Here is a 138,778-nt window from a genome sequence, read left to right on the forward strand (position 1 = left end):
GGGCGAGTCGCGGAGGCCACGTCGGAGGGCAGCGGGCAGCGGGAGCGCCTTGAGGGGGGACAACACACGACACAGGTGACAGCGGACCCCCGGCGAACCCAGACCCTCCGGGAGGCGAGGCGGGGCAGCGGGAGGAGGAGACTCCGGCGGAGCCCGGGAGCGCTCGGAGGGTGTCCCCGTCCCACTCCCACTCCCCCTCCCCTTCCTCCTCCGCCTTCCTTATCCTCGCTGTCGCACAAGTAGCCGCGGCCGGGCAGAGCGCTGAGGAGCATGGAGAGCTCCTGGCTGCGCCTCGCCGCGCTGCTCGTCCTGGGCGCCCGGGCCAGCCTGGAGTACGAGGGTGAGGAAGAGGAGGGAAGGGGCGGCGGGGCCGGGGCCGGGGCCGGGGCCGGGGCCGGGAGCGGGGCAGAGGCAGAGCCGGGCCGGGAGCGGGGCCGGGAGCGGGGCCGGCGGGAGCGCCGCGGTGCCGGCGGCAGCCTGAGAGGCCGGAGGCCCGTCCTGCTCCCTCGCTCCCCGCCCGCTGTGTGTCTGGTCCAGTCCCGTCAGCGCGGATGGAGCCGCATGGCGCGCCGGCCTGTCACTGGAGTGCGTGCCCGGAAAGCTTCAGCCGTGCTGGGTTTGAGCGCTGCGGTTTGAGCGCTGCCGGGGGCGGGTTGCGGGCAGCCCCCGGCGCGTTCTCACACCTGCACCCCCGTGCCGCTGCCTTGGCGTTCGGAGAGAGGAGGTGGCACCCCTTCAGAGCTGCTGAGCAAGAGAGGCTCTGTGATGTCTTTAAGTGTAAAGTATAAGTCCCATGGGCCAGCCCTGCCCCAGCAGTTTCTGATGCCCGGGTGAGGCTGCGTGCAGCAAGATAATCTCTGTTTTTAACCTGAAAAATGAATGGGTGAGTCCGCCTGGTTTCTTAGGCATCTAGTAAATTAGAAAAATGCATGCTGATGCTATTTCACTTCTAATTGTTTGCATTTCCTGTAGCAAAATTTGAAATGAGCTTAAATTTAGGTTCCATTTCCATGCAAAAGGAAAGCGGTATGTGGCTTCTGCCTGTTCTAAAGCAGCTGCGTCTTGTCTGGTTAGCACTTCTGATTTGGCAGGCATGGCAAGCAAAGCCAGTGTAAGCTGACATGCCCTGGTGTGGTTTAGCAGGTGTAGTCCGTGAGAATTTGTGGTCAGAACAGAGCCTTCCGTGTCAGTGGGTATGGGTTCAAACTGAGGTGTGTTACTGGGTTGAAAGGGAAGGGTGGCAGTGAAAAGACGAGAAAGGTGTAATACAACTCGCAGCTGCATGTTGGTGATACCCATTTTTTGTTTCCTGCAGCTACCCCTACCTTATACATAGTTCTGTCCATGGAGGGGTGTAAAGTGGCATAGTGGTGGAATTTGTGAGTTGAGGTTTAGGTTTCCTTATTTTTGTTGGTGGGTTGCTAGTGGCTTCTTTCCAAGATGAAAGATGTTGGAACACACGTTTATGCTCTTTCTTTACCAAACACTAAGCTATTGGACACATCAGTTGCTAAATCAACAAAAACAACAGAAGTTCCTGTCCTGGCATTTCTCTGAGGATTATTGTACTGCCAAATTCTCTTTATTTTCTTAGGAAGATGAGTGAATGCTTTAGTTTGCGGTTCATGTGAATGTTAGTCTTCAAGTAGTTTACAGAGGATGCTAATATCCTATCCTCTGTTTTCCTAAAAGGCCAAATGTAGCCTCTCTAATCTCAAAAGTCTTAAGTTTTGCATGTAATCTTCAAATTGGCTGTACAAAAGCCTGCTTGTTTTGTCTTTCACTCATTTGAAAGTCCAATTTCCTCCTTATGCTTAGTGTCAAAGGCTCCAAAGAGCTTAAATCATCAGCAGCTGTAATTGTAAACCCTAATATTAAGTGAATGTTTCATGTTACTTTTCTTCTGTTTATTTTTAGTAGAGAAATGTGGTATTCTTTCAGATCTTTATTCCTAATATGAAATCTAGTGAAACTGTTAATAGGTTTTTCTCTAATGCTACTGTGTTGGTATATAACCATGCACATTAGGTACAGAATGCCATTAAGTAAGCTAAAATAGACTGAAAAAAAAATATCTCTACAGCACGTGTATGTGGGCCCCTCTTGATTATACAGGCACACGTTTACTGAGCCCTTGCCAAGATGTTGACACTAGACTTACTTTATAGGCAAAGCCAAGCAGTCTGTTTTGGATTCATGCAAAATGCTTGTAATTCAATAGTAGATTGTTCTTTAAATATCAGAAATAGTCTAATCAGCTCTTGAACTCATAATTTGGTAACACTGACGTTTTTGGTGTAGGAAAGTTTTGTTCCACCATTCCAAAGACTATGTTAAGCACCACACTAAATAGGTGTAATTTTCATGCCCTAAGAATTCTACTATCAATTTTTTGATGGCAGGCAAGTAGAAATCAAGCCAGTATTCCTCCTGGGAAATTGTAATTGAACTAATTATCTGCTCAGCACAAGAAAGAAAACTGAAAAAATCCAAATAATTAAAATTCTTAAAATACTTCAAAGCCTTTGAAGCAGCAGCTGTTTTAACTGTAACTGTATTTTCAAGTTTTGAAAGGATGCTGTGGATTCTTATGTTGGTACATTCAAAGCTACTAAGGCACAAAATCTCTCTGGTGGCACTACTCAGAGGAAAGTCTGTTTTCTCTTCTAAAACAGTTTAGACATGCGGCTTTTGGGAGTTAAAACAAGTGGAAAACCTTTTCCCTAAGGGCTGAAGAGGTAGATGTGCCCTTGGAGCTTTTCAGTGACTTTCTGTGGTGTTGGTGTTGGGGAGGGTACAGCTGTCCATATGTGTATTTAGATGGGGATCACTTGTTCAGTATTTGGGGGCTGTGAAGACGAAATCAAGGGGCACTGTATGATGTAAGGCTGTGGTACTTGTGTCTTACACTTTTGGTAGATGAAAAGAAAAGCTTAACTATGATAGAATCCATGGGAACTGTGCATTGGAACAGGGTACTGGTGTGAAGGGCCATGAACATTTAGAGACATATCATTAAAATCACTTGAAGACCATGTAATATTATGGAACTATTTTCAAAAGCTATATGAGATTTAATTCAAAGGAAACAATATATACATAAGCACCATATGTTTATAACATATGTATATTCTGGATTAAATATGAGTAGATGGAAGTCAGGTTGTGTAAATGGTAGTTCTCAAAGCTGTGTGCTAGATCAAGAGTTCATCTGTGAGTGAGACTTCTGAGTGCCTCAGCCCTTCAGAGAGAGGCAGTTCTCACCCAGTAGTGTTCATACTATAAATAGATTAAGGTTTGGAGGACAAAACTGAAGAAAGAAAGTATTTAAGATTGCTTAAAGTGAAATGGCAGGATTTAAAAAAATCTGGCATCACAGTGATTTATTCCTGCTCCATCAGACCAAGCTGCAGAATGGTACAGAAAGCAATCTCCAGGGCCCTGAGAGCTGGTGCTCTGCAGTGCCAAGGGTGGGGCCTGTTGTGTCAGCTGAGAGTTTTTTTGTTGTGTTTTTCTTCTAAACAGTTTGCTGGATGCCTTGCCAATTCTGGGTGACAATTTGTATGTACAGGATCCAGCGTGGAGCTGCAGGCGCTGCTCGTGACCATGGTGGGCACAGACCTGGGCGTGTTGTGTGCTGGCCAAACACAGCACAGAACCCAAGTGTCCTGGTCCGCAGCAGGGGGCTTGATCAGCTTTAAGATCTCTTCCAATCCAAGCCATTCTATGATTCTGTGATGTTCTGAATACAAGCAGGTATTCAAGGCACGGCGTCATCCACAGTTGTGCTTTGGATGGGCTGGCTCTGTCTAAACAAGCTCCAGTTTCCTGGACAGTTGCATATCAATAGGACTTCCAGCAGCATTCTCAAGTGACCTCAGGCATAACAGATATGTCACGTTAATATCAATCAATAATGTTAGCTCATCTCCTGATGCTGCTTTCATATATTCCTCTGTGAAGTGGCCTCTTTTCATGAGCTGTAGTAATTCCCTACTGAAAACTCCTTGGAGTTTAATAAGCATTACCAAAGCAGTACATTTCTTCCTGAGTGGTCCTTAAATAATCAGGTCATTGCCTCCTCTCTGCTCAGCCTGCTCACTCTTCAGCAGCACCTGGGGGCTTCAGTGCAACTGAAATTTCCAGGATGAGATCCCATAAATGGAGAGTGAAATTAAGGATATTTTGATGAGTTCTTGAACTGTCCTTTCTCTCAAAGGGAAATACACCTTGCCAGAAAGCACAGACAAATTAACTGCATTTAATGTCCTGGCTAGCCAAGTCTGGTACAGGAGGTGCCACAGAACCATCAATGACAGCTTTTTTCAAGCCTGTAAGCTGCTGTACCCCTTGTCTTGGTCCATTGCAGCAGTAAGTCTGGCATGACAATGGCTCGCCAAACATCTACAGTGTAAAAACCAGAGTGATTATAAAAGCTTGCACTTGAGATAGAACCTCACACATACTGATGGCTTTCTGGGAAAAGAATGAATGTGCTTATAATTTGGTTTATCGAAAAGATTGATTCTGAAAGTAATTTGGAAATGTTGATTTGCGTTTTACTTTTGTCTACTTGTCTGGCAGTTGAAATGAGTAGTTAGAGATGAACAGCACTGAAATATGGGATTCTCTCACTCTAGATCTATGAATGGAATGGGTACTGATGGTCAAATTTGTGGCTGATGAAGGTGCAGGGAGCAAGATTTGGCCAGTTCTTGTGTTGGCATTCAGTTGACTAAGCCACTGTGAATTTGAAAATTCACACTCCATACACATTTTACATCTAGCCTTGGGCAAGCTGCTTAGACTTACTTTGCAGAGTTTGGAGATGGGCATGGGCTTCTGCCCACACTGAGCTGTTTTGATGTTTGTTGCTAAACAGGAGTATCTTTGTTAGGAGAGACTGCTCCCAAGGCATGGATCCCCAGTCCAGCATTGTGATTGTTTGGAGTGCAAAGCAGTGAAGAGGCAACTAAAACCCATCCCTCCCTGCACCCCCATCACACGACTAATTTTTTGTCCAAAAAGCATATCAGTAATCTAATACTTCATGAAATTCTAATATGTAGTGCATTGTAATACAGACTCTAATACTGTCAGTCTTTCCTGGTACTTGTGTGAAACTTCTGAAACTGTGTGTTTTCTCTGACTGGGGTAACAAATTACATGTTCCTCTAAATACTTGACTAATTTTTCTGCTTCCAAAATGGCTGTGTTTTGGTTGTTTTGAGTTTTTTTTCTTCGAATTTACTGTTTCAAGTTATGTGAAAAATCACAATGTGTTTGCATCACCCATTTCACAAGGCATTAGCTTAATTTTAATGCAGTAAATGAAAATCTCAACATACAGGACATGGCTGGCAATTCTCTGCCGCTGTTTCTAACTGTTGACTGTATCTAAAAGGTACTGTTAAGTTTGTTCAAACTGAAAATTTGTGCTGCAGTACCTTGAAAACAGCTCCAAATTGAGGGTTTTAAATTTAACTATTCTGATCTTTCTTGTAACTTGAAATAGCCACTTAAGATCTCCGCCTGAGTTTTAAACCACTTTGACTTGTAATTTGGCACATCTTCACAGGAAGAGAGAAAGGATTTTTGTATTTCTTGAGAGATCCAAGGAAAAAACTCATGTTTCCCCAAGTTAATACATATTGCAAGCATAGCTTTGGCAGTGTTTTCCATTGATATGCCTGAACAATCTTGACTCAAGACTCAAGATTTTGTTGTACCTGAGGAAATAAATGGTATCTTTGGCATGTACAAAACACAGAAATGTGGAAGGAGTAGTTACACAGAGAGTAAAGCTCTGTTAAATGCAGCATCAGGATGATAAGAAATCCTTCCCCAATCCACCATTACCTCTAAATGGTGTTTCTTGGCAGCTGCAGGAGGTTTTTCCTGAGAGAAATGTCTAAAATTCCACTGCATTTCTCTGAAGATGGAGGGAGAATGCATTTGCATTGGGAGCATGTGAAGAGCCTGCTGGTAGCTTGGAAAAGTGAGTCTGTCCAAATACCCTGGTGCTGTACTACTGTTAAAAATTATTTTTTTCTGCTGAAAGGCTTACTTGGAGAGAAAGTGTTGCTGGTGAGTTTTGGTTTGTTTCCAAAACTGGACTGGCTGGCTGGCCCTATCATCAATGCTCTTGATTTATTTTTAGTGCTGTTTTTGTGCTTTTCCTCTAGCACTCAGCAGATGATGCACCTTGAAAAAGCAGCTCTTTTGCCTTCCTCCTGTCATTATTCTCAGCAGTATCTCTTAATTGGATTGCTTTTGGGAGCTGTGCATTCCCCCCAGGAAACATTGGGCAGCTCTGGCCTGTTGCTGGTCCTGGTGGACTCCCTATTCTCCCCATGGCTGTCCTGGGCCTCCTCCTACCCTTCCTTGCTGTCTCATTCCAGGCCTCCAAGACTTTGGGCAGGATCCTTTGCCTCAGTCTCTGTTCAGGTCCAGACCCTGGCCAGGGCTCCCAGGCGTGTCTGCATTGTGGGGGAGATTTCCAAAATCCCTTTCTCCCAAAACTATTTTGCACTGCTAGAAACATCCCCTCTTCTCTCACCCTGGGCAGCAGTTTTCAGCTCTTTGCTGCTCTCCTGCTTGTGTATTATAACTTAACCCCTGGCCTCTGAGGTAGGCTGCCTGGCTGTCCTGTGCTCCCCTGGGTGAACATCCCTGGCTGTGAGTTAACAGGGTGGTTTCCATGGGATCACAAGCCTTTGGGGGAAGGGAAGCCTGCTAGTGAGCCAAATCAGGGCATGATTAACATGAATTTTTCTTGAAAGTTTTCCTGTGCCCTCATGTGCTATTTGATGTGGAATAAGCACTGAGGGTGGGACCCATCTTGCTGCTCTGGATGGTGCTGTCTCTTCCTCACTGCCTTCTGCACGTCCTCACTGCTCTCATTTTGGCTGTTGAACATGGACTCAGTATCTGGGGAGAGCTGCCATTCCCTCCTGGCAGAGTGCAGGGCAAATTACAGGCTGGGAGAGGAAAACACCTCCAGCCATGTCAGAGTGCTGAGCTTCTGGCCGCCTGTGCAGCTCAAGCTGGGGGTGGTTAGACATTTTTGGCAAAGGTTTTTGCCATTTGAGCAGATAGTTTGTATAACTTCATGCTTTTTTGTTTGTATAACTTCATGCTTGCTCTTCTGAAAATATGTCTTCAGCTAAAGACAGATGACATCTGTGGGGTTCAGGTGGGCTGCTCTAAAAGACCCAAGTTTTGCTGCCTGAAAAACAAAAGAATGCTTGAAATTTTGGCTTGTTCTTGTGGGACACTGGCAGGTCATTATGAGCTGTTTTTGAAAAGAGAAAAGAAGACCCACAACTGAAACATGCAGGATGTGTATCATAAAGATTCTTGATTGCATTCCTTTGAAACTGGTGAGTAAATATCTCCATAAGGCTGGATACATCTTTGATTTGTATTGTCATTTATTTGTGATGTGCAGATGTGTCCTTCAGGGAGACACAGAAGAAACTTCTGCAGCTTTGCAGTAAGATGTATAACATAAAATTTTATGTTAGTGCTATCACTTGCTTCAGATCTTGCAGTAGATAAAAATATGCATGTGTGAGAGTACTGCACATGTGAAGATTGGATGATTTAGAAGTTTTATAAGTTAATCTTGTTTTGAAGTTTCCGAAATTACTGTGGTGTTGATATGGAAGGAAACTTTCTTTCTTGTTGTGCAAAATTTAAAATCTGTCACAACTCTGAACAGACACATTTCCTTATAATTTGAGCAGCATGATTGTTCTTTTGAGGAAAGGCCATTGTTATTTAGGGTACTGGATTTAGATGTGTTGCACACACAGTCACTAAGAATAGCACTGCAGTTTGGAAGTAGTGTTGCATTCAGGCTTTGGCAGCCATGCCATGTTGTGCTGCCTGGTTTACCCAAAGCCTACACTTAACCAGCGTGGGCTGGCAACAGGATTCACTCAGCAAAGTCTGGCTCCTTTTAGGCTGTGTCAAGAGAGTTTTAACCTGCCAGGGTCTGTGGTCCATCCTGGTGTCCCTCAGAGGTTTTTTGTCACACTTCCTGATGCTGACTGGCCAGATGGGGGAAGATGCTGCTTCCAGCTCCTGCCTCAGTTAAATTGTGACCCTCTGCCTGTTGGAGTTTTCTTTGGAGTTGTCAACTCAAATATAATTACCTGGTTCGAATCTGCCTGTCTTGAGTCCATCCATTGTGGCTTTCTAGTTATACTGTGTGATTTGTTAGTGAAAGAGCCCAAAATTAACATGCCTCTGTACAGCTATTCCTGAAGATTAAAGTCATTGGCTTGCATTCCCTGTTCTAAACTGCCCAGGCACAGATACCAGAAACATTGCACCTGAGTTATATGTCGTAGTGAAATGTGTAAATAAGAAAACCATCCCAACAAAAAATATAAAGGCCTTTCCCATACTTTTCTGGGAAAGGAGTGGATGTGAGTGCCCTGTGCTGATAGCAGGTACCTTTCTGATTACTGTAGTAAGAAAAAAAAAACCGATGACTTGCTGAAGGTGTTTCTTGTGAAGGCATCTAACTGGTAGTTTGCTTCAGCTTTGCAGCACTGATTAAAACAGTCCCATTAAAACGGTTGGCCTGTGTCTGCATCCCCTTTATAATATGGTTTGTGCAGAGAGCTTTGACTGAAAACATTCATTCAGTTGCAGTTATTGCCATTTCTCCATATCAGGTAACAGCATGTGTGTGTATTTAGTTATGGAAATGCTACAGGTGGCTTTTGTGTCTCTTTGGAGCTGAAAAGGGGTGACCTGCCCCTGGTTGTGGTTCTGGGCATTCCTGTGTGCTCTTCTGGCTTGTTTTACCATTGCTCTCCTTACTGTTTCAGTTAAAGCTTCTGGGTGTGCATCCATTTTGGTGAGTGTTGGGAACAATATTTTGAGTTTCTTGTTGGTACTTGACATTTATTATAATGAGGTAGGAAATACATGTCTGGGAGGAACAGGAGATAACCATAACTGGAAACTTACTTTGACTTAGAGTTTAGGGAAATTTCCAGTCAAATACATCAAATCCTGAGTGTTTCTTTATTAAAGGAAGGTAGCATTTGTAGGAATGCCAGCAGTGCTGTTGGTGTATCACTGATACCTCTCTCTGCTTCACCAGCACTTTGGAAGCTTGCAGTGTTTGACTGTCTGACAGCTTGTCATCTTACTGGAAATTGGAACATCTGAATTGTGTTTTGGCTCTGTTTTTAGGAGAAGTGTTTCTGATTGGGGGTTCTGTACCTCTCTCCGACTGCATGTCAAAACCAAGAATACCTTTAGATGTCTCCAAGGCACTTCAGACCTCTTAGATACTAGGAACACCATGAGACATGCACTGCAGCCCTTGAAGTACTTTTGTTTTATTCCTATCCAAACCCATTCTTTCACAATATTTTTGTCTGCCATATTGTAGACAATATGGCATTTTAGCAGTAATATGCATTAAAAGCCATAAATATTTTGTGTGTAATAAAAAGCAACTTTTAACTCTGCAGAAAGATAATGTTGATTTATAGTTCATTTCCCTATTGGAACAGTAAATTGGTTTGCCAAAACAGGTCAATCCAAAGGAATTGAAAGTAAGTCTTCCATCTGAGTTAGAAAATATTTCCCTGTTTGTAAGTCCATCACAAGGAGTATGGGCTTAGATTTATTTGCAGTGGCTGAATGTTGTCTCTAAAGTACAATCCTGGTCTCTGTTTACTCTTGTGCCATTAACAAAGCTTCTCTTACTGCCCAAAGACCACGAGAAGGCAGCACAGGGAACAGAAAAATCAAGCTCATAGTATGACACGTGAGAATAAAATAAAGTATTAATAATGGATTTTGTGGTGTAGATGGTGTTCAGGGTTCCAGTTCACAGGAAGCCATGCTCTCCAAAATGTTCTTGGCCTTTCTTGTATGAAGGCACCATGGTAAGTGGGGCTGACAAATGGCAACAGATGTGCACAAAGGGAAGACAAAATTAAGATCTAATGGCTGAAAAGATTAGTAATTTAAATAAAGTTCAACTAGCAAGCCCTGGGCACCTGTTCCATTCAACAAACTCCCCACCCTCCTCCCAAGCCCTTTTCAGAGCTGATGCAGCAACTCATGTTTTGGGTTATAAGCATTACTTTTAAAATCATGCTATTCAATTCCTAGTCACCTCTCATTTCCAATGTGCAAAGAGCTGTGAGGAATCCCTGCCATTGCAGTGAGGCAGTTTCTCTGTGTGTTGAGCAGGGGAGGGGAGGGCTTGGCAGGCACCACAGTGCACAGTAATCACAAGTTCAGACAGCACTGCAGCTCTTCTGGGCTTTTACTTGTCAGCCACCTGCAATGAGAGCATTTCAGCCCTGTAACAGGCTCCTGAAAACCTCTGACAGCTGGAGCAAGCTCCCATCAGCAGCTGGCTGATGGACTGCTCCTGCTGACAGCTCCTTGCCAAGGCACACGGCTGTCGAGGCATGGTTGAAACAAGCTGCACTATATCTGCTTTTTCCCAAAAAATGTTTCCTGTTCCCAGAGTGAGCTGGGTTACTGTCAGGTGTTGCTGGAGGTTGCCCTTTGGCTGTTTTCTTAGTGGCAGATGTTGAATTTGTCTCAGGTTGCTGTTAAATCCTTACAAATGAGAGCCTGTGAGTGCACAGGGGCAGAGTGGCCAGAGGCAAGTGCCTGGGGAGCTGCTGTGTGCAGCTGCTCTGACCCTTTGCCTTCTGCCAGGACTTCCTGCCAAACACAACATCCCATTTTCTTCAATGTAATGAGGCCAGTACAGGTCTGTAATAATAGCAGCCAGGGAGTGATGCTGATTGTCTTTTGCACACAAGACACACCACACTGTGGAACTGACTGTACAGTACATTTCTAATTTTTTTGTGTCTTATAGTAAAATTTCGTAAGAGGTGAAACTTTAATCATGGAAAGGAATCAACTCAGAAGCACATTTTTACATAGGCAGCTCTGTGTATCCTTTGGTTATTGGTCTGTCTGCAATGGAAATCTGTGTCAAATCTTTGAGCATTTTTAATGACATGGGTTCAGATTTGCGAAGGGAAGGTGAGAGCATCACATCCAGGAACGTGAGCACTTGATTTTATGTTTGTGTCTGGGTGGTCCAAATCATTATGGCTTTTTACAAAACCTATGTTCCTCAGCTGAAGAGGTTGTTTTTCTATTACATTTTCTAAATGTTGTAACTAGTTGAGATACATAGGAAACTGCAAAACTGATATTTTTCAATTATTAAAAAAAAAAAAAAAAAGGGAGGATTCAAATTTCTCTTTTCTACACAGAAGACTTCAGGGTAAGGTCTGTCCTGGTTCTGTGAGGGCTGGTAGTGGGATAGGGATCTCTCCCCCAGCAGCCCAGAGACATGAGCAGAGCTGGGACAGGGATCAGCTCTGGGTACAGGGACAGGGGCACCCCGAGGCCAAGCCCCTGTCAGTGCTGGAGCTGCTGGGAGCATTATGGGCAGTGATACATCTCACACGTTTGGGTAAAATTCCACATTATTTACAGTGTATTAACTCTCAGTAACAATTTAGGCAGTGGTTTCATTTTTCTGTGAGACACATTTCTAGCTTCGTACCTTTTTTGTGGATTATTTTTCCCCCAGTGTTTCACATGCTCCCTTTTTACATCCATCTGTGGTCGACGTGGCAGATTTGCATGTTGTCAGTCTGCTTTTAATGGCAAGCCCTGAAACCTCACAAGTCAGTTTCTCAAACTTTGATGCTTCTGTGAGAGGAAACAGTGAGAAATACAATGGCATCTCAATCCTGCCATTCTGAGGCAAACACCTGATCTTTGGTGTGTTTTCAGCGCCTTTGACTGGTGTAATATTTTGACACTCAGAAGAAACTGGTGTAACAAGAATACCAGCAAGTCTGTACATATGTTATTTAAAAATATCTGTTCTGCTCCAAGTTTCTCTTGTTTTGTTTTTGGGTTTTTTTTCCTGACAGTCTTTAGTTGTCATCTTAAAGATGTTTATGAAACTTGAGAACTTTTTCACTACTAAACTGATTTTGTGGAAACTAAAATTCATAAAACTGACTATTAAAGGATAATATCCTAATGATGTTAAGTGAACCCTGACCTTGGTAATTTGAAACTGTCTGACAGCTTTGCTTGCTGCCATTGGTCATTCCTGACAGATGATGTTCATCAATCCCTACATATCAGCCTGCCCTTAATGAAAGGGACCCAGAGCGTGGCCGTCCTTAGGTACCATAGCTGCACGAAACACAGCACAACTTTATATTTCCCTACTGAGCCCTGCAGCTTCCTAGCACACTCTGTCTGGCTGTCAGGAGGCTGGGGCTGCACCTGCCACTGCAGTTTTAGGAGCTGAAGGAAATGGGACATCATCATTCTTCTTGCTGAGGACCATGGTGCTGGCCATACCCTTTGTATTTTTTGTATTTAAAACCTTTTGTATATAAAACCAAGTTGGCCATGTCCATGTTCCTCTTCTTTCCAAACAAGTTTCTTTTAGGGTTCCATTTTAGCTGCTTCAATCACCTTTCCTGTTTCTGGTAGTGGCAGTGGATTTTCCAAAGCCCTTTTCCCTCTCCTGAAGAAGCAGGGTGTAATTCTGGAAACATGGCCTCAGTGTGCTGAGGTCATTAAGTTTGTTTAAGTTATTATATTGGTGTTGCCTGGTCTCCTTTTGCCTTAAACCAGCAGTTAGGATTCCAATGGCAGAGGAAATTGAATAGTATTTTGATTTCCTTTTATTTATTTACTTTCTAGTTTGGGGCATTTGCAGTTCCTGAGCATTGTCTTCGGCACTATGGCTATGTGTGTGTATGTATACAGATATATATATATATATAGATAGATAAAGAATCATAGAATATCCTGAATTGGAAAGGACCCACTAGGATCATCAAAGTTCTGCTCCTGGCTCTGCACAGGGCAGCCCAAAGAACCACACCTGAGAGCATTGTCCAAATGCATCTTGAGCTCTGCCGGGCTGGTGCTGTGACCACTGTCCTTGGGAGCCTGTTCCATGCCCAGCCACCCTCTGGGGAAGAACCTTTTCCTGATACCCAACCTTAACCTCCCCTGACACAACTTCAGGCCATTCCCTCAGGTTCTGTCACTGTCAGAGCAGAGATCAGTGCCTGCCCCTCCTGTTCCTCTCATGAGGAAGCTGTGACTGCAGTGAGGCCTCCCCTCAGTCTCCTCCAGGCTGAACAGACCAAGGGAACTCAGCCTCTCCTCACCCAGCTTCCCCCCTCAAGGCACTTCACCATCTTTGTAGCCTCCTTTGGATGCTCTCTAATACCTTTATATCTTGTTTAGATTGTAGTGCCCCAAATAGTGTGTATCATCTGTGAAGCTGGATCTTCTAAGCCAATATCCTCTCAAATGACCTTGGCAACCACTCTTTCAGAAGGAAATTTGTTTACCCTCTTGATTTTGATGGAAGTGAGAGCATCCTTCTGATGTGGATTTGCCAGTGACATGAATATTAATGAAGAAGAGGCAAGGGTTTGGGGGGACTGTCTCAAATGTTCCTTTAAAATCTAATCAGCATTATTTTTTGCTCCTCTTTGAAAAGAACTCTACCTTAAGATGTGATTAACATTGATTATTTTATACAAAAGGAGCAAGCTGCTTCTCATAAATTGGCTTATACAATTTCTGTGCTTTTGGCTATATTAAATACTGTTTGTTGTGAGGCTGTTTTTAATGCTATTCTTTAAAAAAATTAAATTCCTATCTCCCGAGTCCTGACAGCAGTTCCTTATGTTTTCCTTCAATTATTGGTTTGCTATTAAATTTGAAGCTCCTTTACATCTTTTTTTTTTGATTTTGAGTTCCACCTGTTTTTCTGTTGCCTTTGCTCAGTTTTTGTCCTGTTGACCATCCTACTTTCCCTGGAGTTGTTCCTTCAGCTGCTCCTCACTGGTGTAATGCCTGCTTTTTCTCTACCCTTGCAAGGCACTAGTAAAGCATGAGCAGAAGTCGTCCTGGAGTCCTTAAAGTCCCTATTTTCTTCGAAGAAGGGTGCTCACTGCCAGCTTAGGGTTTATAGTATTTCTGTGTTGATTCTGACACTCTGTGTCTCCACTTAAGAGCAGGAGGAGATCACTGTCAGCAACATCACATTTTTCCACTCCCCTTCTGTTTTCTAGGAACTTGTTGGAGAGTTTCCTATGATTTACAGGCAGCTCCTGATGCTAGTTTTCAAGTGTTGGTGTAGTGTCTGACACTTGAAGCTGAGATTTTTTTTCATAGGGAGCCTCTCTTTTAGTCTGCTCATAAAATCTGAAAAACCTTTTTAAAATGGCAGAGCTTCAGAAATAACGTTTCTGAAGGAGGATAAAAACCCCAGTGTATCTGGTACTGTAGTATTAAAAGTTAGAAGCTGAGATGTGCCAGTTTCCAGTGTTAGCATTAAAAAGAAAAAAAAAAAAATTCTTCCATCTGCCACCAATTCAGAATAGATCAGGATTAGTTTTCAGTCTCCTACTTTGGAAAGTTATCCAAAGTCCACTGGAACTCGTCATTAGAGAGACTTTCAGCTTAAATGGTCTTTATTTAATTAAACAGTTACTAGTAGTTCTACCTCTTTTCAGTCTCTTTTTGGCCTTCTGTAGGTGACTTCCTGTTTTTGTGTTTTCAGTGTGCTCCTAAAATGTAAGCCTATGTTAAAGACTCTTAATATCAGGGGAAAAAAACATATTGAAGTATGTTCACAGTAATTATTTTTCTGTTTTCCATTCAAAGTCACTCCCTTCTTCCCAGAAGTGAGTCCCTTACTCCTGACTGCAGTGATGACGTGTACATGGATTAACCATCTCATGCTATGGAATAACCACTGAGACACTGCTCCAGGCTCTGACCCCTGACAAAAACCAGCCTTTACAGAGCCTCTTGTAGTTTGTCAGGCACAGAGTGCAAATTCTTCTGTATGGAACATTCTTCTATATCCATGGACAACCCCATGGCTGCTGTGCCTATTGAAGGCTAAGCCAGAGTTTAGGTATAGCAGAAAAGCACAGACACATCTGTGTTCAGGGTAACAAATATATTTTGCAGTATGCAGCAAAACAGCTGTGTTTTGTGTAGATATAATGCAGCACATACCTTCCTTAAAACTATCAATTAAAGGATGTACATTTTGTTCAGCTGAACTGGTTTGCATTTTAGTGTTCATGACACTTTTCATCCTCTCTCTGGTTACAGCCTGTGACAGTTTCTGATCATAAAGAGAGATGCTGCCACAAAATTTTTTTGCATTATTTGTTGAGGAGTAAACTTTGAATTCCTCACAGCCTTAACAAGGGAAACATTTTTCTTTGGTCTCCTCCCTGTTAGTCTCCTGTTGACATAAGGAGTGCCTTTCCAAATGATCAGTGATTTCTTTTGTTTGCCCATCTTTTCAGAGTTTTTATTTTGTTTTGCTGTATTTCACTTTACTGAAAGTTCCTTATTCAGGTGGAGGGAGCCCTTTAAAAGGGAGGAAAGAGGCTTTTAGACCTTCTCTTGACAGCTTAAAAAATCATGGAAGCTACTCTTCTGTTTCCTCTGCTCCTCATTATTTAAGACTTTGGGCTGTGAGGCAAAACAAACAAAAACCAACTCACTGCTTGGGCTGAAGATCACTGTCACTTGAGGGCACTATTCATGTATGTAACATTCAGATTTTTCCCTTCCAGCCAAGCTCCCAGCTTGATCCCATCTTCTTGATGAATCATTGTGGCACCTTGTGGCTCATACTGCTCAGCCACCAAGGGAACATGGCTTATGTGGGAAACATGGATCAACAAAGGAGATGACTGAGACTTTTCTTGAAGTTGTACCCATGTTAACTCCCAAATGTATCTTTACTGGCCTTTTGAGCTTCCTTTCCCCTCCCCACAGTAATCAGCACTTTATTCCAATTGCAGAGGACTTTCATCCATATATTTCACTATTTATTGGTCTACGTTTTCCTTAATATTCTGTTGAAAACCCAATATGTAGATGTAGACACATTTGATAACTTGAAATTAAATGAAATTGTCACTTTCCATTGAATCACCCAAAATGTCACATTACAAGAGCAATTCAGGGCAAACCAGAATTTCCAGAATTAGGATTCTGGATTTTTTTTTAGAATTTCCAGAACTGGTATTCTGGAAATTCTCATTTGTTTTTGTTGAATATAAGGACAGCATTTTTATGAAGGATGTACTTTTTAACAACTTCAAATGAATAGTATTTAAAAAACAACTTTTGGCCATTTAATTGTGTAAACTGCAAGCAGCATTTGAACATACTGTTCATTTTAACACTAAACATCTGATTACAGTGAAAGCAAATTCATTTGCAATGGAGCAAGGTATCCAGGAGAAGCCTGGGACTGCACTAAGGTTCTTGGATCTTACGGATGTGTTGGCAAAGAGGTTTGTAGCTTCTTGTTATGTCTGCCAGCTTTCCCTTGACTGCAGCTGTGTTACTTCTGCCTGCATTGAGTCAGAGCCATTTGAGCCACTTCCACTTTTTATTGCCAGTCTGGAGTGGGAAAAATAAACCAAAATCAGTGGTGGAAAGTGTTTTGCTTTGGTTTTGCTGTATCTAAGATATCTATGTGTGTCCATAAAAGGAAGCAGAGTTCAGTTGTATTTTACAGAGCTTTTCTGGACTAACACTAACTTCTGTATCCTTATAGTTTCCATCCCACCACTGATTTTTCTGAGAGTAAACTGCAAGGGCATGGCCACCTGCTTCTGGGACTTCACTGAGGTGAAGGAAACTCCTTGAGCCAGGAGTAATGCTTTTTTTGTTGCATAATATTTGCCAACACATGAAACAAATTTTATTTTGTTATCTGCCTTCTATGCAGAGGGATAGCTCTCTCAACATGTAACAAATCTATATGGAAACACATTCAGGGCTTGGTGTCAGCTGTAGTGTTTCCTTATAGTCACATTGGGTCACAGATGGCAAGGGAGGAGGAAAGAGATAATCTTTTGGGAGAAGAACCCATGCCTGCATTTTTCTAATCCAATTAATGATTTCTGTGTAATTGGGTGGTTTTACTTCACAAAGCATAAACTACTGCTGGCATGCAAACTTCAGGCTTCTCTGACCTCTTTTGAGCTTGGTAATTCTGAAGTTTTCTGTTCTGCATTTCAGTTGTGCTTTGATTGTGACTTTGAAAGAGCTGTTCTTTGATGGGATCTTTTATGAGGCATCTCTCTTGAAGCAAGTTAAAACCTGTGCACTAAAACACGGTGTTTACATCTTAATCAATACACAGTGAATTAATCTGTGTACAGCCCTGAGGGGATCTTCTTGGTGTAGGATTGCTTTCTGTGCCCGAAAGACTGTACACCTGCAAGGAGTAGAAGCACAACAGTTTGACTGGAGCTTGTGGCCGTGCATGGAAACTCAAATCTGTGCTTATACACCTGTGTATTCCCATATATATGAGCAGTGAAATGCTTAAAGATCTCTGGAATAACTCTGGAAGTTATTCATTTGGGCTAATAAACTGCACATAAGATTATTAACTTGGCTGGCATTCAGAAGCATGCCATGAATTTCTTGATATCCTCTGCTTCTCAGTTAAGCACAATTATTGCTGAATACAAAATGGTTGTGTTTCAATGCTGTAAGGTCCATTTGAACCCAAACCAGTCTATGATTTCTATAATAAAACAACAAAAAAAAATATATATATATAAGGCTTCATAGACCAGATGCAACAAAACACCTAACTGTGCAGGCAGTTTTTAAACAAGTATTGAGGTCCCACCAAAGCAAATGATTTTTAAACATGAACTTTGCAGACCTCTGGGGTGTAATGCTCAGCCAGTAAAGAATGAGATGAAAAAACCAGCTTTCCATTTTTAGTACCATCATAAAGATGAGTGCAAGTATTTTTACACACAAAATGTGATCATGACCATTTTGTGCCTTTTCTGTCCCGTCATGTGCTTCTTGCTGAACTTCTGAGGTCTTAGAGTGACCTTAGCCCTGCTATACTCCAAGAAGCTCTTCAGTTTGCTGCAGTGGAGCTAAGGTTTTAAATTCACATATTTGATATGCCTTCAGGTACAGTGGAATGTAAAACTCTGAGGCAAAACATTGGAAGAGCTAAATCCAGATGTTGCAGACTTACTGGTGCAAACTGGTTGCTCTCTTCTTACACATGGTTAAACTGATGAATTTTTTGAAAATGGGAGATATTCCCAAGCACTTTTTCTCTGATTTGAAGGATAGGTTATACGTGAAAGGAACTTTCTCTTTCTTCCCAGTACCAAGAGTAGCCAGGGCCTGCAGACTACAGAAGATGCCACTTAGGTTCATTTAATTAATGTTGGTTTGCTCAGGACACTGTCGTAGTTTTGAGGTGGCTTTTGGTTTTTTTGTTGGTTTTCATTTTGCTCTCTTCTTTTTGTTATTCTGTGAAATCTACCATGCATCTGAGATTGGCTATTAGTGCTGTATTTTTAGGTTTTTTGCTGTTCTCTGTTTCCCAGCAGCATTAAAAAAAGTTGGAAATGTGGTGATCTTTGCACTATAGGCTAGGGGCAGAGTGCCTGGAAAGATTCCTGGAGGAAAAGGACTTGGAGGTGCTGGTCAGCAGTGGCTGCACACGAGCCAGGTGTACCCAGGGCAGGCCGATGGCACCTGGCCTGTGTCACCAGTAGTGTGGCCAGCAGGACCAGGGCAGAGACTGTCCCCCTGTACTGGTGAGGCACACCACGAGTGCTGTGCCCAGTCCTGCACCCGTTAATTCAGCAAGGACATTGAGGGGCTGGAACATGTCCCAAGAAGGGGAAGTGAGCTGGGAAGGCTCTGGAGCACAAGTGCTGTGAGGAGGGGCTGAGGAGCTGGGTTTAGCCTGGAGTGAAGGAGCTCAGTGGGCACCGTGCTGCTCTCTAGGACTCCCTGAAAGGAGGTGTAGCAAAAGGAGGTCTCTTCCATCAGGCACCAAGAGCTAGGATGAGAGCATGTGGTCTCAAGCTGACCAGGGCGGGACATTAGGAGGAATATTTTTTTTCACGGAAAAAAATTATGGCATATCGGAATGGGCAGTCCAGGGAGGTGGGGGACCCACTCTCCCTGCAGGTATTTAAGGAACGACTGGACGTGGCGCTCTGTGCCGTGTTACAGCTGACATGGTGGTCACATGTACACTCGATGATCTCAGGTGTCTTTTCCAACCCAGTTGGTTCTGTGATGCCGTGGGAAGACACCTGGCCAGGCACGCAGTCCCGACCCCTCGGTGCCCTGGCTGAGGCAGGGCCGGCGCAGCAAGGCCGGCTCACGGACCAGGCGGGGATCGCGCACATCTCTGCGGGCCAGGCACCACCGGGCGAGTGCCGGGGGCCTCGTCGGAGGGCAGCGGGAGCCCCTGGGGGGTCAACACACGGCACAGGCGACACCGGACCCAAACCCTCCCGGAGGCGAGGAGAGGCGGGACAGCGGGAGGAGGAGACTCCGGCGGCGCCCGGGAGCCACTCGCAGGTTGTCCCCCTCCTGCTCCTCCATCTTTCCATTCTCCTGCAGCCGCGGGCCGGGCAGAGCCGTGAGGAGCATGGGGAGCTCCTGGCTGCGCCTCGCCGCGCTGCTCGCCCTGGGCGCCCGGGCCAGCCTGGAGTACGAGGGTGAGGAGGAGGAGGGAAGGGGCGGCGGGGCCGGGGCAGAGGCAGAGCCGGGAGCGGGGCCGGGCCGGGGCCGCTGCACTGAATTCTGGCTCCTTTTCCGTCGCTTTCACCGCAGTTTTCCGTGCCAGAACATTGCATTGGCGTAAAGCCGTGCTTTCTCAGAATCTCCCTTCAAGGCTCTTACCAGGATTATTAGAAGCCAAATTATGCGTTCGTTTAGCAGCATAAAAAGTACACTAAGATAGACAAAGTGATGAGTTAGTGGCGCTGTTTCCTGACACACTTTCTTCAAGTGCTCTCTGGGGTAAGGTTGGTTTCCAGAAACTGAAGGTATGGGCTTATATCCCAAAAAATTGTTGCTGTAAAATTATTTTCCAAAATGTCTCTTTTTAATACTCCACCAAACCATGTCTCTAAGTGTGACATCTTGGTATCTTCTAGATACCCGCAGGGATGCTGACTCAATCACTTGCCTGGGCAGCCTGTTCCTATGCTTTGACAACCCTTTCAGTGAAGAAATTTTTCCTAATAGCTATTTTAAACTTCCCCTGCCCAGCCTGAGGCTGTTTCCTCTCTCTCATCCTGTTGGTTATTACCTGGGAGAAGAGAGACACCCCACGTGTCTACAGCATCTTTTCACGCAGTTTGAGAGAGTGATGAGCCTCTTTTCTCCAGGCCTGTCAACCCTAGCTCCCTCAGCAAATCCTTATAGGACTTGTGTTCCTGAACTTGTGCTGTTTCAGGGCAGTAAACTGAAAAGTTTCACATTGGTTTAATGTGCTACACTGTAGTTGTCCCTGGTTTACTTTAATTTAAACTCAAAATTGTAGGTCAGTCCTGGGAAAGCAAGTGTGCATAGCTCTTCTGCCTCTTCTGTGTCACATTGCTTCTTTTTCTCTGTTACAAAGGAATTATAGCGTGTGAAGTGTTGTTCATCTGTATGCAGTGCCTGGCTTGGAACTATGTTCTTGTGACCTGATCTTTCCATCAGACCTGTACAAGTGAACCTCTGCAATGGGGACTGAATTTTATTTTGTGAATGAAGAAATCCTTTTTTCCTGACATAAACAGAATTATGTAAATCCATAGATTAATCTAAAAATGAAAGTGTTATTTCATGTGTTTTGCTTGACATCTGCCAGAACAAAGTCCACACCTGTCTTTGTCAGGAACCTGCTGTACCCTGAACTGTGATAATTTTAGCATGTCCAACGCAGAACAATGCTTTGTCCTTACATGGCTTGATAGCCAGTTTTGCGTGTGTGTGAAGCAGAAATTCTTTGATTTGTGGCTGAGAAAATGGAGATGAACTGGCACCTCTTCCATGGCTCCCCAAGCCAAGTCTGTTGTGTTTATTAAGAATTGTTTGGATTGTCTCCATTGATTGTTAGGAAAGAGATATGACTGACTTCTCATTGTGAGGTAGAAAACGTGCTGGAAATGGGAGATGTCAAGCTCCATCAGGAGAGCCTTGTTTCAGGGCAGAAGCAGTGAATAACTCTTTAAGGCCAGTTTTTCTTAGAAAACTGTCAGAAGCACTTGTTTCTTGTCTAAGGAAAGGCAAATGCATAAGAGCTCGCATAATTCTGAGATTTACTAATTTTAAATGCTAAAGTCACTGCACACCAAAATTTGGACAATTATTGGTGATAACACTGAGGTAACAGTTTTATAGCACAGAAAGTGAGTAATTAGATAAGAGTATTCGAATTTCAGGCAGAAAAATTGATGCTTAGAGAGGTACTTATTTACATATCAAGGTCTTCCTGAAGCCCTTAGGAATCACAGCTTAGTCTTTTTGCTCTGCAGTCAGATTTCAAGTGCAAAAAAATTTGGTTTTATGTTCAAGAGTCTCTCAGATGTCAGTGTTTAGATATCAAAATTGAACCTCAACAAGAAATATTAAAAATCCAGAGAAATTTTTCTAAGTGATAGAAAGACTTCATTGTGTACAAGTCCCTCAATTTCAGAGGAAATTCACTTCTTCAGGTCCCAGCTCAAATTGGTGGAGGGATTCCCAGTGCTGGGGAAGTGCTCCCATGGACCAGCTGCAGATACATGGGTTTTCTTGAGTCTGGTAGAGAAATAAATCAAGTTTCACCATTTTATGGGCCGATGTTTTGGGGTTTTTTTTAATAAGAAATGGAATCTGTTTACAGATGTTGACAGAAATGAAACTCTTGGGTTTGATTTTTGCTGAACAGTTGTATGCTTTGCGCATGGAATCAGTAGCTTATCAAGGTGCCTGAATTAAATAATTTTGTCTAATTTTAAGCAGCAGCTTGTACAGGCCATAGTCTCAGATGTCAGCAAATGGTGATGAAATAACCCCAAATGTTGTAACTTGAGATTCCATGTGAGAAGCTCCTGTGGCCCCTGAGTACCTGTCTGTTGCATGCAAGGTTTTAAAAAGGATATCTCAAAGGGGGAATTTGTATGAGCCCTTCTTTGTAGAAAAGATTTATCTAGAATTTAGACTCGGCTTCATGCTCTGAAGTTGCTGATTTTAAATAAGGTTTGTTTAGGAATTTTGAAGGCTTTCTTGCCAACTGCTTTGTTTTATTGATGGTTTATTTGGGTAGTAGTGCTCCAACTGGTGTCTAGTTTTTAGAAAGCAGCTTCTATCTTTATTTTAAGTTTTCAGCCATTGCAAAGGGTTTTCAAAGTATGGAGCTTTGTTGTCTCTTTATTTGAACAATGCCAGAAGAATGCTTGAAACCAAACCATGTTTTTGATTTCAGTGTAACTTGTGTTTGCAGGTCATGTACCTCAATGTCTTGTTCTTGGTGTCGGGATCTTACGGGTCATTAAGGATGATTGGACTTGAGTTATTTACATTTTACTTTTGCTGTTTGGCCTGATGGCTGTTAACTGCCATTGACACTGTGAAACCACTTTATAGTGAAACCTCTGATGAGGCCCTTCACCTGTACCTGCTCTGCTCAGTAGATCACCTACATGGTAGCTGTAACAGAGCAGCTGTGACTTGGCACATGCCACTTAATATTGCACTAGGAACACCAAGAGAAATTTACTGTTTCACTTCATTATCAAATCCATTTGCCCCTTCTAAATTCACTATAAAGTGGGTCTGCTATGACTCTCAGCTTCAGAGAAGCCCATGCTGATGACATTGCATAGATTATTGCATCCTAATCTTGCATGTCTTTTCTCAAACCTTTCTTTTATTTTTAATTTATATTTCCTTTCTTGCTGCAGTTTTTTTTTTCTCTTCTTTTTTATTGTAGGATCAGGATATTCACCCCTTGAAGATGATGAGGATGTTTATTCACGCAGTAGATACAAAGGTGATTGCTTTGCTTATGTGCTAAAGAGGATCAACTGCTTGCTGACAGAAAGCTTCGTTCTTTTTTTCTTTTCATGGATTATACAATCTTGGTGTTCCAGCTCCATGTTTTTTCTCATGGATATTTAGATCAAGATTTAATTTCTGCTATGTTTAACAATGGAAATTAGACCAAATATTGATCACAACTCTTTCGTGCACCTGAGTAAGTAACTTTTACATTGCCTTTGCTCCTGGGAGATCAGGTTGTTGAATCATGAAAATCAAGAAGAGTTTCTCTTTCTTATCCATACATGCTAACAAAACCATCAATGATAAGCTGACTCAAAACCTGGGCTTACTGATGGTAATGTATAGAAGTACATGCAAGAGAACTTGATTTTCATGACTTTTTTCTTTCCATAGAATTGCTTGTATTTCAGGTTAACCTGCTACCAGAAGTGCCAAGTGAAGTGTGTTTAACAAATGCATGTGTGCATTCCAAAACCAAATTATGTAGCTGTATGAGTGAATGGATGGGCATGTTTATAAAGCAAATTCAGGTTTTCTTCCCTGTTCTGGAAGACTTTGCCATTCAGCAAGAGTGAGAAGTTTTTTGCCACTACCAGTAAATCTTCCATTTGCTGTGTCCATTTTCTAAAAAGTCTGTTTTTGTCTTAATATCACTCTCTTCTGCCAAAATTCCTCAGAAGCTTATACATTAAAGAAATGTAGCATTTCGTTTGTCACTTGAATAGTAACTCTGTTTCTTTTTGCTAAATTAATCTATGGATGTACTAGAGTTGTCATCATTTTGATTACTTTAAAATACTGGTCATTGGTGTCTTGTTGTACATTATTGATTCTCTGCAAAGAACCAATGGGCCGTGTAAGAGGTAAGTCATAAAATAATTCAGACATTTATAAACAGCCATGGGAAGACACAGCTTTTATGGCTGTGTTGCTGTTTTCATAAATGTCTCCTCTTCCTCTCAGTAAAATACTCAAGTATAAAATTTTGCTTTCAAACATGTGCACAAATAATTCTCTAAAGCTTTATTTAGGCTAAGTCATTTTTCTTTGCCTTCTAACATGTGATCCTATGCAGAGACATAGAAAAAGAACTCAGAGATCGTGAAGATAAATCAATGCCAATTCATACCAGGGCAGGCAAGTAGTTAAAATGTGGATTCTGTGTAAATTCCTTTTGTATGGTGATCCAAAACAGGTTATACTCGTGTCAGCCAAAATGTCACCAGGGTAAGTGGAACGTAATGACTCGTTCACACAGATATTAAAAACTGCCCCAAGTTGGGAAGCACTACTGCCAAATGTTGAGAAACAGACAATGTGAATCTAAGAATATAAAGCACTGGAACAGAAAAGGCTGATGCTTCATTAGCATACTTCTTTATGTTGGTTTTGGGGGGGAGGGGATGGAGAAAGACAAAGCAAGGAAAAACAGAGCTTCTTCAGAGCTTCTCCTCAGATGTGCAGTCCAGCATTTTGGGTGTAGCCCATTTCTTAGCAAATAAAACTTACCAATAACAGGAACTGAATGGATTGTTTAATTGGTGTTCACATATGCAAGCAGCATTGGATTTTTCTTTCTACACATGTGCAAGCAAGCACACATGTGCAAGATTCATCCTCTTTGACATCTGCAGACAAAACATTGCAGTTTACTGGGAGGGGTGAAAACCGACCTCCTACTAAACCCTTTTGTCTTCATCTGGATGTTTTCTCACTTGCTTAGCTTTCCAGAGAAACAGGGCCAAGGTTTTTTGTGCCTACAGCATTTTTAAGGAGTTTTTCCCTTCCTCCCTGGTGAACCATCAGCTCTGTTAGCTGGTGTAGCAGCTAGCAGCAGTACAGCTGGTCACTTTGTGTGTTGTTTATGAAGGAAGGGCTCAGCTGAAGCTGGCGTTCAAACAGGACCAAAGGGCTGGGGGAGATGATGCTCTAGAAAGTGCTTTCCTTCCTGCCACTTGGCATCTTTGATCATATTTCATGAGGAAAGATTTCCTGAGTGCAGCAGTTCCTGTGTTCATCACAGCTCTGGTGATCCTCATTCATATAATTTTTTCTCAGATACTGTAATGATCAGGCAGTATCCATAGCTCTAAAGGCAGTATCAGGGCTTCAACCACTTTCATTTGTTGCCTGTTTTCCAGTGGTTTCAAACACAGGATACACTACTAAGTGAAAATTCAGGTTATTGTATTGCTGAGGGACTTTTTAGTTATTATATGCTGAGGTGCTAACTTTCTATTAAACAAGAAACCAGTATTTAGGTCCTAGTACCTAAAACTCAAATTCCAGTTGGGTGAACAGAGCCTGGTGTAGATAGGTGAAGTTCCAGAAAAGGTGTTTGGGAAATCTCTAGCTTTTCTAATCCCCAAAGCCTTCAGGAACACGGCTGAGCTTGCCTTGAGGCAGGGAACAGCTTATGTAACCCCTTGGGGCCTCACACAAACCTGATATTCCACAAGTGCTCTATGTGCTGCTTAGCCTTTGAAAACCAATATGTGCCTTCATTTAAAAATAAACAAACTTTGATCTGAAACTTTGCTGTATTGTTTGATGTGCTTTTCTAGTTAGCTGGGTTTTTTCCAGCAGTATTGCTTGGTCTAACCCCCAATATTTGTAAATGGCTTGTAAACCCTCCCTCACCCACTTTCTTCTAATCATAATCAGTTCTAGGGTAAGCATTGTAATGTTTTAAATCAAACAGATGTTCCTCCTAAGCTCTTCAAGTTATCTGCATCCAAAAAGCATGTTTGCTTTTGTTTTTCTTTCTGGCAGAATGATTTGGTCCAGTGTAAGATGCATTTTGCCTCTGTGTAGGAGCTTGTTTTGTTTCTGAAAACCGCTGTAGCTGCAGTGATACTACAGGAAAGCCTTTTACTTTTTCAATGTTGTGTTTGTGCCGTAAACTGCATCTTTTACCTGTTAGTTATCCTTTAAAAATATATGTATGTGGGTAGCTGTTTACTCAAGTCAAGTGTGTTTGTAAAACCAGAAAAAATTACAGAAAAACTCAGGCAATTTGCAATACCTGAAACAGATTCTTTGCCCTCTTTATTATTTTTTTTTTTAATTAGCCTCTTATATGCAAAGCATATTTGTCTTAAAACCCTTTACAAAGGAAGTCAGCAGTGTGCATTTGGAGTTTATAAATGTGGGAAACCCAAGGCTTAAATGTCTTGAACTGATTTGCTGAAGGATTACATAACTGGTGGGGGTGAAAGTTCAGCCCAAATAAGTTTTCATCCACCCAGTCCTGCCCCTGCAGACAAGTGTTGTCTTAGTAATTTCAGGTTTAAGCCCTTCTGCAGAAAAACTGAGGCCTAGTTCTTATTTAAGGAGGTCTTCCAAGCTTGGATATGTAAATAAGTGGAAGTTTAAGATCTCAGGGCATGGGAAGAGCAAGTGGGACAGACAAGCTTGAGAGTTTAGGCATGAGACCACTGAAGCAGAGATTTTGGGAAAGCTCAGAAGTAAGAGGATTTCTCTAGGGCAGGTGAGTAGGACAGAGGCTGTGAATCCAAGATGTGTGACTTTCCCTAGAGGGTGGTCAGAGGTGGTTGAGACTGCACCAGCAGCCCTGGGGTAGCAGTTAAGGAGGCAGAGCTGGGTGTTGGCATCACTCATGTTTTCAGCAGTTGCCTTCTGTTCCCGTTTGCTCACACTCCTCATCTGTTGTCTCAGTTTTCATTTGGTGCACAACAAGCATGAAAAATGGGAGCCACTGTGATACAGCCCCTCAACAAAATGGCCCAAGGCAGTGGATGTGGGGATTTTTTAAATGTGTTGTGGGAGCTGTGGGATAGAGATTAGGGTGAAGGACAGGAAATAGGTCTAAAAAAAAATCAAACCCCCAAACCAAAACCCACTCTCCATCAAAGCGCTTTGCATAATTGTAAGGTAAATAGCAGAGGATGTATTTGACATTCAGAAAAAAGGCTTATAGGTGGGAAGAAACAGAGCTGGGATGATTGTGTGGCTGAGCCAAAAAGCTGAGCTCTACTTTACCCTTAACCTGAGGGGTGCTGTTAGACTGGCCTGCTTGTGTCCTGTGTCTCAGTTACTGTGTATTAGGTGACACTAGGAATAATTTCACCTACACGTCTTTGTAAAGGGTTTTTCACTTGTATTGCTGGAAGACAAAAATAAGCATATCACAGTACAACTGCTTCAGAAATGGATTAGTCTAGAAGAAATGTGCCCTTAGTCTAGACAAAAGATTGATAATTAGTCTCTGATTTTAGTCTGCAGATGCTATTTGTGTTTATTCAGGACCAACACTTAAAAATACAGATGTAAAGTGTAGTTTCCCATTGGGAAATTGTAAATATGTCCTAGAGATGGAGCACACGGACTATAAATATTCCATGTATGAGAAATGCTGTGTTGATTGTTGTTTGTTTATGTATGGAGCTGATCCAACTAGTATAGGAAAATGCACTTAATAACTACGGGAATTGAGCTAGGAGTGAACATCTGCCAAACGTGATCTAGAATTTTTTTAGTGTTGTTTGTGACTGTAAGTATGAAGGCTAAAAATCCTGTGTTTTGTTTGTTTAGGGTTCTTTTCCCATCTTCCTTGCAAAATTCAGATGTTTTTTCATGCCCCTCCCTCATGTCACACATTGTCACACAGGATTTCAGGATTCGTCATCTTTCCTTTTTGCTTTGCAATCCCTCCCTCCCTCTCTCCTGTCCCAATACATGCTTTTCAAATCTTGGATCTGAGAAAGGGGCAGGCTTAGTCACTCTTTGTGTAGGAAACACCTACTGAGGAGCTGCCCATTTTCTTGGTGTGCCCTGTTGTCAAAGCTAAACAAAGAATGTGAAACTTTGGCTGGGAAGGGAAGTCTCTACTTGGTACTCTTCTCACCAGCACTACATGTGGAGGTAAATCCTCACAAGGGGGGGGTACCCATATCCTGAATATTTTACAGTGTAGCCCTGGCCAGTTAATACAGGTTAATTTGGAGCAGGTTCAGTGTGACATATTGGCAATATGATTTATGTAAGTGGTATCTTCTAACTGTGGGAGGGCTTGAACCATCGCTGATTTTTGCAAGGCAGATTATTATGGGGAAGCAGAACTTAATTTTTTTTTAATGAGCACTAAGCTAAATGTAGATAGCTGACAACTGCTAGATTAGGGTGTTCCTAGTAAAAACTTCTCTTATCAAAGAGCAAAAGTTAGATCTAACAAAGTTGAATGTGTCTGCTTAAAAACGAGGGTAAAACAGCCCAGTTGTCATCACATGTGTCATCACAAGTGTGCCACATGGTGGCACACTTATTCCATGGACAAAAAGCATAGTAAAACCCCACATGCCCTCACTACTCCTCCAATATAATGGCTACAATATTTAATGTTTGTCATGAAAAGAGAGCTTCCATTTTTTAAAGGGCTGACCTCCTCACATATAAGTGTACCTCTGCAGTGTTCTCCTATTTAAAGATTGATGGCTTTTTAAAGAAGAGTTTTTTTTTCCTTTTCTTCTCTGTGACTTTGATTAAGCAAAGTGATTTTATATTTGTGTCTGAACTTTTACATTTTTCTAATTGCTATGTGTGGGCCTTTTTTCTTCTCTGTGTCAGAAACACCGTGGTGCTCGCCCATTAAAGTGAAACACGGTTATGCGAACTGCAGGACACCTCAAGGGGAATATTACAAGAATGTGTTGGGCACAAGATGTGATATTCGCTGTCAGAAGGGCTACGAGCTGCACGGCCCTCACCAGCTGATTTGTCAGTCGAGCAAACGCTGGTCTGGGAAGGTGCTCTGCAAACGTAAGTGGTTGCAAAATCTTTGTGTGTGTGACTTGTGCTCCAGCTTGAGACAATAAATTCTTATTTGCCATTGAAACTGATCTTTGGATTTTTTTTTTTTTATTATTATTTTACAGGTTGGCAGTATGCTTAGATATGTAGATTAGTTTGTTGTTGAGAATCTCACAGGGGTGCATGGCACAATAAGCATCTCAGTGGTACAAACACTGAGATAGGGAATATTTTATCAATGTGAGATTTTCATTTGTGGGAATAGTTTTACAACAGAGCCATAAAGCTGCTTTAAAAAGCTGCCCATCTTAGGCTTTCTAGGTTGACACAATTTGTACCAGGCTTCTAAATGGGCTCTTACAGTAAAACATTCTCTGAGAAGAGAGGAATAGGTACCTGTCATCCCTTTTCTCATTAAATATTGTATCAGGCCACTAACTCTACGTAAGAGTTAAGTTTGAAATGCAGCTAATGAGAACAGCGTGGAAAAACCTCACGTGGAACAAGACTTTCTCCCACTTGTTTGCCAGCTGTGTCATTATTTCTGTGTACCACCCCATGTGTGCATTACTGCAAAGGGAGGGTAACAGGTTTCCAGAAGTCTCTGTTTTTTTGCAGAAAAGCGCTGCCCTACCCTGTCCATGCCAGCCAACGGGGGCTTCAAGTGTTTGGATGGTGCCTACTTTGGCTCGAGGTGTGAGTACTACTGCTCCCCAGGGTACCAGCTGAAGGGGGACCGCATCGTCACCTGCATGGACAGCAAGGCCTGGAGCGGCCGCCCCGCCTCCTGTGTCGGTAAGTGAGACCTTGGGGTGTGTGGTCTACATCCCAAGGTACCTGCCACTGCCAGGTCCTGCACACATCAGCTCCAGAAGGCCTTTTTAATCCAGTTCATGGGGAGAAAAAGCTACTGTCCTGTGGGCTTCACATTCTCTGAACCTTAGAGAGGCAGAGAAGAGAATGATCAAAACAATTCTTATCTCATTTGCTGCGCTTGTGTTTGTGCACAAGTGGAAAGCATTGTGGAAGATTGTTTACCTGAAGGAATTTAGTAATTGGAATCTGGTGAGAGTGTTTTGTTTTCTTGACCAATCTCTGCAAGCTGTGTCCTGATGGTCGGTCAGGAGACAGTCACGAGATTTTGTTCAGTTGAGTTCTTGTTCAGTTTCAGTTTAGATGCAATATAATATAGAATAATATTGTATGATAAAGTAATTACTTAGCCTTCTGATATCATGGAGTCAGATGCATCATTCTTCCCACCCATTGGGCAAAATTGCACCGATACTGTCCCTCTCAAGGCAGCAGAGAACAGTTATCCAAGCATGCAAGGTTCTGTCACTCAGTACTTTCAGTCCGAAGCCAAGCATTGCCACTTTAATAGAAATGAGTCTGGTGGAAATGGCCAGCACTTGACAATGCTTGTCATAGCCTTTGGTGATTCCTCAGTGACTCCTTGATAGCCTGTGGTTACTGTGCTGCTCTTCCAGCATGTTCTCTGTGCTGGAATCTGTCACACTCTCTTCTGCTTAATGATTAAAAAGAGGTTTGAAATTAAACCCATTGTCTGAACTGTTTTTCTTCCTTGGGATCATGGTCTTCAAATATATCCAGAGAATGTGAATGGATTGTAGTTACCAGCATGGTTGCAGTGAGCTAATTTAAATTTCAGCCTAGTTCACTCTAGTTATGCCAGCAATTTTCATTACATAGCCAGTGGTCTCCTGGGAACCTCAGCTGGAAGAAGTATTTCTATATACATAAATCAAAAGAGAAATAAATACTGAGATTTAACTTTTCTTACTACTAATGAAATTTCAGCACATAAAGTCTCAGCCTGCTGCCCCTGTTTCTGGGAAGCCTCTGATAAAAGCTTCAGCAGCCACCCACAAAGGAAAGTATTTCTTTGGCCATCTGAAATGGCTACCAGTAATTTAAAGCATGTGGGTGGTAGAGTGTTTGTGCTTAGTGTCTTGTGTGTATGATAACTTGGTTTTCCTCAGAATGCCTGTGGCTCAGTCTAGGTTGGCATATGGCTTTGGAGCTTCTCCACTGTGGCCTGATGTTCATAAAGTATTTTCCAGGTTTCCTGTGATTTGGTGTTGTACAAATGTAGAAATGAGCTGCTTGGGTCTAGACTGTTTGTGGTGTCTCTTGTTTTTGTTTGCAAAAACAGGCTTTGTCCTTCTCAGTGGTGTGGGCAGAGGAAGAAAAACAAACCTTTTATGTTTGGAAATGATAAAATACTGTCCTCTGTATTTCCTGGCACTTTCAGAAGCTCATCTGTGTGCAGACATGGTGAGCTTATTACAAAGGATGCTGTCTTGCAGAGTAAAGTAAGCAAGTACTTTAAGCAGTAAAGAAAAGAGGCTAAGTTAGCACTAACACTTCTTTTTTATTCCAAAAATGCAGAGTAGTTGTTGCACAGCATTTCAAGTCGCAGTTGTTGTGTAGGATTACAAATCCCAAGTAACCCTGTAAAAGTAACACTAACATTTAAGTTGTGGTAATACTGCGTAGTTCAGAGAACGTCCCTTCAAATCTTGTGTGCACACAGCTCCTGTATGCAAATAGTGAGATCTGCTGTTAGCAGACTGTTTAATAAGGTTATATTTTGACCTCTTGATAGGCAGGATAGAGATTTTTTTGTGACCAGACATCACAGATGTAATTGTGACCAGGCATAATTCTAACAGTACAATGACATTTGCACTTGAACACTTATTCCTTAGTGTAGTGCAGAAGTTGCAGAACTGCAGCCTACACAGTGGCCAGGAGAGGACTGGCTGAACAGCTGAGGAGTGAAATTGAGGAGAGCAATGAAATACAAAGGCAAAAAGGCTGCTTAAATTCTTAACTTTGATATTCAGTGAGTTGCCCTGTGCACAGTAGGGATGATACTTGTGATCAGAGGCATGGGCTGGTAAACTTCATGTCACGGAAGTGTCCTGGGCATTCCACAGCTTTTGGCATTGAGTATGACTAAAATTACTTCAGACCTGAACCTTAAAACAAAGGGCTTTCCTCTACCCTTTTATACTGCAGTTGCACTATACAGCATTTTTGCACTAAATTTTGTGGGCTTTGCAGTACAGCAGTGAAGATCCATGTAGGAAAGGTAGAAGGCCTTTCAGTAGTCAAACATGAATTCATTAAAAGGGGGGGAAAAAGATTTTTTTGTTTTAATTTAGATATGTTCTAGCAGTGACTTACAGAAGTCCTTATAGGTAGTGAGTACTCTGTCCTAACAAAGCAGACTGTCTCCTGCCCTCACCCTGGAAGAGGAAGGATATCCCTCATGTTGCTGAAATAATTTTGATTAAAAGAAATATCAATGTACAGCTGGTTTTGGTTATCAGTTAGCTAAAAATGCCAATACTTACTTGAATAATATTTGCATTATATGTTTAATGCACTGTAACATGTATTGAAATAGATACTTTCCTCTAGAAGATTGAAAAATGTCCCTGTCTTTTCTTTTGGAAAGATTGCCTTTTCCTGCAGTATGTATAACAGAGGTTGTGGTAAATGGCTGTCACCAAGCTTAGTCATCCTTTTGTCACATCCCGAGCCTGTATTGATGGGATGCTTGTCCTAGTAGTGCTGGCTACTGATGTAAGACATTATTTTAAGAGTTACTTGGAAAAAATCAAATGCAGCATTGATTCTCCACAAAATGGTAATTGTGCCAGTCTTCTGTTGTTTCTCATTTTGCCATTACTGCAGGAAAAATAACCAGCATGTTAAGAGTAACACTCAAAGTTACCATGCAGAGACAGATTGATGTTCAGTGTGCTTTAAAAATGCTCTTAATCATATCAACTACTGCGGAGATGGACAAAGAAAAGAATGCAGATAAACAGAACATCCAGGCTCCCTGGATGTGATCTTGGACATCCCTCCTTGGAGTTCAAAGCCATCCAAAGTGACTTTTTAACTGAACTATGTACAGAAATTTACAGTAACTACTTTTAGTTGGGTTTTCTGCATTGCAAAGGGCTGATCACTGTCAGCTCTTCTTACAAAAAGGTGAGAAGCAAAGGCTCCACACACCTTGGCTGGGATGAATCCAGGGCTGAGGAGGACAGCTGGAGGTGATCCTGGGCTACCCTGACAGCAGGGAAGGAGCTGTGGAGAAAACGCACAGCTCTGGCAGATGCTCCAGTGCCCTTTTTTGTCACGTTCATTTCACCAGATACCGAACCTCCGAGGATCCAGTGCCCGAGCGTGAAGGAGAAGTCGGCGGAGCCCAACAAGCTGACAGCCCGCGTGTTCTGGGACACCCCGGAGGGACGGGACACCGCCGACGGCATTCTCACCGAGTAGGGGAACCCCTCTGCATGTGTGCTCTTCCTCCCTCTTACTCTTTTGTTAGCAATTCAGCAGGCCAGGTACCCTTTTCCCTTCGTTCATCCAAGGTATAGCTATCACATAACATTACAGCTCTCATATATCACTGCTCTATCATATATCATTGCGTGTTTGGAGGTGAGCTGTTCAGAACTGGTAACCCAGTTGTGGTTTTTTAGAGCTGGTGGAATAAACAACAGCAGCATTTTTGCTGCACCTGTGAAGTTTTGCAGAGCTTCTTTGCAGGTCTCCTAATTAACAAGTTTTCTTACACCAGGTAACCTTTTGTACATAACAATGAGAACAGAGTAGTGAATTGGAGGTAACAGAAGAGGCAAGTTGGACTATCCTAAAAAAGCCAAGGTGTGTCACAAAATAAAATCTGCTATCATCTTTAGGTTTCTTCCTAAGGTAGTGCTGGCTACCTATGTCCCAGGATTCTGCAGTTAACCTTTCAAGTAACGTTTCTCGTTTGTAACCTTGACGGATTTAAACGTTTCAGTTCAAAAATGTCTTTGTCACTTTCTATGGTTTCACAGTCCCATTTTCCAGAAGAACAGGGTGTACTTCTCATGGTACTACTGTCTCTGATTTTCCCATTTTTATCATGCAGGATTTAGGTCAATCTGTCTGGATTACTATAATGGTGAGAGCATGGAAAATCTTTCTTTCAGTAAGCACATTGCATCATTACATTAGTGGACTGGTTAAGCTTAAAAGCTCAAAGTTGTTAAGCTTGAAGGTGTTTACAGTTTCATATGAATACAAAAAACTAATGAAAGACAATGATATTGCCCTTTAATTGCTATAATAACTTCATGAAGAAGAATTCGTTAGATAATTAAAAACTTAATTGCCATTGAGGTCTGATGTAACAATTTAGTTACAATTAACAACATCAAAAACTACACCTGTTAAAGTAAAAACTTGGAAAAATGTCAGAATGAAGACATTCTTAAGTCTTTTTGGTAAAGGAATGTCTGATAGGCAAAAAAATGGGGAGTATTCCATGTAGACTCTGTCATACAAGTAACTGTTGTCAGCTCAAAAGAGCCAAGCTCTTGGTTCAGTGGAAGCTTTTCCATAAATCACATCTCTATTTTATAAGATATTGCTAAACTCTGCTGTTTTTTAGAGTATGCAGTGCTTTTCTTAAGTGCACCGTTTCAGGAGTACAAAAGCTTTTCCATTACAGTGAAACCTCTTTGGTTACATGCTCTCTGCTTCAATACTGATACTATGTTTTTCACATCTGAATTCTCCCACCTCGTTTGCAGGACAGGGGCAAATTCCAGGTGAAAATGCTGCTCTGGATCACCACACGCTTCTGCTGTGACCCTGAATCTTACTTTCTGTTCCATTTCTGTACATATTAACAGTCACAAATGATAATCATAGGAGCAGTTCAGAGCAGCCAGTTGCTAATACATCCCCACTATAACAGGCTGGAAGTTTTCTTTCTTAATCTTGACTTTTTCTTATTTAAGGACAAGAAAGCTTGAGCTCCTTTGGGCATGATGAACTTGGCTACACTGGATTGCTTTATAGAAAGGGAGCAGATCCTGCCCACTCCTTGTCTCAGCAAGATGGGCTATAGGTAGCAAATTTAAATAGTCTGGTTGCTGCTGCCCAGTTTCTTCCTTTGCTTACTCTCAAATCTTCTGTATTGCAGGCAGCCAGACAATCCTAGCATGCCACAAACCTCCGTCTTCAGGCTTTTACAGCATTGTTGAGCAAATAAATACTGGTGAATTTATGAATGTCTGTCCTCTTTTTTCTCTTGGTTTAGTGTCATTTTGAAAGGCCTGCCACCAGGGTCACATTTTCCAGAAGGCGACCACAAAATCCAATATATTGTGTATGACAGAGCTGAAAACAAAGGCACTTGCAAATTTCTTGTTAAAGTCAGAGGTAAGGATGATATTTTACCTGTAAATACAGACACTGATTTGCACCTGGCTTAGTAGGAAATTTGAAAATGTCCTCATTTCTGTATTTATCTGCACATGTCTGTGTATGTAAACTCCTGTGATGATGCTGAAAGGGAGAACAGAGTCTTGCTGAAGACCCTGGGGGCCAGGTGTGCAGCCTTGCTGCACATCCAGGAAGAGCTGCTTTGATCAGCCCTGCCTTCAGCTCCACACCCCTTCCCTTCTGCCAGCTTTTCCTGCTACACAGCCAGTGAGTTGCTGAAATGAGGAGGTGAAGGCATTTTTTTCACATCTCTCAAGCAGGGCTGCCCTTTCACAGGTCCAGATGTTAACCTCTGGAGTTGAATATACAAAGGTGACCTATGGTTTTCAGCTTCAGCTCTTTGTGCTCCATGACCTTTTGTCCCATGCATACACCTACACATCTGTTTCATTTTACGGTAGAGTTGAGGGATGGGGGAGTTCAGGTTGGTTGTTTGGAGTTTTTAAGTGCATGACTAATAGCACAGAAAGCAAACAGAAAAATGTCTTTGGTACTGGTATTCCACTGACCTCTGCTGCCTTGGTAACAAATGGTGATTCATGATGTGTCTTTAATTTATTTTTTTTTTCTTGCTCAAAGTCAGGCGCTGTGTGAAGTTAAATGCCCCAGATAATGGCTACATCAAGTGCTCAGGTGATGGAAATAACTATGGTGCTACCTGTGAGTTCTTCTGCATTGGTGGCTATGAGCTGCAAGGAAGCCCAGCTCGAGTCTGCCAGTACAATTTGGGGTGGTCAGGAGTGGAGCCAACCTGTGCACGTAAGTGAGTATTTCACCACTCTGCCAGGAGGAATCCAGCACAATGGTGCTTAGGGCAGTGAGAATTTGGGAAGGGGGTGTGGGGTGGAATACAACTGCAGTGTCCTAGAGGTAGGAAACTTAGCATCATTTTTGTCTTCTCTGTCAGTTTGCACTTAACAGCTGAAGCTTTTGCCACCTTGGACTGTTCTTTCCTAGAGTTTGTTTTAGCTCAAAGCTTTCTACAAAATGTCATATTCTGGATTCTATCCATTGTGCAAGTTAGAACAGTCTACAGTAAATTTGTTTGCTTTAATGAGGCCAGCATTTCACTCATGTCTTCTTTATTATTGATTCTTGTTCTTATGTTTCTACTGTTGAACTCTGCCTCTAGAAATAGACCTGTTTTCAGTGTGCTACATAACTTTTGTTTTAATTTTATTCCAGCCATGAATATTAATGTGAATGTGAGGACTGCAGCTGCACTTCTGGACCAGTTTTATGAAAAGCGGAGACTGCTGATTATTTCAACTCCTACTGCTGCTAACTTCTTCTACAGGATGCAGCTGGGGATGCTGCAGGTAAAACACATTTAAGAGGGATGTGCAACTATTTTTTTTCTTTAAAGAAAGACACAAGAGAACAAGCTCCACTATTTTATATAAATGCAAAAACTTCAGCTTTTATATTGTAGCCACTGAAAGATCTGGCTTCAAGCAGTCATGGTTCCAGATTACTCCTTTTCACAGGGGTTTGTGTTGAAATATCCCCCCAGTCTCTAACTCAGCTCCATTCTGGATTGTGCTGCCTCTGACCAATCCCTGAATCCCAGGCAGTTCTGGCCCTTCCATTCTCCTAAAATTAATTTAACTCATGTTCAATAATAATTCCCTATGTCAGCTGCTAAAGAAGTTTAAAAAAAACCCACAAACCTAACCCTCCAGCTCTTCAGCAGCAGACCAGGCTTACAACACAAAGAAGTGTGAATAGCTTCAGAAATAAAAAGTGCACCAGCAAACAAAGGACCAGAGACACAGCACAGAAATCATCCAGAGTGCTGGAGATGACACTGGGGTGTTTTGTTCCAAAAAACCTAAAACACCTGGTAATTTTCCTTCTTATGTGTTGTAAGTGTGATGTCCTTGTTAGCTTTTTGCTAGTCTTGGGGATAGATCTCCAAAATGTGTCCTCAGGGAAAGGAAGGAAAGGAAGCAGTTCTGTATTCTTTCACAGCTGCAAGTGCTCCTATCTTGTTTTTTCTTCTCACAAATTGTAACAAAATGCAGAATAAATAATCATTGAGATATGAATGGGATGATATTTTTTACTGCTGGCTTAAATTACGCTTGTATTTCAGAAAAAAACCAACAAAGCAGCTCCTTTTCCCTATTAGATAAACTTGGCAAGAAAATTCAATATATTGATCAAACTGAATTTAATAGCTATAGTAAATTTTCTACTTCTTGGTCGTGGGCAGATGAGTTGGCATGGAAGAAAACTTTTCTGCAGTCAACTTCTGTGTCACATAATTTGCTTTGATTGCCAAATTAGGTTATTGGTACAATGCTTAGTATCCTGGCATCTTCTCATATAACTACAGAGACAAGCTGATATTTCTCCTAGGTGGTCTCTCTCCATTGGTTTTCTTAGAGTATCTCAGAATCTGTTACTTAACCTCCCCTGGAGTCATGAAGCTCCAGTTCTTTGCTGTGAGAATTTGAGTGTTTGCAAAGCATGCTCTCAAATCAGTTTAAAACATTTAACTAATGTTAAGAGGGGATTCTGTGAACCCTTGCTGCACACTCAAAACACCCCCCTGTTCTCTCAGGGATAACCAACACCTCTGTCTCTCCTCTGAACCTTTGCAGCCAGCACAGTGTGGGTTTGACCTGCGGCATGTCACTGTGGTGGAACTGGTGGGTGTCTTCCCAACGCTGATAGGAAGAATAGGAGTGAAGCTGCTGCCCCCATCACTTGCCCTGCAGCTCAGGTAAAGGAAGCTCTCACTGCTGTGTGTTTGCACCTTATCCTGCAAGTTGCATTGCTTTTGATCCCTGCAACTTATTCTCCAAATACCACGTGTTCTACTCTAATGCACACAGCTAGACGCTGCAAAGGAGATACTGGTGAGCACACTCGGGGATTAATTTGCTGACTGTGTAATAGCTACAGCAAATTAAAACACAATAACAAGTTTATTTAATCATATATTTAATATGACTATATTCATAGGCATATATATGTTCATAGACCGTGTTTTTGAGTCCTGCCACTGAAAACACTTCAGAGTCTGTCTGTATTTGTATTGGAGTTGCTTCTTTGCAAGGACAGCCCCAAATGGCACAGAAAGCTCATCCTCTGCACCAGGGCTGGTGGTGGTTGTGGCCAGGCTAAAGGGGAAGCTCTTGGAAGTCCCATATGTAGGAATGATATGGGCAGTATTTCAAAGAGGAAATGATCTCAGCCTCCCCAGCCTGACTGCAGCATCAGCAGTTTTACTGAGATGCCTAAACTGTTTTGACTTGGGTTTCGACTGGCAGAGGATTGGTTTTCACTTGAAAGGAAGACTTCAAGTGCCAGCATTTCCTAAGGACTGGAAGAGAAAAAAAGCCAAAAGTGAAGGCCTCATTGGCAGTAAAAGAAAGAGTTGTTTAGAAAAAAGTCAAGGAGCATTTTAAGCAACATGATCTATGATATGCCTGAGGAAAGGGAGTAAGTTTTAATTGGAGACAATGAAAATTGCTAACACATCAGAGTGGGGATTTAAAAAAAAATATTTAAAAAAAACCTGTTCTCAATAAAAGAAAAAGGAGAGCACAAAAGCACTCTTTTTTTTTTAAATAACGATACTTCTACTAAAGTTGAAATGGTTTTCTTGTGGCTCTGTAGAAACTAATAAGTTCTCTTAACATCTCATTCCCTGATCTCTTGCAACTTTTAATGAAGCTACATTTCAGAAATTGGTATAGTATGACCTGCCCTGCACTCAGTGAAAGTTTTTTTCTTTGTTGTCGTTTAGTGTGTGAATTACACCTTTCTAGTTCTGCAAGGTGCTCCAATCAATATGAAATGCGCTCTTAAGAATAAAGGTGTTGTCCAGAATTGACATTTCAGTGAGCTAATTAGCACAGGTACCCCAGTTAAAACTTTGGAAAGCACAGAAGTTTAGCATTTGGATTTTTAGAAGCATTTTTTCTTAGGTAATATATGGCACAAGATGAATGTAGTTTTCTATCACTATTGCTAAGCTTTGATATTTATTTTAGTTTGAATTTAATGGCCAAGCTCCCTAATTCCAACAAGACTGTGCCTAGAGCCCTCCAACTTGTTAGGAGGCTGAGGAAGGCCAGTTTTGGTGTTTCACACCTTTTCAAAATCCCCCCAGATTCTTCTTCATGGCAGCTTTCTCTCATTCTCTCATGGCTGCCTGAATTTATTTACCCCACACTAATGACATTGACTGACTGCATATCCAAGCATCTTCTTGTACATAACCCCTTCAAGTAAAAGATGAAAAGAGCACCGCAGATAAACTTTTGTTACTTTTGTAGCTTTTGCTACTAGAGGAGCTTAAATGACCACTTCCACCACTTTGGAAGAAGGACTCCATGATTAGCAGTGGCTTTTTTTCCTCTAAAATTGGAGTCACAGATGATTGTTATTATTAGGAAGCAGTGAAAGCAGACTCCAATAATTTTGTCCTTTTTTTCCTTACTGTAATTTTTTATACCAAGAAGTGGAAGCCAGTAAAGGGAATAGTCTTACTTGTAACTCAAGCTTCATCACAAGGGTTTTCTTTAGGCAATGTTAATACATTTTTTTTTCCTAAACTTGTTTCTCTCCTGTGACAGCAGTGGGTACTGACAGAGAACAGAGCTGGGTGCCCTCACTTTGACACGTGCAGGCACCTGCTCTTTATCCGGCTCCTTGTTAATGCTGAAGCCAACTGGACTCTGTAGCCCCTGTGACCATGCCCACCTTCCTCTGCTCAGATTCAAGAGGCTGCCCTTTAACAAACCCAGTTCCTTGCTTTGCAGGCTGCTGCTGAGGATCCCCCATTACAGTTTCAACATTGTGGTGATGGACAAGCACGGCATGGACAAGGAGCGCTACCCTTTCCCAGCAACACCAGCTGAGCTCTTTGCCCTTATTGACAAATTCCCTTTGAGAAAAGATGAGATGAAACTGCAAGCAGAAATTGGGCAGTCATGTCCCTAATTCAGCATTTCAGGGCCTGCAGTTGCTGGTGAATTTTTTTTGATCCACAGGATTCTCCCCTTGGTGCTACACAAAGCATGGCTTTTTTTAATCACTGATGTGGTTTTTTGTGTGTCTTGGTAAATCTCTCCAGCCATGCAGCTGCTCTGCATAGAAGGGTGCACGATGCTTTTTTGTACTTTCAGTCCTCTTTAGATCATAGAATGGCCTGGGTTGGAAATGACTTTAAATATCATTGAATTCCAGCCCTGCTGCCATGGACAGGGACATCTTGCACTAGATCAGGTTGTTCAGAGCCCCATCCAACCTGACCTTGAACACTTGAGGGATGGGGCAGCCACCGCTTCTCTGGGCATCCTGTGCCAGTGCCTCATCACCTGCACAGTGAAGAATTTTCCCTTAATATCTAATCTGAACCTCTTCTCTTACAAGGTGAAGCTATTCCCCCTTGTCTGCCACTCCAGATTATTGTAAAAAATCCTTCTCCATCTTTCCTGTTGGCTGTTCAGGGACTGGAAGGCTACAGTTAAGTCACCCCCTAAGCCTTCTCTTTTCCAGGCTGCACAATCCCCATTTTCTCAGCCTTTCCTCACAGCAGAGGGGCTCTGTCCCTCTGATCACCTTGGTGGCCTTCTCTGGACTTGCTCTGACTGGTTGATGTCCTTCCTCCTGCTGGGGACCCCACAACTGGATGAATGTGGATGTAGAATTTACTACCTAATGGAATTTCTTGTACAGAGAGTAAAGAACTGAGGCACATTTCTGGAAGTTTATTTTGGATTTTTCATTCAGTATAAAATTGGGGTTTCTTTCTTACTGTTTATAATTCTTTTTATTAATAAAATATTGTTTTGCAAACAGATAGTTGTCTAAAATTCCTCTTGGGGGTTAAAGTTGGTCAATTGGTACAGAATTTAGTTCAAAATATCTTTCTGCAAACCATTATAAAAGACATCAGCCTCACATTGAAAGTGTATAAGGAACCCACTGGTGCCTTTTAGCTCCACTAAAAAAAGTGTCAATCACAGACAAAAAGCATGAGCCAGAGGGAGCACAAGCATTGATTTTCAGCAGCAGCAAGGAGAAAATTTGTGATAGCAGGAGCATGGAAGTCATTGCCACAGGGAATATGATGAAGGAGCAGTGATCAGTGTAGAAGATGGGCAGAAATTACTAAGGCCCATGTACTGCAATTCATAATAGGAACATATGTTCTTACCTGCTGCACTTCTGCTGCTGGCTTTTAATGTCAAACAGTCTTGGAGTAGCAGAATTTTTTTCTCCCTCCTTCACTTTGGAGACAGACCAGGCTGTTGATTTGATGGCAGGGAAACATTCCTCCAGGGAAACATCATCAAGGATTTGTCACTTCCAGAGCTGTGAAAATACTTGTTTGCAAGTCATCACTTTGAAATTAACAAAAAAAGTTCCCTGCTTAATAAAAAAATATCAGGAGGCAATCAGAACAGGAAAAAAATTTCATTTGTTTCATTACAGCCCAGAGTCTCAACAATCCACTGCAAAGAATGCACATAATGCATGAAGAATACAAGTGTCAGAGGAGTGAAAACTGTGAGTTACAGTTTGGATGCATGTTCACAGGGTATGATACACAATTTGACTGTCTGAACTAGCACTCAGCATCTGTGCTGCTTATTCTTGCCCCTCAAGAGCACAGTCTTTTTCCAGCCAAAAGCTTGTTTGACTTTGACCATAAGGTAGAGTTTTAAATTTTACTGTGTTGTCAGCAGAAGAACAGTTTTAGCAGCATCTTTAAAGCAATCCTTACCAGAATTTGGTCTCTTGCATCCTCTGAAATGACAAAAAAAAAAAAAAAAAGAGAAAAAAAAGGAAAACTCTTTAAACTCTGCTAAAAAAGAGTGGTCCTGCAAGTGAACTAATGAGGGAGTGGATGTGAAGAGAGGTAAGTCAGTCTTGACACCAGCTAGCAAAAGCTGATTTGTGGGCTGAAGCCTGACAGCACCAAGGAGGAGCTGTGTGGGGGTGTGCCATGGACAGGATGATCTGCTTCCCAGCGTTAGCAGAGTGTTGCTGCACACCCAAGAGCAGCTGTGAAAGTGTGGCTTGGCCCCGCAGTGCTGGTGCCAAAGGCCAAGAAGGTCAAGATACACCCTGAACTCTGCAGGTGGTGGTGCCAAGTTTGCCAGGATGAGAAACTGAGGGGCAAGGAAGCCCTGGGCTTTCCAAGTGTTGCTGTTAGGAACAAGGGACAAGGTCAGGACTGGTGACAGAAATCACAGAAATGCCATTTCTCTTCCAGACCTGACCAAACAAACAATAAAGTGAATGTTGAACCCACTGTAAAGGAGCAAGGAGGGTGAGAGCCTGTGGGGTGGTGGACACGGCTGTACCCCAAGCTGCCTTCCCTCTGTCAGGGGTTAAGGGAATCAGGGCTGGGCACACCAAGGACATGGACCTGTGGGAGGAGGACAAAGAGCCACTGAGGTGCCCAAGGACTGGAGCCCCTCTGCTGTGCAGACAGGCTGAGAGCACTGGGGCTGTTCAGCCTGGGGAAGAGAGCGGTCCAGAGAGACGTTGGAGCAGCCTAAAGGGGCTGCAAGAGAGCTGGAGAGGGATTTTCAGAAGGGCATACAGTGATAGAAAAGGCCTTAAGCTATAGGACGACAGGTTTAGATTATTATTATTAGACCCTCAGGAAGAAATTCTGAGGGTGATGATGGCAGGAATCTGGAGGTTTTCAGGGCCTGGTTGGATGGGGCTGTCTGGAGCGTGTCTAGTGGAAGATTCCCTGCCCACAGCAGGGAGATTGGAACAAGAGGATCTCAACCCAAACCATTCTGTGATTCTGTGCCTGTGGAACAGAGGCAGCCCAAAGACACATCCATACACAGGCCAGTTCTGGCTCAGGTTGTTTTGCATGCATATGCTTGGAGCATGAATCACAAGTGGACAGGTTTAGGTTTTTTTTTTTCCCCTCCCTTTCTCACTGAAAAAGGAGAGCAACTGATTTCCAGTGATTTAAAATCTATTACAAAAATAAAAAACTCAGATGGGTCTAATTTTTCTCCTGTATTGCTGCAATTCCAATCTGCTGCTGCTCCATTTTGATTTAGGTACAAAGTTGGTGCTTCCAGTCATCTTTCACATGGATGAACAGGAGCAGGGCTTTACAATTGCTACAATCAGGGAAGTGATTGCAATCACTAGGCTGTTACAGGAAATTGAATTAAGTGGAGGAGAGTGCATGAGTGATTAGATTACTAGTTATATTCTGCACAGAACATCTCTTAAAATCCTGTGATTAAGAAAAGCTGTTCTTGATTAGTAATACAAGGATTCTGGCATTTTCTGTTGTACATTTTTATGGGGAACAGTGAAAAATCCATGTGCCATCTCTGTTTTGGAGTCCAATCAGCCTGCATGTATGGTATGTAGGGATTTGATAGAATGGCCTTTTGGGAGTGTTTGAACAAGGTATTTAGTAGTTCTGGCTTTAGGCCAGCATTTTTATATGCAAATATATTTCAGTAACTCATCCTGTACACTTCTGGTCCCAGAAAAATAACACTGCACAAGGTTCAGTATCTACACCAGTCCACTTTTTTAATTTAAAGCTTCACAAAAAATTCTCCTCCCTCAAAGTTATGCTGGTTAGAGTCTCTTTCATACCACTGCTGTCAAAATGCAAATCTGATTGAAAACAGGGATATTAGACCTGCCATAAGCGTTACCCTTTCCATCCCACCTGCAGGCTGCTCATTGCAGGGGATGTGACACATCACAGTTTGTGGATACAGTCATGGGCTGGAGGTTCCTGCATCAGTCTGGACGTTCTGAGTATGAACCAGAAGACTTCAATTATTTCAGATGAGAAAAGAATTACTGTTCCTGACATGCAGCATCTTTTACAAACAAAACTATTGAGATAAATTGTGGGAGGCAGCAGTTTCTCAGCAAAAAAACAATTTTGTAAATAGCCTGATTTTCCCCAGATTCTACCCAATAATCTACCTAATTAGATGAGAACAACCCCTGCTGTCACACACCTCCTCTACAGCTGCAGAAGAGAGACAAATTTGAAGTTGCACATCCCTATTCTTGAAGTTCAAAGCCCTCTGGGACAGAAACTGTTGTGTTTTAATGAAAACACCAATTGTCCTTCACAGCTCTGCACTAAACAACCACAACATGGGACTTCATTACAGCTCAGTGCTTACATAAGAGCATGAGTCAGACTGCATCACGTAATTAATGAAAATGCAGAGCCTAAAGAGTAACCTGGAGTGTATTTAAATACTCTGATGATCACAACCTGCTTTTTAAGTTGAGGTGGGGGAATAATAGAGCTCAGGCTGTGCAATCTCAGTGCTTGATCACTTCCAGCCACTCACCACAGTCTCTGCTGCTGCTGTACATCCACAGGAAGCAAAAGGTGCTGCACACCATCAGGAGGTGGCACAGCTCCTCTTGGCCATGTAGCTGCTGCCCATTTCTCTCTGCCCATTTATGCCTAGAGGATATTTTATGGCGGCTTGGTGAAGGTAGGAGTGGGAAACCACCTGCAGGTGCTGGAAGGCAGAGAGCAGCAAGGCTGCCTGGTCTAGAGGAGCCAGAGAGGACATGGGCAGCTGAGGAGAGCACGTGTTTTTTCTCTGGCCTCTTTCAAGCAGGGACCCAGCTGCTGCATGCTCTGTGAAACACAGAGGGAACCAATGGGAATGCCAGTGTCCATGCAGAATGTGCTAGTGCATATCTAGAAACCAACATGTCTCCCATTGCCACCCACGCAGCCAGAAAGTAACCAAAACCTGAATTTCAATAATTAGCATGGCCCATACTTCAGATTTGACAAGGAGAATTGGTCATCTCTCACCTCCAAGAGAAGGGGAGGAGGAACTAATGTTCAGTTGTACAGGAGGGACAGAGATGTCTTCCAGACCCTCAGGCAAGTCCTTGAGTACAGTCCTGAGCAAAGGAACAGGGAGCAGAGAAATGGCAGGGGGGTTTTTCCCCTACCTGCAGCTGCCTTCCAGTTTTTGGGTGTCTGACCTGCCCATAAAGGCCAGAACCAGCACAGGGATGAGCTGGACAAGAGTGGTGTGAGGGCAAGAGACCCTGTGCTCAAACCACAGCAAGAGACCACTGAGCCCTGCTGAGCTGCTCTCCCTTTAGCCCGGGCACAGGAACTGAGCCAGGCTTTCAGAGCGAGCAGAGGCAGCACAAGCCCTGAGCCCAGGGCTTGCCTCCTTTCCCACAGCAAGGCACCAAAGCTCAGGGCACTGGAGAACCACAAGGAGATGTAAGAGAGCCCTCAGCTCTGGGGGAAGTTGAAGTGAACACAACTCTGCTGAAAGTGTAAATTGAAGGGTTGAATGCTTGTTGATTTTTCTGAAAATAATAATTTAAAAAGAAATCAGGACCAGAAATTACAGAAAAGATGCATTCTGAACATACCTGGATGTTCAGGTGGGCAGGACCTTGAACTGGGGAAGAGGCAGGAGATTCAGAGATGGAGGGGAGGATCTGGTGAACAGGCGGAGTTAATGTACATGTAAAATAATTTTATAGCAAGGAGGAAGAGAATGCTGTGTTTCCATTTTCCTTAGAATTGCATACTTAAAAGAAATCAGATTTAATGCTTATGAAATAAAAAATAGCTTAATTTCTACACTAAGTGCTTTTAAGACAAGAAAAAGAGAGACAGAGACTCCATCAATGGAGTCTCACCTCCAAAAACGTGAAGGCCCCTTGCATTAGTCATCACATATAAGAGATGTCTTTACCTCAGTGAGAAAATATGGGATACTCCTGGGAGACACAGTTTCCTGTAATTAATTTTAGGAGAGACAAAGACACAGCAGCATTTCAGTATTTTAATTTGGAAGATATAACAGAAATCTTGACAACATCTGCAAATATCTTACCAGCCATCTTTGTCCACAAAACAATGTACAATGCACAGTACAAAAATGTTCTCAGCAGAAAACATGGCCTTGTCTCAATTTGAGCAAAGCTTAACATACTGCAATGCCATTTACTGCTAGTACTGTTCGTGTCCACCAGAATAATTAAACAAATTGCTAGCAACAGATTTTTAGCAGAACAAAGGCAGCATGAGGGATTTGTGACATTCTCTAAATTGTTGCAACAAATGACTGTGCTTGGTTTTAGGCAAACCTCAACAATTAGAACTATTCTCAAAAATATACAGAGAGCTGTCAGGAGCAGTAGCACACAGCCATGTAAATGTTATTGCCACAAAGTAGGATTGTTGAAATAAATAATCTAAATCAAAGGTCAAGATGCAGCCAGGGTGAGTTTCAAAAACAACCTAAAAAGTCACCTAAAATGCAAGCTGAGATTCAGTTTCCAGTGTTAATATACCCAGTATAATTAACACTGTAATATCACTTATTAAACAGCATTTGAAAACATGAAATCATCAGGGAGGAAATTCATGGGCACAGTGGTAAGGTTCTGTTTGCAGGCTCCTCAGCATCTCCTGCTGAGCAGGGGTAAAGGGCATCACTGCAAATCTGCATCCTGTTCTGGAATTCACCATCATTTCTCTAGGGTTCTCAAGTGTTAACACTTCTGGGAGTATAAAAAAATAACTAATTAGTTGAAACACAAAAAGTTTGTAAAGTGCATGGGTCAGCTCTCAGAAGATACTTGTTTATCTCATGGTGGCAAAGTGCTGAAAATCAATACTGTGTGTTAGCAAAGGAAAAGTTCAGTGTTTACTTCATAGAGAGGAAAATAAGTGGGGCTCTCCCATCACTTGTGCATGCTGCCTCCTCCCAGATGTTGGGAATCAGTGTCCAGGGAGAACCTTCTGGTCAGGGCTGCTGAACTGAAGGGAGGGGTAAAGGGAAGAGAGACCCTTGCAAAGATTCAGGAACAATTCTTATTATCTTGTGTGAGCCCACAAACCAGACAGCTGTGGAAACAGGACTCTGATCTCTTCTCCAAAGGTGTAAGAAAACCAAGCAGCTTTTCTCTTTGTGGATGCTGCAAAACAAACTGCAAACTTCACATTCCTGAAGCTGGGCAATGTGCAGAGTCATCAAGAAGTCAAAATTACACCAGACTGAAATGCAACCCTGCTGTTACTTCTCCTTATCAATTAGGACCGGTGGATGCTTAAAGGCTGCCCTGATGTTGTAGTTGAGTTGATCTTTTGCAGGATACAGCTTAGAATAATTGCATTTAGCTGGGCTTAGCCAGTCAGGAAAATAAAAATCAAACATTAATATATGAAAATGCTTCATTCATGCTGCCTCAGCATAGTCTGCATTGAAAGAGGCACAGAAGAAAAACTCCCTGCCTAATGTACCATGATTAAAACAGGCTCACCATCCCAGTGCTTTCTCTCTTAAAACATTACAGCTGCAAAAGAAGGGTGGAAATGTGGCATCTGAAAGGCATCCAAGGAAGGCAGTGGCACTTGGATTAGCACAGGAAGATGGCAACAGCAGCCCCCAGTCTTTGCAGCTTTGCTCTCATCTCACTCAAGTGTAACATGGTGGAGGTAGAGGAAATAGGAAGGACAGTTCAAACCTATTTCATCCTGGTTTTGGAATCTCAACATGCAAGCAGGTTTAGAAGCCTGAAGTCCCCATTCAGCTGATAGAGAGCAGGGCTGAATACCAAAATCTGCTGGCAGGGCTTGGAAAGCCCTTGGCATCAGCTCTTTTTGATAGTTATTGGCTGCAGATGTGTTTACTCTCCCAGCTTCACCTTTTACAGCAAAAGTTCCACTTTTATTCCTCTTTAATGGGTTGAACCCTCAAAATTTAATGACAAACCTTGCTAGAAAGATATGTAGCAGAGTAAAATGTGTTTTGTAACACATTTTCTGCACCCACCATAGAGCAGATTTCGTCTCCACTGATGCAGCTTCAGTTGTTCATGTCTATGTAGAAAAAGACTCCAGAAACATCAGCTCTGCTGTATCTGTTTACTCAGGGCACGAGTTTATGAATCACTGTTAAAATTGTGGCCATTTCCTCCTGAAAATTAGCTTTGAATAAACCATTCATGCACCTTCAATATTACAAATACAGATAGAAAAGGAAGGCTTTGGTCTAATTCCTGGCTTTCTGTCTTTTTTTGTTCAGCCTGGTAACACACAGTGCATGATGATGCACAATTATGGGCAATTAATTCAAATATCCAGGAAACAAGAAATCACATCTGCAGTTAATCATCTGGTGCTTTTTCCAAACCATAAACCATCTTTACAGAAGAAGAGAACAAAGAGATGAGAGACATAATTAAATGTGACATTTTCCATAAATCAGATGATTCCTACAAATGGGCTGATAACATCAGAGAACAGCAAAACTTTCCAAATTGCCCTGGTGTTTATCTGATGCTCATCATCTCTCTGAGGCTCTGGTGACTGTGACACCTTTCATGGTGACACCATGCTGCAGAACTGTCCCTGCTAACCCAGGAGGCCATTTCACTCTTCTGCCCCAAACCCCACCAAGGGCATCAGCACCACCTTGGCTGGAATTCCCTCCCAGGTGAAACTGTTCCCTCCTGCAGCCTGTTCAGAGCCCAGCCTGTGACTTCAGGTGTGGGCTCAGAGTGACATTTTGGAAGGAAAAGTCAGAGCTTAAAGCCCACCTGTGAGCTGGGTGACACTTCCCAGATGCAACCATTCATCATAAACTCTGTTTTATGACCAAAATGGGCAGAAGTTGAAGCAGTGAAATACAACTATTTTTGTTTCAAAGCAAGATGTGATTTAGCAAAATGTTCATGCTAAGGAGAGAAGGTTAGGAAGTACTATTCAAAAATCAGGCAAATGCTTGAGCTCCATGCAAAAGTAAAATGATTTTAAGTTTTTTCCAGTTTGGCAAATGAAAAAAAGGCCATTCCAAGGTCCAGTTTGGAGGAATTTTTTTTGTTATTGTATTTGCCATTTTCACCATCAAAATTAATCAAAGCAAACCATTCAACAGACCAGTGTTCCTCTACAACTTTAGTTGGAATTTTACCTCAAGGAGCCATTTTCTTTACATTCAACAAGTTTATCTGTTTGAAACAACTTCTAGCAAAAGAAGAAAAAAAAAAAAAGGTTGTGCCTACATGTCAATGTCATTATTATTCCCAAAATAAATTCAGGTTTGTAGTACAAACAACCAAGACAACTCAAAACAATTCTGTTAAAGAGAGAGGTAGTTAAGGTGTCAAAAGTTAGGTTTGGTCACTTTGGAAGATACTGATAAATAATAATTGAATATTAAAGACAGACTATGGTGATAAGAACGAGGTCATAAAATGTTGTGTGCTTGATATTTGTGCTCTAATTTATCAGCTCACAGCACCTGCACAGATTTGTAGAATGACAGAATCATTTAGGTTGGAAAAATTAAAAGTCAGCTAAAACCAAACTGGACTTCCCTCACTGCCCAATTTCAGTGGAACTTCATAAGAAAATGAAGAAAAGATAAAGAAGGAAAATGAAGTCAGTTTTTTTGAGTAACCACTGATGTTTAGTTCCATATCTGAGACTCTGTAGGAGAATTTTCAGTTTCAAAGATGACTTGGTAATTTCTGAAAATGGTGAGCCTCCAACTGGACAAGAAATACCTCCAGTGGCTTTTAAAAGTCATATCAGAATTTTGAAATAACTTATGCATAAAGAAACAAAAAATTTTATTAAAACTACTGTTTTCAACAAGAATAAATACTTTTTTTTAATCCAATAATATTATGATTTAAAAAGACTGGCTGTAAACTTCCCTGCAGTTTCCAGCCACTCCAACAAAAACCAGCATAAAATATCTTAAAAAGAGAAGAATTAATGTTACATTTTAAGGTTTTGAGTTCAGCTCTAAATACACTTAATTACACTTGGACAACTACCGATGTCAAAATCTCCAGCTGTAGTTCCTTAGCTATCAGATTATATTCTGTTGTTCAATCTAGATGCTTTGCAATAAACTTTGGGGGAAAAAATGTAGGAATAGCTATAGATGAATTTACCAGTGCAAATAGAGAGCTGTGTTCTGATTGTGGAAAATTCAGAAGAAATGCTGTTCACTCAGTTTCCTGAACTTCCTTTGTCTTACACCTTGAGGACCACAAAATTACTGTTGAACGATTGTCACGGTTAATAAGATTAATGATTTTATTGGCCAAGACCACTCATCATTAAATCCACTGGGGGATGTTCAGGAGAAAAAAATATCCTACTTGGATTATAAATAATGAGCATGGGCCTGAATGGGACCCCAGCCCATTCAGAGAAGATTTTACAGTTATGCAAACCATTTTGGCATGTGCTTTAATCCCATTCTGTTCTATACAATCTGTTGAATCAAATTTTAGCTAACTCTGCCCAAACCTGGCGTGTGTCTCATCTCAGCAACACATCAGATGGGGACTGGCATGTGGATATATTCCCTCTGTTCAATGCCATCAGAAGGTCTTGGCTAGAGCTGTCAGCTGAATGAAAAACAGTAGCATCATGCAGTTCTGGAAACTGTTTGAGGGTTTGTTATGATTTATTTTCATTAGAGGCTCTTTGATTACGTTGAACCAAGTCTGCCTTTTATACATGTGCATTAAAACACCCAGAGGATGCCAGGACACCAGCACTGCCCACCAGCTCACTGCTGCCTGTTTCTAGGGCAGTGCAGCACTGCCTTGGCCCTCTTTGGCTGGGTTTTGGTCCCAAGCCTGTCGTGCTGCACACTGCACAGCCCAACAAGCAAACACGATGAAGAAACACTGTTTGTTGTCCTTCATGACTTTATGGCTTCTTAATTTACAAACACCAAAGCACAGACTCGCTCTGAATCTGCTTGTTCTGTGCCACTGCTGCCTTCTTAGGCCATCCCTGAGCCAGAAGGAGATTGATAAACCTGGCATTACTCACTAAATGACCAGCAAGAGAGTTGGCTCACTCTGAGCAGCCCTCAGGTGGAATGCTCATCAGCTGCACACCAGCCACCAGAGGGGACAGAGAAAGCCAGCCTGATCTCTGTGCAAGGTCCAGTTCTCACTGGCTTCAGGAGAAACAATTCACACAAGGAGCCTGGGTAAGGAATGTGTGCATGAAAGTGCAGAATGCATTGGAATCTCACTCAGAGCCTTAATGTCCAAGGCAAGGGGTACAACCCTTCTCACGTTCAAATGGGCCAAGTGACAAGAGCCTGGACAGCCCTGAAGCCAGGAGCAGCTGTGGCACCCCCAGCAGTTCAGTCCTTCAGGGTCTGCGTTTCCCCATGCTGGACCTCAGCATCAACACCCCTTCCACTGCAGCTCCTGGACTGTCAATCATCTTCTGCCAGAGGTGCTGCTCTTCCCCTTGAGAGTCCATCCAGTCAACCTCCTTGCCATTGCTCACACCTGACAATTGTAAAAACATGGAAATTTACCATTTTAGGAAGCAGATGGATAACATCACTCCTCATTTACAACAGTGGGCAAGAGAAATGACAAGCATTTTACATTTCCACCTGTACAGGGGGTTGCACTGAAAACAGGCAGCTCCTGAGGAGCACCAGTTTGTCATTGAACACCTTCAGGCACATGGGCAGAGGGTCATAAACCTCCCCACACTGCACCACAAACAACTTTCTCCCAGCACAGGGGAATGGATTCACACCTCTTCCAGCTCACACCACGGCCAGCAGAAAGGCTGCACACAAGCAGATGACTCCTTCTCACTGGGATGCTGAGGAATGCTCCCCAAGGTATTCACAGTTTTTTTAGACTGTGCAGAAATACAAATGGGCTCATAATTTTTGTGTCTCATTCAGTGGAGGAAAGAACTAAATCATCTACAGATTATCTGTGTGTTGCCTTTTCTCCATTTTCAAATTCCACAACTTCCTGTGTGTTTTCAAAACACTCAGTGACATTTCTGTCCTTCATACACATAAACCATGGGGGGTAAGGAAAGAGGAGAGCAGAATAAGAAAAGCAAACTGAGTCAGGTGGGACCTCACCATTTCCAGTGCTCAAACGGACACCTCCCAAAAAAACATTACTGGAAAGAGACTCCTTGTCCCACACAGTCAGCTCCAGGCAGACATTCCTTATGTCCCCAGAATTCAAACCACTGAAGGCAAAGGTGTGATTCCACTGGGGGTTCACACTCCTTTTCACTATGGGAGTTTTGTGCTTTGTAGCTTTGCTGTCATCTGGGAGCAGGTACCTGGGAGATGAAGGAAAATGAATTTGGAAGTGGATTTTCACAATGTATTCATAATATATAACAATCACATTATACATTATAGGCTCAAATGGGATCAGGACCCCATCTCCCCACTGGTATTATATTAAGCAACTACCTCAAGTGCTTATTTTGCATTTGTGCTCCATTTGTTCTCATACCTACAGTGTCAGTTACCACAAGCAGAAACTGGAATTCAGTCTCCTTGCCCCAAGATTCAAACACAAACTTTTTGTTTCATTGAGCCTAAATATAGAGAGAGTCATAAAAACACTGGCTAGAGGGGACCCCTCTGGAGCCATCTTGTCCAGTGCCCCTCTCAAAGTGCAACAAGAGATGGTCCAGAAAGAAATGAAAATTATTTTTTCTGCTTGAAATGTATGTACTGAGTTTTAAGTGCATAGCTTTAAGCACAGCAGAAGATCAAGACAAAGCTCCACCAGGGAATTAAAGACAGGATGTTTCCTGTGGACCCCATTTAGTACCAACACTCAACACATTACTATGAGTTGGAACATAACTGGAAATCAGCAAGCCTGGAAGCTAGCATTCAGAGCAAAAAATGGCGAAGAAAAATGTTTTAAGATATCTGTAACTTTCTAAATGTAACATTTATAATGCATATCCTACATTTATGAGAAATCCATTATAATGAGAGATGCAGGATTTAGTTAATTTTTTTCAAACACAAGTATTCTGTGTAGTTTGCATTTTGAGTGTCCAACACAAAATGCTGCATTTCTAAAAAAACACACATATGTTGCTATACTATGTAAATTTTTTGTGTACCCACAAGCTTACAGGCATGTGACACAAATCTTAAATTAGATCCAGTGCAGTCATTAAAAAAAAGAGAGGAAAAAAACCCACAAACCCTTTAACAAAAGTGTCAGATGTGCCTCCTGATTTCACTGCTGTTAAATTCTTTGCTTCTTTGATGAGGACTTCTAATATGCCTCCAGATGGCAGATGAGAATCTCCTTTCTTTCCTTTTCTGAAACCTTTCTTTCCTAAGCATAGAACAAAGTTGCAAAATTACAATCAGAGATTATATTGTAGTATATATTATATACTCACAGACTCCAGGCTGGGGCACTGACCACATTCTAATTAATATAATATAATATAATATAATATAATATAATATAATATAATATAATATAATATAATATAATATAATATAATATAATATAATATAATATAATATAATATAATATAATATAATATAATATAATATAATATAATATAATATAATATAATATAATATAATATAATATAATATCTAATAGATATATCAGTATATATTGTAAGACTGATTTAAAAATGTGAATTGACTTGGCTAGATTTTTAAAAGTAATCATCAGGAGTGATGTTAAAATGCACTAATTTTAAAAAATGCAGGCTGTATCTCAACTGAGCTGATAACAATGAGCTTTTAAGGGAGCAAACCTTGAGTAAACCTTACTACTAATAGAGGGAATATCATCTGTCATAAAAAAAAAGAAGAAAGGAAAAGAAAGAAATTTAATCCACCAAATGCAAATGCAGCAAGCAATGCTGTCACTGAAGCAGTGATACACCTGCATCTGGCATGTCCATGTGCACTCAGTGATTGCTCTCACTTCAAAGGATTGCTGTTCCTCATGTTAACACAATGCAAAGAGAGAGAAACTCTCCTCCCTTGTTCATTGCTGATGAAAATAATGGTTCACCCTCAAGAACTCAAGTAAGATTTTACAGGACTAAATTGCAGCAGTAATACAGTAAGGCTGAGCAGAGGAAAAGCAGTGAGAAAAGCAGTGAAAATGAGGGGGCAGATTCAGGTGAATTAAGCAGGAAGAACTGAGTGAGGTCTCTTACTTGATCAGCTAAGCACTGTATATAACCAGCTGAAAAAAGAACTCTCAGACTACAATGCAGACAATTTATTCCTCTGTGGCTGCCCTTGATCATGTTACCTAATGTCTGGATTTTTTTTTTTTTAATTAAGTCAGAGCCATACATCAAGCATTGACTGCATATTCCTCTTCCATTCTCTCTTCTTATATTCAGTGTAAAAGAAAAGGATGAAGCAAAAGAAACATACACAAGGTTCAGAATTTCCATTTCACACATTACTGTTGAAGCCAGGTTGGATAAGGACTTGAGCAATCTGGTCTAGTGGAAGGTCCCTGCTCATGGCAGGGGGCTTGGGACTAGATGGTCTTTCAGGTCCATTCTACCCCTTAACATTCTGTGATTCTATGAATGAGCATAGTAAAGTATGATTTCAGTCTTCACCAGTACCATTACTTCACCCTAAATGAGGATTTTTAATACATCATCATCATATGATTTTTAAAATCCTCATTATTGATGTTTGTTTTACCTTGAAACTGCCCCAGAGGAAGCATTAGGTTTCTGTCTGGAGGAATATAACGTAAAACCACTGTCAGTTCTCCTTTGTACTGAAGGCCAAAATCTGTCACAGCCTCCACCTGAAGAGAAAACAAACAAAGCAACCAGAAATCCAGCCAAGATTATTCATTGAACTTTTTCTTTTGATTTTAATTCTGTCAAAATATAGCAATACATCCATAGAGTCTTTTAAACACTTCTTAAACACATCAAGATGTAGCAGCCCACTTTCAGATAATAAGACATTCAAATTGGAGGCAATCACATTTTATAGACCTTTCTGAGCTAGGGAATGCAAGCTCTCAGAAAAATAAACCCATGTGGCATGAGGCACTGTTCAGTGAACACACAGAGGAAAGAGTAGCATGAATAAGGGAAAAAAAACCAACAGCAAAAAAACCCCTCAAACTTATTTCTGAATATATAAACTATAACTGAAAAACTTGAAACAGAAAAACTTCTTAAAAACTGTTATTCTTAGTGTCCTCTTTCTTTTCTACACAGCTATTATTTGTGCATTTCTCCATCTTTTTTAATAAACAATTAAATCTTACCCAGAGGAATGCAATCAATGCTCTTCAGGCCATCCTTTTAAAAATAATATCACTGGCAGGGTACTGAACTTCCATTCACATTGCAACAAGTTGGAAACTACATTTTAAAAACATGGGGTGAACACAGGGAGCTCTGACTTCCCTGGCGGAGCTGGGACCACTCAGATGCTCTCAGCAGCCTGGTCCAGTGAGAGCTGTGCCTGCCATGGCAGGGGGTTGGAACAGGGTGGTCTCAAACCCAAACCATTCTGTGATGTGATTTCTGTACATGCTCAGTGCTTAGGTCTGGGTAAAATGAACAAATCCTCCTGATTTCTTCAGAGGGAGGAAGGCCATGGATAAAGGGAGAGGGTCTTCCAGCACTGCTGGAGGCACCTGAGGCACCACAGAGGCCTTTAAATTCCTGTTTGTGGAGGAATGTCTGACCTGGGAATTTATTTCTGTGAGATGTATTCAGCTTGTTTCCTGGTACCCCAGGAAGGTCAAAGCTCTGTTGCCCAGAGAAAACAAGTGAAAATTCCCCAGCAGGAATTCATAAGGTGTGTGCAGAGCCAGCATCGCCTTCACCTCCCAGACTCCACTGACCACTGACCACTCACTGGGGCTGAGTCTGCACCCAAGGATGGGACAGAGAACAAAGCAACTTTAGTCACAGAAACAGGGCCCTTCTGTGACTTTGAAGCATTTTTAGAGCAACACAGGCACTGCTGCACTGACTGAGAAAAGCAGTCGTGTCTGACACCAGTGTCCAATGCCAGCTGCTACAACAGAGGACTAAAGAAAACCTGTAGTAAATGGCTGTGCAATAATTTAGACATCTACATTTTGCCAGCCAGGCAGCTGACTTTTGGCCTAAACTAAGCAGGTTTAGGATCAAGTTTCCCATAAAGGCATTAAAGGTTATTTTTTATTTAGTTCTGCTAGTAGACAAGCAGTGGTGTAAGTCCTAATGTCAGAAAAAAATTTGTCAGCCTCTCCTCCAAACCCACATGACTCTGTCCTCTCTTTAGCTACAGAACTATTCTCTCTACTTTTCCTGACTTAATCACACTCCTCTGGAAAAGAGATCTCTCAATGCTCATGGAAGAAACACATCTTCAAGTCTCCAACCTTTTCACTGAAGCAGCTAAATGATTCATGATGAAACAAACAAAGCACTGTAATAAATCCCAGAAGATGTTGGATTGCCATTCCTCCATTCCTGTCTCTCAGAAGTCCATATAGGAGATTAGTGTGTATTTTTTTTGCATGGATATTAACCAGTGCTTCTTTTAGTAGTAGTAATTGATATACTTTTTTAAAATCTCATCCTTGCTGATCAAAAACTTTAGCAGTGTTCTAAGTTTAGAAACATTATTGGTAACAACTTAGGAGGCAGACAGGACCAATTCTGTGTTTGCTTTCTTTGACAGCAAAAGAAGTAATTTAAAAATCTTTTTAATAGGTTTGGAAATAATCAGATACCACCTTCCAGCTGGACTGGCTGAAATGCTTAGTGCCTCATTACTTATTTTTCTGAGCAGGAGAGCTTCATGACTATTTTGGTTATTTTCCCATTAGGAGTAAAAGAAATTACCTAGAAATTAATTACAGAGCAAACAGATCCATCTCCCACCTGATAGAAAGGCAGAAATCAAACACTCTCTCCTGAAACCCAAAAGATAATATGATTTCCTTAAATGTAATGAACATAGAAAACCCAAATCATCTGGTCAACCTTGACAATATTAGCTGCACTCCTTATATTTTTTTTAAATTAGAAAGATACACTTTCTTAAATGTCAATCTGAACCCCTGGAATTCCTGGGGATTATGGCTGCTGCAGGAGCAAGCAAGAGAGAAGCCTTTAATCCTCTGGTTTACAGCAGCTCTTTGAATCTCTTCCAAAAATAAAAAAAAAATGAACAATTCTTTGCCAAAGCAGGGGAGCCCAGGTTTCACAGACCTCTCAATCTGCTGCCTCAGAGCCTTTTCTTGTGCCTTTCTGGTTAAGGTGAATTAGAGAGATTAAGAAGTTGTTTTGTCACGTCTGAAAGGTGTAAAGCACTTGGAACTGAAAAAGATAAAGCTTGTTTCTTTAATAACATCTTAAGGGTTAGGTAAGGGGAATGGTGGGAAAGTCCTTTGTTTTATGTGTTTTTTAAAAGATTAATGTATTTACTAAGTAATTTTTTATTGGAGTTTATTACAGGATGAATTTATGTTTTCTTTAAAAGCTTTCTTTGGTTATTGTTTTTAAGTAGCCAATCATATGTGAAAATTTAATGAAGTCTTTAAAACCAGCAAGCTTTTACTGAATTAAGAATAAGTAAATATTTTTCACTGTCACATTAGACAGTTTATAGTCTTGCTTTATAAAGAAAATTCCAAAGAAAAAAAATAACCAACTCTTGCTAAATTTGCTTCACAGCACTTTCACCAGTCCTGGAAACCCTTACCTTGTGCTGGAGCACAAACCACTCATCACCCTGATTTTCAAAGTTCCAGGAATCAAATGGAATTTCCACTTCCCCAAGGAAGCTGTTGTGTCCAAATCTGTCATAGTGCCAGACAGAAACCTGCAGGGTCCTGGTTTCCAGCTGTGAGTGACTGATGACATACTACCAACAGAAAAAGAGAAAAAGAAACTCTCAGAATAAGCAGAAATAATATTTTCCACAGAGCCTTTTATGGCTCTAGCTCAGTTGCACCAAGCCCAGAGCAGTTAACAAATGGAGCATGAGAGATTTGTTTTCCTTGCAAGCAAGATTGATCTGGCCAGAAAGTTCATCATATTAATGTGAAATCTTTGCTGTATACATCCAGAGATAGTTTATGTTACTATCACTATGGTGGCTTTGGTTTTGGTATTATTTACTGAGTATTTATGACTATAAAGTAAATTATGGTGCTTAAAAATATGATCCTACAAGTTAATTCCCTACAAGTTTATGTAAAAGAAGCAGATCAACATCTAGGTTGATAAAAAGAAGAAACCCCACTGGTTCTTTCATCCCTAAAGAGAGTCTGCTTAACACTGCTTTCCAGAAAGCAACCTCTCCTTTCCAATTTTCTCTTTGTAGCTTACAAAAAATTGTTCTGAAAACACATAGAGCAGCATCTGCAAGGCATGCACTGAGCCTATCAGTAACCATTGTTGGGCTTGAAAGCTATTAAAAAACTCATGACTAGCTATTGATATATTAAAGCTATTAAAAACCCCACATCTAGATATGAATTCATCAAAGCTATTAAAAGACTAGCATTGTAGTCTAGCAAATACACAGAAAATTATAAACATCTGGAATTCTGGCTCTGCACATTCTACTTTTAGCAGAAAGCCCATTATTTCCCTGATATTCACCCTTCTCCTAGTGTTAGCTGAAGAAATGCAGATGTCTTATTTTTGCATCAGGAACAATATCTGGACATGGACAAATACTGTCCAAAAGCTGAACCAGCCAGGTCAGTTGGCTAATTATGTACAGATATCTGCAGTGCCTAACCCTAGATGCCAACTGTTCCTCTGTGAGAAACCTCATATTCTGCAACAATGGAGTAAAAGTCAAAGAGGGAAGATACAAGACAGATTTAATTCTTTTTATTTTCTTTTTTAAAACATGATTTTCAATTGGGATAAACAACTCTTCCTTATCTGCTCACATTTTGTTATAACCTGTATTTCTGAGAAACTTTTATGTCCTAGCTTCACCCAGCAGTTATGTTTAATGCTATATTACTTGATAAATAAAGTCTAATACTTTATTTTTTCCCAGTTCAGGCAAGCCTTAATTTTACTCTATACCATTTAAAAATGAGGCTATAAAAAGTCTCTCCCTTGGCAAGCAGCATGGCCAGACCGAGTGTGTGTGCCTGCAAAATGGTTTTGTAGCCAGGCCAAGGCAAGCACACCAGCCAGGGAACATCTATTTGCTTCTATTATAGGAAACTTGTTTAAAATGCAACTGAAATTTAAAAAAAAAAATCAGGAGAAACTAAAAGGAGTTTCTGGTTTCATGGTAGCCTGCTGGATAACTCCTTTTAGTGGGTAGGAAAGGGAATCATCAGGAGCCTGGAGGTTAAGATGCCAGAGAGGCAGTGAAGGGACAGCAACCCCCCCATTGCCACTGCCCCACAGAGCCAGGGAGGGCAATGAGCCCCCTGTGAGCAGCTCAGAGAGTTCAGCCTCTCTGGTGGGTGGGTAAAGGGCAAGGAAGGAGAGAGCTGTGGGCTCTGTCTCCTCAAGCACATCAAGCCCATTGCAACACAAAATGAACTTCACCACTGGCTTTTAAGAGGACAAATAGTGAAGCAGATGCTGACATTTCTTATCAAAGTAGGTTCTGCTTTAGAAATAAGTTAAACCTCCCAGAAGAATTCAGATCTTAATGCAAAGATCTGAATGCAAAGATCTTATTTACTCTTCATTAGACAGGAAGTTCTAATCTAGCTTTGTTTCAGCATCAGGCGTATAAAATCTTTAAGGGGCTTTTAACAATGCTAAGCTCAGGCTAGATGGGAGCATCAACAGTTTTGAAAGAGATCTGTGGAAACTAATGGAATTTTCAACCATAAGGGAGAGAACCAAACAGAACTTCCTCAATGCTGAAAGCCATAAATGGCAGCTCATTGGTTTGCTAGATGCTTTTGCTCAAACCACCTTCCCTTTTGAGGCATTTCTTGCAAGTTCTAATCCCTGTACTGGAACACAAATAGAAAATACCTGTGAGCACAAGTGAAACATTCATCAGAGCCTGAGAGAGAGAGACTCTTCTCACCTTCAGTGTCTCATTAAATTCCGGGTTGGTGCTGTTACTTTTAATTTTGGTCTTGCGCTTGCTTTGGCGGGACTTGTCGGGCAGAAGGTAGGCTTTGACATAGCTGCAGAGAAAGGAGCAGAGGGTCAGCAAGGAGCATGAAATGACCAGTTTGAGCAAAGGCCTGACACTGCTGCATCAGCAATGCATGTGAGGAAATTAATTTTTTGCAGTATGAAGAGTGTAAACACATAGCAGAGAATATGCAGAACGTGGAGAGGTATGGCCCTTACCTGCACACATGGTGGTGTAGATCAGATAAGATCAGAATAACAAAAGGCAGAGCTAAATTAATTTGTTTATCCTCAGAAATGGAACAAGCTTTCCTAACAAGTTCCCTTTTGCCATATATGATTACCAACTGGTCACATATGACAAGATATACACTTAAACCACAAGATAATTAGAAACTTTGTAATTATCATCCATAGGTCATCAAACCATAGATCAATCATTATTAGAGACATTAATTGTTACTTTCTGATGAGAGAGGTTACGTATTATACTGAAAACTATGATGAGAAACTTAGAAAACAGCTGGGGTTGTTTAGCCTGGAGAAAAGGAGACTCAGGGGTGACCTTATCCCTCCCTACAGTTCCCTGAAAGGTGGCTGCAGTCAGCTGGGGCTGGGCTCTTTCTCCAGCAGCACTGACAGAACCAGAGGACACAGTCTCAAGCTGTGCCAAGGGAAATACAGCTTGGATATCAGGAAGAAGTTTTTTACAGAAAGAGTGATAAAATTCTGGAATTGTCTGCCTGGGGAGGCAATGGAATCACCATCCCTGGATGTGCTTAAAAACAGACTGGATGTGGCACTGGGTGCCAGGGTTTAGTTGAGGTGTTGGGGCTGGGTTGGACTTGATGACTTTGAAGGTCCCTTCCAACCCAGTGATTTTGTGAATTCTGTGAAAACATGGTGCTTGCAAAGTGAGTATATGGGCCCATGAAAACAAAGTTATTTCCATTAATCCTTGCCTCCAGAAGATCACTCCTCTCATATACTTCAGTTTTGATTACAGAAGTAAAAGTAACTCGATGCTGCCTGCCTATTCCTTCATACCTTTTCCCCTTTTACTATCAAACAGGTTGATAATTTAAATAATCTTGCTGTTTCCCCAGAACAGGTACATGTTGCCTTGAGAAGCACACATGAAATGCCCCTCCCACAGGGAGCCTAAACCCAGCCAACACCAAAATGCTGCTTGTACCAGCTGGATCCTGTGAATTCCCAGGCTTGAGTCCCAAGCCCTGGTTAGAGCCAGGGCAGGATGAGCAGGGCACACCCCAGCGGAGCTGAAGGAAATTCCCAGTGCTTACGGGTCAGTCCTTTGCCTCCTCTCATCTGCAATGGCCAGGTTCCTGCAGCTCCTCACCAGGATGTTGAGGGCCCCTGTTTTGTAGATGTAGCTGATGTTGAGGAGGATTTCCCCGCTGACCTTCACGTTGCCATAGTCACCAGTCTCGCTGTAAACACTCACCATGCTGTTAATGCTCGTCTGGAGGGGAACAGAAAAAGGGCTCAGAGGCTGAAACACTCTACCCTTTCCCAAAATCTGCTTCTGGTTTTTTGGTTTGTTTTTTTTTTTTTTTTCATAAAGCTACAGCCTTGCAATATTGTCGCACTTTTTAGGACTTGCTATGGAAAGAGATATATTATAGAATAGAATTGCCATGATTTGATGTGAAGAGAATAAGAACTGTAGTTAATAGTAGTTTAAATGTCTAGGCAGATGTTTTTCCATGCAAGACTCAAACCTATTATAAACATGACTGAATCCAAATTATCACCTCTTAATTAATATATGGACAGAAGAGCAGACAGGCTACATAAACTGTAAGCTCATGTAAGTTCCAAGCAGAAAAAAACTATTTAAAAGTCCCTTCTCTGGCTCAGCTGGTCACCTCAATTTACTGAGTGTCATAAGACAACTGCTGACAGAGCCCTTAGGAAAACTTACAGAGGTGCTTCCCATAATGGAAATAGTATAAAACCATATTTAGTTAAAGTGGCACCTCTCTCTCATCAACAATTCTAAAAGAAGGAGCAAAATTCAACTCAATTTCTGCATATTTATTTATAAAAAAATAATCAAAAACACCAAAATTTTTTCTACTACAGCATGATATATCATCCCTCAATCCCTCTTCCTTCACACTCATAAAATGCAGAGTACTGCTGTGAGGATTCCCTCTTCCAAAAGTTTACATTTAGGAAAGAACTGAATATCTTTTAAAGAAAACTGGAGAAATATGCACACTGCCAGAACCAAAAGCATTTGAGGAATCTGGAGTGCATTTCCTTTTGAGTCATTGAACAAGACTGCTCCAAAAACATATATAACCACCTGAATTCTGGCACACAGGAACCTTACAAGACACCCAGGTACAGTCTCGAACAAAAAGGGAGAAAGGAGAGAGAAACCTTAAAAGTAAGCTAGAGCAGAGGATTCAGGAGAACTCACAGTGTCACCATCTGCTTCGGGAACATTTAAATATGTCCATTTTCTGTCAGAACCTTCAGGGGAGTTCTTTAAAGGAGGCAGTGCAAAAGATCAAGAGAAAAGAGCATTAGACTGATGTAATAAGAAAGAATAAATGCAGTGAGAAATCTTTATTTACATAGAAAGGTAAAGGAAGTTTGTATTGCAAAGCCAAAGTGAGAAAGCAAGAAAAAGGTATCTCCAAATCAGAGAAATGCTGTGTCCTCCATGCACTCCAAGTATTGAAGGATGCATGGCTCAAAGTAATTACACAGAAATGAGGTCATCTCTGTATCAAAATAAACAAGTTATGTTTCAGAACAGTAGCTCAGCAGGTTTGGATTCATACTGGATTACATTGGATTTGTTCTCATTTACATTTCACTCCTCCCTGAAGCCAGTCAAAATCTAAGAATTCCTCTGTTTGCAGCATCAGTGCTTTTGTAAGAAAGGGCAGTTTCTCTGTGGAGTTCGTAAGAACAGATGACAATTGCACTGAAATGCTGAAACATGTCACTCTCTGGGAAAAAAAAAGGTAATTCAATATAGGAGGAGACATTTTCCCTCCTCTGCCTGGCAGAGCAGGATCTCACCAGCTGTCTCTTGATCCATCTCCTTCCCTGCCAGCTGCAGGGAAGGGCACAGTGCAGGGAAAGGGCCAGACAGAAAGAATTGGTTTGTGACAAAAGCCAGCTCTCCAAGCACCCTGCCCAAGGCCCCTGCAGCACAGGAGGCTCAAGGGATAAACAGTTCTGTGTCAATGTGGCAAACAACAACAGACAGGAAAAAGTGTTTTTACATAAGCAATTATAACCCATACATTTAATTTTACTCCCCATGCAGGAAAAAAACCAGCAAAAAAAAAAAAAAAAAAGAAGGTGGTTTTGATGTATTTATGCTGGCTGGCTTTATCCTTAATTAAGAAAAAAAAAAGAATGAAAAAATGCTTGAGCTTTTAATCCTTTTAATAATTGTCTGATATTTCATTAACTGGACTGGTTAAAATTACTGGAGAATTATAAACACATACCAACCAATGTGACATATTTCCTCCAATTTCTAACATGCCTTGAGCTAAATTCCAGCCTTTACCATTTATACATTTCCACCTCTAAAATACATAAAAAATACATAAAAAATATCTTTTTACACTGTTAGAGATTTAACCACTCCAGTATGTGCTAAAAATGCCTAAATTATCACTGCAACAATTTGTATGCCCACTTCAGAAAAAACCTCAAGGTTATACCAATCAAAGGAGGTGGATGAGTAGTTTTCTACTCCAAACACTTTTCTCTCTAATCTAAATAACTTTTTCCTTAATCTTTATGAAAGCAGGAAACAAGGGATAAATGGCTGAGGTAAAAAAAAAGCCATGACAGAAGGTCTGAAACAAATAGATGGCACCTGAGCCTTGAATTTATGCAAACACAATTTCTGAATTGCTTGCCAAACATGAAGAATATTATACAAATTTAGTAAAATTTGATAAATTTCTTTTTTTGCCCCCACTCCCAGACTCTGTTCTGTAGAATTTAAACTGGATATTGCGTACACTAAATGTAAAATCCCAAAGAAAAATACTCATATTCCTGCTTAGTAAGTAGCAAACAACATATGAAGGACACAGAGTCTCATTTTGATACCTCACAAAGAATTGTGTTTGTTTTGCATCGTATCTTATTGCTGCAGTAAAGCCCTGGAACATTTCAGTCTCACTGATGTGGTGGGTCTTGACAGCACCACATAAATATGTGGAGGATGAAGAGAAAACTAAATTTTTAAATTTTTGAAACAGTACATGCAATAGCACTGGGAAAACACAAGAGAAAAGACTAACAGTGAGATACAGTTTCTCTTCAATGTCACTTTCCACTTCCATTTTTTGCTCATTCATGTTGCAGGTAGATTTCAAGTGTATTTTATCCTTTGTGATATTTATTTCATTTCCTCAAATATTCATTGTAAGACTAGCCATACTTATTTCAGATTCAAGAAAGAAAAGAAACAAGGGGAAAGGAAAGGGGAGGGAAGGGGAGGAAAGGGGAGGGAAGGGGAGGGAAGGGGAGGGAAGGGAAGGGAAGGAAAGGAAAAGGAAAAGGAAAAGGAAAAGGAAAAGGAAAAGGAAAAGGAAAAGGAAAAGGAAAAGGAAAAGGAAAAGGAAAAGGAAAAGGAAAAGGAAAAGGAAAAGGAAAAGGAAAAGGAAAAGGAAAAGGAAAAGGAAAAGGAAAAGGAAAAGGAAAAGGAAAGGAAAAGGAAAAGGAAAGGAAAAGGAAAGGAAAGGAAAAGGAAAGGAAAGGAAAGGAAAAGACATGTAGTTATGAGTCTACTGTTCATTAATAACATTATGTCAATATGACTTAATAGTTAACAGTAATTTGAGAGATAGCACAGGATAAAAAATATACTGTGCAAGAAGGCTCAAAGGCTTAAAACAATCAAAGTGAAGGTAAAAATATGATGGGGAAATGTTAGCAACACACTTAAGGGGAATAAAGGAATGAACCTGTAAAATTGCCCTTCTCTTGCAGGGAGAAGAGCTGGCCATTCACAACTTAGCCATTAACATTGCATGCAGTGACATTAAAAAACATGTCATGGGGAATAAGGAGAAATGGGAGCATTGAGATGTGAGATTATCTCAACCCTACAGCCCTGGAAAAGCTGCACTTTGCTTAAGAGAAAGGTCAGAGGGAAATCTACAGCAAAGGACAAAACCCAGCGCACGGACAATGCTGCCTGAAGCACAGAGGGAAGGATCCCTAAATGCAGTTCCTTATTTAGAGAAAACACTTAAGCCCCTGCAACCCTCCCATCAATATTCAGAGGAAATGAAAATCATTCTGACTATGAAATCCCTGGGACCAGCAAGCAGTGGAGGCTGTGACTCACTGCCAGCCTGGGCCAAGGGGGTGTCATTACCCAGTGTGCACTGGCTACAGGTGCTCAGGGCTGCTGGGGTGTGTCTGCTTCTGGGAACAAAAACCAGAGGGAAAACGGTCTGACACAGCCAGATCTAAGCCATCAAAGTGCTCTGTGAGCTTAGGTTCAGCCAGCTCCATTTCCTTGGGATCAAGAGCTTCACTGGGAATTCCCTTGCCTTGCTTGCACAGAGACTGATGGGGATGCAATCTAGAAAGGACAGTTCTTGGGTTATTGTCAAAGATAATAATTTTCTCCTCCCTTTTAGTATTCAGTTTCATCTTTCTTCATTCTCTTCAGCACTCACACACTCTACACAGAGTTTGTTGCAGCTTTGTGCAGTCCAGAGCTATTTTTAGACACAAGCCATAAAGAAGAGTGGCCAGAAAGGATTCTCTGAAGATATTATCCCACAGATCCCAAAAATGAGGTACACAGCAGATAGCAATAAACTAGACATGTCAAAGGCTGCTTTTATCATCTATTTCCTTTCCCATGATCAACAAACTGCATAATCAACAGCAGAACCTTCTTACACCACTTTTGTTGCTGCCATCAGGTGGAGCCACCCCTTTCTTGTCCCCAGCCTGACCCCCAAGCACCCCTCCCCTGCAGTGAAGGGAGATACTTTCCAGATGTGGGTGGCACAGGAATCATGCCATGAAGAATGAGAGAAACTGAGCTGGGGGATGGACAATGATTCCATGGAAGTGGGATGTGTGCAAACACAGACAAATCTTTGTGTTCCAAGAACCTGAAAGATCAGAGAGCAGTTTGAGAAGGAACACCCTCCGCCCACTTTGTTTCAATTTAGTTAAGATCAAGTGCTCCTCTGCAAAGCTGAGCAGTCACACACTGCAAACACCTTTTGAAAATAACCCCAGCCTATGAGGAAGTCTGCTAATGAGTATGCAAAATAGTTTTCTCTTTCCATGCCCTGCAGAGAACAGCATTTTAGCATTGAGCATCATTAATAGTATAATAGAAAGTCTATCTGAATGTTAAAAGATGTTTCTCAAGTGTAGAATGAAAGATGAATGTGATAAGTGATATGAAATAAATTCCTTTCTGGGGGAAATATGGTCTTTTGTGGAAGGACAATGCATGTTTTCTGCCCAAGATCTTACTGTTGATAATCCACTTGTCATATGTTCATGCTTTCTTGGATAACAAGAGGCCACTATGTCATCAATATCTTCTTCTGTTTCATCCAGATAGCCCTAAATGACAAACAGGCATTTTAGTTGTTGTGTTCTGCACTGTATTTGTCAGCCTCTGTCACTTAATTTTGGTTCACAAGTTTTCCACTTGAGGAAGATGGAGCTGGATGCACTCATATTCTGTTCTGTAAAGGAATTTTGGTTCACATTTTCCACATCTTTGCACAGAAACAGAGCATAAGGGGGAGAGACAGCTGTGCTTTTGGGATTCAGTTGTTAAAGAACTGAAAATCTTCACACAAACACTTCATGTCTTAAACCAAGCCAGTTGATAAGCATTTTAAAATTATTTAAATTTCTGCATTGTATTAATAATAAAAAGATGGAAAATCAGTACTTGCACAGCTTCACATAGGCTTGAGTTTTAATAAGCAAGACTGAAGTTTAGCATCTTTAACCTATATACAGAAAAAATTGCTCATTTAAACACAGCAATGAAATAAAATCTAAACCAAATCTTTAGATGTGATTGATGATCTTAATGAGACTCTTAACTTTTACTTAAACTAACAGGGAAAAAATGCCAGCAGACAATTATAATCCTATTAGGCATAGCTTGGAAATCTCAGTGTTTCCCTAAGCCTTATGGCAGGCACATTTTGAAAGACTTTGTTTTAAATTTTGATGGAAGTCAGAATTTCAAGTTCCTTATATCTGCTTTGCAGCTATAAAAACCTCACCTTTTGACCCATCTCATTCTCTATTGCTTAGCTGCTCTCACTCTTTGAAGCCTACCAGGGAAATACTGCATTCAAATTCAGGAGTCTCAAAGACTTCTGTGTTAATCAGCAAAAACAGAACAGGCAGAAATGCTGCTGGAGAGTTGAATTCACAATTTACATAAAAAAGTTGCAGCACATTTGCCATACTTTACATAAAACTGGCTGTTACCTCTCTTCTCCTTTGCTCCAGTGACTGAACTGATATGAAAGCACCTAAAAGTGATTTTCCATTACTGCTTTCCAATTGTTACTGCATATGTAATATTGAGCAGAGGGAAATCAGAACAAGCTATCACCAAAGTTTACATACTGAAGAAAACACTTAGTTTCATGTTCCTACCATGAGCTTGCTCTGCTGGTCTCTTTTCTTTCTAATCTGTTGAAGGCTCAGAACTCTACTCTGACTCTACTCTGTTAGTGCCCCACAGAAAAAAAAAAAAAAAAAAAAAAAGAGGAAATACTAGATACCTTAAAACCCTTGGAGATCTAGACACAACAGAGCAAACTACTTCAGGGAGACAGACAACTGAATTGTTCAAAAGTAAAATCTCCCAGAAACCTGAAATAAACAAACAAAAAAACCCAACAAACTGCTCCAGCTGTAATTTCTATTCCCCTCATTAAGATCAAAAGTCAGCTGATGCAGTCTAATTTTAAATTTGGAACAAGAATACAATTTTCTTACTTGCCTATGGAGCAGGAAGAAGAAACTCTATACATTAAAAACTCTTTCCTTTACGCTGTGTATGCATACCAGTGAACTCGAAAATAAACAATGCTACATTTTAACTGCAGAATAATTAAACAGAGGGGGGAAAAAGTAAGGCAACATTTTCAGATTGGGGTGTTTCAGGTCCAGACACTCAAACTCTAACATAGCTTCACAGTCCTAACAAGTGCTGAATATCAATTTTTGCCTGCAAGCAGAAAGCTAAAACTTAAAAAGAAAGGTTAATATTTAACTTACTCTCTTAATTTATTTTGCACCACAACAATTACATTTTTATATTATGTAATTGGTTGCTGTTATTAGCTTGTTAAAATTGGAGGCAGCAGGATATTAATCTCATGGTCTCCTGTGGGGCTATAAAATGCACATCATCCAGTTACTCCTAAAAAAGCAGCTGAGCATGCAATGAAAACTACTCAGTCAGGAATTCAACCCACACCTCTCTAGAAACGTGCTCACATTTGAGCACAACACTGGATTTAGCTGCTTCCCCACGCTCCTTGATCAATCTGAACCACACCATGTGGGTTTTGGGATTTGTCCCTTTTCATTAGCAAAAGCAATACTAAGTTAGAGAAGCAAAATTCAGTTTTCCAGCTGATTTCTCTGTATGGGTAATGGGTTTCCCTGATAAAGGTGGGAGCAAAGTAGCTCAAAGCTTTTCCCATCCTTTCAGCTGATAATTCCAGCAATCTGCATGTCTATTGGCATGTGGCATCTCCCATAGCACTGCTGTCAGCTCCCACCACCCAGGAACAGGACAGCAGGACCTCAGCTGGAGGAGAAGGAGGTGCAACTCCAGCTTTTCTCAGGCTGCAGGAGCTGTTGTTTCCATCATCAGATTCCTTTCTTCTTGTCTCTTGCATCAAATAAACTACATTCCAGCAGGAATACAGCTTTTATCTCAAACCACTGCATCCATAATGAATATGGGACAAGACTCTGAAGGACTCCTGTGAGACAAACTACCCCAAATGAACATGGTAACACAAAAGCTGATGAATGCAATCAATTCATTTCATAAGGCAGAGAAAGTGAGGATATGGGTGAAATCAGAGACCTGTGACTCCTGTTATGAGTGAATTTAAAAGGGGAATTAGCATCAGACTCCAGAGCAGCTAAATCAAGGTTATGCCACGAGAGAGGTGTCCTGTGCTAGCAAAGAAGCTACAGAGTTGCAGAGATGCAATCTGAAATTTTATTCCGACTCAGCAAGAAAGAAACACAAAGCAAAATCTCTGATTAAGAGAAAACTCAAACAGGGAACAGAAAAGCTCTCTGGATTTGTCATCTCTGGCAGCTGCCTCAGAGAAATATCTAAGTTGTAACAGTCAATTAGAGCACAGAACAGATATAAAGAATATAAAGTCATTTTATTATTTTGTGCTTTTCTTCTGCATTATTTTCCAGCTTCTTAATAAAGAACACATCCTTTTTCTTCACTACAATTTTAAAAGAAACCACTTATTTTTGAAGTTTTTCTTCCACCAACACCTGACACAGGAAGGTCTTTTGTTAATTCCTCAAAGATTAACCCAAAGCAACGCTGCAGGCACAATCTCTGCCTGCTACTGATCCAAGAAAAGATGGAAATCCCATCACGTGGTTTTCCACCAAGACTCAAATTTCAACACATCAGGAAGGGGAGACATCTGCCATGGCCAAAGCTCTTCTGGAGAGAGCAGATGGAAGGGTGGGACTATGACAACAGGCAAAATGCATCAGCTACCAACACACATTTGGAAACTTTAGAATAAACTGTGATTAGATGAAGAATTATTTAAATGACATTTTCCCCCCTCATGCATGATTAATAAGCTTGGATGTTCTTTTGTAGCATTGATGCACATCTGCAGATTGCCTATCTTGGATATGTGCATAAGAGGAGATGGAAGTTGTGAATCCCTTCAGGAAAAGCAGTCCATAGAATACACAAAAAAAAGGCTTGGAGAAGTATGGAAGAGTCAACAGGAAGAGGAGGCAAGCAACATTGCCAGAAGAGAAAGTTGGATCTTCCTGCTAAAAATACAGAAAAATGGAAAACCAAACCAGACAGGAATTAAAGCCTTTAAACTATGAACTTTCTCAGCATCAAAATTAAAACTTATACAAATACGAATTAACAGAATTTTTGGAGCATGTGCAATTTAGTGCCTGGAATTTATTTTCAGGCTAGGTTTCTTTCATCTGTGAACCCAAACATCCAGCAAATTAACAACAAATTGGAACCATGACTGTTCATTGAAATCACTCTACAGCAAACATACTCAGAGGATAACACTATTAAAAAACTCATTAAATATCCCTGAAAGAATGTCCTGCCTTACTCACATTTTATATAGATACACATGCAGTCCTGATTTCATTGGTCCAAACAAACAGAATTTCCACCAGATGAACATTTCCATATTTATAACTCACCAGTTCCTGATCTAAGGCACTAGGTACAGATTTGCTTCTTATGCTCAGGGTATCCTCATTTCCTTCAGAGAAAGATTCACTCAAATCTATCTCAGATCTGCTACGGTCTGGGAAACAAAAATAATTTAAATGTTGGCTATAGTTTGTACAGAAATATTCCATGTCATCTTCCATGCAAGTATTGTCCCCACCCCAAAAGGTTTTTAACAAAAAAAGTTAATATTTTAATTATCTGTCAAATCTATGGCAACTGAACATCACTATGATAAATGGAAAAAGAAATATGCTTTCTGATGCTGCTCAGCCTTCTGGGCAATAATTATACCCCTGTACTATTTATTTATCTACTCTGAATGTCTTCTGTGGATGATACCATGGATCATCAAGATTTTGATTTTCTCTGGTAGGCCTGCTAGCCTGGAATGTTGCAAAACTCACTGTCCAAGTGTTCACAATGATTGCCACATCTACCACCACCACCATTAAAATCTCCCCAGAATCTGCATCAGAATCAAGCACCTGAGGATACAGATGGAAGTAGAAAGTACTTCTGTCATTAGCAGTGTTCCTGGTGCAGAAATTAGGAGGAAATAAATAGTTTCAAGAGCTCCAGCAGTTTCTCTCAGTCCTACAGGTCTCTCAACCACTCTATAGCATAAAACATAGAAAATCTTTCTCCAAGGCCTCTTGGTCCTCCCCATGTAAGTCTTTTGTGTGACTGTTTCAATATATTTGGAAAGAGAAGAGGGGGAAGAGAGCACTTTTAGATCCTGCAGGTTGGAATCTGAAAGGTTTTTAACTGCTCATCTTCTACCAGCTCTACAGCTGATGTGGCAGAAAAGGTCACTCTCCTGAGCCTAATGTCCTTTGAGTTTTGCCAAAGAGAAAAATGCAGAGTCTGAGGCCTGTTCCCAAGTTTCCTGTAGTTTTGCTCAGCAACCATCTGCTTTGGTAACAGGAGGTCAGTTCTTATCCACCAGGAAAGCTTCTATTTTGTAAGGTAGCAGGAACAGGAGAATTTTTGCTTCATAAGTAGCCATCTGCAACATCTCTGCCTGGAGCTGCACTGAACAATATTCTCCAGGAAACTCTGACACTTTCAAGCTGAAATGTCTGTGGTAAAGAACATTGCCTCCTTGGATTAGCTCTGTGGGATACACCTCTGGGTTTCTGCTTTGGGGTGAGTCCAGCTGCAGCAGAGTGAGTCCTGCTGTGTTTCAGAGAGAAGCCTGTACACCCAAACCCACCCCATCAGCCCTGCAGGAAGCTGAGTGAGTGCCTGGGGGAAGCAGAAGAGTGCAGGATGCTCCTGCCTCCCATTTCAGAGAGGAAAAAGAGGATTTCCATCCACTACTGCAAAGTGGCTGTGACAGCACCTCCCTGTGTGAGCCCTTTCCACCTACCAGCCTCCAGTGAAATGAGGTAAATTACAGATGGATTGACTTTTGTCAGAGCATCACATATAAAAATGAACAGACAAGAAGTCTGTGAGGGTCTTGTTCTCTGACCACATATTGTTTCCCAAATTTGCTTCTGGGCAGAGTGGGTGTGAAATGCAATGGCAGCAGGAGAGTAATATTATATACAGGTAGTATTTCATACAGGGGAACACTCAGAGGATGATTGAACAACATGCAGTTGTGAATGAAATCTTGTAACAACTCTAAGAGAATGTGATTTACCTGTTGGGGAAGATGAAACAGGAAAGCCTTACAAATATGATTGCCTGGCAAAAGGTTTTGAGAATTACCTAACAATGATGTTGTACCAATGTTTCTGGGGTAAGGATTCCCATTTTTAATGTAAATCTTGGGAAGGGGTATGGACTTGATTAGTAAAAGGGAAGTGGTTTCAGAATGAACAAGTTTATGAAACTAACATTTGGTCTTTCAACATGTTTTAAGGACAAAAGGAGAGGAGTCACAAGAATGGGCTTAATCCTGTGATAATAAAGGCTGCCAGAAAGAAGAAAAAGACTTAATGCTTGCCTGATGACAAAGATATCCTAGAAACTGCAATGGAAGGTGTACAGGATGGTTTCCTGCAGTGCTTCTTTACTAAATCTTCAGGTACACTTTCACTTGCTGGAATAATCATGCCATTTTCCAAGCCTGTGTCCTGCCCAAGAGGAAAAATGCACAAACCATAAATACAAAATATAAGTTTATTCACTATTAGTTTATAAAAGCATAATTTCTATTAGATTCCAGAACCCCAAAGCTCCTTTAACATCCAGTCTATTACTGAATATATTTAGATTCCAGTCTAATCTGCTTTGCTTAGCACTAATGATGCATAAAATTAGCACAAAGATGCAATTCTTGCTTACATTCTGAGTTTGCAGCTGAAGAATCAGAGTAAAATATCAGGGAAAAGAAACACTCAAATCTATTAGAAGCTCACTCAGCTCAGAAATCAGAAAAAAAAAAAGAAAGAAAAGACAAAACCTATGGGTTTTGCACTAGCATAATGATTTCACCAAGAGCAAAAACAAATGCACCTGGACTAATCATGTTATTCCAGTACAACCCCTTAAATAATGCCAATACCCTTGATATCATGATGACCTCTTGCCTACCTGTAAAAGAAAAGCTAATAACATAACTCCATCTAAATTAAATGGATTTTTCAAACAAATCTAATGCACTTGAAAACAAGTCAGTCTATGTGCTGACAAGAATATAAATGAAACAACTATTCATTTATTTACAGCTCCCCAAACTTCTCTTCATATACACTGACTTATTTTTTTATTAGGAAAGACAACATATTAGACCAAGTATCTGGAAGTTAGAAAGAAAATTAATGTGTTCAATAGGGCTCTGATCTGAGCACTGTTCTACCTTTTTTCCAAACTTTAATGGCAAATACCCCCCAAGAGGTCTAACAGCACGTGAGAGGAATTGTTCTGATAACGTGTTTATCACACATTTTGTGTTATGGAATAATTTTTGCAAAGCCCGGTGTCCAAATCCAGAAAAAAACTAAAATCAGTTTGGCCTGATTTTCTGCAAGTGCTGGACTTGCAAAATTCCCCTTAGAAGTCAGTGGGAGAATGCTGGATTGTGTCTGCTTGAAAGTCACATCCTTATTTTACAGCACTTACTCAAGGCTCCAAAGTGCCAAAAAATGCTTATTCCCATCCCTTGTGCTTCCCAGTTCAGACTCTGTAACTCATTATCTAATGTTGGACATCCACAGCAATTTTTAGGCAAAAGAGGAACACCTGCCAAACCAAAAACCACGTCCCTCATAAGAACATGAGGAGCTCTTCTCTGGCAGGGATGTCCCCAGCAGAACTGAGGCAGAAATCAGACTTTCTCTGTCAGGCTCATCCTTATTGATGCAGGGTCAACCCCAGCCAGAGGAATAAGGTGCAATGATTTCAGAAGGCTGAACAATTGCTTTGTTAAGCTATACTCTATTATTCTACATGCTATACTCTACTAAAACTATACCACTAATGTAGTAAAGAAAAACCCGTGACCCTTTCAGACAGTCATGACACAGCTTTGACACAATTGGTCAATCAGTCCAAACAACCATCAGCAGAGTCCAATTAACGAATCCCTTTTGGTAAACAATCTCCAGAACACATTCCACACGTGCCAAATAGACATAAGAATTGTTCTCTCTTCTCTCTCTGAGCTTTCTCATTGCCTTCCCCAGGAAAAATCCTGGGAGAGAGAATTACAAGTCTCTCTGTTCAAAGAGTGTGTGAATAGCACCCACCCTTGCTGTGCTGCAAACCAGCCTCCCAGGGCAGATCCAGCCCAGTGCTCCTGTCTGCCCCGGAGCCAGCCCAGCGCCGCCCTTACCCCGCTGCAATCCGCGGTCATGCTGCGCTTGGGAGAGCGTGCCAGGGAAGCCTTGGCAGTGCCGCCTCTGCCCCTTGCATGTCCTGCAGCAGCCCCTGCACTGCTGCTGCCCAGGGAAAGTGTGCTGCCTCTGCAGTGGAGACAGAGGAGGGAAGGGTTATTGCTCTGAGCAAAGCCGGGCAGCTCATTTAGCAAACCGCTGCAAGGAAAGGGCTGTGCTAACTTTGTGAGAGTAACAGAGCCCTGGTGGGCTGGGGAATCACCTGGAGAGAAAAAAGACAGGCAAAGATGAATTAAAATTGCTTTACACATGCAAGTCATAGAAGTATTGTCAGTGCTTCTAGCAGAACTGCAGATGGCCCAAATGGGCAGCTCTTGTCCAGGCTGCAGGAGCTGTCTCTGTCCCTGTCTGATCCACACTGCAATCACATCCAGCAGGAGGAAGACAGCTCCTGCAGCCATTCCTACCAGGCAGTTCCACTGGTGTAAAGGGAAACTGCAGTAACATGACACCTCTGGACACTTCTTCAGCCAGCTTAATGCCAATACTACCTCCAGAACCTCTAAAATCCTTGTGTATCTGTCTCCATCCATCCATCCATCCATCCATCCATCCATCTATGTATCTCTCTATCTGCAGAAAAACACCCACTTATTCACTGTCCTCTTTCTACGTGGTTTTTTGGTAATGTGGTTTTTTGGTGTCCAGTTATGACTCTAGACCCAAACCAGCTGACTTTTTCAACCAATGTAGAAATTTAGGAAGGTTGGACAGACCTTCTTGGAGATTTCACATTAGTAAAAGAGATAAAAAAATCATCTGTGACCAGCACACCAGATCCCAGTTTCTGTCTAGCATCACAACAGGTGAAAATTTTTCCATAGAACATTTTCTGTTAGAAAATACTGGTAAACCCATGTGAACACTGAGGGTTAGAAAGGGTAATCTGTTGCACTTTTTAAACAGAAAAAATTATTTAAAAATATGTCCTTAGTTCTTATCTCAGTCTGCTATTAGAGAGAGATTTGACACAATTTATACATGTTAAATAGACAATAGAAAAATGGTGCTGTGGCTATGCCAGGCTTCTCATGGTAGAGAAGACCTGAGTGCAGTGGGGTGGAGTGCCTGTGTAAATGAGCCTTAAATTCCCACACTATTTCTCCCAGAAGTATCCTGACCTGATGCAGCCTCCCATTCTTTCTGCAGCAAAAACGTTTTCAGCATTCAGCAGTAAACATTTTTGCTGTAATAAAAATAAACCAGGAGAAGAGGTGAATTCATGGCCTGGGTTTCCCTGTTCCCAGCTCAATACATCTTCTCTTAAACAGAAATATTTAAAAATAATAAGAATTCTCCCTTGGTTTCCCTGCTGGTAGGTGAAATACTGCCAATTTTGACAATGTTGCTCTGGGCTTTGGCACAGGACACCAATTTCACTAGGTGAGAATGAAATGGCAAGTAGAGAAGAAGTTGTCATAACGACTCAATACCCCTGATTTAACAAGTCTTGCACTCTGGCTCTGGGAAACAGCTAGAAAATGATTATTTATGTGAAAGTGAAGCAAGGCAATCAAACACAAAAGCTGTCTTTATAGACTACTTCGCTCCTAAATCCATACAGAGAGTTTATCAAGGGCTGAATTCCCCCACACAAACAAAATCATTTTGCTTCATTTATGGTTAACTGCATGATAACTTTCTTGTAGTCTGGCACTCAAAAAGAGCTGCACAGACCTCTCACAAGCATCCCTTTGTCCTTACCCTGGTAAACTCTCAGAGACAGCTACTACCATTGCATTAGCTCAGTATTAAGCAGCATGGACACCAGATTCCTGAGGTTGTGTCTCTTAGATCCTTCACTCATCTCTATTCAATGACAATGCAGAAAATGAGCAAAAATTCTACTTCTGGTCTCACAGAAGTCAGGTATGAGTCTGCTGGGAGATAGAAGGCCTAATAAGCATAGTGAAAAAAAATTAGTGGACTGGAAGAATTAAAGAAAACTAGCTTGAAAGCTGGATTGGCTGGCAGGTGCTGCAGCACCCAGTGGAAAAAAAAAGAAATCAAATTATCAACAAGAAATCAAGAAGATTGTCACCATCAGCTTAAGGCATATTGCAGAACATCTAGAAATTGGGATTTGAATTGTAGGTAACAAAGAGAAGCAAGTTCTTGCTTGAAAAAGAAGGTTTATCTATGTGCATACTAAATTCCATGATTTTACTTGTTATCTTTTGTTCCTGCATATCTCTTTGGAAGCACTAGTTTAGAGACAGGAAATTGCTATTAGAACTTACAGCAAATTGTTAATATTTTTTCAATAAAAATTGTAAAATTTCTAGGTGTGTGCACCTGCGAAAAGAATGTGGGCCTATGTCCAGTGTAGGGTATCCAACTGGGCAAGTGAATGAAAACAGTGAGCTGTTTTTTGGTTTCATTTCAAGGCAGGACATGACAGGAATATTCCTCTTGGAATTTTATAATGCCATCAGAGGCACTAGCAGAGATCTCTTAAGCCCAGAAGAACGATAAAATAACTGGGACAATAGTCATGGAAAGAGAAGGGCAAATAGCCTTTGATGAAGAAAACACAAATTACAATCAATTAACATTTCATTAGTAAAGAAAACCAAAGAGCCTCAGTTCTGTAACATGAACACAACTCATCCATTAAAAGCCAGAAAACAAAAGCAGCGTACTGACCTCGGTCACCAGCTGAACACGAGGAGAGTAAGATAAGATGAGTGGAGATAATTTTTTGGTTTGTTGGGTGCTTTTTGTTTGTTCTATGAACATAAGCTCTGTTTCTCAGACAGATGCAAAGAGACAGAGCAGCCCAGGGCTCTGGCCCACGCCCCAGGCGGGTCCCAGCAGGGGCTGTCCCCGACTCTGCTCACCTCTCGGAGCTCGGAGCTGATCTGCCTCCACGCAGACCTGGGCTTTCAGCCTCTGAGCCTGTGCCCCTCTCACCTTCATCCTTTCCATATGTGATTTCTCCTTTGGTAACTGCCCTGATCACCCTCCTGTTGGAAACAGAGAGTAAAAGATTTTCAAAGTTGTGATGTGTACAGTCCAGTAATTTCATTTAACCTAGGGACAGCCCTGGATATAAAGGTCAACAGAGCACCAAGTCTGGCTATGAAACTGGTTCCTGGGGGAAAAATTTTGTATTTACTACAAACTGCCTTTTAAGACACCAAAACACTAAAACATTCCTTCTATTCAAGCTTTGAACCAGAACTGCCTCTTGTGAAAATTAATCTTTTTTTGGGGGGGGGGAGGTGTTTGTACTTAGCAAAGTATTTTTGACTAAGTGTGTGTATTTTCCTCTAGAAAATTATGCTATATGTATTTCCTCTTTAGATATTTCTAGAATCATATGCATCAAATGTCCTAAACGTGCCATTCCTAAAAAAACCCCCAACATCCCTCCCTTATCCTGCAAAACATGGCTTAATGGGACAGAAATGAATGAAATGAAATTTTGCAAAGTAATGGTGTTCCTCATGACCTTACAAACCATAATAGACTGAAAAGTTATCCCATTACACTGTCAGTAGCAGCTGCCCCCAAAACAAATCCACTTGCTAAAACAAATCCACTCATGAGACACACGAACGTGGAACCTGAGGGAGGAAGAAACAAGCAAAGAAGAGGAACAATAATGAAATATTTCTAAAAGAGGCCACCAAATATACAAGGAAAAGCAAGCCAAATTCTTGTAGGATTGAATTTCTGTTATGGGGAATGTCACCACCAAAAACATTTCTGTCCACAAATAGAAACAGCAGCACTAAAATAAATAAAAATAAAAATAATTATAAAAATAAATAATAATTATAAAAATTTCTTGTAAGGGAATACGACTAATTGGTTTGCTTAAAGTATTTAAATGGAAGGAGAATTAGAAAAGGAAGCTTTAATGCCCTTTTAGTATAGCTACCAGTCAGCATGACTCAGAGCAAAATCTAGGTGTATTATGGAGGATCCCTTAGGCTGGTTCTTTCTTCACTGTAGTTTGAGAGGTCAGAGGCATTCTGATGCTTTTTTTCCCTATATTAAAGGGAGATAATCACTGGTGTTAATTTCTGGAGTGACTGGAGCAGGTAATTCTCATCTCTCCTTGGAAGTAAAAATGCTGTGGAAATCATCTCTCCTTGGAAGTAAAAATGCTGTGGAAATCATCCACCTGCCCTATCTCTAGGACCTCTTATAAAATGTGCTCTTCCTTTCAACAGAAACAAAGCTTTTCAAATACCACTGAGACTCCAGCCATGATATGAAATTCCATTCAGGTTTTCTTCCCACTCTCCCAATAGCCTCCAGCTGGGTCCAGACACCACCTGTGCAACCCCACAATCAATGAATGCATCTGCCTGTGTCCCCTGAGAGTGAATGGCCCTCAAAGGGCATTTAAGGCCAAACTCAAAGCCAAACTGGGGTTAAACCCTGCAGGGTGAGCAGCAGCAGCTCTGTTTATTCACTGTCACACACACACTCTCAGGCTGCACAGCTGGAAGCTCCAAGGAAATCTTGTCTTGGGAGCCAAACTGACCAGCATACATAAAAACCAGGTCCTAGAAATACTTTTTTTTGCATTTGCTTCTCTGGCAAGCCTGGCTTTAAGTAACACTCTGTTACTTCTGAGTAGAAACAAGAAAAATCCAAAAGTAAAATTGACTTTTTTTCTGCCACCTTTATAGCTGAAGGATAATTACTGCTGCATTTCCCAGGAAACAGCAAACCAGTTATAGTAAGTATGCCTTTAAATGAAGGCAGTTTCTAATCCTGGGAAGTTTGAGGCTGATGTGGAAGACTGGAAAAACTCAAAAGAAAATCTATCCAACCATGTACAGCTGTTTTTAGGTTTATCAGATTTCAAAGAAAACCACAAAACTCAGAAACCAAAACAAAAGCCAACAACAAAACCAAAGGATTTACCCAATCTTTCTAGGTCTGCTAAAGACAGATTTGTGCCCATTTGTGGAGCAGACTGGTACATCTGGCTTTTCTTCTTTCTCCTGGGGTTGATTTTTGAATGTTCTTTCATCATCTGTATTGGAAACTGTGTCTGCAGTGGAGGGAGAAAGAAAATAAATAAAAAGTGAACTTCTGCACAAATTACACAGCACGTCAAACAACCTACAAAAACAGATAATGAAAAAGCCTTGGGGGATCTTTGTACTAAAATAAAACTTTAGTTTGAGATGTTCCTCATTATCAGCTCTTGTCTTGAGCTACACTTGCAGATTTTTCAGTGACAATATTTAATAACCAAAGGACCGGAAATTTAATTTTGAAATGTACAGTATCTTCTGTGTTGAATCAAAGAATGTTTTCATAATTAAAATGTTTGTTCATCTAGGAGCAAGGTATGGGAAAAATGGCTGAAATAGATTTTTCAATATATCTATCAAGTATTAAATAATGAAATACCCAATCTGACCACTGGCATAATATCAAGAACTTACACACTTGCCAGTTTTACAGTTTCTGAAGCACAGTGATATTGGCAAGGTCTCTATTTCCCAAGGAGCAAGTTTGCACCACGAATTTTTTCCAGTGGCAGTAAACCAGTCCCTCCCCTTATAAGGATAAAACTGGGCATAAATGCTGCATCTGAAACAGACTACCCAACAACTTCTGTGTCCAGAGTGAAGGAGTTAAGTGAGTACAAACCATCAACATTCAGGAAAAATTCCAATTCCTTACACCAGTGGCCCTGTAGTACCCTGCAAGGTACCAGAGCAGCTCACACACACTGGGCTGTTCTTGGCCAAGACAGACAGACAATTTACTGTACCTAAAAGTGCAGGTTCAGCTTGTTTGAGATACCTGTGCAAAAGGAAAGTCTGAATACCAGGTAGCCTGGATATAGCTCATGATCCAGCTGACAGCACAGGAGCTCAAATTTACCTTTCTTCTTCAGAGTTGAAAAAGAAAACTGGATTGATTTTTACACACCCCTATCACAAATAAGAGTGCCAAAGGCAAAAAATGACCAGGCTGAGATTTCTCCATACAGCCAAACTTCCTGGCAGAAACTGAGAATGAGTTTTCAGAGTCTCTGCTGGGCTTTACAGCTGAGTAACACTGTCCACCTCTTTGAACAGTGAGTTTTTCAGCAGCTCCCTATCTCCACAGAGATACTTCTTTCATATAGGCCTTACCTTTCCTGAATATTACTCATTCATAAATCACTGTATAGGCACAAATAAAAAGTTAAGATCAAAATACTGATTATATTTCAGTCAGGAATAAAATACAAGTCAAACACTCAAGAAACAAGGTTTTGAACACATAAAGCACAAGTGAATCTCACTCCTGAGGTCCCTACCTGGGAATTTGTGAAGGATTGACTGCCTGACAACATCAGTTCCAAGATTTGATTGTTTGAAGCGCTTTGCTCTCTCTTCAAAAAACCATTCTCCTGTCACTATCCGTAGCTCTCTGTAAGAGAAAAGCCAGAAACACACACACATTAGCAAACCTGGCCAACCAAAGCTACTACAGTTCATCAATCAGCTGCCACACTCACAAATTCTGGGCAACATTTGCACAGCTCCAAATAAAGTGTAGATTGATTGAAGAGCTTGGAATGATAGGACACTTAGCAGAAAAATATCACCTTACTTTGTGAATGGAAAGCAATTTTTAGTAGATGGAAATTTACTTGGCACAAAAGCGTTCCAACCACGTTTACAAGATTTCTGTAAAATACACAGAACATTCTGTCATCCTAGTCTTTTGTGAACTACTCAGTGTCACAGTTTCCAATATCTCCAAAATGACCAGAGACATAGAAACAGCAACACAGGACTGAGGGAGAAAATCCCCCACCAAAGCTCCTGCCAGATGAGTCAGCAGCTCATGGACCCTGTGTGGTTATACAGAGGTTGCTGCAAGTCCATATATATTTTTCATTTCTAGTTTTATATGCTGACACTATATGCAGTTTCTTCACATGGCAGCGCTGCTATGAATTAGCTGTGTGCCAGCAGCTCAGAGCAATGAAAATTTGTCTTTGCTGCTGTCCTGGATAACACTGCTTTTTCTGGTTTCAAATTCTTTTACCTATACTAGCAATTAAGAAAACCTGTACTGGCATTGCTGGGGTCTTTGCTGGGTATATTTTCATGCTGGTTGTTAGCCTTCTCCTGAATTAGTTTCATTATGGCACAACACCACCATTTCTACTGCCTCACTACACACACTTAATGGTAAAGAGCTACTAATGAATACTCTAATAAAAAGCAAATAAACAAACTAATAACCCCCAAATATTAAACAGTGATTTAGCTCCAGACTAAATCAGTTCCTTCTTACTGTTCAATAAAAACATTTCTCCTGGAAAAGAAATCTTCCAGTCTCTTGGGCATGAAAATTACTACAGATGGATTTAGACCACTGATCAATATCTTCACTATTAAGTTATTTCTGAGTCATGCCTGAATGCAGTCTTACTTGAGAAAATACTAAAAATTACAGAATAACATCCTGACATGGGTGAAAAGACCCAATATTATCAGTTTGTCCTAACCTGTTAATGAATCATGCATCTTTCATGACTCATTAAAAAAATCAGAAAAATCAAAATCCCAAATATATTACCACAAGCATAGAAATAGATTATTGCCTTATCTTGTTGGTACAGACTCCTAGTGAAAAAGCCCTCCATAATTCAACATCACGATCACTCAGTCATTGTGAAAGGTATTAAATAAAATCTTTATGCTTCAGCTGGGAATTTTTAAATTACTTCTGTTGGTTCTAAACACTGAAAAGGATTCACTTCATTAGAAACTATGCCTGGCCTGCTGGTGTAAAAAATGTCTTTTTCTCAGAATGTGTATTTTCACAATTCTCTGACAGCACGCACTTCTCTGTGCAGTTATTTTATTGCAAGACTTATGGCATGTTTAATGTTTTGTATCAAACCATAAACCTCCCAGACCTTTCACTGCACCATCAAATTCCATTGCAATGTGAATGACATATCACATTGCAGTATGATCTACCCAGTAAATTCATTTTTCCCTCAGTTGCTACCAAGTCTGACCACAAAACTCCACAAGTGCTGCTTTCCCCTTGGATGGAGATTTCACCCACCCCTGATATCCTACCAGAAATACTTAACTTGATCAAGGTCAGACAGAGCACTGCCCACATCCTTATCCAGGGAAGCATCTCCACCCTTCTCCAAGCTCGGACACCCTGAAGGAGCTGTGACCTTCCCCAGGGTTCCAGCAGAGTTGGAGGCTGCTGCACACAAAGCTCCAGGCTTTACAGCCAAACCCTGCAGTTGTTGGCACACACAGCCCTGACAGTGACACCAGTGACACCCAGCTGGGTCGCTGTGGTTGATGGAGGGGCAGCTCTTTGCCACAGAGCCCCTGGAGAGCCATCCCCTACATTTTCTGGCCAGATGTGAACAGTGAGGAGGGAGAGGAAACCTCTGGTGCCTCCTGCATCACAGGAGCTTTCAGCCTGGGTGGAAGGGTGGCTGAGACCAGAGTGTGCTCCTTTTACTGCCCAGTGGTTTTGGGATCTGATGTGAGATTTGACCCTGCAATAGCAGGAACAGGAGCTCAGGGAGAGTCCTGGGGGCTGGAGAGACTGAAGGAGCTGCAGACAAGGCAAGGATGGTTGGGGCAGCTGTGGAAGGACACTGGGATGGAAGCTGATGGAGGACTTTGGGCTGTGCAAGGAAGGATCAGCAGTGCTGTTGCAGGGGGAGGCAGGTCCTCCCTCAGCATCCATCCCTGGGAGAGGGCCATCCTCTCCTCCATCCCACTGTGGTGTGGAACCTTAGAGCTCACCCTCAGACTCCCTCTCTGCGTCCCCACTCCATCCAAACAACCTCTGCTGCCTCTCTCTCTGCCAGGAAAGCAGCCTCAAGATGGGAAAGGCTGGCACTATGCTGGCAGTGAGGAAGGAGAACTGCACAGAAGGACTTTCCCTTCCTTTGCCATCCCTGTGTAACTACTGACCCAACACTCATCTTCCTCAAAACATAAGCTTTGCAGGGAAGGGACAGATCAGTTTATCTGGGCAGCAACAACTGATCCCTTTATCTTCTGGCAAAGGATAACTAAGCAATCTACTTCTCTTAATAATCTCTGGTATCTGCAACCTGCCACTGTCAAACAGCCCCAAATCACACAGCTTGTGCCCTCTTGCTTAGCCAAGGATGTTCCTGGACATTGCTGGCAACACAAATTGGGCCCCAGGGAAAGAGGAGGGTGCCAATCCCTTTTTCAGGGTTGAGCAGGCAAAGGAGTGTGACAGTCACTCCACTGGCAGAGCTGAACCATGTGCCCATTCAGGTAATGACCCCAAACTGAGCTGCCCCCCTTCCCCATTAGGCTGATGTTATTAAAATCCACCTTCTCAATGAGGTGCCAACTCCTTGCCAGGGATACTCTGAAGAAGCTCACACCCATTCTGCTCTGGCTTCACCAGCAGAATGAGGTCTGAGGCAGAACACAGACAACTGCCCCAGCTGAGGCACACACCATGGCAAAGGGAGGGAGAATTGCCCTGCTGCAGTCAGGGGCTTCACCCCTCTGGCCAGCCCTGTTTATCCTCAGTGAGAGGGGAAAAGCAGCAAGCACTGGCATCCAGCCATTGTGAGTGTTGCAGGAAACAAGAAGCCTCAGCCCTCACTTCAGACCTTCATCCTTATTTCCATCAGTGTTACTGTCTTCAGATCCTAAATTCAGCTGGCAGAACATTTTTGCAAAAATGTCCTTACCCAACAGATAATTTCTACAAAAACGTCACTTTCTAATCAAATACAGGGAAAGTCCCGAAGCTTTGCAGATTTGAATTTCTAGTATTGGATTTATTTTCTATGTATGCTGAAAAATTCACGCAAAGACTTCATGTTCATGCTATCTTTATCACTCATACATGTCAGGAGTACCTATTAAAAGAATTTTTGCTCTACACATAAATAGAAATTACTTCAGATCAAATGATTGCCTAAGTCTCTGACTTGAATTTAATAATTGCATTTGACATTCTGAATCAAAAAATTGAAGAGCAAGAGCTAAACAGTCTTATAATAATAATAATGTTATTTTCATGCAATTTTGACAAAGGGAGTCTCTCTCCTACTGAGATAGAAGAAAGATGCACTATTCCAGATACAGGATTAAAATGAACCCTTTCTATCTAAAGGAAATGAATCCTTTCTGACTTTCTATTTACTCAACAGCACATTGAATCAGTGCTTGCAGTTTTGGCTTTGTTGTTTGCAAAATGGGCCCAAGGTCCATGCAGACTGCAGATCATGCTGAGTACATGTGGTTTTTTCACTTTCTCAGTTAGATATAGCTCATGATGTAAACAACATGTATAATTTCTGCCAAAACAGGATTTAGATTGGCCTTTCAAGGTGTTCAACAGATGCTGAAGTGAGTAGATTTAGAAAAAAAAAGGAAAACAGTGTTATAAATTGTAATAACAGCAATTTTTGCATGATTGCTCTTTCCTACACTCAGAACAGCTGGGAAGATTAACATTCAGGCAGTTGAGTACCAAATACTTCAGGTATCTGCTAAAGTCCTTCTGTGTTAATTACTGATCCACCTACTCCCATCATCATGGGAGAGGGAGCAGGTGATGGTTCCCTGCTTCTTCCCCCTCTGTGATCTCCCACTAAACAAATTAATGACACTCTCCTCAGTTTAGAAACAGAACATAACCTATGGCCTGCCCCTCAAAAACTCAGATTTTCTACTCTCATTTTTGCAAGGCACTTTATGGTTAAATGTCTCAGTTAATAAGAAAAAAATCCATTTCAGATGGAAAGTCCCAGTTGTAACTTTCAATTATTTCTTTAGGGCAAAGCCCCACATTGGTAAAAGAGTTTCCTCTCCATTTGATCATCTTGGCTAACTCACATCCACAGCAGATGCCAGAGATTCAGCCTATCTTCCTTTCCATCCCCTGGTTTTTTCAAGTTATTTTACTTCCTCCTCAGGAAGAAAATGTGGGAAAAAAGGCAAAACCAAAGGCTGGATAAAATGCAGCCCATGTTTGAACATACCAAAGCCCTTAACACACACCCTCACATACCTTCATCTTTGTATTAAATTCCACACAGTATTTTCTGCAATATAAATTAATTCCACTGTAAGTCTTATTATGCTGTGAGGCTATTAGACAGAATTTTTTGACCCTGTGAAAAGAAGGCAAACTTGCCTGGAAGTTACTAAAATAAAATTATAAGAAATTTGAAAGCATTTGCATACTAAAACATTGGAAATGCCTCTATTTTTAGGCTCCTAATGGGAATAAATGTTACTAAGAGATTCTGATGAATTTTCATGACATGTTAAGACAGCATAATTATTTCAGAGATTAAGATAAATTTTCCATTACTGCTTTGTTCTGCTGTAATAGCTTGGCCTAGCTAGACATTTGACATATAAAGGCATTGCTCTCAGAAACCTAGACACCCTTGCAATGGGAAGTACAGACAGCATCAAGGTGTGAAATCAGCCTTTCAGAAGACAGCTGGAAGAACTTTATTTCCCTCAATTTATTGAGCATTTTGTCTGCCAAATTTAAAACACAAAGATCATCTTTTAAGAAAATGCAGGTGGGAAAAAGATACTTTAATGGAAAGTTTCTCTTTTAACATCCATACTTGAAAGCTCCAGATGACCTCAGTTCCTTGTATGGAGGGAATGGAGCAGAAATCTTCCTCTTTAAAGTGCATCACTACATACAGGCTTGATTTACCTCATTAAATAGTGCAACAGCACAACTACCAAACAAAACCACATGGATAAGGACTGTCTTGCTCTCTGATCTTAGCTGGAGAACTAAGAGTTTGCCTAAACATTTAGCTCTAATCCCTCTTGACCTGTAAATGCTTTGTCTTGAGACTTTATATTTTCCCTGGTAATAACACCCATGAGGGACAAAATCCTACTAAATCATTTTCTCTTTATGGACATTCAAGGGAGATATCCTTTGACAGTAACTATAAACTGTAAGACAACTTACACATAAATCTGTTTGTTATACTTAAAAATACTGATGAACCTCTGTCACTATTCACATTCAAATGTCTCCTCAAATTCACTAAATCTCTTTTTTTGAAAGCTTTTCAGAATGTAATTAATGTATTGTAACAATCATTCCCCATCACCAGAAGCTGTTTTTCAGGCAAGTCTGTCTCTGGAGAAATGGCAGATGAAATGCTCTAAGTGTTATTTTAGAGAAGCCAGATCCTCTTTTTGCCAGATGATGTTCTGATTGACAGATGAACAAAGAGACTGTATTATTAAATGAACTGGTATCTCACCCCTACAGCCACCATCGTGCTACTGTGTTGTGCTTGGGTTTTTTTAATTTGTTCAGGTAATAATATTATGTTTTACCACATAGTCATAAAATTAGCATCTAGAAATTGCTGTTCTTCAAATCAAAGCAAGCAAGCTTGCAGTTTGCCAACTTTTTTTCCTTTTTTTGGTAGCTGGACATAAATCCACCATAAATCTTAAAGCAATAATAACTTTTGATCCCAGGCCACATGACAAAATGCCCTTTCACTGTTCTGAAAGCATCCCAAACTCCAGTGTTAGGACTGGACAGGCAGGACTCAAAAAGCTCATAAGGAAAGAAATGTCAAAATGTATTAAACAGCAGCAGGCAGAAGGTGGCTGATATTAGCTACCTTCTTTTTATTGACACAAGTTGTTTCTGCAACCACTCTGGTTTATCTGTGTAATTCAAGGTATTTCTACAGTAATTTGTGCAGTAGCTGTCTCTTTGAATGACCACACTCCCCTCCCAGTACCAGACCTTCTGCTCGAACACCAAGTGCGCTAATTAGGTTTTCCAACAGTTCTGAAAAACTTCTGGACATATTTCTGCAGGTGTAATTCATGACTATGGAGAGGGCTTGTACAAGCTACTGCTATAACCATCACCTTAAATAGAACTTAAAAGACACTCTTGAGTACAATTTGGGGAGCACAGGCACGAACTAGTACAGCACCAAAATTGTAAATGGCTCACAAACACTTCTCCCTGACTTTTAAGGGCCACACAGTGTGTATGACAACAGACATCACATCACAACAACAATTTAACCTGGCTCTGCTAATGGAACAGCTCAGCAGGGGCTGGAGTCTATACAGATATCAACATAACCAAGGCTGCTAAAAAAGGGACAAAGGAGAGGGACAAAGATGAAAGTGTTCAAACACTCTTTGGAAAGCGTGGTAAAACAGTCCAATTTGACAGACACAAGCACTGCATGCAGGTCAATGCTACAGAGCTAAAAGATTTTTCTCCTCTTCCTGCCTTTTGTTTGCTACTTATAAAGCATAAATCTCTCTTAACGCTGTATTATTTTCTCTTCCTTGCCTTCTGCCTTTTCATCTTGTCAAAGGCCCTATTAACTTAATCAGCTCCTCCATCAAATGTAATTAAAAAAGCCTAAAAGTCCTGATTTCCCCCTCCATTTCTCACTTGGTAGAAAAACAGAACTGAAATAGTTTAAATGACAACTATGCACAATGATGTAATTGAAATGCCTTTCCCAAACTTCCATCTCCACACTGCCCACACAGAAGATTATCTCTCTGTGTACTCCCAGCAACGTAAAAGACATTTTACATATCATTAACTGTCATGAAGTCTTGCAGAAACACTGCATATGAACAAAAATAAAGGGGAGAGAGAGCTCTCCATTTAATAAAGACTCTCAACATGGACAGAATGTTAGCACTTGGAAAGTTCAGCACTTTGCAAGCAAATTACACCGTGGTGTGTAATAACCCAAAGGCAGGCTTCAACCAGAATTAATTGTCAAGGACCACTGCTTGGCACACAGAGCTGCAGCACAACCAGGGGAAGCAGAGGTCACACAGGCTTTGAGAAATTGCCTCACTCATCTCTCAGCCCCAGAGCAGGACCATCTTTGCTGATGGCATCACCCCAAGAGAGGTTTATCCAGCCTGTTGTAAAACAACATTCTGCAACCCTTCCAAGTTAAGGCAATGTTCACATCATCTGAATTACATCCTTTCACTGCAATTTAAGTATCACATTACTCTTCCTGCCCAAAGAGGGACCTTAAAACAGCCTGTAAGACACATTCTCTAGATTAAAAACTCAGGTATTTTCTCTTGCCTAGGCTGAACACTTGTGAGTCCTTCTATTGCTCTGGACATCCTGTGTGTTAAGTTTCATTATTATCCACTGAACTTTCTCCAGGTGGCCTGTATGAATTCTGGTACACAGAAATGGGCAGGTACTCTACACAAAAGAGGATTTTATCATGTATTTTGTAGGTCATAATTTAGCTGGCACATCAATGTGTGATGCTCAGTTTTTCTGCAGTGGAAAATTCTGTTGATTCATGTTCAGCTTTTATCCAGTACAATACCCAGATCCTTTCCTAAAGAACAGCTGCAGAAGCTGATTTTGTTCTCATTTTATCATTCTGCAGCTGCATTCTTTCCCAAATGCAGCACTTCCACATGCCCATAGGGAGCCATCACTTGCTTTACCTTCAAACCACTTCTCTAAATTCTAAGCATCACTTTGAAACCCAGTCTTGTCCTTGAGCATGCCTGGAGCACCTCTCAGTTTTATGCCTCCTGCAGGTGTAACTGGCAAATCCATCTGCTGCTTCAAGGTCCTTAACTAAAATATTTAACAGTAATAAGCCAGGAAACATTCTGCTCTATATCACTGGGGTTTTTTAAAAGGTTTTTTTTTGGTTTGTATGTGTGGTGCTTTTTTGGGTTTTTTTGTTTGTTTCAGGTTTTTTGGGCTTTGTTTTCTTGAGGTTTTTGACAGAAATGTCCATAACCATGCTGAGAACAGAGCTTTGCAATTTCCCAGGCAGATCTACCATCACACTGACAGAATTTATTCCAGGGCACAGCTACCCTAATTTGTCAGCCTATTAGAAAGGAACAAGAGAGAGTATCAAAAGGTTAACTTCAGCCAAGTTATAAGACAGCAACCAATCCTCCTCTGTCACCTGTCAGAGGTGAAAATTAAATTGGTTTTGACATTACTTGTTCTTGAGCCAGTTCTTACTCCTCATCCTGTCACCTTTTCTCGGCTTTCAAACAACACAGCTACCATTTTATTCTGTGTTTTTAGAGAAATTAGAGGTAGTGTGGCAGGGTCAACAAATCTCTTTTTCTTTTCTTCATTTTTAAAGAGTAGCACTGTTTGCTGTTCTCCATGCTGTCACCTCACTTGCACCCCATCACTTCTGAAAGGCACAGCACTGACATTATCTCAGGAACTGCCTGAGGCAAAGTACAAGGAGCTCAGCCAGGCCCCTACTGATTTAAAATCATTTCACAAATCAAACAAGTAAACATTTTTTGTCTTGAGAGGTGAGACACTGTCTTTTGGATGTGCCCCACTGGGTGCAGAGGAGGTTAAGGCATGGACTTAAAAATAGATGCAACATTCTGAAGCTAAAATTTGAAGACACAAACCCTAAACTCCATGCTCTGTTGTGTTAATTTTTCACTAACTGTCTATGTAACCAAAGTCTTGACAGAATTGGTGATTTGGGTTCACTTCCTGAAATGATTTACCCTTTCTGATCCTGTTAGTTTGAAGGTCCAAAAAAATTTCTGTCCATTTCTTTTTTAATCCCGTCTCTTTCTTACGTCATCCAGTCCTTATATCAGGATACATAACTGAGTTTTGTCGCCTGAAGCATTTCTCCTTTCCTTCATGCTTATCTTACCAAATCAGGCAAAAAAAAAAAGCCCTATTACCAAACTAATCAGGTTAATTATTTTTCCAAGTCTTTGGAAAACAAGCTTATTGAAACTGGCTTGGAATTGGGAAAAGAGTGAAGCAAATAAAAGCCCAGGTAAGCCTTTCCCCTTGTGTGTTCTCTGTAAGGGGTTGTACAATGGCAGCACAAAATCACTGCCAGGGCTGTAAGCTCCACACATGGCTTGGGGAAAATTTGGGAGAAAACCTTCCAAGGGGGCCCCTCCAGAAAGCAAACCCACACAGCCCCTTCCCCCTGCTGGTTTGGGAAGGATTCCTGGAGAGAAGTGGAAAGAACCTGTTTATTTAACAGGCACAGCACCCCCAGCACACAAAATGAACACTACAGGATGACAGCACTCTGTCACCACTCTGGAAAAGATGACAAATTCAGAAAGTCTCTCCTGGGGTGGTCGCTCTGGTATCAGTCCCTCCGGCGCTGGGGCAGCTGCTGCAGCCACAGGGTGCAAACTCTCGGTGTTCCCAGGGCCCAGTCCGGAGCAGGTTTGAGGGGTTCCAAAAAAGGGAAAGGAGAAACAGTCCAGGGAAAAAATTGGACTATTTAGCTACTAACTCATGAGCAGAAGCAAAAAGCAAGAGCAAGCAGAAGCGAAGCAGAAGCAAGAGCAAAGTGAAAAGCCAAGCCAAAAGCAAAAGCAGCACTGTGTACTGTCCCGTCTGTATGTCCTGCCAGCCGTGGGGGAGCGGCTGAAAAGCAAAACTTTCATTCTTCAGAGCCAGAAGGCACAGAACATAATATCCAGCATAAACAGCACACACAAATGTGGATACAAGCATCATAACGTCACCCTGGGACACGTGGTTGTAGGAACTGCCCAACTTACGCGATCTTGGCACACACCGAGCACCTCCAGTGCCCCTCAGCCCCCAGCACGCGGCAGGAGCTGCAGACCCGCAGCTGGCAGGTCTGGCACAGCTCTCCCCTGTCAAAAATGAAGCCCAGGCTCTTCTGGCAGCGAACACAGACCCTGCTGCTGTCCTGCTGAGAGTGGCGGTTGCCGCCTTTCCTTCGCACCTCCAGGAGCTCATTTTTCAGTTTCCTAGAAGCAAAAAAATAAAATCTTTTAATTTGGAGGTTCAACTCAGTGATCTGTAAGAACTCATTAACAGATTAAGATTTTATGCTAAAAAAATAAGACATGAGTAAGTGCAATTGGTTTTTTTTTTGTATTTCTTGACACACACATGACACAGAATAAATCTATTCCCCAGCTGTCAGACATGCAGTCAAGAGGAAAATCTGGTAGATCACCATGAGTAAATGCAGATAGCTGAGCAGCTGATAAACCATCTTTGCTTGTCCTTCATCAATAATTCAAGTCATGCTGAGCCCAGGTTGACAGAAGCTCAGAACTCAGGCTATCCAGTGCATGGACAGAAGGAAAAGAAGAAAATATTTTCTTCAATTAGCGTGCATTTAATAATACACCAGTGCAGAGTTAGGTAGAAGTATATATGCAATTCTGTACCAGGTATTTAAAGCCTTAAAAGAACCCAGCCCAAAAGATCTAAATAGGTAGTGGTGTTATGCTCTGATGCCGCAATCAAAGTAAAAAAGAAGAATGCCAGTTTAATGCCAGTGACTTGCAGATCTTACCAGTTCTACCACTGACTCTACAGAATAAAAATATTTGTGTTTAAGACTAAATTTTGAAGTCTGCAGTTTCAATGGCCAATGAGTTGGGCTTTAACAGGAAAACAACTCTGGGATGTAACTAAGCTCAGTGGCTGCTAAGTTCTTTCAGTTTTACATGCCTGGGTGTTGCTGTGTCCCCATCACCCCACACTTCCCTATGCTGTCTTTCATGACCATCATCAACCAGCAGCCCCCAAGGTCCCTCAGTCATGAAGCACTCCAGCTCACTGAAATCACTGCCTCTGTACACACAGAGATGCTGAAGGGGGGATTTTAAAACCTGCCACCTTCACCTGCAGATCAGAAAAAATGTGTCAGAAGAAAATCACTTGGAAGATAAAACCAATGAAAGATTGCAGGCTGCAGCCCAGTAAAGGAGGCCAGGAACATTGCTTGGGCCACCAGGGAGTCAGCTCTGACAGAATTAGGTTATTTGTGGACACACTGCCTTGCTAAAAGATTGGCCAGCATTTTGCTTCCCACTGGGATCCCATGAACAGCAGCTGCTCTGCAGCCGCCTGACCTGTGGATGCTCAGCCCCTGGCAGCTCTAGAAAAGGGCATGTCCAATCCCTCCAGGCAGCAGCTGCAAATCCCAGTTGAGGGTTTTCCTCTGCTGGCCTCTATCCAGAAGTGACTGCTTCATCCAGCTTCAGACCCTTCTCCCACATCCAATCCAAACAGCCTTTCTCTCATGCCTGAGCCTTCCAAACTCTGTCCAGGCTTCATGTGCTTTCTTGGCACTTTGCTAACTGTTCCTGTAGTTTATTGATTGCATCTTACATCTCCCCACTTCCTGCAGGGATGCTTTTGCTGCCAGGCACGTGTCCATTTCCTTCTGTCAGTCAGCTCCAAATGCAGAGAGTGTTGTGCTGTGCTGTGAAAACTGCCAGTGGTACTGGGTGTTGCCACTGTGCACAGAGAAGGGAGATGATCCCTATTCTTGCCAGCTCCATCCTTGGATCTACTTCCAAACATCAAAAGAGAACTCATCTGCTTCTTCTGGACTGAGAACTAAAGGCAACCCACCACCAGAACGCTCTTGACCACACTGTTTTCAAAACAGACACAAGATCTATCTGCTCGAATAACAAATACGCCTTCAGGTGCTTGGGAACCACTAATTACCCCTGGGTTTATGGTCACTCACATCTCACTGAACATCAAACAACACTCACAAATGTTCAGTGATTTGCTGTCACCCTCCAGCAATGTGGAGTTGTTAGAGATAAAGTGCTGTGCCACATGGCAGCTTCGAGTGCCAGCTGACCTTAGGGGAATTTGGTAAGATTGATTGTGCCTTCACTCAGTCAGAGGTGTTTCCAGGTTCAAATTCACCCTGCCCTGGACTTTTGCAATGTCTTTTGCAGACCTGTCTGACTGTAAGGACTGAGGCCAAGAAGACGTTGTGCACCTTGGCCTTTTCCAGATGCTTTGTCACTGTGTCCTCTATTCACCCAGCAGCAGGCCCACACCTTTCCTTGCCTTCCTTTAGCCTCCATTTCCTCAACTACAATGCTGTCCTCTTCATCTCACCCAATTTGATTGCCAAACTGGACCACCACTTCTTTGACCATTGGTCATTCTCTCTCTACCTCGTCTTTTCCACGGTCTCCTGTCAAAACTGTGACTTTTTATACAGCAGAGCCACTGAGGAATGTTCAGCAGAGAGTCTGAGAGACAACTGCATTTTTATTTTTTATTCAGGTTTGCAATAATTTTGATAGTGGAGCCCTGGAAAATGTTTAAGATAGAATCTGAAAATGTTAGGCTTTGTGTTTTCCCAGATCAACTGCACCTGCGTAAGCAGTATGATAAATGATATAATTTTTAGATGTGATGATTGTTTAGAAATTAAACATAATTATTATATAACCATAAGAAGAATAATGAGAAACTATGTTGGAAATTTAAGGGGGGCTTTGCTTAGCTGAAATCTATGTATACAATAGAACAATATGAGTTTTAATAATTAACATGAAAGTTATATAACGATAGAATATAAAAACATGTTCATCCCGACTGTATGGTCGGAGTCAGATTTGGGTTTGTACCCCTGACACCCAGAGCTCTTCAACAAAAGCACCTGCATATAATCATTCTTGTGATTATGTGTTCCTGAACACTAACAATTTGGTCAATCACATACCAAAGAAATAAAGAGGCACAAATAATTCAGTTCCAGGTTCTTTTGGCACTTCAGTATCTGCGTACAAACCAAGCACCTGATCCTTACCCAAGTGTCAGAGTAACTCAGAAGGTGAATATTGTTAATACTTAAATCAAAAGAGTCAGAATACTGTGCACAAGGAAAGGCTTCTCTTTTCATAACAGATTTATTTCCAGTGGCTTATTTTTACTGAAAAAAATTGAAATTAATCATGACCCATTGCATTTCAGGAACTTGACATGCAGTTATTGGCAGCTGCCATCTTTTTGGAATATTCACTGTGCCCTGTGTGCTGCATCCAGATATCTAATGATGAAACAGAGCCTCCACTGAACTCCTTCCACTCCAGCCTTCTCCCTCCCCACTGCAACTTTCAGGCCCTTTTGTGCTTAGTTACAAGTATTATTAAGCACAAAATCTGTTTTAAGTAGTTCCAATTTAATACTGGGAAATGTCTGTAGGCCCAAAACAATAAACAGACCATTATTTTTAATAGTTTGCTTACAGATCAACATGTTGAAAAATTTAGCAGTGTTCTTGTGACATTACAAAGACATTATTCCTACTATTCAGTAGTGGTGATTGCAACAATATTCCCCAGTGCTTACGTGAAACACAATCCAAAATTCTTATCAGGTGATAGCTGATCTGCCAACAGTGGAAATCCTGAGAAGTGTTTGCTTTCTTACTTTTGAATATAAAATGCCTTTGATGACTTCCATGGAACTGAGAGAAAATAAATCAACTCACAGCTACTCCACTTAAAAAATAAGAAAGAAAATTTGTTAAAAATAAGCAAGGAGTGCATGGACAGATACACTGGATATGAACATTCATTTGAGATTCCCTGTATTATTTGTTGAGCTGAACTTCTGATTGACTGCAACAAATACATCCATATCTTAAGAAAATAAAAAAAAAAATGAACTGTCTCAAGGGCCAGGAAGAGCAGTAGGAGGTGGGTGAGTAATTTGAAAAAATCCATCATCATAACAGTCCCTAAACAAGCCCAGCTGAGCTGCGCTGTTTCACTGTACTGAAAAGGGATAACAAGTGCAGCCTGTAGCTGCACTGACTTACCACTGCATTTATTTCCCAGGGCAGCAACCAGCTGGATTATAAACACCCAATTTCCTCGTGCCAGTCTAACATTTGCACTCTCCATAATTTTAAAGGAATACATTTAAAGACGCAGTTAGATATTTTTAATCACAAATATTAAACAAGAATTTATCTTTATCCATCTTCTCCTAGTAATATGAAAGGGAAAATAAAACTCAGCAGAAGTCAATTTAATAGGCTTCTGAGAAAAAGAATCCTATCATTCATTGAAGTTTCTAAACCTTTTATTACAATGGCTGTTTGGTGAAAGACAGCTATTAAAAATAAATTTGATTCTGCCAAGTTTAACAGAATATGTAGCCATTTTTCTAAACCATGAATTTATATTATATTTATATATATATTATATATATATATTATATATATATATATATTATATTTATATAAATTATATATTTATATAAATTTATATTAAGATTTCTCTACTGTCTGAGAAAATATGTCAAGCACATTGGAGAAGAGCTCTGTTGTAACCAGGATCCCAGGTAACACCGAATGTCTCAACCTGAGCCTTTCCAAAGGTGGCCTAAAAGGCCACTGTAAAATACAGCAGGAAATAAAACAAAACATAACAAGACAAAAGCCAACCAAAGAAACTGACCCCAGAATTCACAGCTCTTGGCACAGCTGCCAGGGACCCCCTGAAGAAGTCAGGTCCTTCCCTATGGATGCTGAAAGCAATGAGGCAAAGGTTCTTGTTCCTTCACAAATGCAGCCTCAAGGGATGAAAAATTCTCAAACCCTTATAACACTGCAAAGAGGAAGCAAGGAGAAGCCTTAACAGATCCATTTCTTATTAAATTAAGCTTTACCCTAGAGAATATTTATCCCTCAAGAGTAAAATAGCTATACTGCTGCAAGAGGCAAGACATTCTTTGCACAAGCCACCCAGTTAAATGAATGCCATAATTTCCTTTAACTCTGTGAACATTATCCACTTGATTTACATTAGGTAACTTTTCCTTTAATACCAAACTGACTGGTTTGGATGGTTTTTTTCTTTTTCAGTAGGATTTTAGAAAACTTTATTTTGAATTTTTTTCTACCTCATATCTCCTCTCCATTAAAAAAAACCCAAAACCAAACAAACTGTTAAATGTAATAGCATATATAATTCCTGAGTTTGATCTTCAGATTTCTCCTGGATCTTCTTTCTCCCCATTTCAAAACCCTTTTTCCTCTGAAGATGTAGAGCAGCATAATCCAAGTATACCTAATTTTATTTTGCCATACTAAATTTCCAGAGTTCAATGGGTCATAAAAAATTGAATTAAAAATAAAGAAGGGCAACCCTCTCCCTCCCTCAGTCAATTATTATTAAAGAGTTTGGCAGGAAAAAAAATTGAATTACTTTTGTACAGATGAATAGAAACCTCCTTGTTCTGAACCTGTGCAGCTGCTAACTTAGATACTAGAGAATTTTTCTGTGCAGGAACTGGCATCAACATACTTGAGTATGAGGAAGAAAGGCAATTTTCTTTCCAGACTGATTCTCAGTACTTTCTTCAAATTCAGCCAGATTCCCTTTACTGTCTGGAACAGTATACAGGAAATAACAGCAAATATTGTTGGGAATTCACAAAAAGAACTGGGCTATTACCAACTTCCATTGAGGTCTCCTTGAATTGTAAAATATGAGTACCTGAAGTATTTTTCATACTTACTTAATATGCACAGGTTTTCACATTTTGTTCATGTAACAGATCAGTGTGATAAAAATTGTGCTAAGACTACCTAAGTATGGAGACACATTGATGGCAACATAAGGAAACAAGCAAAGAATGAATTTTCAGAGAAAAAGAGATCTGGCATAAGGAATGGCAGGATGGAGCCCAGTGAAAAGAAGGAAAGGAGGCATTGGAACTGAAATTATGCTGGCTGTGATAATGATGGCAAAATTCCATAGATGAAACTTTTTTTGGGTAAATCACTCACTCATCCTCTCAAATAAAAATGGCTACTAAGATTGGAAAAAAAAAAAAAAAGACAAAACCCTGTTGGTTTCTTGCTAGTCCTTAATAAAACAGAATCTCACTGTGTTAAATACACCTCACAAATGACTGGTATGCCAGACAGGAATTTTGCAACTTCCAGGTACAGATGGCCAATGTGCTTTAACACAAGGGCTCTTTACTTCAAATATTTACAAGCAGTTTTACAGAAACACAGACCATGCACCATATTACATATGTTATCCTGAAACCATTTTGTGCTTATAAACAAATGCAAATGTACACTCAGCAGATAAATCACTTCCCATCCCAGTCCTCCAACTTCTGCTTTTCTAAAGTACTTGCCTGGAGTTACCACATGGTGGTATCCATGCCAAGAGTTTCTCCTATATTATAATGAAATTAATACCATAATTTGTTTCCATGGATCTCTTTGGACTTATAAGAAGATGTCATTTTAGTCAGATGAAAAGACAGGAATGCTAACTTTCCTTGTCATTACAGATCTGGGGCTGGTGCAATTCTCACACAACTTCTGGTAATCTAAATGCTGACAGAGAGGTTCAAGCCACAGCCCATTAAAGCTTTTCTCTGGGGCAAAACTGCAATTTTCTAACCACAGCAATTATTATTCTGTCTCCTCTAAAAGCATGGCATTCATAGCTGTGCTCCCTAAAGAATGGAAAGGGACTTTGTATTTCAAACCCTAAGAAAATAGTTAAGGTAAGAATTAATGATTTTACTCAAATAATCTTAGCAATTGAAAAAAACATGATGGTAACTCAGCTGACATCAAAAGCATCATAAAGCAATGGTTAGAACACTGCAGGTTATTTGTGCAAGTAATCTATTAACAGCTTCAAATCAATATTCAAAGAAAACATCCAGTCATGCAAGATGCAACTTAGAGTTAAGAACATAAATCATAATCTTTATTAAGGAGGTTATTTGTATTATCAAAACTAGAAAGGTTTCTGTGTATTATCAACACAGAAAAAGGACTTGATGACTTCTGTGTTTCTCTCTCATGTGGGTGAAATAATTGTGCATCAAACAGAAACACAAGGAGAGCCACCTGCACTCCAGAAAATGAGTATGAGCAGCCATAGTAAAAACAGTCCTCAGCAATTTCGTTATCAAAACATCCTCCCACATTTACCATTGCTGTCACAATGAACAGAAAGGTCTTTTTAAGTTACAAGGGCTTTTGAAAACTAATAGGAAGAGAAAAAAACAGTTGTCAAGATAGATTCAGAAAGAGTGGAACAGGTTAATAAGAATTCCTCAGTACAATGTACAAGTAAGCCTCTTCCCAGAGTGGAAAATGCCTTGAAAATAAATAAAAAGGGACTTGCTCTTCTGCAAAGTACTTCAATAAAGTGTATAACAGATTGTACCAAATGGAATTTTAAAGACAACAAATGTTCCCCTGAAGTATGCTTATAAGCCATAATTATAGATCCTTGCCAAGTTGTACTGAGAAAGAAAAATTAAAAAGCCTCATAGGAAGCAGTTAGCTATCAAATTCTGTACAGTTTTTATACTCTGGAAATCTTTTATAGACCACATTCTACTGTTGTCAGGCAAAGTATGGTCTAGTGACAATAAATAGGAAGTCCATTGATTCACACACAGGTGCTAGAAGTGTGCATAAGCACCACATTGCATCATTAGTTATTCTAATGAGCATTTTATTTCAGATTAGCTTGATTTTGAGCATTTTCCTAGGGTACTTTTTTACCAAAATACTGATAAGTGAATACCACCTGTGATTTCACTGAATTGTGCTAAACTGTCCCCTCCAGAGATGCTGCAAATTCCCAGGCTCAGCAAATTTGGCAGGGAGAGCTCCAGCAACGCCATAAAAAGCAGAAAATTTGGGGGGGTTAAGACATCATATTTAAAAAACCCCAGAAAACAGCAACAAAAGAAACCCCAAACTAACAAAAATAAACAAAACAAAAAACCCCACAAAACCTCAGCAGTTTCAAATTTCCATTTGAGATTGGGAAATGACAATAATAGAAAGGCTTTCAGGGGCTTTAGGAATCCAGTGGTCTGGTACTCTCCATACTGATGCCTTTGACAGATGATTATTGGCACATCACACATTTCCAAGGCCACCACCTCAGGAAACCAAAATAATTTATTTGGAATTTTTATTTTATTGCTAAACAGAGCAGAATGCTCTGGAACAAACAGTGCTCCATCTGTTTTCTTTTTCATCTCACAAACTGTTAAGGACACAAAATGATTAATTTGCCCACACCACCTTAAAGGAACACCAGGTTCCAGCCCCTCCTTTCAGATGAGCCACTGTGCTCCCCCAGGTACATGGGCTGCACACCAACAGGGCATTGCACTTAGAATGGGCTCAGTTGAAGGAGAAAAGCTTTCAAAACATGTGGCTAACTCTGCATAGATTTCCACATAATGTAAATTAATTAGATTTCCATTAATTTTCAAATTATTAAATTTCATTAATTTCTAAATAATGATTTTTAACAGTACGAGCTTCAGCAGCTGCTGAACATACACCTCTGCAATGTCTAAAATGTCTTTGCACAATGCCTAAAAGGTTTTTTAGAAAATAAAAGGGAAGAACAATGCAGCCTGGCCTTGGGATTCATGGACAAAACCCAGCAAAGGCTGCAAATTTTCCCTCTGTCACTTGTTATATTCAGCAGCCTCAGCAACACCAAGTGCTGCATCCATCCCCACTAAGCCTCTTTCTCAGCACCAGCACTATGAAACTCCAAAAGGGCAGTGGGGGGAAGTGAAATGCAGCAGCCAAACCATCCTTGAAAAGCATGGGGACCTTTCCAGAACTGACACTGAGCTGAACTAACTCAGACTGAGTTTTTTAAACTGCTGACTCTGCCTGCCTCCTCCCATTGTTCTCTGAACTTTGGTTTTTACTTTTTTGAATAGAAAAAGAACCCATGGAATCTATTAATATCCTGAGACTCGACTTCTCCCAACAGTGACTTTTGAGATAAATACCTGAGATTTTAAATTTTATTTATTAGTAAATCAAATTTGAAAAATGAAGTGTCCTTCCTCCCTATCCTGTAAGCACCACAACAGAAAGAAGGACACCATCATGCATTTGTTCCGTGCTCTAGGAAGTCCTGAACAGAGGCAGATGCCAAATTCCTGTCCCTCTGACACCTTCCAAACTTGTGTCCCTCAGTCAGCTCTGAAGACAGGCTGTGTGTGCAGCTCCTCTCAGAGGAGGAGAGTTCAAGAGCCTTACTAAGACTTCCCATTTACAGGGGGAAATTCAGACTAAATTTACACAACCAGAAATTTAAAAAACACTGTTGCATATTTTTTGCACTTGTTATCTTTCTTATACTCTTGTCTTGAAGCAATGGACATGATTTTTGTTTACTGAGAACCATTCTAGCAAGCAATTTTCTTTTAAACACACTTTACTTGAGCTTACAATTACCTGTGCCACCTTGCAGCACTCATCCTTCACTGGGTACCACAAATACATCCACCAACCATATATCCAAAAGCAATAACAAAAAGGGGTTACCTGATTCTTTTATCTTCCACTTTTTTCAAGTACTCATCTCTCTTCAACACTCCCAAGATGGTTTCCCTTTCGTGTTCCAGCAGAAATGACAGGTTGATGATCTCCGAGGGCTTCGTCATGGTCCTCCCACAGCCACTCCAGCAATGGCAATTTTGCCAATCAATGCTGCAAGGATTTATTTGCACCAGTCCAAAGGCACCTTTGTGGCAGAGTTACAAGATCCACACACAGTCAAGAGGTATTTTGCAAAATGCTTCTTTAAATTAACTGGGTGTCAAGATTGTATTGCTTTTCCTGCCAGCTACACAAGAAATAAATATTTATTCTTTGTTTCTTCCTTGGGAAAGGCAGTCATGTTCCTGGTCCCTGGCTGTCCCCTGGGTCCTGGCTGATGCTCACTCCAAGCCTTCAGATTACATCCACTGCAGCTGCAGAATCAGCTTCCTGAATAATTGTAGTTTGGAGCCACGAAATCACAGGGTATATTTATACCAAACTACCTGAAAGTCAAAACAAATGTTGTGGGTGATTTTGAAATGACCATCAGAGTCTGATTTGGCAAAAACTAAATCTAACAACGGTTTGGAAGCCACTGAGGAATGGCCTACAGACTTGTCAGGATGTCTCAGGGGCTACTTAAACAAAACTGGCATAAAATTTGATGGTTTTTCCTAAGAAAAGAGCAAAAATAAAATAAAAATCACTATTCCTGCAATAGAGATCCAACTATCAGGTCACTTTCATCAGTAAGAGCACAGGACAGGAAGGTGATGCATGAACTGAAGCACACAAGTCATTGCAAGGCAGAATCCAAGTCAGGAGTACCAGTTTTGAGTTTCTTATCACTGAAAATTGGGAAACAAGCACAGCACAGACAAACACTTTTGGTTAGACTGCTGTCTTAGACATACAACAGCTAAGTAATAAAACCACACATGGAAGAAATAACTTCTCTGCATTTATTTTAATAGGTAAAAACAGCACACATACCCACCCAAAAACCTCAATGCTGGACCATTAAGTTTGTAATTCAATTCTTGAAAAAGGTGTTTGTATTCATACCATAAGACCAAGTTACTTGCAAGCAAAAGGAAGAAATCCAACGTGTGAACTCTTCTTTGTTACTATCAAGAAGGTCAGTTCTTCCTTGAACTGCTTTGAAAAATGCCTGGTGAAAGCACTTTTAACCCAACCAGATCATGACATCAGCAGACTGGGGAGCATGGGCAGAGTCATTGTTTGTCTGGTTGAGGAGCTCTGAAATTCTGTTTGCTGATTTTCCTTGCAGGGGCAGCATGGGTGACATGAAGCATTATTTTCACGAGCTTTTCTTATTTTCAACTGGGGCAAAAAAGGACCAGGTTTTATTGGAAATGGAAAGCCAAGAGGTAAAGGGGAAGGACTGAGTGAAACAATTAGAAATTTGGGACAACAAAAGTGTTAAAAACTGTCTCTGACCCATTATTAACCCATCACTGTGTTGATGATGTGCTACAGGTAAGCAGGGTTCTTGCAGAACCTCAGTGCAGTGGGAGGGCAGGCAGGCTGCAAGAACACTCCACCTTGTGAGATATTCTGGCATGGGGAATTCAGGGGAGATAAAAACTGCTTGGGAAGGTTAACCTGACATCTGGTAATTTCTTCTCAGCTTTTCTTTTAACTCTAAGGAGATTATTATTCCTACCAGACCATACAAAGGCCTCAAATATTCCCTTTGACTAAGTGTGCTGTTGATCCTTGAAGGTCCTGGGAGATTTTTCTCTCAGTGCAGAGAGGCACACATGACATCCAAAATTTCTAAAGCCAAAACTGAGAATCCAGTTATTTCATTTGCCACCTGGAGGGCCAAATGCACTGAGCCCAAAGCAGAACTGGTGAGAGTGATGAGACCACAAACTGTCAGATAAGGCAGACAAAATTTCAGAGTGCTACACACTCCTGGCCAGATGTAAATCAGCTGAAAGATAATTCCCTTACAGGGAAGAATGCAGAGGTCTATTCAACAAAATTCTGGTATCTCATGCTGACAACTGAATTATGGTGAACTCTGTGAATCTTGACTAGAAATCATTACAGTCTTGCTTGTAAAAACAACAGAAACTACATCAGAATTTGCAACATAAAGAAAAATGCAGAGCAATATGAAATTTATCAGATGGACAGATAGACATAAATTACATTCATGTTACCCACATTAACAGAAATATGCTTGTGGTAGATTCTATTCTTATAGGATAACTATAATCAAAAGAGGTTAAATTCTAGTCACAATGGTTTGAGTGGCTTTCTTTCTTTTTTTTACTGAACATTCCTTGCCATTTATCCTTCAGTCACATCTATGACAAAAATCTTGTGGATTTTAACTGTCCTTATCACCTAATAGAGAGATTTGTCAGTTATCAGGAAATAAAATTTTACCTGCTTTTATATTCAACCAGTTTTATGTAGATTAAAATACATTGTCAATTAGCAACAGAATCCTCCTACACAACCAGGATGGCTGCCTGTTTAATGGTCTCATACTCAGTATTAGCAAGATATAAACCTCACCAATGAGAGTTTAAAAAAGCAGTTATCTTATTGCTTTGGTGGGGGAACAGCTCCAGCACACTGAGCACACCAGCAATGCAGGTTTTGTGTCCAGGCTGCAGTAACAGAGCTGATGCTGGAGCAGCTCAGTTTTCCTGTCTGCCACCTGTCCAACACAGGTACACCTACCAGATAATTGACAGTAAGATACAGACTCACCTCACCTTCCAGATTTTCTTCTGCACTATGAAATTGCCACTCAAAAATATGACTTCTTAACCAGATATTCCCTCTCTGATGAAACTTCAGCAAATACCTCAAGAGAAGCTCCTCTTTGCTCAGACAGGCTTCCTTCTAAACATGTCACACTCATGGTCCCTGCCCAGGTAATATTCTGTACTCCAGGCTAGCTGAAGTAGTGGCAGCAGTTAACTTTGCATAAAACAAGTTTTCCCAATTCTTTTGTAATTCTTAGACAATATTACCCTTGCCAGGCTAACTTTTAGGACTGGAGATGCTGCAGATATCTTTACCTCTAAGGAAGCAGATCTAGTAAAAACTCCTTGGTCCTGCATTCTCCATCACTGTTGCCTAATTAGACAGATTCTGTGTGGAAGCTCTAAAGATTGCTGCTTATTCTGCCTTCTGTTGGTACAAGATGTGCCAAAACCACCCCACCACCCCCCCCACAGAAGGAGACCACCTGGTCTGCCCCCTGCCCTTGGTGGCACACCTAGCTGTTAAACAGGAGAACAATGGCATCACAACCTGCAGGAACATTTGCTCTATTGGAAAGGAGACTGAGGAGTAAAGAGACACTGGTTTTAATAATCTGCCACTTAAGACTTCCCTGCTTTAGACAACACATTATTAGAGACCAGGCCTGTATTTCAAATTAAGACTTAATAGGAAGATTTGCCCTTCTCCTTTCCTGCACTACTTCTGCTCTCTTTCTGAATGGCCCAGAATAAATAAGCTGACAAAAGCTGAATCATGAATCAGCCTAGGGCTCAGAAACCAAACCTGTCAGCCAGCCTTTAAAAGGTGACAATGCTCCTTTTAACAATGCTCATGTTTTATTAAGCAGCCCTGGGGCTGATTAGGAAATGTAGTTGTTTTCATCCTAAAATGAGTGAAGATTTCACACAACGGAGCATTTGAGGAGCCCTAAAATGTGAATTAGGATGCTGGGAAAAATGTAAACCTCCCCTAAAAGGATGGGCTTTGTTCTAATCTACATACAGTATGTAGAGAGAACATTAATTTCTTAAGTCAGAGGAAAGCAAAGATCTGATATCAGATGTGCAGAGGAAGGAGACACTTCTTTCCTTCCTGCTCCACTGTGACATAATCCCAAAGCTGTATGGAAGTGAGCTTCTCAAGCAGGTGGTCATCTCATGCCTCTTGGGAAAGGTAGAAAAGATGCCCAGTGAGACTTTCCCCAGTGCTTTTGCCAGTTTTCTTACCCCCACAGAAATGTATCTCTAGAATGGAGTTCTACTCTTTGAAGCCATACATTAGAAATAACATGCAGTTATTAGCATAAGACAGCAAAATTAGATAAAAATTAATAAAAAGGTACATTTTATCCTGCATATTACTGCATCCACTGTACACAGGTACCATATCTATCCAGAGAACATGTGCTCACCCTCCCAAGACAATTAAGAATTGCCTAAAAAATAAACAACAACATCACAAAAAAGCAGGTGAAAACCAAAAGCTTTACAGTGAGGAAGAACACATCACTTGTTTTTGCTAGCTGTAGCCACACAGTTGCTTGTGACAATTACAGCACCCCCAAAACTGAACCTCCCTGAGGGGCACCAGTTCAGAGGCACAGGAATTATGGTGAATCCACTTCAATCAGTGAGGCTTGCAGCTACCACAGGCACAGTGACCATGAATGTTCCTGCCATGGGCATCCTCCTGAGCCCAGCAAGACAACTGCCATCTGCACTCCAAAACACCTCTCCTTCATCTCTCCCCCATCTTCCTGGGAGGGAGGAGGAGCATCCTGCTCTCTGGAGACAGAGCTGAAAGGAAGGGAGGGGAATTATGCTCTTTTCTTCAATGGCTCTGGCATCAAATTGCCCGATGCAAGAAATGGCTCCCACTGCTGAATCATTATGTTTACTTAGCTGGAAGCCAGGACCTGGAACAATTTAGTGACTCAGCAACAGAGGCAACATTTTCCACATGCACTGACTGCAGTGGCACAGGACCCACAGCATTGCCTCACACTGAGTGACAGAGCCTCCACCTGCTGCTGGCAGGAAATTCTTTGCCAGCAGAGAAATCTTGTTTGCACTACGTATATTTACTAGCATGGGTGTATTTAGGATAGGCACAAACTGTAGCTTCAACACTGGTAAGGAAATTCCTGACAAGAGCAGCTGAATGCAGCATGGTGTGGTGGCTGTAATTGACTTTTGCCACTTTAGCAGCTGAGATGGATCATCTCCTGACAAGGCACCAATCACTGCTTGAAGCAAAGCTGCATGAGGTACAACAGCCTAGCTGGAAACCCTGCAGGAAGAGGGTTAATGGCATTACTGACTCTTCCCTACGCTTCAGGAAGCCACAGGTTCCTCCTCCCAGCTCAGGGCTGGCACTGTAGATCACAGCATGGTGAATCTAAACCCAGTGCACACAGCTTCAACACTCAATGAAAAGAGGCACATTTCATACATGTGCTGCTTAAAACACACAAATCCTCTGTGTGCTGAGTTCGTTCACATGGGGGTCTGAAGTCAAACTCAAAATTAAGGTGGTATCAGCAGGTAGCCACCAAAGCATGGTCCACATCCACAGCTGGTTTTCTCCTTTCTGGGGCCCACAGCCACATATAAGCCAATGAGGAGGAAGGAGGGGAAGGGCTGCCCACATTAATTCTATTAAAATGGCAGGAAGACATAAAAATGCAAAATATAAAGCTTAACATGCTGAAACTGTAGTGTCTAGCTTGGTTTCTCCTCCTTTCACTTAAGCATGCTGCTTGCAGAATGCCATGAACAGGAGCTAGAAAAACCAGCTTCACTTCCCAGCAAGGTATTTGCAGAGAGCACACGCCCAGGTGAGCAAACAAAGTGTCAGCAGGTGCTGAAGGACCAGGAAATGCTTGTTGCACAAAATCAACAAATTTGTAAGGTGAGATAGAGCCAGTCAAGACACCAAAGTCAAGTGGCAAGAAAGGAAAACCGAGCCACACTTGTTGAATGTGATCTTGGTTAGTTGCACATGGATTAGACTGAGTGAGAGCTCTGGTCAGTATTACAGTGTAAATAGTGAGCAGATTCTTGGGTTAAAAGCAATCCTCAAGGACCTTTAGAGGCAAGAGCTGGAAGACTTATGAACTGGAAAGTCATGTATTGCAATAAAGAAGGGGTCATGTCTGAGTGGCAGCAACACTGTTTGAAGAGTCATTTAAAGTGGGTATCAGTGCACTGGAATGAACACAGGCTGAGAGGGAAGCTGAAAATATGATTCCTTATGTCTGCTGCCTTCTAACCGGCCCAGTGTGTGTGTTTGACTTCAGAGTAATTAGAAAAACTCAGATTTGTTAATCAAACAAACCCAATGGATTCAGAAGCAGTTCATTTTTTAGGTTGGGCACAATTCCAGCTGTCTGGAAATGTCTTGGCAGAGCTGTTGTGTCCCTCCCTGTAGGAGTGCAGATCTCTGCAACCACAGGCAATGCCTGCAAGCTATATCTAATTTCTACAATTACTGTAATAATATTTCCAAACCAAAATCATGAGTGTTTAAAGACTAAAGCAATAAAGTTAAAGCTCATTAAGTCTATGGAGCAGACCTTGCTGAAGCAATAAATTAACTTGCCTGACTGTACAAATAAGAGAGCTCGGACTAAGCTCAGCACTGACAACCTAACCATTCATTAAACATTGCTCCTTCTACAGGTCTCACCCTGATTGTTTTTCAGCCCTGATAAAAAGCATTAAGTAACACAAAAAAAATTAAAAGAAAATAAATTACATTTTCTGTTTCCCTGCTGTAGAAATTTAGGCTCATGCAACTGCACAGTTAGGTTACAACCCCCAGGAACAGGAACAGCAGTGCCCAGAGAAAGCTCACTGGAGACACTGCTGGCTGCCACCCCAACAAGATTAGCTGATTTTTCAAACTGGGAAAAACTCAGCAGCCATCTAGGCAGGGGAGCAAGTGCAGAACAAACCACAGGTAGAGAGAACACCAGGGAGTTTGTGGGGGAACATAAGCCTATGCTCCCTGGAGATCCTACAAAACAATGAAAGAATTTAACTCCTTCAGAGATGCTTTGGAATAAACAAATATCTTAGAATCCTTTCTATATTAAGAGAAGATTCAGGGGAATCTGTCATGTTTAAAATAATTTATTTACAAAGAGGAGGCAAGGAGTGGGAAGAATGACACAATAGGGTGGCAACCTTTTTCTTTTGTTTTGCTCCTCATTGGGTAAATATGGTTTACCTTCCTGGTTGAGTATTCAGCCAGAAAAGAAGACACCTCCCAGGGCAAGAACGGAAAGAAAATTCAGTGTGTCAGTTTGCCAAATCAAAGAAACCAAACAGATCAGAATCAAAGATTGAATGAAGGAAAAATACTTCTGCTATTGTTCAGCAAATAGCATCTGTGCAATGTTAAATCAGCCATGAAAATATGAGTTGGGGCTTGAGTCATCTCAGTCTTATTACTTAGTCACAGTGTGTGAAGGCAGCAATTCATTCAGCACTGAACTTTACCTAAATACGTGGAAGTTAATCCCTGCATCCTTATACTTCCTGTGATGAAATGGAAAGAGAAGCAGTAAACTGAGGTCTAGAATAGAATGGATTTATGCACAGTTGTAAAACAAGTTCTGATCTTGACCTTTCACATTTTGCTCAATGCATAAATTATTAATTGAACCAAGACTCACCATTATGAAATTTAACTAAGACAAGAAAATGTATCAGTTGTTTATTTTTAAAAATCTGTAGCATCCTTTCCCCATATTAAAACAGACATGGTGTTTTGGGAGCAGGAAAAAACTTGTTGACCTTGAATTCTTGCAGAAATTGAAAGCAAGTACAATGCCAGCAAGAGTCTTACTTCTTCTTTTTGACTACCAGTGTTTCTTTACAATAGTAACACAGTTCAGGGGAAGTTAAAGTGATATATACTGTGCTATGACATGACTACATTTGACCCCAGGATCACAGGAATGGAGCAGCTCACACAGGACACCCAAAAGCCCCTCTCATGTCCAGTACAGATCTGGTCACAGCCTTCATTCATCATCCTTAAGTGCCCTGACTCTTCCCTGGGACTTGAGGCTGCAGCCACCATCAGGTGTTGTGAGATCCCAGTGCTCTGTCTGCAGCACTGTTACAGGCAGCTGCATCTGACATGAGGCAGAAAATACATGGTAGAACAAGGGGACTATTTTCATTACTTAACAAGATACCTCATAAAAATATATGTTTCTTTTAACTGCAGCAAGTGATTGACTGAAATATCAATAGGTTTATTTGATTTTTATTCCCCCCAGCAGAATTTTCTCACCAAAAAACCAGCAGCAGATATGTTGCACAGAAATGGATGATGGTTCTTCAAACACACAATAGAAATCTTTTTGTATTTTCAAATTCGAATGTTTTCATTAATTTGCTGAACTAAGAGTACTCCAAAGGAAGTGCCTTCACTTCAGCAAATATTTCATTTTGCAGAAAAACTCATGACTCATCTGAGCTTTAGTCCACTTGAAAAAAAAATCTGTTATTGATTTTGCTTTTTTCATGAACAAACCAAAATGAAATTCTCTCTGAGCTCTGCAAGAGGGCTGCAGGAAGATTGCTGAGGAACCGCTGCAGAGTCAGAGAAGAGGGAAGTAGAATCTACAAGAGGAGCCATTTGGGAAGGCATCCACCAAGCCAGTGAGACCCACTCTGGGGAGAAGGTAACACAGACCTGGTGTGTGAGAGCTTGGAATGAGGAAAGGTGCATGTGGAGTGTGTCTGTAGGAGATGAAAAACCCTATTCTCCATTAGGTCAGCCTCTTTGATGCCAAGTGCTCATTTGCCTTTCTGCCACAACAGGGTGGTGTAGTAACGCTCATTTTACACTGTCCTTGACAGTGACTTTCTATTTGATTTAACAGAGCAACTGGATTTGCATTTTAATGAAAGAACTCCCATCATACATTATATGACTTCTCTCTGTAGAGGTGTGAAAAGTCCTTGGGAGATTCACCTCAGCGGGGCAGGGGTGGAGGTCAGGATGGTTTGGGGATTTTGGACTAGGTAATATTTAAAGGTCCCTTCTAATTCAAACCATCACTCTATTCTATGATTTCTCTAATTTCTTCTGACCTAATCATTCCAGTGCCTCACCATAAGCAGCAGAGAGCACTGGGCATTTCCAGGGCATGACTCACCTCATCTTCATAGGAACATTTCACAAAGGTCAGAGGAGCCCTTGTCTGGGAGTATCCATTTCTCTCCACTGACTGTGACGGAGATGAAGCACGACTGCCTCAAACACAGGCATGCAAAACATGTCAGCAAATGTGTCCTACTTCTCCTTTCCAGCATAAAATGGGCTGCTCACGAGGACATTTGTCCAGACACCTACCAGAGGATATGAACAGCCTAATCAGAGCATGGGATGAGCTTGGAGCGTTGCCTTGATTTGTTTTACATTAAATACAATGCTACAATGTTTTTCTCTACAAGCAGCAAATAAAGCTAACAGGTCTGTTAAATCTTCCATGAAATGCATCAGTGTGTTCCTCCAGAGCATCCACCTCAAAATGAACGTGGCCAGAAAGTCTGCATGTATAAGAATATAATTTTCCAAAATTCTTGCAGCAGGCAGGATAAAGCCCCCCAAAAATGTAGTTTGAAAATGCATTCTCACAGGTAACACTGCCGTGTGTCTGAAGTCTGGGCTGTGCATCAGCTGTCAGAGCCCTGAGGATCCCTTCCAGCTGGGCACAGGAGCTAGTGGACTATGTGGAGTTTCCTCCTGCTTCCCAAGGTGAGATTTGCAATAAAGTGTCTGTCCAGAACAGCCCAAAGTAGCAGGAGGTGCTCTGTGGGGAGCAGCCATGTGTGGTTTATGGCTGAGGAGCAGAGTTGGATCACTGAGAAAGGAGCTGGGCTCTGCTGCTGGGTTTCCTCAGGACCCCAATGAACCCACAGAGCCCTTTCAGCAGCAGCCTGTGTGGACTGTCTGCCAGCAGCAGGCACAGATCAGCATCCTTTTTCACTCACTGCATGACAAAGAGAAGTGGCAGATTCCTCTGAAAGCACTGTTATTCAAACCAGAGGAACATCTGGGATGGTTTTCCCTGCCATTTTAAAGCTCTGCCTGTGCCGTGCAGCCCATCCAGTCCCTCAGATGGATGTCCCCTGAGGCAAAGCCATGCAGCTGAAGCTGCCAGTGCTGAACAGATTGTCTGGCTGTCTACTTTGCACAAACAGCAACCACAACTCTTTGGCAGCACAGTCTCCAGCAGTGGTCACTGAGCAGCAGCCAGGGACAGGGCTGGAGGAGTGAAGTTCAGAGCTGCACGAGGGATCACTGTGTGGGAAGTGCTCCAAGCCAGAAGGAACTGGGGGCAACTGCTAAAGATCATTTTAGAGAGCATGACAGGAGAGCCCAGATGTCCATTGCAGAAATACCTTATGAGACCTGAGGTCTTGACCAGTCTTTGCCAGCAATCTGAATTTTTCAAACAAACAGCATCTAATACCCACAATACTGTGATATTTTCTGATAACTGTAAGGAAAGGATCAGAAGCTTTCTCATCTACTCTTCTGGCTGTGATCTGCCAAGGCAATTCCATAATATAATAGTAGCAGGAAGATACTGAAGCTCTCAAGAAGCAGCTCCTACTCCAGCACAGACCTTTAATCATGTTTCTTCACTACAGGTTCCCTTTGTTGCCATACCATACACACCTCCCTCTTTCCAGGTAGATGTGCAATTCCAGTGGCACCAGAAGCAAAAGGATTCAAGAACCTGGAAGTGAAGTTCCAGACTGTCTGCCCAACACAGGGCTACTTGTCCAAATTTCCAGAAGAACGTGTTGGGCACAGACAACTACTGGTGGGTCACCAGCTTTTAGGTGAAATGGGAAAACAGAAATTATTCAGGAGAAAGACTGCACAGAGCTGCATTCACAGGGTATTAATCACAACTTGACCTTTCTGCAGCATTTTTCTACCTCCTTTTGGCCAAGATTTACTGCAGCTATCTGCATAATAAGTGTTTCAGCCCGTTAATTGCATTTGCAATACAGACAGCTCATGCCACTTGAAGTTATACCAAAATTTGTCATAATGTGATGGTCAAACTACTCAGTGGTCAAAGTTTGAGACAGAAGGCACAGTGGATGGGCGCTTACAGTAGAAAATCTGTGAAAAATCTTGCAGAAGAGAACAAGTTCTCTGGGATGGTCAGTGTGCATGGAGAAGGCAACCAAAGTCTGCCAGCCCAGAAGGGGTGGTGGCCCCATGTCCTCACCTGGAAAGAACACCTCCAGGATGGCTGGGACACAGTCAGGGGCTGCTGATAGTGGTGTCTCTTGCCACTGGTGCTACCTCTTGCCACCCCACAGCAGTCATCCCATCACAACTTGACTGTAAAGCCAACTTCCTCATTTTCCAGCACAGGTTTTAAGTGCTAAGGATATGTTTATGGAAGCCTGGTTAATAATTTTCAGTGTGAATAGGGGTGGATTTTTTCCAGTGATCCAATGTTAGATACCCATGTCCCACGGCTGAGCATTTCTCCTTACATATCATGTGCAGCAGCTGTAGTTTAATAGAGGCCTTCAGGGAGTGCATAGGAGTGATAAGGACACAAATTTTAGCTTGGGACTATTGAAAGGTTAACAAGATTTATCTATTCAATCACTGACTCATTCAGAGCAGAGATTTGGGGCAGGTTTTGTTATTTTCCCAGTCAGTGTAGCAGCTTTCTGCTGCACACAGCTCATGCTCTCACCCTAGCAGGGATAAAAAGCATTCCTAAATGCACCTTGTCAGGGGCAGATTACCTGGTATTCCAAGATACTCTGGCAAAAAAAGCCTCCTTACATGATAAATAGACATGACTATGGGAGAGAAAAAGACTGATATTTTTGTGATTTATTACATAGCAGATCAAGTGATCTTTCCAGTCTGTTGATTTTGGAACATCACTCCCCAGTGGATACTGCCCTGTGTTCCTACAAGCAGCCTTTTGGGGACTGACAACCATTTGGGGCCCCTCAGAGACAGAAAGGGAATAACCTGTCAGGACTAGAAATCTCTTATTTTATGACTGAAGAATACGCCTCCCCAGTTTTAAAAAAGTCCAAGGTTTTGACTCTATCTACATCTTTAGTCTTTCCTTTATGATTACTGCAAAACAGCAAGTTCAAACACACTTTTCATCTTTAATTTAAAGTCCCTAAAGGAATGTTTTCAGAAACCAGAGTAAATAAACATAAACAAAAAAGACATTTTAACAAAAACACTTTCTGATCATCCTAAGTGAATAGTCTATAGCAACTCTTACCTTCACCACTTGTGAAAATCAGTGATATTCCAACTTTCAGCAGTCAAGCTTTTGTGTGTGTGTGTGTGTGTGTGTGTGTGTGTGCACAACCCCCCTAACCAATTGTTGCTCAATTGTGAATGATATTCCTGGAATTCTTCAGGAAACAAAACCAAACCTGTAAGTCACAAGGTCTTAGGTACAGCTTTTGGTACTACCTCAGGCTTTCAACTGTTCAACATCTTAAAAATGTATCAATTTTTATTCAGCTCAGTTGGCAGTATGAAAAGATTTTTAAAATATACGACCACAAATTTTGTTTTCCACAGGATTCGTGTTCCATTCAACAATCAGGAAAGACAATGCAAGGCAGCTGCCCAAAATTTCTTCCAAGTTCCACCCTTCAGCATAAAGCCCGTGTCTCATTAGTGGAGGTTTTATATCTTACTTGTACACAGGTATACATGTGTACAAACACGGAGCTTTATATACCAATTTTGATACATTAATTTTTATTTAGAAAACTAAAATCCTGTAACTTAAAAGCAGGACAGGAAGGGAAACACTTTGGTAATAAAAATATCTCGATGTCTGGACACTCTGTTACAGTTACAGACAGCCTGATTTTTCAAGTGTACCGTGTATCCATAATCCTACATCTTTTTCAAGAAACTCGTGGATACACAGCAGTTTGAGTCTTGTGTCCTGAAGTACAAAATTCTTCACCTGGTTATAGGGAACAGAGATCCTTCACTCATCCTCTTCCTCCCTTTCAACTATTTCCCCCTCCAAAAAGCCACAAAACTCTTTTTACATATTATTTATCATATGCACACCAGTGCAGAACTGTAGAGCAATGACTGTGTTTAACAAAAAGTGAATGTGAGCAGGAAAACTGATAAACTGGAAAACCAGTTACAAATAATAAGATAATATTTCCATATCCCTATTGATCAGAGCATGTAAAATCAACTGGAAATCTGAGACTCTTCTCTACAACATTCATTTACAAGCATCAGCACTATTCTAAACATAATAATTCCCATGCAGAAGATTAGTAATAGACACTGAGAAAGTCTGAATGTCCTTTCCAGCTGTGGGACAGCATCTTCTTAGAAGACACTACAGGATATATATTTCTATGAGCTTTTTCTCATGTAAGATTTTAAAAAAGATACAAAAATGAAACAAAAATGTTGAAGTCAGAGAGAATGGTATTAGGGCTGTACAATGTACCAGGAGAAGCAGTAAAATCCAGGAAAAGCCTACATTACAAACTGAAAATACAATAAGCTAAACATGACTAATGTAGCTTTGTCTTTGCCACACATTATTTACTGAATGAGAAGCACAGCCTTGTAAAGAACACACCTCAGGCTATTAAAATCATGTTGAAAGGATAAAATATCCTCCTCCAGAGTGAGGGGATTGTACTTGGAAAGAGATCATTGAAGTTTCTCAACTGCTTCAAATTTACCCCAAAAACCTACAGACCAAACCCAAAAGAGGAGAGGCCAACCTGATCCCTTTATGAACCTGCAATCTCTCTGTAGGGGTAATTCAGTGTTAAATACTTGTTTAAAATAATATCAGAAGACAATATTAATCTGTAATATTTAATCTGTTACTGAGAAAACTGCAAGGCATTTCTGAAATAATAGATCACCCTTAGAAATGGCAGCTACTTCTCTTAAATAATGAGTCCTAGAAACTCCAAGCCACGTTTTAACAAGCATATTCAGATTCTCAGCCTCTCCCTCCACTCCTTCATCTCTTATATTTATAAATAAACTATCTGCAGCATTACTGCACAGCCTCTTAAAAAGAGAAGCTCAGTAGATTACAAAACAATTCAGGATGGCAGATGGAAGAACTTTCTGGTTGAACTCAGCCCTGTTGAGCTGCCTGTTTGATGGCACAGCTCTGCAGTGAAGCTGTGCCAGCCCATAGGTCAAACACAGCATGAACTGCAGCACTCACAGAGACCACAGCATGCTGAGCTGTTTGCACACAACATCCTCAGGAAGGTCTCCTTCCACAAGGAAACGAGGTGCTCAAGCAGGGAGCACCACTCCATTAACAGCAATAAAATTTTAGGCTTTTCTTGAATTAAACTACAGCTTGAGCGCTTTGATTTGGTGCATAGTGAGGGAAAGGGGTTGTAGGTTGAACTGTGCTTTTCTACAGAAAGGATCAACCTCTAGGTCACTGGATTTTCCAACCAAGACATTGATTGGGTATGTTCTGGTAGTGTTACTCAATAGATCTGGCAAATTAATAAACAGCCACACTATAGAAATGACTTCACCTCTCAACATTTCATTCTTCCTTTCCCAAGAGGAATTTTACCATCAGAGATGCAGAGCTGCCAAATCTCCTCTGTAAGATTCACCCCACCTTAAGCTCCTTTATTGTTCAGTTTCCCTCCCAGCAACCCAAGTGCTTCTCCCCAGCTGTGAACAAACACATCTGCTCAGCTCACCACACATCTGTCAGATGAGATAAGAGGAGGATAAAATCTGCTTTGCAGCACCACACCTGGACATCTCTCCTGGTCCAGGGCAGAGGTGTTCCCATGACACAACAAGGGATACAAGGGATACAAGTCTGCGCATCAGAGGAAGAGAAACAAAAGGTTTGGAGAGGGTGTGAGCCAAGGATACCTTGCACATGTGTGAACAAAATCTGATTTTGCAGACTAGAATCTCCCTGGGACTCTTGGCAGATAAAGGAGAGGTTGTCTCTGTCTAATCACTGAGATGATCTCACATGTGGGATGTTCTCCTCAATTGTTTGTGAAGTGAGTAAGCCAGGATACTCAAAAATATTCTGTTTAAATAAAAAAAATAAATAAAAAGCTTAATTACTTATACACAGTCCAAATGTTTGGGAACAGGGATGTCCTAACAGAAGGCAAAAGGAGAGGCATAATTAGATTTCCAGGTCTCTAGGTGTGGACTAAAATTGGTTTAATAAATGAATTCATTGCCCCTAGATGTACTGAGTGCAGGCCTTATTGCTGCTACAAACTGAAGATTACCCATGACCTGCTGAGGAGACAAAGGGAAGATATGATTAAATATGAAGTGTATGAATGCTTTTAGATACTGGAACATTCCCTCCAGCCTGCAGAAGGAAGATTAGCTGACCACTTTGACACAGATTACTCAGACTTCTTATTTTTCTGCTGCCACAGAATTGGGTAAGAAGGATTTAGACTGTCAGATTCAGCAAAATTCTGGGGAAAACATGATATTTTATTTTATACGTGCTCATATATATAATATCCCATGACACTAGTCTCCAAATCCATGCACCAATTTACCTGCTCTGACATCTTTCTTGTATTGAGCTCTGAAATTTTCATCAGCTTTTCATGCATTCGCTTCTGCTGTAGTAGCTGGAAAAGCTCACTAAAATTCATTTAAGGTATTTAAAGGCAAATTTAGTATTCTTGGCTCTCTCCAACTCTTCAGTTGGATTGTGTCTCCTCAGTAATGTATTACAGAAATTTCTAAAATGAAAGTTCCATCTATACAAGTAATTTTCATGTAAGTTATTATAAAACCTCCAAATTCTTGTGAAGTTTCTTGAATGCTTTTGTTCTGTGATATTTTGTCATGCAAATCATCAGTTCACCTCTGCTCATGAGAACTCCTGAACCCATGCAAAAATATGGAAATGGATAATCCTCCAAGAGGAGCAGCAGGCTGGAACAAAGATGAAATACATGGAAACCACAGCAAATCTCCCAACTTCTCTCTGCTTCTGCTTGCAGCCAGCACAGGGAGAACCCCATCCCTGGTCCAAGAGGTTATGCCAAGGAAAAACAGGGGTTTAATGAATAAATAAATGAATTGCTTTACTTTGTCATAGGTGTAGACCTTTCCCATTTTCACAAATTCATACACAAGTCTTAGGACAGGGACCTCAGACTTAAAAGGATAGGAAACATTTTCTGTCAGGGAACATTTTTTGTTTGCAGATGCTGTTAAAATTTGTCTAATTAAAACCATATTTTAAGCTTGTGGAGGAAAGCATAGCTCATACCAGTTCAGTAAGTCTTGCAAAAGCTACCAAGTACATGAAGACAAAATTCCCAGTGGTCAAATTCAGGAAATTTTGGAAGACTGTGAAGCAAAAATACCCAAAAAATAAATAAAGACCAACCACAAGCACAAAATAAAATAAATACAAAACAAAAAATATACTGAGTGCAAGAGCACATAGTATATTTTTGGGCAACCTGATCTATAAGAATTGCTGATTATGCCACTTACAGTGCATCTAAAACAGTCAATTCCATCTGTTCTCACTCTTAACAGAAGTGAGGTTCTTTCAAGATTTCTATAACCATCTTTGCCATCCCTTAAACAAAGGAATTCAAACTTCTGGGACAGTTGAGACTTAGAAGAAGAAACACTACACACCAAAGCAATTCCTTTGATGACTTTCTCATCTAAACCAATGCTAGAAATGGTGCAAATGTAAATTAAACTGTAGATTGAGAGAACAAGGCTCTGAAAGCTAAGACTAATACTTTGGGGTATCAGAATAGAAACAACTCAGTTTGGGAGGTTTCACAGAATTTAGAAACTGCCTTTGATTTTTGTACTATCAGGTCTATTAATTGCAACAGTCCAGACAAATATAACTAAGGAAGCACAGGGGCACCGGTTTCATTTAGAATTTGATTTATGGACAACTGTGGGAAGGAAAAAGAAAGTATTCCTTGGTATTTTCTCCATTCCTTCTGTGCTTTCTGGCATAATGTAAATGCTCTTATGTTTTGGTCTCAGAGAGCAAGAAAAACTGCACTAGCACAGGTCATGAGACATCACTGAAATGTATCACAGTTAATGGTGGTGAGCTTTAAACACTATTTTGCTCTTTTCCACTTGGATAACTTCTTTCCCTTTTTGATCTTTTTTTTCCATTTTGTCATGGCTTCTCTCACCCTCACCCTGCTTGAGGTCTCTAGGCACATAAATAATTAAAGTTATTTAATGTGAGGAAGGTGCAGCAGTATTTTGGCAAAGTAGTCATTCTGTCTTTAGTGCTCCACAGGAATAAAAGATTGAAGAGAATTGTACCAGGGGTTGGAAAAGGGACTCTGAGGGTGAAATAATTGGACCTGTGAAAAATTATCTGGTTTTGCTAGAGCTCAAAGCCATTATTTCCATTGTGTTTCAGCCATTGTGACTGCAACAATCATTCTGTTCACACTCTGTCTAGACTAAAACCTACTCAAGCCAATCCAGTTTAGATGTTTTTCCAATGCAGAACTGCCACAAACCTTGGAAAGCCTAATTTGATTGTCAAGATTGACATTAAAATCCGTCCCCATGAACATGCACATCTCAGTTTTGGGTTTTCATTAAAGATTGAGAACTACCAGCCTCCAGTTCTGCTTCCAGCCTCCAGCAAATTTCCAGATGTGCAGGGGGTCCCACATATAACTGAGTGTCCTTGTGTGAAGGAATGAACCACTTAAATTCGTGCCTGGAAGGACACTAAAAGGACTCTCCCCACCCATTGTGGCAGATAGAATTGTCCATGAGAACAAAAGTCCAGTTTGAACTGCTTTAAATACAAAATCCAGCCTGTAATATAAACTGATACAGCTCTGCTGGAGAAATTGAATTGCCATTATATTGTTCAGTTGGCTTCAGCTCCATTTTTAGTTTCCCTCAAACCCAACACTTTTAATGCAATGTTGTGCTACAGCTGTTGGAGAAAAAACAAAAGACCTCAGGTAGCCAGGGCACTGCAGTAAAACCAGCACAGCCCCTGAGCACATTAAGGCATACTCTTCCTCTGGTAGGATCACTGGGCACATTTTCATCCAAAAAGCACAATTTGTAGAATTTATATTTATTTCTAAATAATCCAAAACATCTCAAGTCCCACCCAGCATTTCATTATGACACCATCCTGACCATGCTGACCTTCTATTTACACTTCATTTTATGCCAGGGCTCCAAAACACAATGGGAGAAGTCAACCTCTGCTGCTGAGGATTATGTACAGTGCACAAAACCCACAGATGGAAAGCCAAAATTGTGCTGTACCATACTGTGTATTTATCAAATCAACATCCTCAGATTCCATCAGGTATTAGCTGGAGATGCAGAAGTAATGAGCTGGGAGGGTCAATGCACTGGGATCCCTTAAATAACATCAGAAAAATGGTAATGTATTAATAGTCAAATAATATGGTCACAGTCTCTTAATTTAAGAGTGGAGACATTTTGAAGTACAAAAAGTAATTACATTTGGCTAATCCAAAAACATTTGCTTGACTTGTGACTGACCAATTGAAAGAATCTCATTTTTAGATTGCTGTGCAGTTGGCCTATTTTCTCTTTCCACTATCCATAGGCACTGCTAAACAAAATACATCAAACAACAGGGAATACATTTCAGTATTAGAGGTATTTTCCACTCCTATTTTTAGATACTCTTTCAAAAGAGCAAGTTTCTGTCTATGCTTTTAAAATGAACCACAAACTGATCAGTTATACAAGGTCCTTCAAAACTCAACAGAAACCCACTGGGAGCAAAGACACTCTTTCTAAACCACAAACACAGGTTGCTAATTGTCACTGGCCTCCTCCTTATTCTTGTTACTGGATAATTTTTTTATTAGAATTACTGATAAAACAACAACAACAAAAAACAACCTGAAAAAAAACCCAAAACTTGCATTCCTTCCTGTGTGAGGCTGCCACATGATGATACGTTATTCTATCTCTCTTGCCTTTCCTCTGTTCCTTGAATGTCACAGTGAAAACCTTCAACCTGGTCTCATTCCCTCCCCATTAATAAAAGCCAGAATTTCAAAAGGGGCTTTTTTGAGAATGCTAAAACTAAACTCAGTTTGAAAAAAGTGCAAGTTTATGCATGAGGTGCAGTCTACTGCCAAGGAGAACCAGCAGAATTGTATCAAATCAGAAGGCAAGTGTGTCAAAAAAGACTTGGAGTACTTTTAGATTTTTGGACAATCAAAACTGCACGTGCTACACACAGCATGTACAACAAACTGTTCCACCATAACCTCTTTGTGCAATTAAAGTGCCTTCATTTCTGCTGAACTCATGGGGTTTTCATAGCTGAGATCAGCTGTCCATGTGCCAGTGATGCACCCTGACACACCCCAAACAAACCTGCAATCATCCATGACATATTGTCTGATGGCTGCTTTTGGTATCAAACCAAATATGATGTTGCACAGATTTAAAGTTCAGAAACAGTTATTGCTGTTTAAACATTACTTTTTCAATTAAATGTAGAAAGGTCAGAATGGAAAAAGATTACCTGTGTTGTTGCTATGCATTTTAAGGAGACCCACTACAGACATAGTGAGCCTCTGAATCAATCTACAGTATGCTTAAAATTATTTTAATGAAATTATTCTGTCTTTAGTAACAGAACTGGCTCAGATCAATCCCATCAGAACCAAGATGTGAATGAGTGCAGAGGCTCAATGACTGAAATCAAGAACCTTCATGATCTCAGCAGCCACAGGAATGGGACAGAGGACAGACTGCATTGTTCAGAGAGAAGACTTTTACAGGTCAATGGTCCAAGTCTTCACCAAGCCTGACACTGAGTTCTTAACTGCTTTTACTCCCAAACACAGTCTTTTCATATTTGGAAACGTGTTGTGGCAAACTAATATGAAAATATTTTCACAAAATTCATCAGAAGTGAGTTTATAATTTCAATTCAAATACAAGGACTCTAACATTAATTATTTAGACACTTAATTGAGAATGTGCACTTTCAAAACTAGCCTACCACAAATCACGTTGATGTGCTTCTGCTCTCTTCCACAATAAAAGTGAAATGTCACTGGCAAGGACATGCTTTAAAGCATGGTTTCATGCTGATTTCATGGCAAACAGCAAATTCCTGCAAAGTTGGAGATTGTAAGAAAAAAGATTCATAAAAAAAACTTGATCAAGAGGGAATTATACTTTATCATGGATGTTACCATTTAAATAATTTCATTATAGATTCTCACAACCTTAACCAAAACAAACCCCTGCTGAAATACATTCAGGAAAAAGAGGAAATCCAAAGGAATATTATTTCTAGTGCCCAATGCTGACAGCCCAGATAAGGGGAGAATGCATGGTTAAATGAATAAACTCCAGGTTCTGCATCTTCATCGAGGAAAGCCAAAGCCAAACAAGCACTCCCTAAAGGCAGCACAGGGTTTACAAACACACAATTCCCACCCCTCTTCCAGGGCACTCCTCACTTACCCCTCACCAGCCAGGTGACACTTGTGTTTGCACAGGTTTCTCAAACTTCTCCACCTTTCTTTGCTGCCATAATTCCCCAGCAGAGACAAAACACCAAGGAGGTACAACCTCCTCCCTTATTCATTTTCAGTCTTACCTAATAAATCATTATTCTTCAGTGAATTAATCGCTGTTCTCCTCCTAACTGCTTCCTACTCATCCATGTTGTTCTGACAGTGGGGGTTTCAAAGCTAGACAGAGTTGAGGGCTACATTCCCATTAAAAAGTCAATTTTTCCTCTCTAAAACTTCACCTTGGTAGCAACAATAAAGAGACCTCTAACCTGCATAAAGATGCCAACAGTTAATAGGCATTTTCACTACTGTAGCATCTGAATTTTAAAATATTTAAGAGGTTTTAAATGCATCTGTAGAAAATAGGAATAGAAATGCTTCTTGAGAGACACATATACTTGCACTTATACTCCAGAGCATGATTAGAGTCAAGGAAGCTGTTTTAGAGTTGGCAACTGTGAAAAACATTACAGAAAAAACAGCTAGTTTAGAAAACACTGTTAGGAAAAGTGGCTTCTGCAATGCAACATTTCCATGCAGACAGCTGTGTTGCTTTTTTTTTTTTAACTATTAATCTTCAGTGCAAAACTCAAATATGTATCAAACCTACAGGCTTCAAGAACACTCACTTTACTCATATGAGTAAAGTCATCCAGTCTTCTGGATGACTTTAGACAGGATTAAGACTCTCCATTCCCCACACTAATCTCATGTTCTTGGCTGTTGATGTTAACACACCCCATGATGCAGTTGTGCCATTGCTGCACTAATGCCTACAGCTAATGGATGCTAATTCCTAGACCACATCTTTATTTAATTGCATATTTATTTAACTGAGGCCTTCCAAATTTGCATGTGTGTATAAACACCTGTTAATCTTGGCATTATTAGCCTACTTATTTCCTTAATATTGTGAGAATGAGAATTTGGATCCTTATTTCCTCCATTTTTCTCTTCTCTGACTCACCAGGGATTTTGTGCAAAGATTCAGGAAAATGAATGAGGTTTTAGAACTAATAATAAGTAGAACACTTCCTGAGACTGAGCTTCTCTCGAGCTCTGCAATGGCTGCAGAAGTAGGGATGCAAGTTCAGATTCAAAGCACATAAAACTGCTCAAAAAGCCATCAGCTGTGTCATGCAGTAACTGCAAATAAAAAATATCATCTCCAAGTGACAAATGGTTTGCTTTCAAACCAGATATTCAATAGCAGAACCCTTGGAAACAATGTTCCTGTGGTCATGGACATTTGCTTCCACATTATTCAGGTAACACTTGCAACTTTTTTATCATACACATAAAAAAACCCCAAACCCAAACATCTCCTCCAAGCTCCACTCCTGTTCAAGCCCTGGAAACACATTGGTGCTGTACACAATTCCTATATTGTCTCCACCTCAGTACATATTTTATAAACTATATAAAACACTTGGAGACCCTCATCCTGTGAAATGTTTGTCTCCCACCTGTTGGTGCACTGCTACTTACAGAGCTTGCCAGGCACAGCTTGTGCAGGTGGAAGGTGGCAGGTGAAAGGTGGCAGAGTGATCCAAAAACCACTGGAGCTCCAGATCAGAGGCACGATTATGTCCAGCTGCATGCAGATCACAAGCCAGCCCCACACAGAATGCAACCACTCCTAAAAAGCACAGGCTGTGGTGAAAGATGATCTCTCACACACCAAAAAAAAAAAGTTATGTGTCAACAATGAGGGATGCCCCAGGTAATTTAAATAGTCCAGAGGCGCAGTTAAGTGAAGGTGCAGAGCAACTCCCTTCAAAATAAATAAAATGCTTATTTAAGGAGCTTCCTGCTAATACTCACTTGTGGAATATAGCTCAAACCACAATGGAATTTTGTTTCATTTCTGATTCCATTTCTGTTTCTAAGCAATACAAAAAGCATACCCAGGGAAAAGTTACAAAGCAAATAAAAAGGTCCAGATTAGAGTAATTGAATGCAGAAATTTCAGTGCAGGCAGAGAAGGATTTAAAAAAAAAAAAAAAAAAGCCAGACGAATTTAGTTCTTAAGCAACTGATTCTGTCCTGAAGCTGTGCTCCAGCATATGGAAAGCCCCACAAAATAGGGTCACTCAGTCACACCTAGGACAGACGAAGACACAAATTTAAAACAGATTTTTTTTTTTTTTAACAGCAGACCCAGGGTGTTTGGAATAGAAAGAACGCAGAAAGCTTCATTGTTATATAGTGTATATATATATGTTTATGCATTCCTTCAAAGAGTTGAGAAAAGTTACTGTGAAAATCAAAGAAATACACACATAAGAGCTTCCTGTGCCTACCAAAAATTACCCCCTACCTACCACCCTTAGAATCAAATCCATGCTGGTCTTCAAGGTTTATTCTTCCCACTGTGCTTGCCTATTCTGCTTTCCTGCATTTCCAGGCTCTGGGTGAAGAGCCCCACGAGTGTGCTCATCCCTGCTATGAACAAAGTTTGATTAGAGGGCAGAGTAAACGTAGGCAAGGCAAAGGGCAATAAAGCACTGGGAAGCAGTGCTGAGGCACAGCACAGTCCTGCACTGCAGACGTCTTCAGCCATCATTCTAGCAAACAGATTCCCTTCCTCCCTCCACCCCACAAGACCAAATGTCTCACTAAGAGATGGTAGTTAATCACCAGATATGAAATTTATCTCTCTTGATAAGGAGACTCGGAGCATTATGTAATACAAACATGTTTTGCAGACAGGCAAACGACTGGGTGACTACACCATCACACTGAAAATTGTTTAGTAAGATCCTTCATGCCTACTGGCTTTCCACTGTAAAAAATACAGCTACAACCCAAAATTCAGATAGAATTTTGGTTCAATAAGTATTTCTTCATCCCTAAAGAACTTTGGATTTCAACTACCATAAAATCTAAAAAAGTCAAACATGCTACTAGGTATTTCTTAAGGGTAAACATAGTGCTAAAGGCTGCTCAGAAATGTTAACATGTTAAATAACTTCCAATGTTTAAACACTTTGATAGTGTCTGGGAATTGCACCCACACCTGAGCCTTACAAACCACATTCCTCAAAGCTTACTCAGATCTATGAATAGCAACTCTCATCTTTTACAATTGCTTAGAAGGAAAGCAGAAACAAGGAGACCCCTGGATCTAATTGCACTTGGGGAATAATTTATATCAAAGATACACAAAAAAACACCTAGTGAAAGTATAACCACTGATGTCACAGAAACACAGAATGGCTTGGGTTGAAAGGGACCTAAAAGTTCATCCAGTTCTATCCCACCTGCCATGGGCAGAGACATTTTCCCCCGGATCAGGTCGCTCAAAGCCCCACCCAACATGGCCTTCAACTCTTCCAGGAGTGGCTCATTCACAGTTTCTCTGGCAATCTGCTCCAGTACCTCACCAAGCTTAGGGTGAAGAATTTCTTCCTAATATTCAATCTAAATCAACCCTCTTTCAGCTTAAGGGCATTACCCCTTGTCCTATCATTATATGTTCTTGTCAAAAGTCCCCCTCCAGCCTTCCTGTAGCCCCCTTTAGGTACTGAAAGGGCTACAAGGTCCCCCCCGAGCCTTCTCCAGGCTGAACAACCCCAACCCTCTCAGCCTGCCCTCATATCAGAGGTGATCCAGCCCCCTGACTATCCTTGTGGTCTCCTCTGAACTCCAGCAGGTCCAGGTTGTCCCCATGTTGGGGGCCCCAGAGCTGGATGCAGCACTGCTGGTGGGGTCTCATCAGAGCAGAGGGGCAAAATCCCCTCCCTGGAGCTGCTGCCCATGGTGCTGCTGATGGAGCCCAGGACACGTTTGGCTTTGTGGGATGCAAAGGTACGTGGCCAGGTCATGCTGAGCTTCTCACCCACCAACACCCTCAAGTTCACCTCAGAGCTGCTGTCAGTATTATTGAGCCCTTTTACATCAAGGAAGTTGGGAAGCAAAGGAAAGAGAATGCATGGAGATTGTGCTCTGAGATGATGGAGTTTTCCTGATTATATGCCTAATCGAGGCAATAAGGATTCATTATTATCACTTGTTCTGGCTTCCCCTACATAGAGCCCATAAGATTTCCCCATACTCAATCTTGCTGGAAATGCCTTTAGAAATACCATCCCTGATTTAGTTTTTTAGTGATGAAAACCTCTAAGAACTTATTAGTCTAATTAACGTTTTTATTCTTAAAAATTTCCCTCTCCAGTCCCAAGATGTTCAAATTTCCAGCACTGGCTGCTCTTAAACCCTTTTTTCTTCAGTAAGGAGGCCATTCCTCACCTCAACCTTTTTAGGCAAGAACCCAAACACTTCTTCCTTTTGGATCCACCAAAAACAACCGATGCTCCCAAGCATCTCTACTGCGGAGATTTTTAAAAGGCACAATGGGCTGCACCTTGGACAAATCTCCCAGCTGAAGTGCACACAGCAAAACAGTAACACTTGTGCAGTTCAGGAGTAATTGTCCAACCTGCTCCTCTATAGTCTCACATTCATTGAAAGGGCTATTTCCCTGGCAGTCACATTAAATGTTTCCTGCCAAGATTTTCCAAAAATCACTAACTCTAGGGTGCAGAGTCCCTTACTGTTCCCTTGCTATCACTCCACACTTGGAATACTGAAATGAGTGGTGGATAGCTGCATTCAATAGCTATCAAGTATCCAAAACTACTGTGTAACTGGTTCTCACCCTCCATAATTTATTCTTTTCTTTATATAGCCATAAAATAAAATTGAAGTTATACATTATTGTATCTAAGAATAAGTAACTATACTTTTTAAAGAAAGAAAAATAGAGGCAGCACACGGCAAGAGCCGATCTTCACCTGGACGCCACAGAGCCGCTCACCTGCTCAGCGGCGCAGAGAACAACTGCGCGCCCGTTCTTTATCATCCCTCCCACGGCACAACAACCCCAGACGGCATCACTGACGGGCAAGGTTCGCCACCTGGGATTTTCACATTGTAGAAAGCATTGTTAAAAAATAAAACCCCAAGCAAGTATGCAGGCATCCCCTATCAGGTTATTAACACCAAAGTACCCGGTCTCCGCAGGAGGAGCCGGGCCAGCGCAGCCCCCGCTCCGGGCAGGGCGCCGGCGGGAGGGTCCCCACCGGCACCGTGCCGCAGGCTCCCTCCTCGGGTTCTGCTCTCGGAGTACAGAAAAGGGGGAAAAAAAGAACTAAACAAAACACCCCCCTCAAACCAGTTGCTAATAAGAATGAAGGACTCACCAGGAACCTCGCAGGAGAGAAAAGTCACGTACAAGCAGCACCATCGCTGCCGCCGCCGAGGGCTGCTGCTGCCAGCTCGGCAGCCCGGTGGGGCTGGGAGGTGAAGTCCCTCTCCCGCCGGGCTTTCGGCTCCTGCCGCGGGCACGGAGCGCACAGCCGGCACCGAGCGCGGACAGCCCCGCACTCCGGCGGGGCACGGCAGGCTCGCAGCGACCCCGCAGGTGCAGCCCTGCCGCGGCCAACCTGGTGCAGCACTGCCACGGCCAACCTGTCACCCGTCCCCGCCCGCTGCACCGCTCCTCCCGCAGCCCGGGGCTCCGGGGCTGGCTCCAGCCCAGCCGTCCCCGCCGGGAGCGGAGCCGCCTCCGCCACGTCCCCCCGCACCTCTCCCGCTGCCGATCCGGCCCCGCGGCCGCGCTCCCGCAGCGCCTCTCGCCGGCTGGGAGCAGGGCCGGGCTGCGGGAGCCGGGCCGGGCTGCGGGAGCCGGGGCCGCCGTCCCGACCTGCCGGGAGCGGGGCGGAGCAGCCGGCGGAGCGGGAGCGGGGCCGGGCGGGAGCGCCTCCGCAGCGCACCTCTCCTCCCTTGTGCTCCTTCTTCCCTCTCCTCCTTCTCCTCCTTCTCCCCTCTCCTCCTTCTCCTCTCTCTTCCCGCTCCCCTTCTGCGCCCTCCCCCGGCTGCCGCCGCCGTCCCAGGCAAGGGGGACAGTGCGGACCCCGGTCACGTCACCCCATCTTTCCGCGGCGCTGGGAAGGGTGCGGATCCCGTACCATCTCCCAGCTTTCAGCGGGGTTCAGTCTTGTGGAACTGGCAGCTCAGGGGGCGATTCTCTGATTTCTCAGAAAGGGTTTGGAAAAGGAAAAAATTCCGGTATTTACTTTATGGGTTCATGGTTTTTCAACCTTTATTAAACAACAGGTGTATCTGCACCGGGTGAGGGAAGCGTCTAAAAGGTAAAATTGTATTTCAGAATATAATAAAAGGCACTTGTCATAGCTGTCCTCCTCACACCCATAGGCAGCACTTACTAAGCTTTATGACCATCACTTCCAACAGTTCAAGAGAGCTGGATTTATCAAACAGCTACAAGTATTGCAAAATATTCCAAAATTCAAAAGCAACACAGTGAAAACTGCATCTTGATTCATCCAGATGAATTGGATGATTCATTCGCCCTCAGGTACCTGAAGTGCTCATATAGCAAGAGTCTAAGAAAGATAAGGAAACCAATTTAGCAGTTACGTGCACTTCCTTACATGTTAAAATACTATTCTAAAACTGGTGGAATAAACAGGTATGCCACATGAAAATTGTTGAGCCTTTCTTTTTCATAGCTGTGAAATTATATCACTTTCAAAAAATTTTGAGGCATACAACCAGAATCTCTTGCTCAGCTTTCACATAAAAAATTTAGCATGAAATTTGCAGTTCATGTACAACAGCAATGTAATCTTACTCATTACCCTCAAACTATTTTTTAAAAATTGCTGGGTTTGAGTTACTTCAAATAATGCATGTGTTGCAAAAAAATTATTATTGGGAGGTACAATACTTACTTGGCTAATATATAAATACACCACCTTTGAAGGATAATTTGAGTTTTCTACATGTTATACTCACAACATTGCTTTTTGACTTGTTCAGGCAAAGCTATTGAAGGGACTCTCAATTAAATGCTCAGGTACATCCTCTGCCTGCAATTACATTGCTCTCTATGACAGTGTGAATCATTATCTAAAAGGCACCCAAATGAATATATTCTGTAATGCGTGATTTAATCGAAAGTATTAAAACAACAGCTCCAGATTTATGTGGGGTTTTTTAGAGTTTCATCTTATAAATGTTGTTTGGGGAGCTGGTGGAAGGAAGGGCTGACAGCTGTTTGCACATCCAGAGCTCAGGTACAGCATTACCAACCAGACATCCAAGTACAAGAAGAATTTCTGAGGAACATCACAGAACTTTTGTGTTTCTCTTGGGACAGAAGGCAGCCACTCACAGAAACTGGAGGCCCTATAGAATTTAGGTAGCACTGCCCATACCAGCTCATATTTATTCATCACCCTTCGTCATCCACAACAGACTACATGAACCAAGGGATGTGTAAACCAGGATTACAGAAATCTGTGGCCTATTTAGAACAAAGAGAAAGTGTTCTTGTTTTTTGTTTGGTGACTCCAATCTCCATAAATAACACTTGCACTGCTGTAAAGAATTAGCCAGCTATGGTCCCAGACTGCAGCTTTATTAAGGATGAATTGCAGTGCTCATGGCCCTTTTCCAGAGTACTGTGACAACTCACTTGTCCTCTGGGACAGAAGTTTTGCAGTCAGTTTTCTTCTCTGGATACAGAACTACTAATTCCATGCACCAGAAATCAAGGAACTTCACAATTTATTGATAGCCTGGTTCACACAGCCACGAATTCTTCCAAATGGGAAGCACTTGTGCAAATTACACAAAGTTCAGTTCAATAACATTTATGAGCAAAACCTAGTTTGCTTCCATTTCAGGTAGCATTGAGTGCTCTGCAGGCTTTATTTCTCTTCACCTTAATCTAAATATCAGAAAATATTAGATAAATAATCTAAATATCAGTAAATATCAGAAAAATAGGCTATAGATGCAATTTTCTAAACTTAAAGGTTGTGAGGAAGAGATCACGTGCATAAAATAGAGATTTTTGATAAACAATCATAACTGTTAACAGCAAGAGCTACTCTGGAACAGCTGTTTACATTTTTCTCCTGGATAATACATGTGCTAGGAGCAGAATTTGGAAACAAAATTTTAAAAAAACAAAAAAACCTTGGTGGAGGAAGCTGAGATATGCAAGTTCTCATCGTCCAGTTGAGCACTCCCTGGGCTATTTTCCAGGAGTGTAATTGCAGTCATCATGGAGAGAGGAGTGTGCATTTTGCCAACTCTGTGCTCAAGGGGTTGTGCTATCACTTCCTGGAGGTATTAATAAAAATTAGAGACCTCAGAAGTACCTTCTAGCAGTCAAAAAATTAAGGAAGATATTTTAATGAAAGTGTCCTCTTTCTGTGTTGGTTTTTTTTTTTTTTTTCCAGTGGTTTAAAATCTTGTATGTTCTGCATTTTAAATTAAGGGCTTTTTGGCATTCCTGTAAAAAAAGCTCTCTGTTAAAATTTTAATGTGGTCTGTGATACTGATGTGATGCTTAGCACTTCCAGATAAAATGGGAAAGACCTCAAATTTATGTTTGGAAGAAATGCCTGGTTTGATGCATTAATAATAAAAAGGCAAGATAATATTTCAAAAAGAAATACAGTGACTGCTTCAGGAGCAATAGCACCATGTGTCTTCAAACAATTCATCAGTTCACTCAGAGCTCCTTCTTGACAAAAGTCAATTTAATTTAATCAATATTATTATACATGCTGACTTAATTTTGCTAAGAAATACATTTAATTTCATTTGAGACTGTTCTTTCACAGTTCCTTCTTGGTGAGTGTGTGACATGCAGGGTTTGTTGGAATTTGATGTAACCCCAACAATCTTCTTTTCAGTGAATATGAATCTTCATGTGATCAGCACATCCGAGTGCTGATCACATGAATTGTGACCCAGACCCACCTGCTTTTCTTAGGGCTTGGATTTTGTCTTTATAACAATGGCACTGGGCTGCAAGTCAGAGGTTCTTGTCCCTGAGCTTGCTTGACTCACTGTTTTTACTGATGTGACATGAAGAAGTTTTCTTATTGTAAAGCCAAGCTTCCCTCTGAGAGAAAAGTGGCATTTTCCAAGCTTCATTCCAGTTATTCACCGTCACCTCAGCCCCCCCTTCATCCCCATACTAAATAAGCATTGTCAAAACCAAGGTGCAGGAAGTGCTATAGAAGAAGAATGAAGCCTCTTGTACAAAAGAGGGCAAATCTTTGCCAAGGTTTTCCTTAATGTGAGTTGCTACACCAACAGAAAAATTACATATCACAGACTTAGAAATGAAAAAGGGAGAACTGGTGACATTAGCTCTTCTGAGACAAGGCTGTTCCTGTTTCAGCCACTGAAAGGATTTAGAAAAGCAGGTATTTACAAAAAGCTTTTCAGAGTAATTGCAACATCTCCTGTTCCTTTTAAAGGAGGAGTTAAAAGCAGACTCAGAGAAATATCAAATGCAGCAACATATTTGTACTTTCCTTTCTCACATCATATAATGTACTTTCCTTTCTCACATCATAAAATGAGAAATCTATTTACTTTCTCCTGCTTTTCTTTAGTACATTTAAAAGAAAAAGAATAAGAGAAGACACTAATTAGTGCCTCACTGTGCTGTATGAAACCAGTATTTTAATTACTGCCTAGAATGGACTCATGCAAGCTGAGGGAATGATCTTACAAACCCCATTACTGTGTGTATGATTTATTTAGACAATTATTTTGGTGTCAGCTATGCCATTTTTTGCACAAGAAAGAGCTGTGCAAAGTGAGTCAGAGCTGAGCTGTAGAATGAAGTGCTGCATAAAGAAGGTTCAATTAATATCCATGTACCTGGTGTTCCATGTTGAAAGATATTTCTCCAGGCAACACTGAAAAAAACACTGAAAGAACTTGAACATTTATGATGCACCTGCAAAGCATAGACTAGAAACCAAATATATAATTTCATCCTAAATGTACCAAACTACTTTATTAGAATTACTATTTTATTTCAAAATAGCTACCTACAATTTTACTAATTAGCAAATTAATCAGTAAAATAATTGTGGTTTTCATAAATGTTTTATTGCAAATAATTTTAATGGCCTCTACAAACTTCAGGAATGCTTAATGAAACCAGTTGGTTTCCTATATATAAAATTTGTAAGGTTCAGCAAGAATGTATTTTAAGATGCTTAAATGTTAGTTGTCTTCTGTCAGTTCACAAGATCTAGGACTTTTTAGAAGATGCAGAGGCAAAAAACCCTGGAACACCCCTAAAATTCCACACAATAGAGAATGATGAGAAACAGTCTTCTCCTAGCTCCCTAATTTTTTTTCGAACACTTAATTTCAGCATTTTTGCTAGATCTGTGAAGAGTTATGGCATTTCTCCTAAGAAAACCTCCCTAAAACTCTGCGAGATGACTACAGTTACTTTGCTGAAAATGCAGACACAGACCCTTGGAGCCTGTCAATAATACATGGTTTGCAAACACTTCTGGGGATTCAGGCAAAACTCTTCCTCATCTTCTGTTTTCTGCCACTGAACTACTCTAAAGCCAAGATATTTCACCAGTCTTTGCATCATCCTGACTCACTGCAATATTTTGGTATAAACCAACAAGAAAATGAGTCTTTAAAACTGAGGGCTTTTATTGAATTATTAACTCTTTGATCCCCAAATTTGTCTTTCTATGGAATTACCCTGCTGCAAGCAAAGGTACTTGTTAATAGTAGCAACAAACATTTAAGGCAGGCTTTATTCTTAAATGCTTCTCATTCTGGTCAGAAACTGAAAGGACATTTTAGCTCAAACAAATTAGTTCAACTTGTCCTTGACAAGAAACCCTGCTTAGGAACAGAGAAGCTGCATTCTGCATTTAAAACAGGGTTTGGAAAAATAACTAGGGTGACAAACTTACATCTGCACAGCAAAAAAAGTACTTCCATTTATTTAATAAAGTAATTCTTCACCATTTAGAAAGCTCAATGAAATGGAAAAAGGCTCTAATTTGTTTTTATTTCATTTGCATGATGTTTTGCTAAATGCACTTTTCACAGTAATACTCTTATGAGGTGATTATTGCTAAGAAAATAGCTGTAAACTAAAAGGGGCTCTGAGTAACCAGATCTAGTTGCAGGTGTGTCTGTCCCCAACAGGGGGTTGGAGATGAATGGTCTTCAAGGTCCCTTCCCAACCAAAACCATTCCATAATTCTGTGATTCTGTCATCTTGAATCAAGTGCTTCTTCAACGTGGTTTAAGTGATTTATAAGCACAGTCCAAATGTTGCCTCAAACACTTGTAGGGGATGCTAGTTACCCATGAAAGTCTCTATCACTCCCATCCTTAGCTGGACAGGGAGAAAAAATACAACAAAAGGCTCATGGGTTGAGATGAGGACAGGGGTAGATCACTCACCAGTTACTGTCACAGGCAAAACAACCTCCAGTTGGGGAAATTAATTTATTTCCAAAAAATCAGAGTAGGGTAATGAGAAATAAAACCAGATCTTAAAAATATCTTCCTCGCATTGATCCCTTTTACCAAGGCTTGAATTCACTCCCTAATTTGTCTACCTCCTCCTCTCCTGAGCAGCACAAGGCAGGGACTGGGGGCTGGACCACTCTGTCTGCTGGCACTAAGCCTTCACACCAGCTCAGCTTCTTGCAGTGTTTACTCCACTTGAAAAATAGCACATGCTTGGGGTTTTTCCCATACCACAAGAGAGAAATAAGATCACCAAATGTAATTACATCCATGTAACATTCTTGCCAGTTCTTAATTCAGCATCTAATGGTATGGAATTTTGAATCGTGTATAACAAGAAAATATCAGGAGTGCACCCAGTCCTGTCATGGTTATTTTTACCTCAGTAAAGTAAATAGTGTAAAAGATAAGTGCCTGCTCGTGGTAAAGAGCCATGTGTTTTATTTAACTTTCATGCAATTAAGGTCTCACATTCCAAAAAGTGATAGCAGTGAGCCTGCTTTTAGTGCTCACAAAAATTGAGATTAAGAGTGAGATTAAGATGCTTATATGCACACCACACTATAACAAAATTCACAGGCTAGATGTTTTTAAACTAAACCTTTTTCAAACACTTCTTATTTTCACTTAAATATTGATATATCATGAAATCTGTCGTCTTCAAACACACACGTTGTGGGAGTATTTGGGCACAAGTTCCCAAAATTTATAATCTTACAACAGCATTATGATGACTGCTTGAATAACATTTAAAACAACACCATATTCCATGTATTTTAACATATTATCTAATATTATTTATCAGAAGCAAATGAAGACTTACAAATGTGAATAGGCAGCCTAGGTACATTTCAATATTTATGCAATAAGGACACTGGAGGTAACTTTCTTTACCACACTTGACTATTTACAGAAATCTTGACAAACAAAACAGTTGTCTCAGAAATCATTAAATTTCTGAGCCTTCATAGTCATATGAATATCCTCAATAAGACTTGCTTCTGGTTCTGTGATTTGGGAGGTTACACTTGTATTTAAGAAAGTCAGATACACTGAGTTTTCAATATAGAAATCACATATTTTCCTGAACCATCTGTGGTGAATTTTGATTTGTTGAAGGAAGTAATTCAATACATTTTTAACAAAGAGATCTGGAGCTATTCTCAGTTGAAATCAGCCAATTTCTGGTTTAAAAAAGTGTATAAACTCATGGAATTTATTTGCTTTATGGCCTTTATTTTTAAATTTTGATCACTAGAAATTCCCACTAAATTGCTTTGCAACTGCTTTGCTAATGGCTTTGGAAAAGTAAAATATATTTTATAGCACTCATTTATTCTTCTTTGGAAATAAAATCTTTTCCAGCCACACATATAATCATCTATTGAGTTTCTGAATCCCAAGTTACAGCTATAATTGGTCCAAAAATGTTCATACACTATAATACTTTATCATAGATGTAAAAACTAGTAATACATCCTAAATGCAGTGTGCCTTGCTTTGGTTAGATATATTCTCATTTTTTTAACTTACTGGAACAAAGATGTGACTTTCAGAAAAATACCCCAGCAATAGGATGGAGAATGCCTAGTCCTGTGATATGTGCTAGGTTTTTCCTCCAGCATTCTGCTCCTGAGCTGCTCCTGCTGTTCCTGCTCTGTATTTATTCCATAATGAGGGAAATGACTGAAGTGGGGCAAATTATAAACAATGCATCTTCCTCTCCTACTCTAAGAAAGTTGATAATCAAAGGCCTGCAAGTAATACCTGCCTTTTTGTGTCTCTAACTGCTGAACATCACTGAATGAAGTGATGCTGACAGCCAGCAGCTGGGAGAAAAGCGTTGCTTTCGGCTGGGGTGTGCAGAGGGAGCTGTGATCTGCTGGTGTGCTGGGCTGAGGCAGCAGCTTGGCTGATGGGCCCAGCCTTGGGCAGTGCTGGATCCATTTTCAAGGAAGCTGGAACCAGCTGTGCCTGATGTGGAGGCAGCTCCTGGTGTCTTCTCACAGAGCCCAGCACTGCAGCCCCCCAGCCACTGCCTGCACATCCCCATGCAAACTCAGCTCAGGAGCTTTGTGCCATTGTCTGGGACCTCTGGGCCAGCACAGAAGGGAACAAAGTGGGAAATCACATCCCTGGGTTAAGCCATGAACATGTTGTTCTCTCCGGAGGAAAGAGTTTGCCTAGTTCCTAAAAGCAATGGAGAAAACTGTTCTCAAGGACAACCACTGTATTAGCAACAAGCCTAAGACCCTTTACCTCTTTCTTTAAGACTAATATTTATATTTAAAAACTGCAAAGGTATAACTAGATACATAACTAACTTTTCTTCTGTTTTGTGCCAAGGTAAATAATGAAGACCTGGTTCCCAGGACAGCTCTTCTTCATATCCTTTTCCCCTTTATTTTCTCCTCAGCTTTAGTTTTGAAGATGCTGGAAGATTATATGAACAAAATAATCCTGAAAACATCCTTAAGGACAAGTAACAGCTTCTCTTGAGATAGTTCATTGCACTGGTCAATCACTGCCATGCACAGTAGCAATCAGTTGTTTTGACAATTTCTTTCTACATCTTGTTAGTGCCCTGTCCCACCTTCATCAAACACCTTTTCTTCTTCATTGCCACATTTGCTTGTTGCTGCCAGGTGCCTCTAGCTCCCAGTGTGTGTGCATGCAGTGTGAAAGAGTGCAAGCTGTTCTCATCATGGCTTGTTTTGCCCTGTCATGAAATTCACAACAAACATCTTGCTTTCAGTGAGCAGGTGAGCAGTTCCCACAAACGGCATTTCATTCAAATTTCTGCTGAAACTCTAAGACCTGAAATGTCAGCATTTCCCATGAAATAGAAATTTTAAATGTCCAGTTTTTAGCCAAAGTGTTTGTACATATTGTACATCCCAGGATGTTTGTACAGTTTCCTGGACAGAAGGACAAGACACTGCTCCATCCACTTCCTACTAGAGCAAGTTTCAAAGCTTAGGAAGTGAAGGAGGCTGTGCTCTTCTCCCACTCCAGCTCAGTGATTTCTGTTTGAGTTTTCATGCTGTGTAGCAATAATGCTTCTGACCTGCTGTGTTAGAACCAAGAATTTTTAAAAATAATTGTTTAGTGGCCTATCAGCTCATCAAAGAACTTCAAGCAAGTCACTGCACTAACATCAAAACAAATCTCTGAAAAAAACAAACCCAAAACTCAGAAAAGCAAATAATTAAAACTTCTGCTGGGGTCAAGCACCCCTGATCTGGCCAGCAGAAGAGGTACTATATAGATGATCCCAAGAGTCCATCTGATCACCTCTTCCAACCCCTGTGGTACTGAGCAGTGAGTGTGTAGGAGGAGAGCAAGAACAAGAGCAGCACACTGTGATTCTTCCTCCAGCATCCAGCCACGTGCAGCTCAGGAACCAAGTCAGAAAAGTTAAACAGAATTCTGCAGCCTTTGTATTCCACAGTTTAAAGCGGAGGTTTAAATGTTTGCTACAATGTAAAGGATAAATGCAGACAGGAGGCAGACGATTTTAGCTGCTTTACATTTGTATGTATTCACATTTTTTCCTGGCTGTGCTCAGGCAGCGTAGGATCTGCACAGCCTGCACAGACTGCCACCTCTCCAGAGCACCAAATCCTCTTCAAATATTTGCTTTTTAATCAACAAGTAATTTCAACCTCACTGTTTGTTCTCTTTCTTGTTAAAAGTTCCTGATCTGCATTTGAAAGATGAAAGCCTACAGTTCTTTCACATTTAGGGTTTTGTTTCTGAGCCACCACATTCAGCACTTTTCACATTTCCTCTCACAGTTCTCAGCACTGATTATACTGCCAGCCCGTTTACATTTTCCAGTTTGCAATGTGCAGCAGTGTAATAAAGAATTAAGCAATGTTATCAGGTAACTCGTCCTGAGGTGTGCTGGCTCCTTGTTAAAATTTTGTATTTCTCTTGTGAAATCACTAAGCATTAGTCATTCTCAGGAGAAAAAAAAAAAGAGTAAAAAAAAGGGGAAAATCATGGTGATTATTTAGGTTATTGCATTTAGACTAAAAATTAATTGAATTACTAATTTCCTAGTGAATTTATTAGGAAAGAAAGTAAAATAACCCCTCAATAGTTGCAAAAGTTGAATAAATCTGTGTCTAAAATTAGCTCAAGCATTATTTTAATACTTCCTCCTCTCTAAAGGCCACCTGGATGCTTGGCAGGTGTTAACAACATGTTATTGATCCAGAGGAGGTGATTTCAAAAGCAGGTCTGCTTCAGTGCTTTATTATTCTTATCCTTTGATTTTTTTTTCCCCTTAATATTTAACATAAATCTCTCTGAGTTCTAATTAAAGGCATTATTTCTGGTCCTACCTTTCATCACACATTGGCTCCTTAATCACCTTTTCCAGTAAATCACTATGCAGTCAGAGACATCTATAAAGAAGTCTGGGCAAGGGTGATAAAACAAATGCAGTTCCTCCACAAATCACGCTCTCTAAGCTTCCTTTTGGTGCTGCCTTCAGGAAGAATTACTCTTCTGTCTGTCCCACCATCACACTGGGCTGAGAGTTACATTCAATGCCTGATAAACACTAAGCAGAACAAAATGACTGATTTCTGTGCCCTTCATGGTATCCTTCAATTTATTTAGTTATTTATAACATCATACTTGGGTTCCTATTTGTTGTAATTACATATTTTTCTCTGCAGCACTTCTGCCTAGACAATTAGGCCCCATTTTGTAGTTGTGCATTTGATATCCTGGTTTTTATGAAATCTCCTGTTGTTTTCTACAACCTCTTTAGTACTGTTAGCTTTGATCCTGTCATTCAACATGCTTGCAACTTCTTTCAAAATGCTGTCAATAACAAGATTTTATAAGCACTCTTTTAATTCCATTATTCAAGTTATTGTGACTAATACTAATTAGCCCTTAGAGCAAAAACCCACCCATCTTCTTTCACTTATTCCTCCTACTTTTATAAACCTTTATTAGGAATGATTGGTTAGTTTTTCCCCAGATTACACATTCTTATGTGGGAGAGCATAAAAAGAAAAATTTACCACAAAATAACACACCTATTCTGCATTTCCTCTTCATCCATTAAACCAGCTGTCCTACCAAAGGGTAAGATCAGATTATTTGACATATACTCTTGACACATCAGTGCTGGGTGCTCCTGGGTGATGCTGAGCGTTTATTTGTAAACACTTCTGAGTTAATATTGTTTTGTCATTTTGTTATTTTTCTAGTGGCTTTCTGGATGTTGAGCTGAGCCTGATGGACTCAGCATTTCCTGCTATCCTCCTATCTACAAAGGGTAGCTGGAGAGGAAAGATAAGTAATTTTTTTGCATTATAACCTACAAACACTCACATATGCACACACATACACATACACTCATCAGTCATTCAGGAATCTTATTTTATTTAATGTGATTCAGTGACACAATTATTACTAATATTTAAAAAAAAAAATCTTTGAATATTTCTAAACAGAACAGAAAAACAGCCTAGGAACTATTTTTGTTTGATACTATACTGCATCTAAAGATACAGATGTATAGATGTGAGATCTCTGAAGGATACAAAGGATAAAAAAAACACAGGATGCAAGGATAAGTTATTTAAGCAATGTTAGCTTTATCTACAGGATGCCAATGCATATACAACAAATGCTTCCACTAGCTTTTATTTCACTAAAAGCCAGCATGCAATTTCATCCCTAGCTTAGCTCACGAAAACACTGCAGAGGTCACAGAAAAAAAAAAGAAACCTTTATACTGCAGGAGATTTTCTTTCGTGTTTCCCTATACCCCACCCCTCTGCACTTGAAGAGGTTTAGTCTTCACCTTCAGTTTTCTCCTTCTATGGCTATTAGCAAATACTAAACATGAAAGCTCTGTTGAGAGCAGGGCAATAAAAAACACTTTGTTTTACTTCCCTCTGAACTTTCATGTTTTTCAAACACAAAATTTCCAATGAATGTACAATGAAGACTGAACAAGAAACACTATTGTAAAGCAGGGGTCTCTATGTCCAAACATATTCCACTGAAACTAGAAACGATGGTCTTCTCTGTAACGTTTAATCAGGTTTGTAAGCACGGGAGAAATCAAGAGAAAATGCAGAAGAAATTACAGGAGAGAAACCTACACAAGCTTCCTAGACCGCCCCCTAATAAAAAAAATACAATAATACTAGCAATATAAAAAACCCACAGTGAAACAACAACAGAACACCCACCCTTTGAAAACTCGGCAGTGTTGTATACGGTGCTTTCCTGTTTCCCAGGGTCTTCCCCTTGACATTTTTCCTGATTTTGCAGCATCTGTGATCTCAGCTTTGCATGTTTTGGTCCTTTGTGCTGCACCTCATTTCCTCCCAGAGCATTTTCTGGTACTCACTGAATGTGCCGATTTTTGGATTTTTGGGGTTTTTTTCGGTTGCACTTCATTTGATCCTATCTCCTTTGCAGAGTGTTTGTGAGCCTTTCTTTTGAGGTTCGCAAGATTCCGTTTCCCTTCCCGAAAGGAAATTTCATTTCCTTTCGGGAAGGGAAACGGAATCTTGCGATTTCAATGGAGACCAATTCAGGAATCTTTGCTCCATGTCCCTGCACCTGATGGCATCC

The 138,778-nt window shown here is 41.0% G+C and overlaps 2 protein-coding genes across 2 annotated transcripts; one reads left to right on the plus strand and one right to left on the minus strand.

The window, feature by feature from the left end:
- Nucleotides 1–270: 270 nt before the first annotated feature.
- Nucleotides 271–40,093, plus strand: SRPX (sushi repeat containing protein X-linked; the record flags this gene model as incomplete). Its single annotated transcript, XM_084226355.1, has 10 exons — nt 271–340; nt 22,850–22,909; nt 28,507–28,698; nt 29,308–29,484; nt 32,885–33,011; nt 34,829–34,950; nt 35,593–35,772; nt 36,199–36,332; nt 37,620–37,741; nt 39,789–40,093. The coding sequence occupies 10 exons, from the start codon at nt 271–273 to the stop codon at nt 39,967–39,969; spliced, it is 1,365 nt and encodes a 454-aa protein (XP_084082481.1). The 3' UTR covers nt 39,970–40,093.
- Nucleotides 40,094–51,175: 11,082 nt separating this feature from the next.
- SYTL5 (synaptotagmin like 5) lies at nt 51,176–100,549 on the minus strand (the record flags this gene model as incomplete). The annotated part of the gene is made up of 17 exons (XM_084226184.1): nt 51,176–51,318; nt 51,921–52,129; nt 53,022–53,157; nt 54,516–54,624; nt 57,537–57,698; nt 59,856–59,958; nt 61,213–61,391; nt 62,358–62,423; nt 66,425–66,517; nt 70,391–70,497; nt 72,379–72,508; nt 74,209–74,338; nt 77,110–77,235; nt 79,154–79,283; nt 80,550–80,662; nt 90,832–91,047; nt 100,431–100,549. 17 exons carry the CDS (start codon nt 100,547–100,549, stop codon nt 51,176–51,178), a joined length of 2,271 nt encoding a protein of 756 aa, XP_084082310.1.
- Nucleotides 100,550–138,778: the final 38,229 nt, after the last annotated feature.

The sequence above is a fragment of the Fringilla coelebs genome (genome assembly GCF_963513975.1).
Source record: "Fringilla coelebs genome assembly, chromosome: 2".
In the NCBI taxonomy this organism is placed as follows: Eukaryota; Metazoa; Chordata; class Aves; order Passeriformes; family Fringillidae; genus Fringilla; species Fringilla coelebs.